Source organism: Lepidochelys kempii, chromosome 10 (genome assembly GCF_965140265.1).
Source record: "Lepidochelys kempii isolate rLepKem1 chromosome 10, rLepKem1.hap2, whole genome shotgun sequence".
Lineage (NCBI taxonomy): Eukaryota > Metazoa > Chordata > Testudines > Cheloniidae > Lepidochelys > Lepidochelys kempii.
The window spans coordinates 81,089,172-81,230,053 of record NC_133265.1 but is presented as its reverse complement, the minus strand read 5'-3'; the positions used below and the strand labels follow the sequence as shown (position 1 = coordinate 81,230,053).

The following is a 140,882-nucleotide window of genomic DNA, read 5'->3' as shown; positions in this document are numbered from 1 at the left end:
AAGAGAAGACAGAGGGGACATGATAATGGTTTTCAAGTACATAAAAGGTGGTTACACGGATGAGGGAGAAAAATTGTTCTAGTTAACCTCAGGATAGGACAAATAACAATGGGCTTAAATTGCAGCCAGGGTGGTTTAGGTTAGTCATTAGGAAACAGTTCCTAACTGTCAGGGTAGGTAAGCACTGGAACAAATTACCTAGGGGAGTGGTGGAATCTCCATCGTCGGAGATTTTTAAGAGCAGGTTGGACAAACACCTGTCAGGGATGGTCTAGAGAATACTTAGTCCTGCCTCAGTTCCAGGGATTGGGCTAGATGATCTATTAAAGTCCCTTCCTCTCTTACCTTCCTATGATTTTAAGATCTTTGGCCTAAAAGAACGCAAGGGCCCATCTACTGTACATTGTACGTATAACCAAGCCAGAGGACTAATTTGCAGCACAGCTGGAACTGGCCTAAAGATTGGAAATGTGCCGCAATCAAGCAAATATTTTGTTACTAGGTCACAGGCTCAATTGTAATTGTAGCATAGACAAGGTCCCGGGTGGCTGGGCCTCGTCCCCACTCATTCATTGTGCAATTGCCAGATTTTTCTTTATAAAGCATTGACGGCATCCGAGGGCCTGTCCAAACGGGCGAGATGACACCATTCGTGCACTGAGAGTCTTACAATGTAAGTGGGGAACATATAGGCAAGGGGAGAGGCAGATGCTCAGATTCACTCTTTTGCAGGTGAAGCACCAAAGCATTTCGTATATTCAGCCCCTGCACACAATGCTGTATGTAGCCTGACGTGCTCGGAACATCAGGCTTCTGAGGGTTCCTTTAGACTGGTTTGAAAACCTGAGCTGGATGGATAAAGACCAGCCACATTCGAGGTCTTAAATTCCTTATCACTTCAGTGTAAAGGGGCGGGGGGCGAAGGGCGTAGCGGAGAGGCAGTTGAAAATGTTGCTTACATTTTTTCCACAAAAAACTGATTTTTGAACAATATGAAACGGCATCTCAGACAATTTCTGTATCCTTCAAACTCCCATTTTTCCACAGATCAATTCAAAACCAATCATTTTAAATATTGGATTTTTGCCCTTCTCCGGGCTTGGAAGAGGACAAAACATGGGAAAACTTGCATTTTGATTCCATCCAGTTTGAACAGAAACACATGTTTGGTTTCAAGTTTTCATCAAAAAGTTGGGAAAAAACAAAAAATTGAACATTTTTGTTCAAAGTAATTCCTGTTTTTCAGCCAACCCTGAGACTGTAGCTTTGTGTGTTTCTTTACAATGTATAGTAAAGGCCTGGACATAGATCCACCCCTTCCCTCCACTTTCAATATTTTTTCTGACCCCTCCCCCCGATATTATATTTTTATATTTATATCTATCTATCTATCTTCTTAGGAATATATATCTATGGGTTTTCCTAAGCAGAGAGCTGGGAAGGGGACTTTCAATCCTGAAGAATGTTTGCTCCCAGTGGTTTCATTAAATAAATATTAAAACTCTCTGGTCTGTTTTGAACAGTCTCAAAATCACCTCCCCTTTCTCTGATGTCAAATCTACTAACTCTCTAGACTTCCACAGAGCATTTAGGAGCAGATAAGACCTGCCACCTTTGCAATGTTTAAAAAAAACCCAAAATGAAGCACATCTTTCAATCCTCCTTTATACACCCTAAAGGCAGACAAGACTAATTCTAGTCACCTTTTGAACAACTGGCCAGTCGGGATATAATCATCATCATCATTTACAGAGCAAAACCTGTTGCAATTTGCTCATAGAGCACTCAATTCAAAAACTAACTTCCTCTCTTGCCCAGCAGCAAAACCCTATCAAGAGTGAATTATATATAAATAAATACCCCCTTCTGTCCCTTCTAAACAACCTCATTAGATATTAGTGATTCTGTGGGCTTGTCTCTAAGTGTTGGTATTTAAGCACAGCATGAGGTGCATTGCACTCTATTGGGGATTACCAAGCCTTTTATACTCAACCTGGAGTTGTTTCATTATTGAGTCTGACCTAAGGCTGAAGGCGACCGCAAATTAGACAGAGGAAGAGTCTGCCCCGGGTTTCCTGCTCCTTTATAAACGCTCCTTCAAGAATTCTGAAATTCTAAGCTTGTGGCAGGAGCAATCTTTTGATTAGAACAGAGTGTGAGTGCCTATCTGATTAACAGCTGTTGCTGGTAGTTGGAATCCAACCCCCAGCATGGATCAGGTCTTGTATCCATGGCAGCAGGGTATTTATTACAGTTCCTACCACTCTCCACCCAGGATTGGCGGACTTTAGCCCTTAATCATATTGAAAAGTAGGAGAACACAGGGACTGACTCTCTGACCAGCTGAAATAAAACAAAGGGGGGGGAGATTCCTTAACAAATGGTGAGTGACAAACGTTTTTGATCTATTTGAAACCTACCTTATTGTGCTACATTCAGAAATTGAACATTTTTTCCTCCCCTCCTTCCTTTTTCCGCTACAGGCAAAATTTCTGTCCCAGGATCAAATTAATGGTACGTACCGTTGCTTTTTAATGAGCAGGATCAGTTTAACAAGTTTACCGCTAACAGCGTTTCTCATTAAAGGGTCTCATTCTGGGGAATTTACTTCGTTGTTTAACATTCTCATAATTCTTGAGGTGAACTGTCTCTGCTAGCTAATGTTTTTTAAAAGGGAACATTAGATGCAGTCAGCCGGAGACGTCCTCTCTGCAGTTGGCTGCTGGGGGTGGGGTGGGGTGCGGTTTGGGCTAGCAAAGGAAAGGGAGCAAGAAACTGGAATATCTTACAAACCATTTGTATGTATCGTTCTTAAAAACTAAGAATGCTGGATTTCAGGGGGAAAGAGGTTTAACTCCCCGCCCCCAACCCTTTAACATTACATCTCTGGACAAATAAGGGAGAGAATATTTGAAGCAATAATTGGAGATACTGACGCAGTACTGTAAAGCTTTGGACCTTAAGCAAACCCCTAGAAAGGCAGGGGAAGGCTGGTTTGTTGAGCAAAGCACGGGACCGAGTCAGGAGAGCCAAGTTCTAATTCCCACTTCTTCCTGCGTGACCCTTGGCAAGTCACTTACCAACTCTCTGTGTTTCCCTCTCTCAAAATGGCCACAGCAGCGATCTGCCTTATTAACCACTTGGAAAGAGCAGCGGGATCCTTGAATGGGAGGCAAAATAGAAACCTTGGTTTGATGATATGAACCCGGGGTGGGGGAGCAGGCCCAGGGATTGGAGGGTGCTGATTTGGAGAGGTAGTAGGCAGACAGCTAAGACAGGGGATACCTGGGCGGGGGGGGCAAATGGCATGCGGCAAGCAGCTGCCACTGGCCCTGCACAATACCAGCCGGCGAGGGGGATCGGAAAGGGTGGGAGAAAGTCAGGGTAGGGAGGAGCTGCAGAGCCAGCTCTGAGACGTGCTGGAAATCTTTCATCCCTGAGCCAGTCCACCCAAGCCACTTAGTTCTTCACCCTGACCCACCAGGAAAGCACTGGGGGCGGGGCACACAAAACTTTGGCCTTTGAGCAGCATCAGTTGATCCCAAGCTGTTTACCGGAAACATCTTTTGAAAGGAGAATCACATACAACTAGGACAGGCTTCCTTACACCCCGGGTACAGGCTCCTGCCCTTTGGAGCCCATCTCTTAGCTGGAGCTGGTCTCAGGGAAGGTACCTCCGCGGTATCGTCCACTCAGCCAGACACAAAACTCTGCACTTTTACTCCAGGAAAGAGCTCGTCACAATCCAATCCCCATCACGAGCACTTACGGGATAGAAAGAGGTTGGGCTCTACATAGCCCCTGGCACCCTCAAGGCACTGTACAAATTACTAAGTCTAACGCTGGCGTGTGTCAGGGCCGAGTAGCCAACAGGGCAGCCTACAAGCTCCCATTGCCCAGGACAGCGGGATCTGCTGCTAAGGTTATTTTTAGAAAACTATCTGGAGTTCAGAATGCAATTCACAAAACACAGCAGAACTAATGTGCACACGACAGCAGGCCGGTCAGTGGCGTCTCCTCTAGGGCCGGCAGCGGTCACCCATTCTGTCTGCAGACTGGCCAAGGTCAGTAGAGCGCAGTCTCAGGGCAAGGCCTCCAAATGCTTGTGAGTGCAGTAAAAAGAACTAAAGAGGACGCTTTTCCACCAGTCCCCCATTGTGTGACGCACCTTACGTTTCTCAAAACAATGACCCAGCACCAAGCACATTGCTGGCATTGTCTCTCGGGGTGAAATCCTAGCCCCACGAAGTCAAGGGAAGGTTAGCCATTCACTCTAAGAGGGCCAGGATTTCACCTCTAGAGACCAAGCAGGGTCTGGGCTCGCCTTTGGCCTGGGATTGCGTGGGCTACCCACCTCCTTGGGATGTGCTAGACCATTGCTGGGGGCCTGACTAGCATAGCCCCAGTGTAAAACCTACCTCAGCTCTTCCTTCTCCTGGGAATAAATGGCATCCACGCCAATGTTCAAATTCAGAAGGTACACTGGAAAGAGCAGCACGGCCCATCGGCCACCCCAAAGCACACACACAGCGAGCAAGTTTCATAGTCCCCACAAGGCACAAGAGTCTTCATCTCATCCAAAGGACGGGCGTTGAACATGGTGCATATCCTCCCCGTCCCCACAGGACACCCCGGCCACATGGGCACGAGCTCTGATCCTGGTGAGAGACTTGAACAAAGGATGCTCCAGCCCAGAAGCAAGAGTGCTACCAAACGAGCCCTACAGACACTAATTATTGCTGCTGGAAAATTCAGCAGGGGAGATTTTTGACAGGGAGTCGCACCTACGCACCCAGTCAGCCCATATTTAAAAGCCTGGTTGCACAAACTGAAAAAGCACTTGACCCTAAACGAACAATTCAATGGGTGCTGAGGTGGTCTATATGTAGTAGGCAAAGGCAATGGGTCAGTGGTTGGACGGAGGTCTGGGAGTTGAAAGCTGGCTTCTACCCCCAATCTCTGCAATGGACTTGCTTTTGTTCAGTCTTTGCATTCAGATCAAAATCTGTCCAGCTGCACTCTACAGCCCTAATTAACAGCAGAGAGTAACCAGCCCGCGAAAACCAACATACGGACTTATCTAATTGCACAACAGAAAGCACCGAGATCAGGCTGCTGGAAAGCAATAGGGAAGCTCGCTTATTGCTAAAGCAATGGCCTGCTCCATACTAGTTAAAATCCAGACTCACTTTATTAGATAAAGGAGTTGACCTTTCGAAATTCAGGATCCATCTTCACCAACAAATTGACTGTTCTTTAGCCTAATCTATGGAGACAGGTCCTTATGGTCTCAGTCGTCTCAATGAAATCAGCTACTAGCCAGATCCTCACAGAGCTGGGGCAAGGTTTTAACCATCTTCTCACACCAGCCATCTATTTTCTATGACTCCATGGCTGTGAAGTTTTCACCTTTACTCCAGCCTCTGTCATGGAATCTAAATTCTTATTTCTAGCCCTTAAAGCTGTCAGGGGAACCTTTGAATGCAACCGACGCAGTGAAAGTCTGCCAGAGTCTCCATACACAACAAAGCTGAGGAGAACTGCTCCCATTCATCCCAGGGCAGCGTTAATCTTGAGTTCTGTTTCCATCATGAGGATATTGGGAAGAGGGTGGGGAAAAGGTTAGCAAGACTAGCGTATATATTTGTTTTGCCGTAGCCTTGGTCATGGGCCAGGATCTCATTGTGGTAAGTGCTCTACAAACAAAAAACATGGACCTTACCACAGAGATCACCCCTACCCCACAGAATTGTATTTTGGCTTGGTAGTAGGTCGCAGCGTCACGACTGATTTCTTTCAGTACAATTTAAAATGACATCACAGCACGGTGTGTCTAGTTCCCTATTTTCCCTTTGTTCATTTCCTTAGGCTTGTCATCCAGCCATGGGTCCTTTGGGAATCGGAGGGAAAAGGAGTCAGGGAAGTGAGCCGTTTGTCTCTGTAGGTTTCTCTTAGTTGTTCAGAGAATGTCGGTCAATTGTTTCAACACCACCGTCCTCTTCTCATTAGTATTCCACCCAGTAGATTTAGACAGTTAAGTGTTTAAAAAGCTATTTCCCAAGCAGAGATCCTTTGCCGCTCTGATGAATGTTTAGGAGCTCAAGAACTCCATAGCTCATTAGTCTGAATATATTAAAGGAGGCTTGAGTTGCTAGGGCTCATGGAATTCACTGTTCTGTACTACTCCGAACAGGGGTTTGTTCCCAGGACCATCTAGAGACTCCCTAATGTCTCACCACTGTTACAGGGTCATAGAATCATAGAACTGGAAGGGACCTCAAGAGGTCATCTAGTCCAGTCTGCTGCACTCATGGCAGGACTAAGTATTATCTAGACCATCCCTGACAAGTGTGTGTCTAACCTGCTCTTAAAAATCTCCAATGATGGAGATTCCACAACCTCCCTAGACAATTTACTCCAGTGCTTAACTACCCTGACGGTGAGGAAGTTTTTCCTAATGTCCAACCTAAACCTCCTTTGCTGCAATTTAAGCCCATTGCTCCTTGTCCTATCCTCAGAGGTTAAGAAGAACAATTCTTCTCCCTCCTCCTTGTAACAGTCTTTTGTGTACTTGAAAACTGTTATGTCCCCTCTCAGTCTTCTCTTTTCCAGACTAAACAAACCCAATTTTTTCAATCTTCCCTCGTAGGCCATGTTTTCTAGACCTTTAATCATTTTTGTTGCTCTTCTCTGGACTTTCTCCAGTTTGTTCACATCCTTCCTGAAATGTTGCGCCCAGAACTGGGCACAATACTCCAGTTGTGGCCTAATCAGCATGGAGTACAGTAGAAGAATTACGTCTCGTGTTTTGTTTACAACACTCCTGCTAATATATCCCAGAATGATATTTGCTTTTTTTTTTTGCAACAGTGTTGCACTGTTGACCCATACTTGGCTTATGGTCCACTCTGACCCCCAGATCCCTTTTCACAGTACTCCTTCTTAGGCAGTCATTTCCCATTTTGTATGCATGCAACTGATTGTTCCTTCCTCAAACAAAGTACTTTGCATTTGTCCTGATTGAGTTTCATCCTATTTACTTCAGACCATTTCTCCAGATCATTTTGAATTTTAATCCTATCCTCCAAAGCACTTGCAACCCCTCCCAGCTTGGTATTGTCCACAAACTTTATAAGTGTACTCTCTATGGCATTATCTAAATCATTGGTGAAGATACTGAGCAGAACCGGACCCAGAACTGATCCCTGTGCGACCCCACTCGTTATGCCCTTCCAGCATGACTGAGAACCACTGATAACTTCTTGAGGTCCCTTCCAACCCTACATTTCTGTGATGGGAGCTAGCTGCACTATGAGCCACTAGAGAAGCTAGAAGGAAAAGGCCATCCACCACTTTGACCACAAGTTCAGGAGCTGAATTTAAGGACAAGCCTCAACAGCTCCTTTTCTCTACTCCCTTCTCCTCTTTGGAAAGGTCTAGTATGTATGTGTACACACACACACACACACACAGAGTGTTCAGGTAGTCATCTGATGCTTTAGCTACAAGGGTTGATGAAATGCTGGAAGAGCTAAAACTCTGACCAAGTCAATTGGTCATTTTGCAGGTTTAAATAATCTAGCTGCTTTTTCCTCCTGACTAGTAGACTGCAGGGAAATTTCACTTTCAAACTAAGGCAATATTGGATGGCAACACACACTGTTTTTTGTTTTTAAACTAGAATTCAAGGAATGCTTTTCTCTATACGATAAGAAACAAAAAGGCAAGATAAATGCCAGTGACCTGATCACAGTGATGCGGTGCTTGGGAACCAGCCCAACTCCGGGAGAGGTAGAGAGACATCTTCAAGGACATAAAATTGGTAAGTAAAATAAATCTGGACTGCGAGGATTATTAAAACAAGGCAGGTGACATGTAGAGCTCTCAATCTGACAATAAACAAGTGAAAAGTAAGTCTAAAATGTTCAACAAGGAGGACCCCACCCAAACTAGCAGAAGAGGAAGAAGTTGGACATGATGGTATTTGCTAAGACTCACTTTTTCTGCTGTTGAGACGCTATAGTAATAAAAATGAGCAAGGCAGGAATCTAGGTAGATTGGGGTCTAAGATGAGACAGCCTAGGCAATACAGGGTAACCAGAACTTGGGCACAAGAGGGGTCAGAGGTGCTGGGTGATGGATAGGAAGGGCACATTTAGAAGACTTCACAGACAAGTCAAGCACAGGTATCAAAATGGTGCCCTAAGGACATCAAGAGGAGTGGGGAAAGGAGACATGCTTAAGAACCCTGTGCTGTCACAGTTGGGTGGAGCTGCAGCCCTCCCGAGATCAGAGAGTCCCCTCAAACCAGGCTAGGAAGGGAACAAAAAAAGGTCATTTTCAGCTCCAGATGTTTTATTCAATCGTCTCTAAAAAGCACAGACTGGGGGGGGTCAAAGAAGAGTCATGAACTGAGGTGGTCTGCACCAACCCATTGTGGGGCAGGGGCTTTCCGAGTGTCTGACAAGGCTACAGAATTGTTATAGCTAAAGACCGGGCTCCTCCAACCACCGGGGGGGGAGCACCTATACCCGGATGAGCTGAAATGTGGTTCAGGCCCTTGCCCTGGGACAAAGGTTACTCCCCAGCCGTGCCCCCATGACGGGGCACGTGGCAGTGTACTCTGGCCGAGGCAGCACCACCACCAGTCTTAATGAGTCTTTCAATTCATACTGGGCCCAAGGAGGGCACCTGCCCCGAACGCTGGGCGCCCTTAACCCTTGTTTTAAACGCCCCTCAGACCCGTGAAGAGCCAGACTCTCAATTAATCCTACACGGCCCTGATCCTTAGCACCACGTGCTGGGACCCAAAGGCGTTGCCATTAGCTAGCACGCTGAGACGCCTCTGAGCTCGGTGGAATGCAGGCAAGCCCTGGCTAACGGCCTGAAGGTGGACCTCCCACCTCACCGGCATGGCACAGGCCACGCACCGCGTGAGGGTCTCAGAAGGGAAGCAAGGCAATTCCTAGTTCGTAAGATGAGGATTGCCAAGGAGTAAGAGCGCGTCAGTCTGTGGAACAGCCCTGCAAGGCAGGGCCTCAGTGAGGGACTAACTGCCTGGATCCGGTGCAAACAAACAAGAGGAGACAACGAATCTAGCTCAGGGAAGTAGGCCGAGCTCTCAGAGGAAAGGGGAAGAGCGAAGGCTGGAGGAGGCTGGGCTGATGGGGCGCGTATATGCCACTAGCTAAACAAGAACGTTTGTTGCTTTGTGTCACGTTTCCAGACAGAAAGGCAGAACTGGATTTTTCCACTTTCCTGACCATCATGTACAGGCAAAGGCAGCAGGAAGACCCTGAGGAGGAAATCCTGGCAGCCCTGGCAATGACAGACAAGCAGAAGAAGGGTTTCATCACCGCTTCTGAGCTGAGAGCGAAACTCACCAGGCTCGGAGAAAAGCTCTCAGAGGACGAAGGTACAGCATCAAAGGGCAGCATAAGTTCAACACCTTTCTAACCCTCCTCCTCTCCCTCCACCCAACCCCCACTGGAGTCAGAGATGAGATCACAAACACCTGTGGGTGGGTAGCATGTGACCTGCGTCCGCCAGTGATCTTCAACCTCAAAGGGCTGGGGCACACGCTTCATGGTAGAGCCAAGTCACAGAGGGTCACAATCCAATCACGGCACAGCGTGCTGACGTTGCGTCATGAGGCTTGCATTATGACATTGCGTTATCACAACTCTAGGTCATCACACTAATGCCACACATTGTTGCAACATTAGGGTATCACTGGGTTGCTCTTTGCAGCTTCACACAGTATTCTTTTGCTTTTCTTTTTACTCTCTTCTGATCCAACTAGTCATCGGTACCTTTCCTACATGAGGCAGAAGAGGAGAGCCAACCCAAATTACAAGGGCCACATACCGCTCCATAGCCCCAAGCTAAGGTTTTGATCTAAATCATAAACAAGCCGCTGCCTTATTCTCCATAAATATTTTGTTCATCTCAGGTTAAAGCTGGCTGGAGGCTAGGAAGAAGTAGAGAGGCGTTACTCACCTGGCAGCAGATAGAAGCCACACTCTTGGGGGATCAAGCCTTAGGCCTACGCTTAAAATACAACCAAGGGAGCACAAAAGGGGGAAGGCGAACCCTGCCGTGAGGGGGCCTGATTACCCAGGCCCTCCATCGCCAGACGGGGAAGCAGTAAATCTGGCCAGACAAAGGAGGTACCTTGCCACAATCCTTAGTCAAAAATCTGCCCCCAGCAATTACAAGAGCTCTCAGGGGGCATCAAAAATTATCTGAAGAAGTTTTTATGGGACTGATTTTACCTCAGCCTTTTACAATCCTCTGAAAAGCTTTTTCTGCTTCAAATGTCATATGCATTGTCTGTGGACAGAAGCTTTTGGGGGGAGGGGGTCTAAATTTGAGAGAAATCAGACAAGCCATTTTTTGGAGATAGGCAGAGAAATGTGCCAAATGCCATCACACCAGGTAGCTCAAATGTTCATGGTACTTTATTACTCAAAAATGGATCCGCTGCACACTTCACATTTGGCTGCAGTTCTCTCAAAACTCTGGTGCATTTTGCCATATTCCAGGAAAGAGGCTCTCTAGCTTTGAAGTCACTCAATCCCTCTCTGTCGTGGTTCCTTGCTGTCCACTCTGCCTCGTCATCAGGGGCAGTTGTCTTCAGGCTCGAGCTGCACCGAGGGGAGTGGGGCAAGTCCTACGTGGTCTGTGGCTCTGGGGCCATCTAGCAGAGGCAAGTACGCCATAGTAGTCTGGGGCTCCTGTCCCTACCCTTGGGTGGCACGGTGCCCGACGTAGTCTCTAGCCCGCAGCCTCGCAGCTGGGGCTGATACCAATTAACGGGGCCGGGCTGATAACAGGCTGTAGCCTACGTCTCCAGGCCTCCGGCAGCCAAACACAGTCAATAGCCCAAGCCCTTTGGGGTGGGGCAGAGCAGGGAGCAGGCTTTAGCCTAAGCTTGGGGCTCAGGCAGCCAGCAAACGCACATCGTCTCAGGGTTCAGGTAGGGGTGAGCACCCACACAGTCTAGGGGGCTCCAACAAGGATTGAGCACCCAGCAGGCAGTCTAGGGTGCTAGCAGGGGTATTCACGAAGCACAGGCCTCCTGGCCTAAGATGGGGAGTCAGCCACCCCGGGGCTGGGGTGCCAGGGGGACACAGGCCCGCCCTACTCCACCGCGTTCCAGCCCAGGACCCTAACAGTGGCAGAGGGGTCTGGCACTGGGTCAGTGGGGATCCAGCCGCAACATGCCGACCCAGACGCGGTCATCCCTGTAGCTGGCCAGTTGTCGGCTGCCCCTAGGCTACTTCCTAACTCCCCGGGGTTTGGTATCTCTGGTCTCCACCGGTCCTCGGGCTACACAGCCGACAGTAGTCCCAGCAACTTCTCGTCTGGGTCCGTCCCGGATGCCTCAGCAAGGCAGGGGTGTCTGTCTCCTCTGCTGGCTCCAGCCCAACTGCGCTGCAGAGCCCTCCCTTTATACTTCCTGCCCCTCCCTTGTACGTCCGGTGACGGGGTGGGGTGGATTTGGCTCCACCCACCAAAGGGAGCGTAGTGCTCCCTCACTCTCCAGTCCGGAGGGAGGCCGCTTTACCTCACTACTGTCTCACATTAGGAACTTTAGAAAGACCCATCTAGAGTCTGGCAGATTTGGTAAGATTTGCTTAAAACCCAAGTCCACAGACTTTGTGTGCACATCCCCAGGCTCTTCACTGGCACAAGAACTGCCCTTCTTAATGCTAATGTGGAATTTAAATTTAATGGGTACACTCCCTCCATTTACCAGCATTAACTAAACCAGTTTTCAGGGAGATGTCTCAGCAAGGCAGTGCCTCTTTACATAGCCCAGTTAGAGTATTCTGGAATAGCAGCTTATACACATTTTTTCATCTAAAACAGGTTAGTTAAAACTCAAGTTATTGTTAAAGCTGAACAAAAAAAGTGAAAAATTCTGGAGGCATTAGCCAGAATTAAAAACATCCTAGGTTGTTCTGTACATCCTACGCACTTCACATTCATTTGAGAGCAGACACAGAGTTTGCCAGCCAAATTACAATGCACTATAGATTTTAATGAAGCAGGCAGTGGAATAAGGAATCCACTCAAGACCTTGGCTTGACACAATGAACTCTAACTTGTTAAGCTGCAATAAATATTTCATGCTGCAACGGACTCAATTTCAAAAGCCTCCGCTATGTTCAGTAACTACTGGCATGTGGCTTCATTTGTGGTGTTGCTTAAAGGGGGCTTTTAAAAGCCTTCATCTCTCCAGCAAAATATCATTTTCCATTTTCCAGACAGGAACGAACAAAAGTTACCGTGGTTCAGTATTCAAAATGCTGCTCTGCTTTGGCTGGGGTGGGGTTTGAAGTTTATCCGTTTTTCAAGGTGCATGGTTACCATGTGGATAGTTTCCTGTTTGAAAGCAGAAGTATTAGATCTCTTGATCACACAAAGAACAGTTACTTACCTTACAGTAACTATGGTTCTGCAAGATGTGTTGTCCAGGTGGATTCCACTCTTGTAGTCCTGGGAGGTAAGAGGGAACAGAGGCACAATTGGACCCACTCTGCTCTTGGGTTTGGGGGGGGGGCAGGTGTGGCCCCAACACACACAGCTGACCAAAAGGATCTGCTCCTAGGCCTACGGGGCACACGGACAACGACATTATGTCTGCACAGCAACTAGACACCCGCGGCTGACCCATGCCCGCTGACTCGGGCTCGTAGGGCTGTTTCCCTGCCAGAGCCCAGGCTTTGGGACCCTGTGGGGTGGGGGGTCCCAGAGCTCAGGCTCCGGTCCGAGTCTGGATGTCTACACTGCAATAAAACAGCCCCAAAGCCGGAGGGTTTTTCTTTGCTGTGTAGACGTCCCCCAAGAGCAGAATCCAGGTGGGCAATCCCTCCATCACACGGCATGGCTCCTTGCCTGCCTTCTTCCCCCAGAAATTACATGGACTCACCGTTTCCACAACGGTCCCTGTGCAGCAGTCTATTTACAGCATCAGCAGTGCTTTCTGGCCCTCTCCTCAGGACCTGAGGGGAACAGAGGTCTCCCTGCCTTGAGGCCTCTATGTAACTGGGCCCACCTCCCTCTCCTTGGTGCTTCCTTCCTGCCTCTTTATCAGCCTTGGGCTAATTGGCTCCCAGCCAGCCAGCCTTATTGTCTAAATTACCCCCCTCAACTTTCCCAAGGGGAATTAATGAACATCAGAGTGATCAGAGTGCGGGTTCACCTGTTCACCCCCTGCACGAACTGAAATTGTATGGCCTGTGGTATCCAGGGGAGACTAGACGATTTAATGGTCCTTTCTGACCTTAAAAAAAAAAAAAAATCTATGGAACTGTCGCCCAAAACAATATCTGCCACAAAATCTCTAGACAGACAAGGTGGGGAGGGTAATATCTGTTATTGGACCAACTGTTTGTGGTGAGAGAAGCTTTTGAGCCACACAGAGCTACAACTAGACTGCATACAAAGTCACTAGATTTTTTAAATATTAATTTTAACACCTACAGAAGAAATAGGCAAGCAACTAGATTCCTCTTCCCTCCTGCCATTTGAGAAGAGAAAGATGTCAAAGTCTCCCGTAGTGATTTGGTACAATATGCCGTGTTGGTCCCAGGATATTAGAGATGCAAAGTGTATTAGGGAATATCTTTTATTGGACCAGCTTCTGGTGGTGAGAGAGACACGCTTCCAAGCTTACACAGAGCTCTTCTTTAGGTCACAAGGAGAGCTGTCTCTAAGCTAAAAAGCTCGTCCCTCTCACCAACGGCAGTTAGTCCAACAAAAGATATTCCCTCCCGCACCTTGTCTGTCTTGGTACAATATGACGTTGCAGTTGCATTTTCACACTGTCTCCTCTGTGAACATGTTTGACTGGCACTTTATTATTTGAACAGGACACTTGAAAATAGATAATCTATAACAGATATATCTACTGCCCATTTGAATTGCTTAATTTGGTGGGGAGGAGGGGGCAGCGTCCAATACTGAAGGTCAGAACATTTGATGTGTTGCCAAGACTTTTGCACAGCCATGGTGAAAAGCATCAGCATTGCATCACTGTCCCCCAAAGCCATTGGCTCGGCAATTTATCCCTAGCACACCGTTCATTATTGCATTGCTAGAGCTATATTATAACCAGAACTCTAAAGCCATCATGAAATTTCTCTTGGGTTCAAACACCGAGGGCCTGTCCATAGGACAAAATGGCACTGGCATTTCTAAGGTGTGAATTGAAGCCAATTTTGTTGGCTGCAATTGCAGTGCAATCCTCAGCATGGACACTTATTTTGGTTTGTGTGGTTTAGTTTAAGTCAATAGGGAATACGTTTAAATTAAACCCAAATAAGCCACTCACGCTGAAATAAGAGTGTGTCCGCACAGGGATTGCCCCCATTTAAAAATTGGTTAAAGTTAAACCTGTGAAAGTTTCCGATGTAGGTAAGGCCTGCGGGTCAGATCCTCACGTGGGGAAGTCAGCTGAACTCCATGGGCTTTAAGAGAACTACAGTTTATTGTCAGCTGAGGAATGACCCTCTGTGCTTGTGTTTCCCAGTAAGCGTCCACCTCTCCATGCCAAACTCTGAACTCAGTGTAGATCAGCCACTAATATTTCAAGTAACTAAATCAAATTTTGATTTAACAAAAGCCAGATTTTTAACAGTCATTTAAATAAAGGCAATTGAAGGAGGATGACACAGTACCTAAAATAAGTTGAACAGAGATGGTTACATTTTGTTATTTACAGTGGATGACCTTCTAAGAGAAGCTAACATTGCACCAAATGGGATCGTGAAATATGAAGAATTCATCCACACCATCACCCTTCCTCTTGCAGACTACTGAGTTTCAGAATGATGAGACTGCATCGATAGGGAAATAGGCAAGCTTTTCCAGCTTACATTTTCCTGGATCACTTTTGGGCTCACTGGAATCAGAACTGCTTGCCTTTAAGGAGCAATGTTTTGCCTTATTAGATGGAAGTATTTATGTTTGAACAGGTTTTTCCCATTGCAAGGCCCGGCCACACCTTCCTTGTCAGTTGGAATGGAGTGTTCATGTCAAACACTGGATGTATTATTTTAAATGAATTGAATGCCATGTTATATTGCATAAAGCTTATCATGCTTACAAACCCACTCATTAGTAATTAGCATTTTAAAAACACGTTATACTTTAATGGGGACAGTTTTTCAGAGTAAAATCAGCTACCTACCTTAATGTCACAGGGAGATTAATGTCACAGGGAGATGGTTGTTCTTGAGAGTAAAAGGAAGAAAGAACAGCTATTTGGCCTGACTCTGTGAGCCTGTGGTAGCCAACTATTCCCTGTGTATAAGATATCCTAGGGTGCTTGACTATGCTACCCATAAACCTTGGCAAGTTTGGAACGACCATGCATATCGCTCGCACCACTGCCTGGATACACACAACCCACTGATCAATTGTCTTGCCGTTATGGAGAAGCCGAGCCAACACGTCAGTGGGAAGGGGAGCTCAGGACCGTGTTGGCTATCTAGATGAGGACAGTGGTCAGGCAGATGTGAGTTCTTCCAAACAGAATCACAGCAACAGTGGTTACCGGGCTTACAGTGAACTGCGAGAAACAGGAGCCTTCCTATTACTCTGCAAGTGTGATAAGGGGTTCCCTGAGCAGCATAACTTTACTCATCCAGACTCTTGGGGAGTGGAGGACAAAGAGGAGCAAGATCTCCATACTACCATGCTTATGACCTTTTATTAATCAGGAAGCTACATCAACTTGCAACACCATAGGAAATCTCCATGAAGTTGGTCCAATAAACAATATTACGTCACCCACATTATCTCTCTGTGAAGTTAGACACCCACAGCGACTCCTGAGGGCTTTGCATAAGAAATCTCAATCCTATGCAGAAAAGAGAGCCGTAGTCCTTGACCGAGACACTGTGGGATAGCAGCCCAGAACATACTCCTAAAGACACTTCAGCAGTGTGGACACAACAATACAGTTGTGATGGCAGAACCATGTAGCCTGGTCAGGGCTGTAAACTAGGGTGATCAAACCCATTCAGTGGAGTGGGCTGAATTTCAGCTTTAAGTATGGTCCCTTGACCTGGGTGTAAATTTAGGACTACATAAACGCCTTGGTCCCCAGCAGATGTCAATGGGAGGTTGGCACAGACTATGGTCTTTATCTAGTAACTGAACTTGTAATGCTATCTCTTCAGTACATTAGCAAGATACTATACTCCCTGCTAGGATCACTGCTGTATCTGTCCATTGGTGCTCTTCCTCCCCACTCCTCCTTTCTTCCCTGCAGCAACTCTGCAATTCTTATCCTCCTCTCATTCCCTTTATCAGATGATCAGCAACAAAGTAGTTAATGTAGATACATTAGGGAATTAACTCTAAAGCCAAAGATGGGGTGGGGGAGATGTCATTGTTTCAGACCGCATGCAGACTCAGGAAAACTCAGTATATTGATTTCTGCTGTTCACATTTGAGAAGTTCTTTCTTTAGCTATTAAAGCCAGAAACTTACATTTTCAAAAAGTAAACACAGATTCTGCAGAACATGAATATTCCATGCAGGCCATCTAAACATGTCAAATGGGCTGGATCCATGTTTGACTTAGCTAGAACATTTCAGTTCATGAAAAATTAAAGAGTGCCCACAATGTTTAGGCCCTCTACATACAACTTTTACCCTGGGTTTTGTAAACAGAAACCTTGTTTGTGCATCCCCACCTGCCATGCTAACCACATCTGTATCAATATGTTCTAGAAGCTCTCTCATAAAGATTCTGCATGACACAGAATGTCCAGAGGACATGGACAGTGGCATCAGGGGCCAGGCACGCTGGGTTATATTACTGCAGAGCTGGGATGAAGGATAGGCCAAACCAATTATGTGAACATGGTTATTGGGTCCTGCTCCTGTTGCAAAACAATATGTTGAAGTGGTTACTGGGTGACAACTCTGTGAGAGTCTAGGCCTCAAGCAGGGGCAAGACACAGAGCCAACCAACCATGGTTACTAATCATGACCGCAAGATGACAACTGATGACAAGTAGGCACATCCCTAAGTCTGCACATAGCCTCATTAAAGGCAGTAGGGATCCATTCACAGAGTCAGCTGTGGGCTCAGGACTCTAGTTTTAGTCATATTTCATGTGTGGCCAGTGTTTAGAGCCAACCGTGTCAGTAACTGACCACAAAAACTTGGTTAAAAGTTGTCCTGTGGACAGGCCTGTTGGGTCTTTCAAACAGTAAGTTGGGCCCCAACGCTCTTGGAGGTAGGCATTTTTTCCCTATTTTAAATATGGAAAACAGACACAAAAGGGTGAAGTGACTTGCCCAAGTCTTGCAAGAGATGGGAGTGGATCCAAAAATTCTGTCATTCACCCCAGTGCCATCCCTTGTGCATTTCCCACTTTCATTTACTCACGAAGACTTGAGTTGCAGATTTTGCAGTTCCCATGCCATTATCAGCCATCATGAGGTAACACCATAATGAACTCAAATCCTTGCCTACAAAATACTTGAGAGGTGGTTTTATTTTTTAAGTCTTTTAAACAGCAAAGGGCTGTGTGTTGAGGGGACACTATCCCTTGCTAGGCATAAATCTGATCAACCTACCCTGTCACACATCTGTCTACAATGTCCACTCAATTTATCATCTTTGAGCTTTCCACCGTCCACAAAAAATACTCCAGGGACTTGTAAAAATTAGACAAAATCTTACCAGCAGCTTAACACTTAAGCACCCCTCCAATAACAAAGAGGGAGGTCCTGAAGATAGAGGGGGGAGAACTCCAGTAAGGAAATAGTTCTTGCTTTTAAATGTCCAAATTATGCCTTTTCTCCCCTACCATTAAGTTCTACAAATATCTTGACATTACAAGTGAGGACAGTCTACTTATTACATTCACTGGTCCCTTTTGAGGAGCGTGCCAATAGCTTGTTCAGAGCAGTGAAATAGGTTCTCTCATTTGTATTAGCTGCCAACTACCAATGGCTCAAGATAGCCATTTGACAATCTCTCCCATTGTTCAGCACATTTGACAACTGAAACAAATGCTTTCGGGCAGAATGGATATAAAAGGTGTTGATGAGGCATGGACATTGCTCAGAGCAAACACAGTGTATTAATCTAGAACGTGTTGTAACAGCTTGTTTCTACCAGCCAGGTATAAACACTTCCGAAGTGAAAACTAGACAAGAATGGGGACAGTGCGTTTTATATACTCTCACACAAACAAGACACCACTGAGAACTGGAGGAGACTGGTGCGCTGAATGCTCTACTTAAATTCAGATACAAAATGACATATCCCATGCTATGAAACATCATTTAGCAATGAAGCATGCCTGTGCGAATTACATTCCTGTGAGTTTCCCACTCCACAGGGAGCATCCAGCATTACTTAATTTAGAGAAGACAAGATAACTGATTTTTTTTTTATTACATCTAAAGATTTCTACATAAACAGGTAACATTCAATAGGTAAACAATTTTTTCCAATGCATGTAATAAATATTTTCACTTGGTACTTTTATACAAACTGACATTGGTCTACTATACATTTTTAAAAGCCATTTTACTGGTTTGGCATGCCGTATGGAAACGAAGAGAAATTTTAAGGCAATGAATCACAGATTTAAATTCACGGAATTAATGGTAACTTGTTAATATCCTGCTTATATACATTTCCCCTTTGTTAATTAAAACAACTAACAGCAGCGCTTTCCGGGACCACCAGCTATTCTCCCTTGTTAGAAATCTAAGCTCTGTTTAAAATGAAAAGAAAAACAAACACATTGATCAAACAAAATCCTTTCTGAATACATATTAAAATGTGCTTTACAACCCTGAAATGTCAATGCAGTGAAGGATTTTCTGTGATATGCTCTCCCCGCAGTTCTTCGCTTTAAATGAGAAGGCAGCTCCAAGCCAGTTCAATAAAAATCTACAAGCCATCCCACCCCTGAAAGGGTTCTTGAATCCTTGCCCTGAAGGGTAACGAACAGGTGTAGAATTGCTACAATGCCTATATGAATGAAAGCGCTAGGAAATATTTTAAACGCTCAGTATGTTAAATTTTAGCATAGTTCAGATTTTGTTTTGTGTGGTTTTGTTTTTTAAAAGAATGCATCCAATAATGCCCACAAGTGATTCAAAACCACTTCAGCCCTGCTACTGAAACAACAGCTATTTACTCAGATCTGTGTGTATAGACACATACACACATGCAGTAATATACGTAACAGACAGACACGCACGCCCCTGCCCCCTTTCAGTGGAAGAATTTGAGGACAAAGGAAACAATTGGTACCCCACAGCTACGGGTTACACAGATTCAGTAATGTACAGTCAGGTTAGCAGTACTGCAAACCAGCCAAAAGCAGGAGTTACTTTACGGCATGTTTAATAAATATGCAACGAGTGATTTTTTTTTTTAAACTAAATCATAAGGAATTCCTGGAGAATTCAGACAGACTTCTGCTCAGTAATGTTAACTGTAGTCAGATACAAAGTTCCGGCAAGTTATCAATCTTACAAAACCTCAGAGAATGAAACAAATAGTCACAAAACATACAGAATGAATACCACATAGGAGAATCAAAGAGCATTTGCTGTCCTATGTGAAACAATGAGATTAAAACATGAAGCTGAACTGAAAAGCCTTTCTGCTCTTATATACTGGTTTGGGGGATCATAGGCTGACCTTGGCTTTTGGAAGGTAAGCTAAGGATGAAAGATTCCCAACTCTTTTACAATATATTCACCACATTCAGTTCTCTAGGGTTGCCAAGGTTTTAATCAAACTTTTAATTTTGTTTTTAAAAGCAGGTTTTCAGCTCACCTTCAACACAGCAGAATCAGTATGAACACTGCCACCACTCAGATGTAAAATAGTCATGAACTCCCCAGAATTTCATTCTTTAATTTTCATTTTATTAGGTTTTATAAGGTGGGGCCACATCTGCTCTCAGTTACACTGGTGCGAGTCTGGAGGAATCAGTCACTTCAGATTTATACTAGGTATTACAGTGAAGCATCTGCTCTTTAATTACCAATTTAATAACCCAATGGATTTGCTAGACTAAAATTTATAAACTAGTTATATTCCTAATGAAGGCTTAAAAACCTCCATCTCAGACTGAATTTAAAAATGAAGTATTTCCTGTTTTCTCCTTCTATTTATTTATTTGAAACGGACATTTAATAAATTATAAAAGGGGTGTAAGGTGAAATATATCTAAATCAGCCAGATATGTATGGAATACACATGCATGGGAAAAACTATTTAACTCACTTTTAACTCACACACACTGATCTATAAATACATATATACACACACATTTACATATAAACACAAACAGTTTGTTTTCAAAATTCAAGTCAACTATTCAGTGGCAGAGGGATGCTGTAAAAACTCTAAAAACAATTTTGATGCCACATATTCATGTGAGCCTGTCAATTTACCATTCAACTGATCTTACAGCAATGCCTAATTCTACTTGGATTAAAGTAAGTAATTTTTTTTTTTAAATCAATGCAAAGTTTAAAGAGACAACTTTATATGCAAAAGGTGGCCCTTGTCAATGCTTGAACTAGCTGATATCAACTGTTTGGGACATAAAAATTCAGACAAGAATCTGCTAATTGTGGTATTCCTTCCTATCCTTCCTGATAAGCTTGTTACCTGCACTTTCAACTAGCTAAAAAAATATTTTTCACACCAGAGGACATATTCACTCTCTCTGGTGAGGACTTTGGGACACAATAGAATCACCTCCCTGCTCCATCCCCCAACTCTTATTTTAAAGAATCTCCTGAAAAACTGCTTTCCATCTATTTACATGTTTCTCTATTTAATAAGAATGGATCAGTCCAAATGATCCATCAGTTCTAAAAAAGACTTTCCTATGTCATGCATTCTTTTAAAAAAAAAAAAAAAAAAAGTAATAGGAATTGGAAAACACGTATGGCTCACACAGTTCAATAAAAGCATACTTAAAAACAGGGAATCACTCAAAAAAACTAGGAGGCCAAAAAGAGAAAAATCCAATTTGGAACCACTAACAGATTTCTACAGACAGACATTTCAATACAGTTAAGTGAGTGGGCTATGGTTTGGGTGCTGTTTTTGTTTAGTTGTTTTTTTAAGCTTAATGTCTAACATTCAATGTTAAGTTAATTTTGATGCATCTGAAGTCAAAAGACGATGTATCACTACCACTGACAGCAGCACAAACCATGCAACAGTGCATTCTAAACCATACTTCCTTCTCTTTGTTTGACAGGCTTGTTTTTAGCAGAAATTTAATCTATTGTGGCCAAAAGTAGGTATTCACTGACAGAGCCATTTTGGCCCCAATTCAGTAAGCTACTTAAGCACACTGCTCACTTTAAAGCACATGAGTCATTCCACACCTTAAAATTTAACACACGTTTAAGTACCTTGTTGATTGGGACCGCAATTATTTAAAGGATTAATACTGGAGGTTAGAAATAAAAATCTAGAGTGACGGTGTGTCAGTGCTTTTATATGGGGCTAGATTCTATGAAACTGTCCTGTCTCAAAACAATACCTCAGCTTGAGAGTGTATGGAGTCTGGCCCATAAGAGTAACTGACACACTAATGAGCTTGCAACATGTTTGATGAAAGAGCTGGAACTCCACATGCCAACTGAATATACAGTCATATAGAATCAGAAATGACATTTAAAACACACTCCCATATCCTGCACTACAGAGGGTATGCGGTGGAATAGTACAAGTAGGGTATATATCACTTTAAGCGTAATAAATCTGTGCTGAAAAGGGGTTAAGAGGAATTCAGTTCTACCATCAATTGTAAATGGCGTTTCCAAAAGAAAAAACCTCCTGCAACGTAGAAATTCCTTTCCTTTTTCATTAACATTACTGTGAAGAAAATAATGCCATGTGTGTCCAAACTAAAGTAAGTAAATCACTGGACAAATGCATACGTGTAAAATCTTCAGCATCCAGAAAAATGAACTGAAGTTTTTCTTTTTTTCTTTTTTCTTTTTTTTTTTTTTTTGTACTTTTCTTTTTTTGTTTTGTTTTACCAGTCAGGCCATCTTAGGTTTATATACAAAAGTAAAACTGAAAATATAGTTTTGTTCTCTGTACACGTCTTAAGCTTTTCTTTCCTAAAAAAGGAAAAAAAACACCTTGTCTACGTTTCTAAATAGAGTAAGATAAAACCAAGCACAAAGATCTCTTTTTCTGACAAGTCCATTTAGTCCAAGAATTAGTCCAATGAAATAATGTCCGGTATGCCAAAGATAGATGCCGTGTCTGTGCTGCTTCTATTTGCAACTGGATGGCCATGATTCTCTCGCAAGCTGTTGGAGGACACAAGACTGCTGTTACTGCCACTATTGCTACCATTAGTGGCTGGGAGAGTACTGCTTCCTCCTGCATTCAACTGATCGAGAAACATCTGGGATGAAGCGTATGGGAAAAAACGAGGGTGCAAGAGTTCTGGATCATCTGACGCAGAAACTGCCGCCGCTGCAGCAGCGAGAAGGGAAGTGTTGTAATGCTGTGAAAAAAGACAACGTTGTAAAGTTACACTTCTGATTCCACAGGTTTTCTTCACAGCGGCACAAACGAGGTAGAAAGTATCTGTGTATTCTAAGCTTCCGGAATTCTAGAAACTGACAACCATTTGTCTACTCTGTGTTGTCCAAGTGTTACTTTGTAAGACAATTTGTAAAAGCAAGTGAACTGAAGACTTTGGTTTCTAAAGCCAGAAGAAAACTGGAAACAAAATTAGTACTGGTTTCAAAGTAGCAGCCATGTTAGTCTGTATCCACAAAAAGAACAGGAGTACTTGTGGCACCTTAGAGACTAACAAATTCATCTGAGCATAAGCTTTCGTGAGCTACAGCTCACTTCATTGGATGCATTCAATGAAGTGAGCTGTAGCTCACGAAAGCTTATGCTCAAATAAATGTGTTAGTCTCTTAAGTGCCACAAGTCCTCCTTTTTTTAAAATTAGTTTGCTCCTACTGGATAGTAAGCAATCTCTCTCAATTCCAAACCATAATGAGATACTATTGGGATGGTGAGAAGCAGTGTACTTTCCCTTTCTTACCCCTCCCCCACAAAAACCCCCACCTATTGGCAAGAAACTACTCATACTTGAATGGAATCTTTTGGCCAGAATTGAGAGACACAAGCCACCCACTACTGTGACATTAGAGACAGATACTTATTTTTACAGTCGGAAGACCTCTCTTACTGCACTCAAGAAACAGATTCAGGAATAGTCTGCTTAAAAATCAGTAGGTAGTGATCACGGATTCCAGTAGGACCATTATTTTTTTTAGCCTACAGGCGAGCCCCAAAAGAAGTGAGCTTTCAGCTTTAAAATGACATTAACGAGAAATACTAGTTGCCGATGATCCTTTTTGAATTTAAAATAATTTAAAAGTAATTTGCATTTTGCTCTTTCTGCCAGTGGTTTCTAGTTTGCATTTCTCCTCACAATGAAAGCAGACTGCTCAGGTTCAATTCCTGCTATACATATACTAGTGCAATGATGCAATATTTGCCAGGCAAACTAAAGGGCAATGATTATTTCAGAAGAATTTCCATTCCTATTTTATTATTTCAGAAAAATTTCTCTTAGCATTCAAGTTTTGTAAAGCCTTTTTTTACAAAAACCTATACACTGGCTCAATTTCTGACTCTCTTGAATCCCTTTAGAAGGGATTTACTTAAAACTAACTTATGCTGCATTACTCATTTTTCTACAACTTACCTGATTGTCTCCTGATAGGAAAGGGAAGAAATCTAATCCTGTGGAAAGTCAAAATAAAAAGGGTTTCAGTTTCTCAAGAGAAAGTTGCCCTTCCCACCCCCAAAATCAAATAATTTAACCGAAGTGTGATGTGGATGATCATGAAATTTAACTTTTAGTTATACCTAGACAGTGAAGTACCGTGTGTAGGAGAGATTAAGTGTTTTTATCCCTTCAGATAAGAGTTAACCTGAGTTAAGCATAGAATTATCTTCTCTGAGCCCCAAAATAGTATTTTGTATGACTGGACCACTAATCAATTGTACATTTACACTGCTTCACAATAGCGTGAACTTTTTAAGTTCAATTCAAAGCAGTAAGAAGCCTAACCTTGTAAATCATAAGGCATAGGTGTCATGTGGAATGGATGCCTGTAGTCCTGAATAAGTGATGTATTCATGTAACTTGTGTCAACAGCAGGAAGACTTGGGGTTCTTGAAACGGGAGATGCTTGATGGGGTAGGTTTAAAATGCTGCAAAGGAAAGAACATTTTTCACACTTTGTAAACATGTTTGATTTAAATATTAACCAACAGTTTGAAGAGTGCAAATTCCTGCTTGCGGAAAAAACAAAACCCAAAATACCAACACATGCATCATACAGAGCTTTAAAAACCAAAGTTAGTCCTGAAGAAATCATTCAAAATGTGGCGTGCATTACAGTAAAAGCACATGTCGCTCTGGCAAAAGACATATCCCTGACACTAGAGGGAACAGCCCCCGCCAAATTTCAAAGTCTTGTTCCAAAGCATAACGGTCTAGAACTTTAACAAACAACAGTTGTAAGGAATTTTTTTACAACTGGGGGCGGGGGGAGACAACACATTTTTCCTCTAATCTTGCTCTCAGAAATGGCTGAATCATTTGCACAGAAACATAAACCAACAGACATCTGCATGGAAAATTTCAGCCCACATGGTTACATTTTGTCAACGTTATAAAGATATGAAAACAGGTCTTATAACGGAAAGTGTTAGGCAACTTTAACTTTAGTCAGAGGTAGCACTGCCTATATTAATAAGAGAATGAATAGCCATCACGAGTCAGGACAAAAGGACCTGAGGATTTAAGAGTTGTTTGTGTGTGTGTGTGTGTGTGTATATATATATATATATACACACACACACACACCCCTCTTAAATTTATATGTGTACACACACACACACACACACACACACACACACACACACACAGTTAAAAGCCTGCATAACATCCCAACAATTATTTCTATATGCTACACAGGGCATTTCCTATGGAGCAACAGCCAAGGAGATCTTAACTAGACTCACATGATCACTGAGCGGCTTTAGTACTGGGATAATAATCAGAACAATGGCACAATCCCTTTGTATAGGCCCAGAGTTTTCATCCATGAATGTTTTACCAGTTCTGCTCTATTAACAGCATCGCTATTTATTTATAGCTGGTTATTCTGGTATTCTATACTGCTGCTTTGCTGGTGGTAGTCTTTGGCAAAAACAGACAATACACCCACACCACACTATGTCAGTTTCTCATACTGCTGTTGTTCTCAGTTGTGTACTTTGTTTCCACAATTCTCTACTAGCACAGATTAATTTCCAAACCTCTCAAAATATTTGTTTCTTCAACTATACTAGCTCAAGACCTTTTTCAATGGTTTCCTTTTTTGTCATAGGTCAGTTACAAAAATGGCTTCATCATTGTACTGTGTTTTGTAGTAAAACCCATAAAGTTCATCCTGTGAAGTTGCAGCAAGACAAATCTTCACTTCTGCTAGCAGACCACCATCTTTTTAACTCCCAGTCTGTGAGTTATGAGTTACTGAGATCAAGCCATAGTTTGTGGTATCAAGTTCTGTTGTAATAAACTCAGGACAGACTTTGAATAGTGAACTTCCAAGGTGCAATTAAATTTCACTTGATATTTGTTTTCACCATTGCGTGTCGTGAACATATTTTCATCTTAACTAAAAATAGTGCCCACTTTATTCTTACCCCTTATTATTTAGTGGTGATGCAGGAGAAATGGAAGGACAGCTCCTCTTGGCAGACGGTACCTCCTCCTCCTCATCTGAGGAGCTGTCTATGGTTAGATCAATCACTTCTACTTTCTTATTTTTATTTGATTGCTGGTGAGAAGACACTTGATGATCCAAGGAAGAACTTATGCATCCTACAAAGATTTAAGAAACATGCTAATTATTTAAGCCATAATTTATATTGTACATGCATTACAACGAAGACAAGCGTCACTTGGTTAAATTAAAATTATACATGCTTGCCATAAATAAAGCTTAGAAGCCAACAAAAGTGGAAAGAAAACCAGATTAAAAAGCATTAACAAAGCTTCAGAAATACAGACAGGCTCACATGGATGTTAATGTTACTCAAACATCTTACTTCAGTTTCATCAATAAAAAGCTACAGCTACACAAAGGGAACGGGCATGTTCCGTTGCTCATAGAATTGTAGTACTCTTTTAGAAACAAACCCACATTTTAATATTTTAAACAATGTGGGTTAACAATACGAGATTTAGTTTGTACCTTCAAAAATTTAAGACTTACCATCAACTCCATTATAAGACGCAGTTACTTCTTGAACCTCCTTTTTGGATCTCATGGGAGCCCATGACCCGTCCTCCTTAAACTGAATTTCATCACAGTCTGTGCAGTACTTCAAGATTTCCATAAACAACCTGTGAAGCAAAAACCTTAATATCCATCTTCAAAAAATAAAAAGGAAATGGAGAAAAACTTTAAATTAGATTAAATTAAGGTAAATTAGAACCATTCTTTTGAAAGGATTAGTCCTATTTGAGAATTTCAGGCATTTCTCTCTCCTCGGTACAAGTTCTTAACAAGGAAACTGAAATGTTAAAATATTACTTAAAATAATCTGCACATTCACTTAATGATACAGTAGAATCTCGACTGTCCAAACCTCAATGTGTTGAGCTCCTTGTTGTCCAAAACAGGTTCGTGTCCCACTATGTATATTACGATGAAAATTCCCCTATTTATCCAAATTTAGTCAATGACTTCCCTGACATTTAGATAATCAAGGATATAATGTATTTTCTAGGAATCCAAACATTTGGGTAACTCAAATGGACTCTAGTACATTGCATCAAGAAATGATGCACAAATCTGTAAGTAAGTACATTTATCTCAAGGCAAAACAGTGAGGAACAATCACTGCTCATAACTGCATACCCCAATTTGCCACCGTAACCATCAGTTGCTTGTTTCCCTTAAGATTCCTTCTACTATGGATGGAGTAATGTTAACAAAAAAATTAAACACAAAGCTTCCTTAAACTGACTGTGAACACAGCTGGCCTAACCATGTACGAAGATGTCTGAGGGGCAGCCATTTCTGAAGCAGGCTCTCAGAAATTATTCCATCTGTAAAGTGGACAGGGCCACTACGTAAAATGAACAAAATCCCTCAAAAGAGGAGGCCAGAGGGCAGACAATACTACTCTAAGGAATGAATTTCCTACTGACTGTGCAATTAGCTCTTATTTCTGTAAAATAATATTCTATGTTGATCCCTACTGCCGAGGGATAAAATCTAGAGGAAGGATTAGGAGAGAGGCTAGTTAAAATAGCATAATCACCTTGATATATCTTCTTTACCAACAGAGCTATGGATATTAGCTTTTTGATGACTCAAGTGTATCAATCCATAGAGATTCACTTTGGGAAATACGTTTCAACCTGGGAAAGAGTGATCCTTCCCAGTAATTAAAATTAAGCTTTTTCTCCCGAACAGAACCACATGATAATTTCCTCATTCCCCCCAGGACACACACACTGCTTTTGGAGAAGCAAATTCCTGCCCAGGTAGATTGGGATCTGAAGAACTAATGCTGAGCACTGAATCCATATGTTGCAGGTGTGCACAGAAGCTGGTGCTTGCTTTCAGTGAGGTTTTTAGGTTCTTTGGGACGTTTTTTAGTAAGTAGCATCAGGGAAATAAACACATGTAACAACTCCAAATGTAGAATGTGCAAAAAATTTAGATAGGAATGTCTTCTTATAAACTATTCCCAGACACGGTACATCACAATTACAAATTATGCACTGTATTTTGCTCCAAATGTTACTTACCCATCAATAATGAGGTGTTCATAGGGAGCCTTCTTGTCACAAACAGGACAAACCCAAGTAGGTTTCTTCTCATTCATCTGAATGTACAGAGTGGCATCAAAACACTGCAGATGTGAACAAGTCAGGGCCCTGCATGGGATAGTTAGCCGCATTTTCCCAAGCTTTAGGAGGAGAAAAAAAAAAAATGGTTGCCTCTTTTGAAAAACAAACGTTCATCTGTTTTAACCACGAAGATGCAACTGTGCTAGAGTTCAGTTTCTAAACATTAAGTATTTCAGGAAATACAAGTTCTGATTATTATATTCAAGTCACACACCTTTGCTGTGTCTTTTCTGTGTACCGATAGCATCAATAACAAGTGCTACTACAGATAGATTTTTTGTCAACAAAGTTCAGACATGGGAAATGGAAGACCATTTCATTTTTATACTCCTGGCCCAAAATGCAAAGTCAATTTACCTTTAGTGTTTTAGACTAATAAATATGAAAAATAATTATTCTCCCTCACTGGTGTACTGGAAGCTACAGCTAATTTGCCATCCACTACCACCACACCTAGTCTCTTTCAGCACTACAGAGTATCTACATAGTGTGGAAGACTATATAAGAGATGACGAGGTTCATTCCCAGCCTTGAGACAGGAAGTGTCTTTTTATTCTGTGTTTGTTCAGCACCCAGCACAATGTGGCTCTGCTCCATCACTGGGGATCCCAACCAACACCATCCTCCAAATCAACAACTGCCGACCTGAAGTATGTCCAAAATGGAAAAATCTACTCCAAAAGAACAGTGTCTAAGCAATGTAGATGATCACACTCACACAGCATACTACAGGAAGAGAGAGCGCTCAACCTAAGATTTAGACAAGAAAAATCTTGACAAAGAAAATGCAGTCCAAAACCAATCCAGAGCCTAAAAATATTCCAGGCTCTCCCATTTAAGTAAAATACCTAATGGAACAGTTTGCAGGATGTTTCAGAAGCTACATGGTCATGTACACTCCTAAGAGGCAATACAGGACTAGAGCCACAGGGTGGCACTCGCTCTCAAAACATCAGCGAAGCTAAAAAAACCAACAAAAGAGAACAAAGGCTCTGCTTGCAGTGAACTACTTCCTTCCCAAAGCTTCTCCACAGCAACCTTTAAGCAGCGTGAAATACCTGCTTCCATTCTCAGCAACATTCATCCATACAGTAGTTTCTAACCCATATCTTTATCTTGTTTATTTTTCTTCCCTCTGGCTTTCAATCACTAACACAAGTCACCTACAGATGGGAGTGGAGTCATACATCTCCCAGGGGAATATGCAGTAATGGTAGTATAGAGATCAGTCAGCAGGAGGTGCTATGCATGCCATGCATTTGGCAACCCTTCCCCCAATACCCATGACCAAGCATATTATTTCTTTCACACAGTACTAGTCCCCCTGATCCATGTCTGTTCTAAATTCATATCTCCCAGATGGTAGGTCAATGGCTCATTTGTCTTTTGGACACAGTACAATTCACCAACTACAATCAGTATCATGATTAAGCATGTTGGAAACAGAAGACCTTTTGTTTTCCAGAACCTGGATGCTTAAATATGATGCAAACTAAAAACAATAGCAGCAGCAGAGCAGTGACACAAAACTCCCTAGGAAAAAACAGGTTAACGAGTATTGTAACAAGCTTTGCAGTGTAGGATGTTGAACTCATTCTTAAATACATGACGCCAAATAATGCATTGCCACACACATCAAGAAATAGAAGTTTTCTTCTCATAATACCATTACCACATTACACACATAATTTCTGAGTACTAGTTAAGACTTAATAGGATACCTAAATACAGTGTGTGCAATGTGGACAAGAAATGATGGTCTCATTTCCCAGCTTTGCATGAAAACTTATTGGGTTAGATCCTTCAGTTTGGCCAAGCTGTGTTCATGTTACTAAGGTAAAAGATGCAGAAGGGAGGGAAACTTAGATCATCTTTACACACCACATAAAGGAACAATACAGGGTTCAAGTCCAATATTTCTGGCTGCACTCTCACATCATTTAGCCTAATACATTGTAAATGCATATAATAGAGTTATCTTCACAATAAAAAGAGAAAAACTAAAAAAAAAAAAGAGGAAGTTTAGAATTTGCAGAAAATTGTAGAACCACAATAGTTGCCAGATTGGGGGGGGGAGGGGTGTGTGAAATTCATGTCAATTATTTACTCCTTTCCTCAAGGCTGGGGTTATTTCTGGAAACACACACATGGTCTTTCAAACTTCCTCATGCAAACTGTCCTATCAGCAGCCTCTTTGTTGCTGAATCCTGGGTCAGCTCCTTCCAGGTCCTTGCTTGAATTTCACAAAGTTGGGGTAGGGCTTATTTGCAAAAGCAGCTTACAAGGAAATTCAGAACATATTCAGAGGTGATTTTTCAGCCTCTTAGAACCTTTATATTTTTCTCCTCTCAAATTTAGGGCCCAGCCTTGCAACCTTTATTCATGCATGTAGTCCCATTTATTCCCTTAGAACTACTTTCATAAGCAAGAATTGGGATAGCTCAGTGGTTTGAGTATTGGCCTGCTAAACTCAGGGTTGTGAGTTCAATCCTTAAGGGGCCATTTAGGGATCTGGGGCAGAAATTGGGGCTTGGTCCTGCTTTGAGCAGGCGGTTGGACTAGATGACCTCCTGAGGTCCCTTCCAACCCTGATATTCTATTCTATGAATTACTCCTGCAAGTGAGGGCTGCAGCATGGGTCTTTTAGCAGCCATTTTTCACCATGCCATGCTTTACATTCTTTGGTTTTGGTACTTGAATTACTGGAGACTAAGAACACTTTAAAAGGAATGATATCAGGAGGGCCAAATCGCATTTGGAGTTGCAGGTAGCAAGAGATGTCACGAGTAACAAGAAGGGTTTCTTCAGGTGTGTTGGCAACAAGAAGAAAGCCAAGGAATGTGTGGGCCCCTTACTGAATGAGGGAGGCAACCTAGTGACAGAGGATGTGGAAAAAGCTAATGTACTCAATGCTTTTTTTGCCTCTGTCTTCATTAACAAGGTCAGCTCCCAGACTGCTGCGCTGGGCATCACAAAATGGGGAAGAGATGGCCAGCCCTCTGTGAAGATAGAGGTGGTTAGGGACTATTTAGAAAAGCTGGACGTGCACAAGTCCATGGGGCCGGACGAGTTGCATCCGAGAGTGCTGAAGGAATTGGCGGCTGTGATTGCAGAGCCATTGGCCATTATCTTTGAAAACTCGTGGCGAACCGGGGAAGTCCCGGATGACTGGAAAAAGGCTAATGTAGTGCCAATCTTTAAAAAAGGGAAGAAGGAGGATCCTGGGAACTACAGGCCAGTCAGCCTCACCTCAGTCCCTGGAAAAATCATGGAGCAGGTCCTCAAAGAATCAATCCTGAAGCACTTGCATAAGAGGAAAGTGATCAGGAACAGCCAGCATGGATTCACCAAGGGAAGGTCATGCCTGACTGGACTGTGATTCACCAAGGGAAGGTCATGCCTGACTAATCTAATCGCCTTTTATGATGAGATTACTGGTTCTGTGGATGAAGGGAAAGCAGTGGATGTATTGTTTCTTGACTTTAGCAAAGCTTTTGACACGGTCTCCCACAGTATTCTTGTCAGCAAGTTAAGGAAGTATGGGCTGGATGAATGCATTATAAGGTGGGTAGAAAGCTGGCTAGATTGTCGGGCTCAACGGGTAGTGATCAATGGCTCCAAGTCTAGTTGGCAGCCGGTATCAAGTGGAGTGCCCCAAGGCTCGGTCTTGGGGCCGGTTTTGTTCAATATCTTCATAAATGATCTGGAGGATGGTGTGGATTGCACTCTCAGCAAATTTGCGGATGATACTAAACTGGGAGGAGTGGTAGATACGCTGGAGGGAAGGGATAGGATACAGAAGGACCTAGACAAATTGGAGGATTGGGCCAAAAGAAATCTGATGAGGTTCAATAAGGATAAGTGCAGGGTCCTGCACTTAGGATGGAAGAATCCAATGCACCGCTACAGACTAGGGACCGAATGGCTAGGCAGCAGTTCTGCGGAAAAGGACCTAGGGGTGACAGTGGACGAGAAGCTGGATATGAGTCAGCAGTGTGCCCTTGTTGCCAAGAAGGCCAATGGCATTTTGGGATGTATAAGTAGGGGCATAGCGAGCAGATCGAGGGACGTGATCGTTCCCCTCTATTCGACATTGGTGAGGCCTCATCTGGAGTACTGTGTCCAGTTTTGGGCCCCACACTACAAGAAGGATGTGGATAAATTGGAGAGAGTCCAGCAAAGGGCAACAAAAATGATTAGGGGTCTAGAACACATGACTTATGAGGAGAGGCTGAGGGAGCTGGGATTGTTTAGCCTGCAGAAGAGAAGAATGAGGGGGGATTTGATAGCTGCTTTCAACTACCTGAAAGGGAGTTCCAAAGAGGATGGCTCTAGACTGTTCTCAGTGGTAGCAGATGACAGAACGAGGAGTAATGGTCTCAAGTTGCAGTGGGGGAGGTTTAGATTGGATATTAGGAAAAACTTTTTCACTAAGAGGGTGGTGAAACACTGGAATGTGTTACCTAGGGAGGTGGTAGAATCTCCTTCCTTAGAGGTTTTTAAGGTCAGGCTTGACAAAGCCCTGGCTGGGATGATTTAACTGGGAATTGGTCCTGCTTCGAGCAGGGGGTTGGACTAGATGACCTTCAGGGGTCCCTTCCAACCCTGATATTCTATGATTCTATGATAAAAAAAAAGATGAGACTTTACTCTCCAAAAGCGAAGAGATTTTCTTCAAACTTTCCAAAGGAAAATTTACCGTGGGTCTGAGACCAAGCATTGACAGTTTCTGGGAAAAATTTCTACAGGGAACTGAAAGTTATGTATTAGCAAATGAGAACAAGGGTTTTGTCATAGAATTGTGTTCAGGACCATGAATACTATGTTATTAGTCACCATCCTAGTTCATTTATATTGCAAGCGCCACTTTACAGGACACACAGGAAGATATGGTATCTGTCCTTAAGAACTTCTGCAATGATACAACAACGAAAGAGGAACAGTGAAGCACACTGAAGGATGACTCCCAAAGCGTGTGCATGTTACATACACATCACCAGGATGATACAGAAAAATATGCCTAACATATTCTGTTTTAAACCTTACGTTTATTAGAAGAGACTAGGCTTAAAGAGAAAGAGGTAGCATAGACTGAGATAAAAACCATTCCACAAGAGCCACTTCTCAAAGCTCGGTTAGGTATTTCATTTATATTTCACATCACTAAAAACTTAATTTTTCATTTCTGCATTAATTTTAATTCAGCTATCTTTAAGCTTGCAGCCATGGAGACTGCCTTGCTCTACGTCCTTCCTGCTCTAATATAAATTCATCTGAACCAAAACTCAGACAAAGAGCAAACATTTAAAAAGCTCTAGCTAAAAGGACAGATTACGAGACCCCAAGTTGCAAAAAAACCTTCTTACTATTCCTATACATAAAAGAAAATACCTGTAAGCTTGTTTTTCCTAGATCAATTTCTAGGTATGTTTAAGAATAAAACTGATGGACTGTTCTTTCCCTCTATAAATAGGGGTAAATAGGACAACAAACCGATGTATTGTTTTAGAAAACTGGTCAGCAGGAAACCAAAACCAAAAGGTTGCAAAAACGATTAAATTGCCAAAAGTGCCAATGAAAGGCAATCAGCTACTACTGAAGTAAACATCTGTAACTCCAAAAGATGCACCAGGATTTAAGTGACTGAGCTACTGTATTAGCACTGTTAACGCCTAAAAATTAGACAGTTCCTAGATTTAGTAAATTAATCCCTATTACTGCTTTTCATTGGAGCCTAAGTAGTCTTTAACTTTAGGAAATAAAAGCATTGTACTTAAAGAATTAAACCATGGCAGCACAGTACTAGTACTTCCTAAGGTAATGAGGTTCCAACAGTACATAACAAAAATTTAACTATGCAAAGATTCAACAAAATCAAGTTACTCTAAAGTTAATAATATTATGTATACAAGAGTGTTCTTGACCTTTACATTAATACATTATTTGTATTACATCTCTCAAACTCTTAAGAACAGGATTTCACTTTTTATAAAAGCAATACTCTTGCACTCTCTTTTGCTTAATAAAAAAAGAGTACTTTTATCTGGTGACATAAGTGTTAAATACTATTATAACTAATATGTGCCATACCAAAAAGCCTTAAGAATGAAGATTAAATATTAAAATATCCAGCACAGCTATAAACATATAATAATCTGCCTAACAAATACTTTTATAAAAGAGTCAGCAAAGTGAATTGTGTTCTTTGCAAGGTGGAGCTTTTTTATCCAAAAATATCTTTCCATTGTCAGAATCCAAGAAGCCATTTAATAACCTTACAAATAAGCCCCAATTTTGCCAGGCAACAGAGTAAGTAGCAAAGTCAGCTTTATTCTTGAGAGTCACATTTCAAAACTGAAAACTTTCAGCATCACGCTTGAGTGGATCTAGACAAATCAGGAAACAGATGCATCCTTATTCTTGACACAGTTTAAGTTTTAGCTGCAATTAAGACACTGTTGACCAAAGACAGAGCACACAGTAATGAAGAAGTATGTTACATTTCATGGGAAAACTAAGGGTATACAGGATGCAAAATAAAGTTCATAACAATTATAATTCATACTGTGTAATTCAGCTGGTGATAAGAAACTGTAATATGTACAAACTATTGTTTAATTCCTCTTCTTTTCCAGCTCCTTTCACCTCTGGTAACAGTTTAATAAATCTGTTTTGATTAATGTGTCTGATCTCATTTCCAAATTCCAAGGGACTAATAACTGAAGTCATTTGTGAGTTACACAGATTGGTATGGGAAGCAAGCAACCCTGTCTATTTCAAATTTTGCAGCAACCTTTATTTGCTTAAAATGTCCTTTGGACTATTGATTCTTTTTTTAAATTGAAAACAATAAAGCCCTGTAATTGAAGTGTACATATATACCTATCACCTTCAGTTACAGGGATTTATCTCTTTGGCTCCAGGAGCCAGTTGTTGGTGTGCATGTGTACACGGATACATTCATCCTATTGCTAATAGTGGTTGTACCATGGCCAAGCACCAAGAAGTTAAGCTATGTTCAATATCTAGATAAACTATCCCCTTTTAGGACCCAACCCATCAACACTTAAAGGTGATTAACTTAAAGTATTTGCATAGCCCCAGTGAAGTGAATGGAACTATTCACACGCTCAAGGTTAATCACGTGCTTATGTGCTTTGCTGGATCCCAAACTCAAAGAGTTAATATATAAGTGAACACAGCTTTTAACTTGCATTAAAAATTGACCCGTAACAGCCAGTTCAGTTTCATCAGAACCAGCTTTGCAGGAGTTACTTTTATACTTACTGGACACAGAAGAGAAACTCTTAAACTGGTTGTAGCTATTTCACTGTCTGGGTCTGCAGTCAGTTTCTCTTTTACTGCCATTTGAAGGAAGAAGAAAAAAGAAAAAACAGAGAAAGGTTTGTTATGCACACTTCACCAGGATGATGATAGTAATACACATGCCTAAAACAATCTGCTTTAAACCTGCAGTTTGCCATGTCTATTTGGAATGAGCAACATTGATTATATTGTCCCAAACTCCTGCAGTTCTGTAAACCTGAAGAAAAATATTCATGTCTGCATGTGTAGAGTGTAGTTCCCATGCAGTTTCTACTCTCCTAAAACTTCAGTGGAGCACCATGAAAGGAGAAACTTCTTAAACACAATATTTCATTTCTAAAAAAGAGTTTCTGCATAAAAATACTAGATTTTTATGGGTAGGCAATTTTAAAGTGATAAGCTCTCTAATAAAGCAATATCAAGTTCTTTGGTCAACTGCCGGATTTAGGCACATTAAAAAAAATAATTTGTTAAATCCTGCATGTAGGCTTGCAACCTCCTGCCTCTTTGAAATAGATATTAGGGGCTCCAATGATTCAAGGGAAATGCACCCTTGCAGAATGCTGGTTGCAGAATTGATAGGCAAAAGGAGGAGCATGACCAGGCAGGCACTCGTATAGAATTAGTATTGTAAGGACTGCAGTCAAATATAGGCCCTGGCTCCTCCCTTGCACCCTCTATTTTTGTCTATAAAAAGAGTTATAAAAAGTAACATAGCTGAGATTTAAATGCAGAGAAATCAGGCAATTCCAAGTCACAGTTGCTACATGAGCCTTAGCTGCTCCTTCTTAGTGGGTGTTTCATTAATGTGTATACCTTGTAAGTGCAGTGCGGCCAAGCTTAACACAAAGTCCTTGAGAGGAGGAGACAAATGGCTCAGGAAACTTTGTTGGATTGCCTGATTTTTGTGCCCTTAAATTTCAAATCATAACGTTACATTAACAGAGTTTCATACACATAACTGTTCAATATTATTTTTGTACTTGGCATTTAGTGGTGTCCTAGTCTATGTAGGTTCTGCTACGGTGTTCATCACTGTAGTACCTGTGTACCTTCCAGAAGTAAATGAAGCAACGTGACTAAGTTCTGTCACATGTTTGTTCCCCCATCCTCTCCTTGGGAAGAAATGTGCACAGCAGCGTGCTCTGTTTTTTGTTTTTTAAGTTAATTACACACACACACACACACAGCGCTGTATCTTTGAAGGCAAGATCAAAGAAACACACCTTGCACTTAGCCCAGAAGGTGATGAGGTTTGGGATGGTCCAGTGGGGGGGAGGTCATACCACAGTCTTGGACCATCCCCCAGTCAATCACTGTTTCCTGCACAGATGAGCTTCACCCTTATTGTGGAAACTTCCATTGTGCCAGGGGAGCTAAGTTGTCAACTACGGTCAACGTATCAGTATGTTGATATCAGGGAACATCATCAGCCACTGAGTTCACATTAGGAACTCTGAGCAAAATGCCAGGTGAAATTAGTTTACTGTTTTTTAACAAATTAAAACCGGATTAGTTGAGTGGCCAAAAATTCTCTTGCATTTTTACTCTACTGTGGCAATGGTCTTACCGGGCTGGCTCATAATTCAGGCAAAGGCCTTTGATTACTCAGATTTAGACCAGACTTCAGTGATAGCCATCAATGGAATGAATGGATTCTAGGATTCTCTCTTTTTAAAAGAAAGGTTTGAGAGTTCACTATATTTTTTTCCTGCGAAAGGGTGAATTAAGCAATGATAAGTATTTGGGGGGAAAAGAAAAGGCTAGAGTTGCAAAGTTACACCCTGGGTTGCGTGGAAGCCTCAAAGAGCAGTAACTATCACAGTAGTACGGTGATACAAAACAACCAACAAGTCTGCTAGTGAAGATTTAGTTTCTGAAGGGATCAGCAGGTTCTTCCTTTTTTTCCTTATTCCTGTGGCTCAAAAATTTAGATTTACAAAAAGTAGCCTTGAGTATCGTACCAGAGGTCAGGGCTAAAAATCTTATAAAAGCTGTTTCTTTATATTTAGATCAAGAATTTGAATGCATTAGACATACTTAGTGCTTTAGAATGATCAGGATTCCTTATTCCTTTTGCTCGTAACCTCTGTAGTAACACTGTAGAAGACAGCTGTTTTACAAGATAAACTGCCATAGAATAATTCTGGAAAACAAACATATAATGAAACAACTCAGCTGATATAATCAAAACAACAAAGAATCTGCATAAACACCATGTAAAATTTATAATCTCTGCGATTATGTGGACCTAGACTTCAACCATCGCTACAAAATGGTGGCATAACTTTTTTAGACTAAAGAAAATCCATTGTGTCTATGTTCTTAGTAGGTACTAGGAAGTTCTCAGGACCAGGATTTTAGTCCTTAGGATAGAAGCAGCAAGGCGAATCACAAGCTCCACTGAGATTAGAGCCAGGTGCAAGGGAAGTTATATATTCAATAATTCCAACACCACAGTTATCACTTTTCTCAAAATTTCAAACCTGCAACTTGGGGCATTTCGTCAACAAGCAATTTATAAAGGATAATTTCATATCAATAGCATTAAGCCAAAGTGCAGTACTGCACACATATTTAAGGGAAAAAGTCATGTTAAATTTGGTCTAAAGTTCAAGTTTTGAAAAATAAGCTTTTATAAAACTTAAGACCAGTAGACATGCTTCCATGAACATATTTCATTTAACTGCATTTGAAACAAGTGGTCTTTTAAAAACCAAAAAAACCAAAACAATCCAAGCTTTGCATTCTGTGCAGTGTTTACAACCCAGTCTCTACAAGCAGTGCCCTGACACGTGAGAATCTGAAAGGGAAGTTGATTACTGAACCCCACACCTAGTTTTATTGTTGGAGCCGAGAGAACAAACTAAAACTGTACAGTTGTGAAGATTTTTGATTTTTAAAGTTATCTGGGGGTTTTCATATGAACAATATCATATCATAAGTAAGTACACTGTCTTTTTAAAAAATAGGATATGAAACCACACAGTACAAGCAGAAACCCCAAGGACAAAAAAAATTGTGTCCTCATGTTGCATGGCAGGAGCACATTCAAAACCATCTGGTACAAAATTTACTCTCTCTCTCTCTCTCTCTCTCTCTCTAAACTTGAGCACGATTCACAATTATTTTTTTAAAATATAGAATAATCGTGTTTTCTGTGATAAACTATTTAAAAGAACCTATGCTAAGAATGTTCTTTGTGGGCAATCCCCCACTTCTGGATCCATAAGCCATTCACATTATTTGTTTGGGATAATGATAAATATGAGGAAGAACTTCAACAATAGTTGGTAGGTGGCGAGGGCTAGAGGGCTCCCCCAAAAATGTATTTTCTGAGCCACCCCAAGTCCACGCACACACCCAGCTCAGCAGGAAAAAACCCACATCTGACTGAGCCAGGGCCAGAAACAGGCTGGGGAATGGTGTAGCGATGGCCCTGCCTCAGTGCTGGATTCCTGGCAGGTGGAGCTAGATTCCTCAGCCCCAGCTGAGAGCACTGGCTCCCAAATGGCACTTCCCAGGAAGTTTCACTGGGATGGGGTGAGAGTCCCTGGGGGACAATCCTGAGATGACTGGACCCAGCCCCACAGCTGCCTGCATGGTAAGCATGGGGTGACCTAAGCGCCCCCCTAAAAGGATATTTTACCAGCCACTTATGTCTTCAATAATAATATATACCATAAAATTTCACAATTTAAATACCAGAAACACATTATTTTAAATATTTTGCTCTTGCTAGAGATGCTTCCATCATTAAAAACCTCTACTGCTTTAACATGTTTGTTTAATGCCTCAATTAGGATAGAAGTTAGGGAAATGCTAATTAACATTGTGAAATTATTTACTGACAGCTTGAATCTACAAAGCTAGGTACTTGCCCAAGGCAACTTTCACAGAAGTCTTTGGAAAGCAGATTGTGCAGACACCACAATTAGGACTTCACTAAAGGTATACTCTACCAGCTGAGACATGTAACCCAATATTTAAAAAGAACAAATGCCCAATTTTTATCTATCATGCATATCCATAAAATAAAACTAATTTCTACTGATTTATTGGCAGGATCCAAATAATAGAATTAGGAAGCATTATTTCTTGTGTGGAAAAGATCTGACTAATCATTTTTGTTAGATATACTGAGTTTATTTGCCATTATTCTTCTAGTTTTGATGACTATAAATTCAAAAGCTTTTCCAAGATACAGCTATGCAATTTCAGTTATAGCAAATGTCCATTTGCACCCAGAAAGCTTTGTGAAAACAGCTACTTCACTATAAAAAGCAGCACGGTGTTGTTTTTTTCAATGCATTTCCAATAGACAAGAAATAATCTGCAGTAAACTAAAGCAGGTGAATTTTTTTGGAAACTTGTTTGACATTTTGAAGCTCACTTTTTTTTTTTCTTTTGCCTAAAAGGCCAGTAGTTTTAAAAACAGCATTCAGCAGGCATCTGTTCCATAATCTAACTGGAGATCTGGTCATGCTTCAACTTCAATCCATTTTGATAGGGGGAAAATACAAGAGTGATATTGTATACCTGACTGTTGTGCACAGATGGGCAATAATTATTTTTCTACACTGTTTCAATGAATCATGGGTTTTAGTCCACACTTGGAATAGATGATACTACATCTCAGGCTAATTCTCAGGCTCTAGAGAAATAGGATGGCTGCTGGTAGCAAAGCCACATCTGATCAGCTTTTCTCAAGTCCTCATTGATTTTGTTAAGCATATCTGGCTTTCATCATGAACATATACACACAGATTCTCAATGCATTGATCACTGATAGAGGATTGGGTCTCATGGACTGACTGACTAACCAACTAAATAAAAAATACTTTCCACAGGCTATTCCAGATGGATAGAATTTCAGTGGAACATCAATCATTTAAAAACATTAATTACATCCTCCCTTCCCCCAAAACATGCTATAAAACAAAACAGTGCAGTTAATAAAGTATGTGGATAAAATACAGCTGTGAGAATTGAAGCGTTAAATGGCAAGTTTAAATCCCCACATGCACTACTGAGCTTTCATACTTTCGAAGATTTACCTCTGCATTTTCAGAGTTAAGAAACACTCCCCCATGCAACGTGTTACACACTGGTAGGTCAGCATTACAAATCTCTTTGATCTCAGGTAACATGCGATAGCACACAGACATAAAGCGGTAGAGGGCAGGGGAAAAGAGGAAACAAAAAATCCTTAGTTACCCATTACTATACTCCATAAGTGTTTTTCTCACCAATTAAGCTTGCTTGTTAGCTTTCTAACGTATGCTGAAGGACAGGTGAGTCGCATCATACGCACATTTAACTTACGCAAATTCATCTATGCTTCCTCAGCAAAAAAAAAAAATCAAAAAAAAAAATCTGTAAATAGCACGGGCGATTCCGCCCACCATTCCACTCCACGAGCTTATGGCCCGGAGTGAGCGTGAGATGGGAGACGTGAATCTGTTGTTCCCTCAGTCAGTCTCAGTTCCGGCGTGCCTCTCATAGCGTGAACATCTCGCTGTGCTGAGTGTGATTCTAGTGTTTAAAGATACTGTACGTATTTTTTCTACAACATGGCCCCTAAACGCAAGCCAACTACTTCATCTGGTGCTCAACCGAAGAAACAGCGATCTGTTCCAACGCTGGAGGAAAAACTGGCTGTGTTGGACTTATTGAGAGACGGTATGTCGGTCCGCAACATGGAGCATAAGTATGGCCACAACAAATCTAGCATCCGTGCCATCAAGATTTGCGAGAGAGAAAATTCGTCAAGCCATGGCATCAAGTGCTCCAATAACTGCTAAGGTGACGAGCCAGGTGTGTGATAAAACTTTAGTGAAGACTGAAAAGGCATTTAACTTATGACTGGAAGACATGAACCGTAAACGTGTGCCGATCGATGGCAACGCATTGCGAGAAAAGGCTCTTAGCCTCTACGCGCTGTTCAAACCTCCCGCCAAAGAGAGACAGACAGCCTTCTGACGAGAAGGAATTCAAAGCTAGCCAAGGTTGGCTTAACAGTTTTAGGGACCGCTTCGACCTCAAAAACGTGCAGACTACTGGTGAAGCTGCATCTGACAACGAAGAGGCAGCAAAAGCCTACCCCAAACAATTAAAGAAAATCATAGAAGAAAAGGGCTATCTTCCCGAACAAGTTTTTAATGCTGACAAGACTGGGCTCTTCTGGGAAAAAATGCCCAACCGCACTTACACTACGAAATCGGAAAGACAAGCCCCTGGCTTCAAAGCAGCTAAAGACTGTGTTGTTTTGTGGCAATGCGGCTGGGCATTTAATAAAGCCGGGCTTGCTCTACAGCAGTGGTTCCCAAACTTTAGCAGCCCGGGAACCCCTTTCACTAAATTGTGAAATCTCGTGAACCCCCTCCTAAAAATGAATATTTCCAGGGATTTAAGTTTAAATTTCCTCCGCACTCCGTGAGGCTCCTGCTGCTGGACCCCTTTGACCGCCCCGGTCAACTGAGCTCCACTGAGCTCGGGCTGCCAGCCCCAACTGCCCTGCCCTGTTCTCCCTGGGGCTCGGGCTGCCAGCCCCAACTGCCCTGCCCTGTTCTCCCTGGAGCTCGGGCTGCCAGCCCCAACTGCCCTGCCCTGTTCTCCCTGGGGTTCGGGCTGCCAGCCCCAACTGCCCTGCCCTGTTCTCCCTGGGGCTCGGGCTGCCAGCCCTGCAACCGGGTCCCACCTGCTGCCTCCAATGCCCAGGGTCCTCTGGCCACCATTAGTGAATTTTTTTCTGGCAAACCCCCTGTAACATTGTGAACCTCAGTTTGGGAACCACTGCTCTACAGGGCTGCAAATCCCTGTGCCCTAAAAGGCAAGAACAAAAATCTGCCTGTGTTCTAGCAATCAAATAAAAAGGCTTGGGTGACAGCAGCATTGTTTCTGGATTGGTTCCACAAGTGTTTCATTCCAGAGGTCAAGCGGTACCTCGAAGAGAAAGGACTTGACTTTTAAGTGTTGCTGATCGTAGACAATGCTCCTGGCCACCCTGCTCCGGTTTGCACGTAACGACGTTGACTTCGTCTTTCTCCCCCCCATACCACCTCCATCCTCTCAACCAAGGCGTGATTCGCTGTTTCAAGGCCACATACACGAGGCTTACGTTCTCACGGATACGTAGCGCTATGGATGTTGATCCCAATCTTAATGTGATGGAGTGTATACTCAAAAAGAAAAGGAGGACTTGTAGCACCTTAGAGACTAACAAATTTATTTGAGCATAAGCTTTCGTGAGCTGTACTTTATGGGCGATTTAAGGGATTTTCAAAGGTAATTTTGACTATACGCGATTTTCACCTTACGCTGACTTTAGAACCTAACCCCCGCGTAAGATGCGACTCCACTGTAGAGCTGATTAAAACTTTTCTCTAATACATAGATCTGACCAAATAGTAACTCACTCTTCCAATTTCTGCAGTCCATGAAACGACGATGGTGTTTGGTACCGTTGTAGACAATCTGACAAGTGAGGTAATATTGATTGGTCGGCTAGGTCGCTTTGGTTCAACACCATTTTTGGTTGGTGGAAGATAGCCCTAAAATGAAACAATTATTTTTTTAATTTTTCCCTTTACAAGAGATATTTTAATCTCATTTTTCCTAACAAACTCCATGCACTGTTTGTGGAGGGATATTAACCTGCTTTTTTCCCCCCTAAGTATTTAAAAACACAACCAGCAGCCAAGATCTAAATCTTGTAACTGCTGACACCCTTCCAATTTGAAAACTCATCTTCCCAATGCAGATTTTTAGATTTAGGGAATTTTATGCTAGCCATTCTACATCAGTTACTGTTGAAGGTCTGCCATGGTAAATCTTGGAAAACTGTGCAACAGTCATAGTAACAATATGACAACTCCTAGAAATCATGGTAAAAGTTACAGTCACAGACAGGTATTTAGGAACCAACTCAACACTGCAGAACCACACTTATAAATATAGTTTAAAATATTTATCTTTATGGGGACACTAAGGGTATGTCAACACAGCAATTAAAAATCAATGGCAGGCCTGGGTCAGCTGACTCAGGCTCACAATGGATGGGCTCCAGGGCTGTAAAATTGTGGTGTAGACATTTGGGTTCAGGCTGGAGCCCAAGCTCTAGGACCCAATGAGTGGGAGAGTTCCAGAGCCCAGGCTCCAGCCTGAGCCTAAATATCTACACCACAATTGTACAAACCTCACAAACCCAAGTCAGCTGACATGGGCCCACCAGTTTAATTGCTGTGTAGACATACCCATCGACAGCTGGGGTACCTAGGTCTGAGCCCTTTCCCTTACACAGTAGGGTTACACTTTTCAATAACAGCTTGCCTAACTTTTTATCCAGTTCATTCACCCAACAATCAGACCCCCCAAACCCGATGTCAAAACAAACATTAAAAAACATGGAAGCCGCTATTCTTATGATATTTCAGGCAAACATACACCCTTAGCTGTACTACTGACATGATACAAATCAAAAGAACCTCTATTACTTACTGGAAGGCTACATGGTTTCCCATTTACTTTCACACAGAGATTGGGTGGGAAGTGATCTTCTTGTGGACAACTGGTTTCTGATAAACAAAACCTAAATGCAAAGAGTTTTGATCACCTGTCATATTTAAAATGTGTTAAACAAGTTCTTAAAGGACTTCATGTTACTAGGTATGGATTTTTGCTACTGAATTATGTGTGTTTAAGAAGATTCAGATGACGGTCTGAGCAGCAGGTAGAATTAAATCTTCAACTTTGATAGAGAAGTCTGGAATTATTGAGTTGTTCTGTATTGCCATGTGACCAACAGGCAGAAAAGCCCCAAGCACAAGTACTTGTTTGAATAAAGAGGGCTCTAGGTTCCTCTATGCGTGGCTTGTTTCTATGACTCACTCATTATGAGACAAAGCATGTTCCTGCTACCAGAATCCTTCAGTGTCTGTCCAGTTTCTCTTCCCTCGATCTTCGCTGCCTGACCTCACCTTACTAAAAGCCAAGGTTTTTGCAAAGGAGAGAATACATGCTACCTCTCCAACTATTCCTCCTTTATCTAAGATAAGCAGGCCATGCTGCAGCAGCTAAGGCTTCCAGTGTTAGTCTGATGCTCAAGGTCAGACCTTCTACCTCAGTTCAGACAGTTTCTGATAATGCTAATCTCAGTATTATGAAGGCATGTTTGCTGCTGGAAGCAGTAGTAGACAGACCCTCTTTTGTCCTCTGAGGTGACTGTAGATCCCCCGACCTCCTACGTACCAGCCTTTCTGATGCGCCAGATTCAAAAGTAACCTTTTAGCTCCTCTAGATGTCTGCTAGGAGACTCACACTACCCATTCAGAAATACCACTAAATTAAAGAGAGATTATAGGACCAAGCCAAATTACAGTGAGTCTGTCAGCAAATCCAAAACAGACTGACTGTGATTTCCCCACCTCCTGTCTCCCTGGTTAAAGACATGGAATGGGGCTGCTATGCTTGACAGTTGCACCAGTTGAACAAAGTGGCCAGCACCCAACAGAAATCATGCTGGAACATCCTGTCTTCTGCTTCCTCTCTAGATCTAGCTGAGGGAGGCCCAGGCACCCATATCCAACAACAGATCTGAAGTGGGGGCAGGAAGCACAAGCACAACCTACAACTGCAAACAGAGGGAAGTTATGGTCACAGCTGAGTGCATCTAGGGCTGCTGACAGACTGGATGGACAGTCATGAGGAGCTTCTGAAAAGCTGCACAGAGCAAGGGCAAATAGCTGTAGTCTGCTCTTTTTGCAGTACCCCCAGACTGGGATTTCTAGCAGGAGTCAGCTCCTTCCTATGCCTCCTTCCCCCACTGTTAGAATACAGCAGGATTAGACTTATTTCTTCCCCCATAGCCCCTGAAAGAGCAATAATGATTTAGTGGGGTGTATACACATTAGAAGGAGATGTCATAATAAGATTTATATTCCCAAACTATTTAAAAATCCACTGGCCCCAAGATTATACTGTATGAATACTGTACCTTAGCTGGACCTGTACTGTGAAGTCACATTTGGTCCCAGAAATGTCCCTAGCAAAGATAGGACAAATACAAATTAAAAATGTGGCACATATAAAAACAAAACCTGAAAAGCAAAGCTCTGATGAGTGAGTACACTACCACAATCTGTGATACTTAATCTCTTGTGTAGGCATGCTCCTCCAAAACTGAGATTTAGCAGATTGCTCACTTGAGGACTCATCAAATGCTCACTGGACTATAAAGGACACTGGATTAAGCCTCTTGTCAGCAGTTATGGCCCATTCTTTCACTACTATCTCTACACTTTGCATATTCGCCACTATTCCTGGAGCGCCTTCCTTCTCTGGTCCATCAAACTATCAGGCTCTGTTCTTTTAAACCACTTCTGAACTATTGATCTCCATCATGTTGACTATAATAACTGAATCAATATTCTCAATCTCCGTATCTTCCTTGGTTTTATATATTGGAAGAAAAATTCCCACGAGTATGTTCACATGCTTAAAAGGAGGAATCACATCACCATGCTCATCGCCTCCTCTCGCCACCCTTCGTCACTCTCATCACATTACTAAAATTTAGATTATGAGCTCTTTCGGGCTGGGCCTGTGTCTTTTGTATGTATTCTGTGAATTGCCTAGTATACTACTGCATATTAAGACAGATTTGGGTTTGTTTTGGTCTTTTTTGAAGATACTGTATGCTGGTTCAGTTTCAGAGTTCAGAAATACTACCCTGAAGGATTTCTAGAAATGCACTTACATTGAACTGCTGATTTGCTGCACTTGTTGCGGTGTCAATGCAAATGCAAAACAGGTTTCTCGAAATCGCTGGCTATTATCTGATGCTAGGAAAAAGAAAAAGACAGAGTCACTATAAAATACAGCAATACAGAAAGTATATGTAGCATGGTACGTTGCTTTAGAATAAAACTAAAATAACTTAATATATATTTATATCACACATGATATAGTGTTAAAAGTATCTGTTGTTGTTTGTTTTAGTAACTTATTTCAAAGGCACCTAGATATACACCTTTATTAAAGCTTTTATAAAAGCTAAAAAAAAAATAACTGAACATTTTTATGAGAACCATATTAAGGCAGTGACAAATCAACTGAAGAAATAGCATTTTCTATCTACCAGTCAAAGAGAAATAAAAAAAGGTTAACATTGTCAAGACTATTATTTGGCTTTAAAGTACAAAATGCGTGAAAATGCTTTTCAAAGAAGCCTTTAAAATTACATTTTTTTCTCTGGATTCATTTTCATTATATGTTCCTGAATTAGTCTCTAAAAGTACAGTAATTATATACATGAGAAAAATACAGAATTTACAGTTGAATGAGACGAGCAGTTCCCATCAAAACCACTATATATATTTAACAATATATGTTATACACTCACGCTTCGTGAGATGTACAACTCAGAAATAACAGTTGTGCTTAATTTCTTAAAATACAAATCTTTCAACATCGGAGCCATAATAAAATAAACATTATGCATGCATTACACACCTGTTGGGGAAGAAGGAGTAAATGAAATTCTAAGCTACCCGGGCTTGTGCCTGCAACTTCTCCCTTGCATGCGGATACTGCAAAGATCACTGTGTTGTCACATACCATACAATCTGTGGATAAAGTACTTTCAACTGCAAAGCTATTACAAATGGTACCTTTCCTGAGCACTAAAAGTTGCTTGCTTTAAAAAAGAAAAAAAAAAATCCATCTAGGAAATTTTAACATGCTTATCACCATGGTATCAGAGGACAATTTGTAACAAAGAAGAACATTCCGCTTAATTACTTCTAACTGTTTGTATCATGTTATGATGACTAACTCCTGCTTTGTGTTTTAAACACCTACCAGTCTGATGATTTTCTACTTTACTACCATCCACTTCCAACTCATTCCTGAGGAACCATGGATGCTTAACAGGATACCAGAAGGATCAACCCACAGCAAGGCAACAATATATCTGCAGCTTGGACCCAATTATAAAATGGATACCATGCAGGTATTTGATGGATTCTAAACACCACAATGACACCTTTAAATTACATTCAGATCTTTATTCTGTGTCAACAACACAGGTGTTGGGTATTGTCATAAGTGTGCACAGACAACATGCAGAACAGCTCATTTATAAGATATTTTATTGAGCCATCACTTTGGTCAATACATACCATGAACAGTACTTCTAAGGGATAATAACTGTTGCGCTATTAAAATGTGTGCAGCAACCAATAAAGCCATATGGATATAAGCAGACAACATGCCAGTAACCGCTTTTTTTCTTTTTTTTTTGTGGGGGGGGGGTGGGGGAGATAGGAGAACCTATTTAAATAGAAAAAAGTGTGTGTTTATCTAGCCTCCTGTCATTTATACTAAAATCAATTTCATTAACAGATATCACCCAGGATATATCCTGGCTGGTTAAAGAGATGGAACATATTAAAGTGGGACAATGTTTATTAATAAACATTTATATTATGATAGCACCCAGAGACCAATCAGGATTAGGGTTCTAGCACATACCATCAAACTAACAGCTAACCATCCCTGCTAACCATTCCTACCAACCCCCCACTCACGCTACTTATTCTTTTTAAAAACACAGAATACCATTTCCTCCTTTGCCAAACTCGAGATAGCACACTCTGGTGCAAAGACCAAGATCCAAATCAATCACAACTATGGTAATTTATGAATTTTGGAAAAGTCTGAATACAATGCGCACGATGTACAATATAAACAAAACATTTTTATACTCCATATATATTACACAAACACCCCAGATATAAAATAGCCAGATATAAAAGAACAGATTAATAAGTGATCTATTGTGTTCAACCCAAGATAAACTACCCAATCATTCTAATATGCTGCCCTGCAAAAGATGCTTTAAAAAGGGGGGCGGGGCGCAGGGTGGTGAAGTATTTGTTCTCGTCTTTGTTTTTGAAGATACGAAAGGTGGCCTGAACAATTCTTGTTTTGATTTTTAAATTTCTTGCTTGTTTTTTACCTTAGAAATTTCAAGTCTGGTTTTGCTAGAGAAGCTCTGGAAGGTCTCAGGGATGTTTGTTGTAAGCTGCAACACCTTAATTGAAGGACAAAGGTGTTGAATGTTTAACAAAGGCTTCCTTTAGCCAACATTTAATTATTCAGTGAAGTTAAATAGGTGTTCAAAAACAACATTCTAGAACAGTTTGGCTAGAAATCTCTTCCTCTCAGTTGCTCAGCTTTCAACTTTATTGGCTTTGGCAACACCACCAGTCTATGTGAAGAATATGGGTGAAATAAACTAACAGAAAAAAGCATTTTTAAAAACTCTCTCTCTCACACACACTCTCCTCTTTTTGCCCTCCCACTTAGTTCTACATAATAAGACAACAAAAAAGGCCATAAACTCAATTTTCCACCCCCTTCTTTGCAAGTCTCTTTTAATCCATCAGCTTGTTTTGATTTTTACTAAGGAAAAATACACAGGCCCGTGACCTTGAAAAGTAACTTCAAATCCTCTGTATACAATTTCATGGTGCTTCCCAGTTCTGCCAAATTGTTACCATCTTATAATGTAGAAGTACATTCTTCTGTGCTGACATGGGAGATTCCATAAGTCAAACATCTCATATGCTATATAGCCTTGGCACATTTATAAAAGAATAGATGCCTTTTGCTTGAATTGATTTAGTTCCAAAAATATGTTATTTTATGGAAACTATCATCCCTCAAATTCATATAACCTTTAAAATATCTGATGAAATCATAAAAATCTTAAATGATCCTTTTTAAATTTAGGATTAGTTTATTTAATCCAAGACCATTACCTAGTTTTAAACATACATTGAAAGGGATAAGAAAAAAATTAGGCTTGTTTTTGCTTTTTTAAACCATCATTGTTAGTTTATATTCCAAAATAACAGCAACGAAAACACGTAGTGAGTTTTTCTATTCTTGGTTATCAATTGAATACCCACTCCATCCCAATATCTGAGCAGAAATCAGCATTTGATAAACCAGTGGTACCCCAAATGTGGGCTTCAGACTATTAGTGATCTATTCTACAAAGACGTGCTTGATCACAAGGTGCAGGCTTTTCTCCCCATTCCCAGGTGCAAAACAACATTGTCCAAATATACCGGACCCTCGCTAGAACGTGTGATTTGGGATCCATGCGGGGACTGCTTTAAAATTAATTCTAATTAAAAAGTAATTAAATTTGGGATCCATGGCCACGACCGCGTTATATACGAATTCGCACCATATAGACGCACATTCTAGCGAGGGTCCGATGTATTGCTTTTCCATGTAAGCAATTGCTGTAGTCATCACAGGAATGTTACCCAACTGCAAATAGAAAGGAAGAGTCCTTATGAATTGAAGGAAAGTTGGTCCAGAAGCCATTTCAAATAAGTATATCCACCTTAAGAAAAGATTTCAGAATCCTAGTCAGACAAAGCAGTAAGCAAATGATCATCACTGACATCACCACCTGCAGGAAACTGTGTAGCTCAGTATGTTGGTTAAAGCCAATATTAGTTTGGATGTGACCTACCAAAACTGTGTCTGATACTATTAGTAAAGAGATTGTCCATCTGAAAAAAAAAAATTTAAGTGTGAATATGTCAAAGTGTGGAATTCAGTGAGCTCTCTATTAATTGAATTTAACCTTCTAAAATTAATATATTCCAATAGGTAACAAAGACCACAATTGTATATTTGCATTTATATTACATTGTAATATCAAGGTCATAGTCACTTTTTAAATGACATGCGATTGTCTTGAACTCTTAACAACCTAGGAAGTGTTTAAGTTCAAATACATGTACACTTAGAATGTCCAACTGGGTGTTTTGTGTATGCATGCATGAGAGAAAGCTTTAAACTCTGTACTTCGGGGGGAGCACCCTGTAACCCCCCTATTCATCATTTAAATATGATTGTGATCTTGCATATAAAGCATGCCATGTAAGGTATCAGGGGAAATGTAATGATCTGCTGGAAGTCACTGTTCTATCTAAACATGTATATCATTAGTACATATGAAGTTATGAGATTGTGTTGTACGGCTGTCAGTAAAACATGCTGTAAGTTGGGGAATCGACCAGGTATTAGCTCCGCAGAGACAACAGCAAGGAAAGTAACCAACGCCCGGGCAGGCGTCAAACCACCATCAACTCCCATTGTCCAGCAAGGGAGTTACCATTCAATGACTCACCTGGCATAAGGCAAAACCAAGGGAATTGCTCAGCCTTGCCTGGGGCCTCAGCAATGCCCATCAGATATGCCTGGACTTGTGTTCTCCAAGCACATGGACTAAGGGTATAAAACTGAACACAATGGCCCCATGCTTGGCCTTTTCTCCCCCACCTGTGCTGCAAGCAACAAGGACACTGAGAAGACTCCAACAGAGGAGACTGGCCAACGTTTCAAGGGTGAAACCCGTGTACTAAGAATTGCAATATTCAGGGGGGTGAGAAAAACTGCTTAATCTAGATGTTGCCCAGTCTAATAGGGTTGAGAGTTTAGACTGCGTGCTTATATTTTATTTTGTTAACTACTCTGACTTTCTGCCTATCACTTTTAATCAGTTAAAAATTATCTTTTGTAGTCAATAAACTTGTTTTACTGTTTATCTTTACCAGTGGGTTTGCCTGAAATGTTTCGTAAATCTGTTCAGGTTTACAAAGGTTGGCGTATATCCACTTTCCACTGAGACTTGCACTGCTCATCTTGAGCAGTGCAAGACGGTATATTCCTGAGGTACGAAGCTGGGAGATGCGGGGATTCGGTTGATGCCTTTCTCAGTGTGATTCATGAGCAGCTAGGGCTCTGGAGTAACTAGGGACCTGCCTGGGCACTCTGCCGAGGCATAGCAAGCTTCTAGGTAAACAGACATGCAAACAGACCTTATAATGTTTTAAAGTTCTTTTTCTTTTATGCTTTGTTGTGTTCCTACTGTTAAGATTCAACAATAGTTTGGTTTAAGAAAGCTGCCTGGTTACTGTATTAACCACTGGCCACAGTTCCTGACAGTCTGATCACAGGATTCTCATCGCTGTGGGTCTTGATTACTTCCACATCTTTTTCCCAGGCATTGAGAAATGCATTCTTGTGCCGCTCATAAAGATTCAGAATGGTGCAGCAAAGATCATTTTCCTAGCCCATCGCTTCGACCATGTTACCCCTCTCTGAATCCTAATGCAATGGTTCTCAACCTATTTATCATTGTGGGCTGCACATGCAGCTCTCTTTGTGTTATGTGGCACACACACACACACCCTGTATGATGTGTCATGGGCCACAGCTGTGTGCTGAACGGGCTGCAAGCGGCCTGCAGGTTGAGAACCACTGCTCTAATGGTTCCCATTTCTCTACTGCATCCAACATAAGTGGCCTGGCTGCACTTTCAGGCGCATCATGACCTTTCCCCATAATACCGATCATCCCTCGCATTTAGTAGTGAGGTCTATTCCTGGCTCCAATTGGTCCAGGAGGCCAGCCTTCAACACCCACTTGTTAAGTTTTCAAACAAGAACCTTCCTGCTTTCTCCCACCTCACACCTGAGAGGTGCTCACTATACACATCTGCAAAATTACCTCCATATCCTCCTTTAAATCCCTCCTTAAAACTCTCCTTTGCCATGATGCCTACAAAAAATGGCTGACCAATAAGGTCTCACTGTTTCCTTATACTCTCCCATCTGTCTGTATGTGTGGTGCCTCTTATACTTAGATTATAAACCCTTTGGGGACAGTCTTTTTGTCTTGCGTTTGTACAGTGCCTAGAACAATGGGGTCCTGGTCCTTGACTGGGGCTCCTAGGTGCTACGGCAACAAAGTATTTTTATTAATAAAGGTTCCAAACTGAGTTGGGCCTGCTGAATGGGGATATGATTGAGCTCTATAAAATCATGATTGGTGTGGAGAAAGTGAATAATGAAGTGTCATTTACCCTTTCTCATAACACAAGATCTCAGGGGTCACCAAATGAAATTAAATAGGCAGAAGGTTTTAAACAAACAAAAGGAAGTATTTCTTCACACAACGCACAGTCAACCTGTGGAACTCTTTGCCAGAGGATGTTGTGAAGACCAAAGACTATAACAGGGTTCAAAAAAGAACTAGATAAATTCCTGGAGGATAGGTCCATCAATGGCTATTAGCCAGGATGGACAGGGATGGGTGTCCCCAGCCTCTATTTTCCAGAAGCTGGGAATGAGCAACAGGGAATGGATCACTTGATGATTACCTGTTCACTCCCTCTGGAGCACCTGGCATTGGCTACTATCGGAAGACAGGATACTGGGCTAGACGGACCTTTGGTCTTACCCACTATGGCTGTTCTTATGAGTAATCACTGTTAGTGCACAAGGTACTCTAAGCTAGGGCCAAGTCTAAGAATGGCAAGATTCCACGGACAGGTAAAAGCAAGTGGCCTAATCAACTGAGAGGGAGCACTCAATAAGACCAGAAGATGGGACAGAGGAGAGCTAGCCCTGTAGCTGTGTGTCTTAAGTCAAGTCTCTGGTTGCTTCCAAATCCTTGGAAGGTCCTCAGTCCCTTGGTTAGAATGCTCCCATTAGTATAAGTTCATAGTCCAGAGGTTTGAGCAGGAAAGAGACAAAATGCAGATGTTTGCAGGGCCTTTTATTGCTTCTGCCAAGTGAAGGGAAACCCATGGTTCTCACTGTGGAAAATTACAGGGAACAAGATGGTGTTTGGAGTCACATGGGCAAGTAACATGTCATGCCCATGCATGCTTCGCTTAGTCATAGTAGAAGCCATCATCCATACCCTAGTTAGCACATTCAAAGGAAGTCCATTAAGTGTAGATAGGTGTCTCCCATGGTCCACTGTGAGTTAAGCGTTCCTTGATGAGCCACTTAACTTGAATAATCCCTTTAAGATGTGCAGGCTAAATACCTTGTGGGTGTTACCACATGAGCAAACATTTGAAATACAGGTACAAAGTTAATATTCATAACGTCAGATACAAAAATGAAACATGTATACAAATAGCATAATCATATTCAGCAAATCATAACTTTTATATTGACACCTTACTTGACATACTTTGTATGAGATTTGTTGCAATTATATAACGGTGGTAGCAACAATGATCTGCATGATCATATTTTACTCAGATAATGTCACACAGACAATCATTACCATCAGATATGGAAAATTTGAAGTATTAATGTTTATGTAAGTCTAAAGGAAAAATATAAGTACTCCAAATACTTCCAGATATTAACTGAGAATAATATAAAGACCCGACCTAATACTGCTAGTTCTAGCTCAGGGACTGAGCTTTCAAAGTCATTTACACTATAAGAGTATCAGTATTACAGAAAACATTCATTCCTTAGTGAGAAATTATTGGATTTAAGGAAATTAGAAATGGATAAAAAGCCTACCACCTTCCTGAACTGAACCTTTTACACAATTCCTATACTTCTACGGGATTTATAGGATATGAACAGGTCTTGATACAACTGAAATCATAATCCGCCTTTACAGTCCAAGACTACGGTGCTGGGGTATACAGACCCTGCACAGGGCCCAAAGGGGTTAAAAGGCAATAATGGGCCCAGGTAACCCCATCCCTACAGGCCAGCTGAGCATACTCCAGCAGGAAGAGCAGATTAAAAGGTTTCAGAGTAACAGCCGTGTTAGTCTGTATTCACAAAAAGAAAAGGAGTACTTGTGGCACCTTAGAGACTAACCAATTTATTTGAGCATAAGCTTTCGTGAGCTACAGCTCACTTCATCGGATGCATACTGTGGAAACTGCAGAAGACATTATATACACAGAGACCATGAAACAATACCTCCTCCCACCCCACTCTCCTGCTGGTAATAGCTTATCTAAAGTGATCACTCTCTTTACAATGTGTATGATAATCAAGGTGGGCCATTTCCAGCATAAATACAGGTTTAACCAGAACGTCGGGGAGGGGGGAGGTAGGAAAAAACAAGAGGAAATAGGCTACCTTGCATAATGACTTAGCCACTCCCAGTCTCTATTTAACCCTAAATTAACAGTATCCAATTTGCAAATGAATTCCAATTCAGCAGTTTCTCGCTAGAGTCTGGATTTGAAGTTTTTTTGTTGTAAGATAGCGACCTTCATGTCTGTGATTGCGTGACCAGAGAGATTGAAGTGGTTTCCGACTGGCTTATGAATGTTATAATTCTTGACATCTGATTTGTGTCCATTTATTCTTTTATGTAGAGACTGTCCAGTTTGACCAATGTACATGGCAGAGGGGCATTGCTGGCACATATCACATTGGTGGATGTGCAGGTGAATGAGCCTCTGATAGTGTGACTGATGTGATTAGGCCCTATGATGGTGTCCCCTGAATAGATATGTGGGCACAGTTGGCAACGGCCTTTGTTGCAAGGATAGGTTCCTGGGTTAGTGGTTGTGTTGTGTGGTATGTGGTTGTTGGTGAGTATTTGCTTCAGGTTGGGGGGCTGTCTGTAGGCAAGGACTGGCCTGTCTCCCAAGATTTGTGAGAGTGTCGGGTCATCCTTCAGGATAGGTTGTAGATCCTTAATAATGCGTTGGAGGGGTTTTAGTTGGGGGCTGAAGGTGACGGCTAGTGGCGTTCTGTTATTTTCTTTGTTAGGCCTGTCCTGTAGTAGGTGACTTCTGGGAACTCTTCTGGCTCTATCAATCTGTTTCTTTACTTCTGCAGGTGGGTATTGTAGTTGTAAGAAAGCTTGATAGAAATCTTGTAGGTGTTTGTCTCTGTCTGAGGGGTTGGAGCAAATGCGGTTGTATCGCAGAGCTTGGCTGTAGACGATGGATCGTGTGGTGTGGTCAGGGTGAAAGCTGGAGGCATGTAGGTAGGAATAGCGGTCAGTAGGTTTCCAGTATAGGGTGGTGTTTATGTGACTATTGTTTATTAGCACTGTCCAGGAAGTGGATCTCTTGTGTGGACTGGACCGGGCTGAGGTTGATGGTGGGATGGAAATTGTTGAAATCATGGTGGAATTCCTCAAGGGCTTCTTTTCCATGGGTCCAGATGATGAAGATGTCATCAATATAGCGCAAGTAGAGTAGGGGCGTTAGGGGACAAGAGCTGAGGAAGCGTTGTTCTAAATCAGCCATAAAAATGTTGGCATACTGTGGGGCTATGCGGGTACCCATAGCAGTGCCGCTGATCTGAAGGTATACATAGTCCCCAAATGTAAAATAGTTATGGGTAAGGACAAAGTCTCAAAGTTCAGCCACCAGGTTAGCCGTGACATTATCGGGGATAGTGTTCTTGACGGCTTGTAGTCCATCTTTGTGTGGAATGTTGGTGTAGAGGGCTTCTACATCCATAGTGGCCAGGATGGTGTTATCAGGAAGATCACCAGCGGATTGTAGTTTCCTCAGGAAGTCAGTGGTGTCTCGAAGGTAGCTGGGAGTGCTGGTAGCATAGGGCCTGAGGAGGGAGTCTACATAGCCAGACAATCCTGCTGTCAGGGTGCCAATGCCTGAGATGATGGGGCGCCCAGGATTTCCAGGTTTATGGATCTTGAGTAGTAGATAGAATATCCCAGGTTGGGGTTCCACGGGTGTGTCTGTGCGGATTTGATCTTGTGCTTTTTCAGGGAGTTTCTTGAGCAAATGCTGTAGTTGCTTTTGGTAACTCTCAGTGGGATCATAGGGTAATGGCTTGTAGAAAGTGGTGTTGGAGAGCTGCCGAGCAACCTCTTGCTCATATTCCGACCTATTCATGATGACAACAGCACCTCCTTTGTCAGCCTTGTTGATTATGATGTCAGAGTTGTTTCTGAGGCTGTGGATGGCATTGTGTTCTGCACAGCTGAGGTTGTGGGGCAAGTGATGCTGCTTTTCCACAATTTCAGCCCGTGCACGTCAGCGGAAGCACTCTATGTACAAGTCCAGTCTGCTGTTTCGACCTTCAGGAGGAGTCCACCTAGAATCCTTCTTTTTGTAACGTTGGTAGGGAGGCCTCTGTGGATTAGTATGTTGTTCAGAGGTATTTTGGAAACATTCCTTGAGTTGGAGACGTTGAAAATAGGATTCTAAGTCACCACAGAACTCAGAAGCCCAGGCAAGGGATGATGGCCCGGCTGCAGGAGAGCTGAATCCTTCTTTCAGGAAGCCAGACAGAAGGTTGGGCCTGCGAGGGGACTACACATAGCAGGTAATGCCATCAGCAACCGCCACCCACTTCAAGAAGCAGCAGGTCTTGCAAAGAAGCCCTGTTCACTTGGGACTTTGACGTTATTGACTGTTCAGACTATAAGTATCATGCCCCAAAATGAAGGGGCACATAGGCAAAAGTAGCCCAGGGTGGCAGATTTAGGCTCGCTAAGGGGAGGATCCTGCCATTGTTACTTTCCACAGGGCCCTGACCTGGTGGAGTGGGAGGGCCCAGGTTCTCCTACCACACCATGCTTAAGGACAAAGACTCCAGACACAGTGGGGAGGCCAATAATGCCAGCCTAGAGGCACGGACCAGGCACTGCTACTGCCCCCCATGACAATAAGACAAGCGGCTGGAGAACAGGTGCACTAACCACCAGGCTACCTGGCCCTCCAAGCCCCCCATCACAAAGACCATTCACTATGACATAAAATATATTTCACATTTGAAGTGACGTGTGGCAGCAATTCCATGCAAGCAGCGCTATTATTTAACAAAGGGAAAACAAAAAAATACATATATATTTTTTAAATCAATACTAAAAGGGAGAATTTAAGTCAGGACACAAACAAAGACCACACGACAACTTTCACTTAACTATGAGTGATTAAGACCTTTGTGGTTACATCTCACCATTAGCATAGTGTCCTATGCTGGGGCGCTGGCTCAATGGTGTACAACTTGATTATTTTAAAAGTGGCCTGTAGAGGCGGAAAAATAGTTTAAAATGTCAGAAGCTAAAAAAAAATTTATATAAAGCACGTAAGTATAATGTGTATACATACAGACAGACAGCTCTGAAGCACAGCTATGTTGGAAGGAGGGAAGGGGGCTGAGAGGAGTTCACGCTCTTAACTGACACAGCTATGCCAGTAACCACCCCCATGTACACCAGCTCACACCAGCAAAAAAAGAGTAAGCTTTGTCTCTGCAAGGGAGCTTTGCTGTTGCAACTATAACAGCAATGCCTTTGTAGTGCCAACTAGTCCTTCGAAATATCAGGAACCTCAAGTCTCATCTTCACTGTGTTGCTGAACGACTTATTGGATGATTTAGATATGGATTAGGAACTCTCCTAGCCCTTATCAGAAAGGTCAGAGGTTTGAATCTTTAACAGAGCGCTTTTTTCCCCCCTATGGTCTTAAATAAATAGGTGTCAACAACAAAAATTTGTAGACAGTCTGCATAAAAATACATTTCTCATTGCAAATCTGTTTCTCTTGCAGGGTTTCTCTATTACAGGGATTTTCAAACTTCATTGCCCCGTGACCCCCTTCTGATAAAGTTACTGCATGACCCCCGGAGGGGGCGGAGCCTGAGCCCCATCATCCTGGGTGTGGGGAAGAGGGGGCTGCAGCCTGAGCCCCGCTGCCCCGGGTGGGGTGGAATGGGGGCCACAGCCTGAGCCCTGCCATCCCAGGAGGGGCTGGAGCTAGGGCTTCAGCCCTGGGTCCCAGCAACTTGAATGCTGGCCCTGGCCACCCCATTCAAAGTGGGTCGTGACTCACTCTGGAGTCCTGACCCACGGTTTGAGAACCACTGCTCTATTGTCATAAACCTGCTAGTTTGGTCATTCACTGCGTCTGGTCTGGGTTAAGTATGCAAGACAAATTTCTATTCTGTGTATGATACATACATACATACACACACACACGCGCGACATATCATTAAGTATATAGATCAAGAAAAATTGGCAGAAAACGTTATCCCTCTGTAATTTTTGTACGTACTCTGAAAAATGCTAAGTATTACTAGTACAGTACAGACCTGCTTACACGCGAATCCGCTTAACGCGCAGTAGCGCCATGCCTCCCAGTGCTACCTATTTAACACGCGAGACTCGTTAACATGGGGTACGGGAACTTGCTATGCAGCGCTACAGATTTGCTCACTAACTCACTGACACAGAAATCGACAGGAAGTGCAGAGGAGAAACGTGTCGTACGTCTTTACTGATATTGGTAAAGACGTATCACACACGATTAGTCATGGTCAAGCTAGAAAGATATATATATATATATAGTAGTATTATAGTAATATATATATATATATATATATACACACACATACACACACACACACCCCATTAGAAAATTTTAACCGTAGGCCTACTATACTGGCAGAGGGCAAGCGGCAGTGTCCCTACCCTGTAGGAGAAAAGCTAGCTGCAACAGATCGAGTAACTAGTGGAGAAACCCAGCCTGGCGTTTCCAAAGCTATTGGGGTTGCTGCATCTACTCTCCGAGGAGGGCTAAAAAACGAATCTAAACTGAACGGCTTTGCACAAAACATTGATTCTGCCACAGGGCTTAAGCGAAAACGTGCGCGCTATTCAGTAAAACCCACAATGGACAAAGCCACGTGCATGTGGTTTGCTCAGGAAAGGCTGAAAGGAATGCTACTAAGTGGGCCAATTTGTCAAGCCCAAGCGAGAAAATGTGGAAATTTAACGGGGGATGAATCATTCCAAGCCAGCAAGGGGTTTATAAGACATTTTAAAAAGGGTCATGGCATAGCACAGGTATCAATTACTGGAGAAAGCCCATCAGCCGATGAATCAGCCACAAACGCGTTTTGTCTGCGGCGAATGACAAACTTCATAAGAAAGAAAAAAAATGCAAGCCAGAAATAGCAGAAAACAACAGTGTTTTTTTTGTTTTGTTTTTTAAAGTGAATCAGACACTTTTTTCAGCACAGCCCTCTTAACCCACGGTCCGTTAACACACGGTCGTGATGGCTTGACTCCGACATCCGCGCGTCAATGGGTCTATACTGTAGTCTTCTTTGGGATTCAGGAACGTATCCCATAAAATCTTTAACCAACTCTATACTATCACATCCATAAAAAGGGTACATTCATTAAGATTGTGTGATGCTTCCTAATGTAACCAGTTGGACACCAGATTGTCAATTTATTTAGTCAAAAATGCTTTCCATCTTACTAAATAATTAAGAGCTAACATTTATACACTACTGTATTTTGATTAAATTATTAGTCTTACAAGTGTTCTACTAGAACAAGCACAGAAATTTAGAACATAAAAGTCATTACTGAACTGGCTCATGACCAGTGACTTCTAATAACTGTTTATTTCTGAAGACAGAAACATAGTATTACATAAAGCAACCATATCAAGACAGTACAACATTTTAGGAAACTTTTGCCAAGGTCAGTGAATGACCTTTGATTGTTCACTCATTGAGCCATAGTGATGAGCAATTCTGATTATTCAAAATAATTCTAGACAATCCAAAAGGTGGAAGTTCACAGGGCAAGTGGTGGGTCGTTTCTGCTTCGCCAGTTCCTCCCAAAAACTAGAAAATATCTAGTTTGCTACCAAGTAATTTTGTAGGGTTTTTGTTGGGGGGAGGGGAAGAGAATACATTCACACTATAAAGCCTTTTGATAGGCAGATGCAAAGAGTACTATTGAAGAAAATGACACAGTGGCTTCAAATTAACTCATGCATCATTGGATCCAGAAGCAAGCACAGAAAAAGCTCGCTTATAAGAAATTAATATTATTTAGAAAGTATTTGGTACAGGATTAAAGTTGCAACATAAAATCAACAGAAATTCACAGTGAAGGCTAATATGCATTGCTTCTCTGCCTAACCGGATATCCCTAATCAGCTTCACTACCGCAATCCTCAACATCCTGCATACAATAAACACTCCCCTCCCACCCCCGGTAACCCACCACTATCACCAGACCTGTCTCTTAGCACTAAACTTCTCCCTTCCTCTCTAATCAGAGAAACAAGTATTAGAGGCGGCACCTTTTGAACGTTCTGTCCTTTGCTCCACAGCCATTTAAATGCATACATAGAATACAGAACGTAGGACAGAGTCACCTGGAATCTGACCACTGTCATCGAAGAGTGCTACCACTTATCGGGAAAGGATGCCACTAATCACTACGGTGTCTGTCACAAAAGTCCAGAGAGCACATTGGACACCTGAACAGATGAAGATTTGGCTTCTAGGAATAGAAACAATGGGACATTCCATTCTATGCAGCCATATACATTGCACAGACAGAAGAATGGCAAGAACAGATGCCAGCTTGGCGCTAAGAATTGGAACAGAACAGTCTAGCACTTAATAAGCAACTGACAATCAAAACTCCTATATTCCTTTCTCTGTTCTGCCACTGACTCGCTGTAACACCATGGCCAAATCATTTAATCTGAGTGCCTCATTTTACCCAGCTGTAAAGAGAGTCTTGTAACACTTCTCTCATGGATATTGTGAAGCTTATGTTTGTGAAGTCCTTTGAGATCTTTGGATGAAAGCTGCTAAAGAAACATGTAAATCAGTCTTCTCTCTCCTGTAAACTGACCTCTGGTTCCTGCCTAGATTCTCTGGAGGAGAAAGGTAATCCCATTTGTCTGGGTTGCTATGGAACGGCACTAGATAATCTTTTGTGGGCTAGAACCCATTTTATCAGATGGATAGAGAGGAAAATACAGTAGGCAGTATACCTGCCTACCGTATTTTCCACTCCCATGCATCTGATGAAGTGGGTTCTAGCTGCCTACTGTATTTTCCACTCCCGTGCATCTGATGAAGTGGGTTATAGCCCACAAAAGATTATGCCCAAATAAATTTGTTAGTCTCTAAGATGTCACAAGGACTCCTTATTGTTTTTGCTGATACAGACTAACACGGATACCCCTCTGAAACTAGATAATCTGTCATTGTGTAGTGACAAAGCACTTAACTAACTGTAATTGCAAGACATGCTTTGTCACTGAAGTGCAATATTTCAAGTTTTGGTCAGTTTGTTGAAATCTCAAATTCATTTCTATACCCAGAGCTTTTAGCAATCAATTTTTAAAAGTTTAAAGTAAAAAACCCTAAATTTAACAACAAAGAAAACAACTTTTAGAACAAATGTCTAAATGCATACGATACTGACAGACGGGAAAGACTAAGAGCTACAATTAACTTGTGTAAACATTATACATTTTAGAACTTTCCATACCATATTTTATATACAGAAGAAAGCAATGGAAATTCCATGCAACTGGATAAACAGTTATTTACACTATCTTTTTAAAGCATGCATTACAGTACTTCTGAGTAATGAATACAACCTCTGCAGACTTCCCCACAGTCAAGAAAGAACGTCACCATTGATACTTGTTACCCCATCCTCCTCTCCTCACTCCCCAACACTCCATTTGTTTGTTTCTTCCACCGGCTAAATCTGGTCTTTTACACGGTACGCTTGTTTGCAGCAGGTGCTGTAAGTTACTATACTTTTGTACTATGCTAGTGACAAAGGGGCCTCAACTTGACTGACGTCCCTTGGCACTACCACTAAATAACTATGAAACAACCTAGGCTCTTCACTGAACACCCTTTCTAAGAGGCCAACTAAGGCAGGGATCCCTTAAACTTTATCCAAAGTTTTCAAACCTGGATGCCTAAAGTTAGATTCCCAAACCTATATTTAGGCACCTAAACATGAGCAGCTTGGTTTTTCCAGAAGTGATGAGCATGCACAAATCCCACTGAAATTAGTGGGATCTGCAGATGTTCAGCATCTTTGAGGGGGGAAAAAATCAAGCCAGTTGATTTATTTAGGCACTTAAATCTGGATTTGGGGGCCCAACTTTAGCCATTTAGGCTTGAAATTTTTGGTCTCTGTCCCCTACAGCACTGATAGCAGCTGAGTAATCCTTAGGGATATTAAATAACTACCTTTATCAAGGACCCTTTACAGGAATATTACAATGCTGGTTAAAGGAGCCTCATGAAGTGAAGTATATTTTCAGCCTATACTGAGATGAAAGTGGCTGAAATTCTATAACAAGCATTAGAGTTTGGGGCAGCCAAAAGGCTCCATTTTGCTTGGGAATCTGCCTCTTAAGACATGCAAACAAAGCCTTAAGATTAGGTAATTCAGGGTAATACCAAACCCTATAATGACAACCACCAAATCTTTGTGTCACGTTTGTTTTCTCGAGCATTTTGATTTGTTTTTTTTTTAAGCTATGGTGAGGTAAGAGAAGCACTGACTGAGAAATTCCAGATTAAGGTTCCTTCTAATGCCAATAGCCCTTCTGGTACCTACTAAAGAAAATTACGGTTTTTCTGTTGGGTTTGGAGGTCAACAAGGTCCCAGAGCATTTGCCAGCTCAGCATCCTCTCTTACAGACAGATGTGTGTACAACCTAAACGGAATACACACACACACACAATTTGGCAAAGCACTTCTGCGCATGCTGTACTTTGACAATGGGACTACTCATATGCTTTGAGTTAACCATGTGCTTAAGTGCTTGTTAAACTGGGGCCATAGTTCCTTCTGGCACAAATTCCACTCTGATCTTGGACAGGCAACATCTAACAATCAACCATTGCAGGACCCATTCAGAGGGAGCAGCAGATATGCCTTTGAAGACATGTATACTCCATACTGAAGTATCTTGTAAGACGCAAGACTTCAGTTCTGAAGATTGCTCAATCTCTTTGCCTTGCTATCTGCTACACAGTAAATTGAAAAACTAAATTCCATCTCCTGCAGCTAAAAAGCTAACAGGTTGGTTAGAAACTACACTAGACTTGAAAATATGGAGACCCTAGACTACAGAATGATTGATTTCTTGTATTTAAGGGATACAAAGTGCAAATAAGAAGCTGAAACAAAAAATTACAATAAATTAATGTATTGTGTTTCTAGTTCAGTCAAACCACAAGAAAGAAAAATTAGCAGTTCACTCTTGCATTACTAAAAGAGTTGCAAAACCGGAAATCAGAAAGCTCACAGCGGAGCTGAAACAACTTGGTGTTTTGTTGAACTTCCTCCCACAAAGCACATCAACATATGTGCCTTTTCTTTCTCACTTGTTAAAAGAGATAGTAAAAGCTTTACTTCCCTAATAAGCCTCACCCTGGTTATGCATAGCAATGGGTCTGCCTACCAATATATGAAAGGCAAAAATTGTTACTAAGTCAAGTATTTGCAGCTTCAAAATTAGATTTCTAAGTGTACAAATTAGATTGTCTAGTGAATAGCCTTGACTGCAGTCAGTCTTACCAAAAGAACTTCGATGAAGTGGGTTTTAGCCCACGAAAGCTTATGCCCAAATACATGAGTTAGTCTCTACGGGTATGTCTACACTATGGAATAAGGTTGAATTTATAGAAGTCGGTTTTTTAGAAATCGGTTTTATATATTCGAGTGTGTGTGTCCCCACAGAAAATGCTCTAAGTGCATTAAGTGCATTAACTCGGCGGAGCGCTTCCACAGTACCGAGGCTAGAGTCAACTTCCGGAGCGTTGCACTGTGGGTAGCTATCCCACAGTTCCCGCAGTCTCCGCTGCCCATTGGAATTCTGGGTTGAGATCCCAATGCCTGATGGGGCTAAAACATTGTCACGGGTGGTTCTGGGTACATATCGTCAGGCCCCTGTTCCCTCCCTCCCTCCGTGAAAGCAAGGGCAGACAATCATTTCGCGCCTTTTTTCCTGAGTTACCTGTGCAGACGCCATACCACTGCAAGCATGGAGCCCGCTCAGGTAACCGTCACCCTATGTCTCCTGGGTGCTGGCAGACGCGGTACGGCTTTGCTGCACAGTAGCAGCAACCCATTGCCTTCTGGCAGCAGACGGTGCAATACGATTGGTAGTCGTCCTCGTCGTGTCCGAGGAGCTCCTGGCCACGTTGGCTGGGAGCGCCTGGGCAGACATGGGCGCAGGGACTAAATTTGGAGTGACTTGACCAGGTCATTCTCTTTAGTCCTGCAGTCAGTCCTATTGAACCGTCTTATGGTGAGCGGGCAGGCGATACGGACTGCTAGTAGTCGTATTGTACCATCTTCTGCCAGGCAGGCAAGAGATGAGGATGGCTAGCAGTCGTACTGTACCATCTTCTGCCGAGCAGCCATGCGATGTGGATGGCATGCAGTCCTTCTGCACCGTCTGCTGCCAGCCAAAGATGTAAAAGTTAGATGGAGTGGGTCAAAACAAGAAATAGACCAGATTTGTTTTGTACTCATTTGCCTCCTCCCCTGTCTAGGGGACTCATTCCTCTAGGTCACACTGCAGTCACTCACAGAGAAGGTGCAGCGAGGTAAATCTAGCCATGTATCAATCAGAGGCCAGCCTAACCTCCTTGTTCCAATAAGAACGATAACTTAGGTGCACCATTTCTTATTGGAACCCTCCGTGAAGTCCTGCCTGAAATACTCCTTGATGTAAAGACACCCACTTTGTTGATTTTAGCTCCCTGAAGCCAACCCTGTAAGCCGTGTCATCAGTCGCCCCTCCGTCAGAGCAACAGCAGACAATCGTTCCGCGCCTTTTTTCTGTGCGGACGCCATACCAAGGCAAGCATGGAGGCCGCTCAGCTCACTTTGGCAATTAGGAGCACATTAAACACCACACGAATTATCCAGCAGTATATGCAGCACCAGAACCTGGCAAAGCGATACCGGGCGAGGAGGCGACGTCAGCGCGGTCACGTGAGTGATCAGGACATGGACACAGATTTCTCTGAAAGCATAGGCCCTGCCAATGTATGCATCATGGTGCTAATGGGGCAGGTTCATGCTGTGGAACGCCGATTCTGGGCTCGGGAAACAAGCACAGACTGGTGGGACCGCATAGTGTTGCAGGTCTGGGACGATTCCCAGTGGCTGCGAAACTTTCGCATGCGTAAGGGCACTTTCGTGGAACTTTGTGACTTGCTTTCCCCTGCCCTGAGGCGCATGAATACCAAGATGAGAGCAGCCCTCACAGTTGAGAAGCGAATGGCAATAGCCCTGTGGAAGCTTGCAACGCCAGACAGCTACCGGTCAGCTGGTAATCAATTTGGAGTGGGCAAATCTACTGTGGGGGCTGCTGTGATGCAAGTAGCCCACGCAATCAAAGATCTGCTGATATCAAGGGTAGTGACCCTGGGAAATGTGCAGGTCATAGTGGATGGCTTTGCTGCAATGGGATTCGCTAACTGTGGTGGGGCTATAGACGGAACCCATATCCCTATCTTGGCACCGGAGCACCAAGCCGCCGAGTACATAAACCGCAAGGGGTACTTTTCGATAGTGCTGCAAGCTCTGGTGGATCACAAGGGACGTTTCACCAACATCAACGTGGGATGGCCGGGAAAGGTGCATGATGCTCGCATCTTCAGGAACTCTGGTCTGTTTCAAAAGCTGCAGGAAGGGACTTTATTCCCAGACCAGAAAATAACTGTTGGGGATGTTGAAATGCCTATAGTTATCCTTGGGGACCCAGCCTACCCCTTAATGCCATGGCTCATGAAGCCGTACACAGGCAGCCTGGACAGTGGTCAGGAGCTGTTCAACTACAGGCTGAGCAAGTGCAGAATGGTGGTAGAATGTGCATTTGGACGTTTAAAGGCGCGCTGGCGCAGTTTACTGACTCGCTTAGACCTCAGCGAAACCAATATTCCCACTGTTATTACTGCTTGCTGTGTGCTCCACAATATCTGTGAGAGTAAGGGGGAGACATTTATGGCGGGGTGGGAGGTTGAGGCAAATCGCCTGGCTGCTGGTTACGTGCAGCCAGACACCAGGGCGGTTAGAAGAGCACAGGAGGGAGCGGTACGCATCAGAGAAGCTTTGAAAACCAGTTTCATGACTGGCCAGGCTACGGTGTGAAAGTTCTGTTTCTCCTTGATGAAACCCCTTCCGCCCCTTGGTTCACTCTACTTCCCTGTAAGCTAACCACCCGCCCCTCCTCCCTTCAATCACCGCTTGCAGAGGCAATAAAGTCATTGTTGCTTCACATTCATGCATTCTTTATTCATTCATCACACAAATAGGGGGATGACTATCAAGGTAGCCCAGGAGGGGTGGTGGAGAAGGGAAGGAAAATGCCACACAGCACTTTAAGCACAGCACTTTAAAAGTTCACAACTTTAAAATTTATTGAATGACAGCCTTCTTTTTTTTGGGCAATCCTCTGTGGTGGAGTGGCTGGTTGGCCGGAGGCCCCCTCACCGCGTTCTTGGGTGTCTGGGTGTGGAGGCTATGGAACTTGGGGAGGAGCGCAGTTGGTTACAGAGGGGCAGCAGTGGCAGTCTGTGCTCCAGCTGCCTTTGCTGCAGCTCAACCATACACTGGTTTGATCCTCCAGCAGCCTCAGCATTGAATCCTGCCTCCTCTCATCACGCTGCCGCCACATTTGAGCTTCAGCCCTGTCTTCAGCCCGCCACTTACTCTCTTCAGCCCGCCACCTCTCCTCCCGGTCATTTTGTGCTTTCCTGCACTCTGACATTATTTGCCTCCACGCATTCGTCTGTGCTCTGTCAGTGTGGGAGGACAGCATGAGCTCGGAGAACATTTCATCGCGAGTGCTTTTTTTTTTCTTTCTAAGCTTCACTAGCCTCTGGGAAGGAGAAGATCCTGTGATCATTGAAACACATGCAGCTGGTGGAGAAAAAAAAAGGGACAGCGGTATTTAAAAAGACACATTTTATAAAACAGTGGCTACACTCTTTCAGGGTAAACCTTGCTGTTAACATTACATACATAGCACATGTGCTTTCGTTACAAGGTCGCATTTTGCCTCCTCCCACCGCGTGACTACCCCCTCAACCTTCCCCCCTCCCTGTGGCTAACAGCGGGGAACATTTCTGTTTAGCCACAGGCAAACAGCCCAGCAGGAATGGGCTCCTCTGAATGTCCCCTGAAGAAAAGCACTCTATTTCAACCAGGTGACCATGAATGATATCTCACTCTCCTGAGGATAACACAGAGAGATAAAGAACGGATGTTGTTTGAATGCCAGCAAACATACACTGCAATGCTTTGTTCTACAATGATTCCCGAGCACGTGTTACTGGCCTGGAGTGGTAAAGTGTCCTACCATGGAGGACGCAATAAGGCTGCCCTCCCCAGAAACCTTTTGCAAAGGCTTTAGGACTACATCTAGGAGAACCGCAAATGCCAGGGCAAAGTAATCCTTTCACATGCTTGCTTTTAAACCATGTATAGTATTTTAAAAGGTACACTCACCAGAGGTCCCTTCTCCGTCTGCTGGGTCCAGGAGGCAGCCTTGGGTGGGTTCGGGGGGTACTGGCTCCAGGTCTAGGGTGAGAAACAGTTCCTGGCTGTCGGGAAAACCGGTTTCTCCGCTTGCTTGCTGTGAGCTATCTACAACCTCCTCCTCCTCATCTTCTTCGTCCCCAAAACCTGCTTCCGTATTACCTCCATTTCCATTGAAGGAGTCAAACAACACGGCTGGGGTAGTGGTGGCTGAACCCCCTAAAATGGCATGCAGCTCATCATAGAAGCGGCATGTTTGGGGCTCTGACCCAGAGCGGCTGTTCGCCTCTCTGGTTTTCTGGTAGGCTTGCCTCAGCTCCTTCAGTTTCACGCGGCACTGCTTCGGGTCCCTGTTATGGCCTCTGTCCTTCATGCCCTGGGAGATTTTCACAAAGGTTTTGGCATTTCGAAAACTGGAACGGAGTTCTGATAGCACGGATTCCTCTCCCCAAACAGCGATCAGATCCCGTACCTCCCGTTCGGTCCATGCTGGAGCTCTTTTGCGATTCTGGGACTCCATCATGGTCACCTGTGCTGATGAGCTCTGCATGGTCACCTGCAGCTTGCCACGCTGGCCAAACAGGAAATGAGATTCAAAAGTTCGCGGTTCTTTTCCTGTCTACCTGGCCAGTGCATCTGAGTTGAGAGTGCTGTCCAGAGCGGTCATAATGGAACACTCTGGGATAGCTCCCGGAGGCCAATACCATCGAATTGTGTCTACAGTACCCCAAATTCGAGCCGGCAACGTCGATTTAAGCGCTAATCCACTTGTCAGGGGTGGAGTAAGGAAATCGATTTTAAGAGCCCTTTAAGCCGAAATAAAGGGCTTCATTGTGTGGATGGGTGCAGGTTTACATCGATTTAACGCTGTTAAATTCGACCTAACGTCCTAGTGTAGACCAGGGCTAAGGCGCCACAAATACTCCTCGCTTTTTTTGCTGATACAGACTAACACTGTTACCACTCTGAAACCTGTTCATTATGACTGTAGTTCAGTGGTATGATCTACTCTCATTGAATGCCCAAGGGTCAGCTGAATTCTTAACACATGATTAACCACTCCCTTTAATGGCTACTTTTTAGGTAAATGTAAATAAAAGATGTGCCACTCTCCTAACTGCTTCCAGAAAGCAGATATGAGAGGTGCAGGATTTCAAGAAAAGAACTGGGTCTGACTGAGACCCAGGGCATCCAGCAGAAGTGGTTTCCACTTGCTGGAGACAGGAATCATTGGAGCCTGTCAGCCAAGAAACACCATGTGTAGGACTGCCAACTCTGACAGAAGTTATTCCAGGAGATTCCCGCCCCCCCTCCGATGTGAATGTCATTTTCTTAAAATATCCTATTAAAATCTCCTGGATTGCTTTCCATAGTCACCGGGAGATTGATGCCAATTCTGGGAGACTCCAGGCCAAACCTGGAGGATTGGCAACCCTGTTTACACAGGTAAAGGGACATCACTAAAAGCTCTGTTCTTCTGTCTTCCCCTGCTGTAAGGCTATGACAGGTAGACAAAATCATAGCCTTCCAGCAGGGGAAGACATTCAAAATCAAAATTTACATGGCTTATATCTATATATCTTTTAGATCAGGATACAGTAAATGCCAGTTCATAGCGGACCGTAATCATTAGCTATATGATAGGTAACCCATTTTATTTAGCGAGGTTCTAGAAGAGTAAAACCTCCCACAGTACTTGTTATCTTTTAATGTAAAAAGCAAGTTCAAAAATTTGCAGTTACAACCACACAAAAATACCATCTACTTGTTGCAAAAACTTCATGTAGGTATTTCTAATGCGGTCTTCACCATGGTATCTGAGCACCAAGAAAGTTATGGAAAATCAATTATCTCACTGCTAAACACCAGAAAGAGCTAGTTTATAAGTCTTAGCATAGGGAATATGGAGTATATTCTAAATGTAACATAAAAAGAGGCAATCAGAATCCCAGAAACCGCCTTTCAAATAGTATAGACACACACAATCACTCTAGAGAGAAATATCTAGCAAAAAGAACAAGAGTACTTGTGGCACCTTAGAGACTAACAAATTTATTGGCGCATAAGCTTTTGTGGGCTACGGCCCACTTTATTGGATGCATAGAATGGAACATATAGTAAGAAGATATACATACACACACACACATACACACACACACACACACACACACACACAGAGAAGGTGGAAGTTGCCAGACAAAAGAAATATCTAGATCGCTCATAGTTCAAATACTCAAACATAATTGCTAACATAATTGCAAAAAGGCTAACTATTGTTTCCATTATAACTTGTTGCTGAGTGAATTCAAATTTGGTTATCCTGATTTGAGGGCACTCAGTACTTGAATGATCAGGCCCAAAGTATGTACACTGAAATGTACACTCTTTAACCTTGGGGTAAAACAAAAGGTGTATATTTACTCATTTGATAGCTTTTTGGGTAGTTATACTGGGGAAAATCGTGCTTCTACTCAAGTCAATAATTCCTACGAACTTCAATAGGGTCAGGATTTTACCCCCATAGTTTTATCAATGGTTTATCTCTCTCTCTCACACACACTCACACACTTACTTTAAACTTTTCAGAGTACAGGCCTACACCCTGAGCACCAGAACTATTGCAACACCGACAGATCCCAGTTGTCAGCAGGTGGGATCAAACCTGGAACCTCTGGAGCTTAGTGCACGAGCCTCTACTGCATGAACTAAAATGCAGCACAAATATGGCTGCATTTGTTGATTTATCAAGAACCACATTCTAGTGAGATATAATTTTTTTTTTAGTCTTCAGTTGTTCTTGCATTTTTATTCTCCACTTCTAATCCTGATCTTGAATGGTGTGGATTTTATTAAACAAGCTCATTTTGAGGTTTTGAGCCCTTAAGAAGTCTCCAAACTACTAAACTTGAAAAGTGAATATATTTTAAAGATTGGTGAGGATTATGTCAATCCTAGTGTACCAGAAATCAGCTTACATTTAAATGTAAGATCCAATTATAAAAACCCTGAAAAATCACGTTTAATGCAACCATCACATTCTACAGTAAGACCTGTGATCATCAGTTCAAATTTGAATAAATTTCTTTAATTCAGAACTAATTAAATAAAGTTTGGTCAACCACGTAGCCGTGCTATATGCAGGGAGATCTCCAGCAGGCAAATTTGAGCCACTACTATTAATATACTGCTTCAGCATTCGTCCCTTCATGTTACAATTCGATTTTGACAGCTCGTTATATACTAAAATCACTCCCATAAAAACCTAGGTTTTTTTTTTAAAATTAAGTAAATCGCTTAAAGTTTAGCTTTTACAGCACAAACTACAGCTATTTTGCACACTAACAGCATATAGCTGATGCACTATTTGCCTAATGTGTTTGATAAGGGTTTGACATTTGCAATTGACATCACATCAACTTCTCCATTTTCTCAGTTTCATGTGTGTCAGTTTTAAGCTGCTAAGCAAAAATCAGTTGGTCACAAGCACAATTTTCTGATTTTTAGATCTACCAAACCAATTGTGAAAGTGGGATGACCACCAACTACCTGCTTATCTGCATAAAAAGTGTTTTATTCCGAGGCCTTTCTATGGTATTCATTATAGTAACAAACTAAAATTTTGCAAGATTTGTGCGCGCGTGTGCACACACACACACAAACTAGTCTGACAGACATTCACTTTTCCGTGTTACTAACCTTTCCTAACTGTGTTCTCAATTTAGTGACAGAATCTGTACAGGCTTTGTATGCTTCTTTCACATGACCAGATAGGATTCCCCTTGAAGCTAGAAAGCCTATGTTACAGTTTTCACATATATTCAGGTATTTTAGAGTTATTCTGACAGACCAAAACCAGACTACGAGCCTAACATTTCCCATATAGTTAGGTGTGCCAATATAGCACAAAAAGTGTTCACTCTTTAAACGTTAATATTTTTACAGAAAATCTAGAAAGGGACATGTTTTCCTAGTGTGAAAGCATTCTGTAGCTAAAGCAATACCCCTTCAGTATTTTCTGAGAGGGAAAAAATACCCACCCCCCACAAGCCCGGAACAATTTTAGAAAAGTTCTATAGGTGGTTCAGACTATATTTTCACTAAATAAGAACATAATGTACTCGTTTAATTCTGCTGGGTGAATCATTGCCAATTCGCTTAGACAAGATAATTTTCAGCAAGGTAAAGATGTTATACCCAGAAGTCAAGTCAAGTCACGATTGTTTGCATCATCAGTCAACTGTAGGTTCACTCCAGAATGTTTTAGTAAGATACCCTAGAGATACCCAAAACAACGCAAAGAAGATTCTTCACTAAGGGACTGTGACAGAATATACCCGTGTTCACACCCTACACACACTTTGAATAATGTTTGTACAAGTTATGCCTTGCAAGGTATCATTTAAAAATTCAACTTGCTGATTAATACTACCATAACAAAATACACATAGCAATATTGTATGCAAAGTTATAAATATAAGCTGAAAGGATGACTCAAGTCTGCTTCCAAGTCTAGGGAGTGGTTAACCAGTTCCTTAGAGACAAAGGGAAAGCAACTAAGCTGATGGACCATTACCTGCTAAGTGGCCATTCTTTGGCAAGGAAGGGGGTAGGGACAAAAATCTGCATCTGAGCAAAGAAACAGCATGAAGTTCCCTTTCTTCACCAGGCTGCCTGTGACCTTGCTCCCAGCTGTAAATGCTTCTCAAAGAGGGACAGGACTATAAAAAGAAGGGGCAGACACTCCAAAACACTCCCCACTCATCACATTCTCTGCACCAGAGAGGACAAAAGGAAACAGCCACTGGGCTTTGGGGTAGCGGTCCTGACCTGAAGAGTTTTGTCAGTAATCTTACTGGAATTATGTGGTGAGAATTGCTTGAATCTAATATAATTTAAGTTGGACACTAGTAAGGAATTTATATTTTTCTTGTATGCCTCATTACTTAAAATCTCTCTTTGTTACTGTTAATAAACTTAATTAATTGTTTTCACTAATCCAGTGCACAACCGTAAGTGTTCAAGTAACTCCATTTGGGGTAATAAGCAGCGTGTAGATTATTCCCCTAAAGAATAACAGATTTAATATATTTGTACTGTCCAGGAGAGGGCTGGCAGTACAGGACATACATTTCTAGGGGAAAATCTGGGATTGGGAGCGTTGGAGTCACCCTGTGCTAATCTTTCTGGCTGGTAAGAGCAGAGATGTGGCTGGCTGGCTGCAGCACATACAGAACAGACATAGTAGGTAGAGACTTACATGCTGGAGGCTGTCAGCAGTCCAGGTTGGTGGCTACAGCAGCAAGGCATTGTAAAGGTCACCCCATGTTACAGGACAGGTGTGACATAGCCCCCACTAGTCTAGATTATGCCACGGTATGTCACAAGGACATACAGGTGAGTCGCATCATACGCGCATTTAACTTACGCAAATTCATCTATACGCGCTCGGCAAAAAAAACAAGATACCTGTAAATAACGCGGGTGATTCCACCCATCTTTCCACTCAATGAGCGTATGGCCCGGAGTGAGCGTGAGATGGGAGACATGAACCTGCTGTTCCCTCAGTTGGTCTCAGTTCTGGCGTGCCTCTCATAGTGTGAGCATCTCGCTGTGCTGAGTGTGATTCTAGTGTTTAAAGATACTGTACCTATTTTTTCTACAACATGGCCCCTAAACACAAGCCAACTACTTCATCTGGTGCTCAACCGAAGAAACAGCGATCTGTTCCAACGCTGGAAGAAAAACTGGCTGTGTTAGACTTATTGAGAGACGGTATGTCGGTCTCCAACACGGAGCGTAAATATGGCCGCAACGAATCTAGCATCTGTGCCATCAAGATTTGCGAGAGAGAAAATTCGTCAAGCCGTGGCATCAAGTGCTCCAATAACTGCTAAGGTGACGAGCCAGTGTGTGATAAAACTTTAGTGAAGACTGAAAAGGCATTAAACTTATGACTGGAAGACATGAACCGTAAACGTGTGCCGATCGATGGCAACGCATTGCGAGAAAAGGCTCTTAGCCTCTACGCGCTGTTCAAACCTCCCGCCAAAGAGAGACAGACAGCCTTCTGACGAGAAGGAATTCAAAGCTAGCCAAGGTTGGCTTAACAGTTTTAGGGACCGCTTCGACCTCAAAAACGTGCAGACTACTGGTGAAGCTGCATCTGACAACGAAGAGGCAGCAAAAACCTACCCCGAACAATTAAAGAAAATCATAGAAGAAAAGGGCTATCTTCCCGAACAAGTTTTTAATGCTGATGAGACTGGGCTCTTCTGGGAAAAAATGCCCAACCGCACTTATACTTCAAAATCAGAAAGACAAGTCCCTGACTTCAAAACAGCTAAAGACCGTGTGACTGTGTTGTTTTGTGGCAATGCATCTAGGCATTTAATAAAGCCGGGCTTGCTCCACAGGGCTGCAAATCCCCGTGCACTAAAAGGCACAAACACAAATCTCCTGCCTGTGTTCTGGCAATCAAATAAAAAGGCTTGGGTGACAGCAGCATTGTTTCTGGATTGGTTCCACAGTGTTTCATTCCGGAGGTCAAGTGGTACCTCGAAGAGAAAGGACTTGACTTTAAAGTGTTGCTGATTGTAGACAATGCTCCTGGCCACCCTGCGGCACTCCAGTTTGCACATAATGACGTTGAAGTAGTCTCTCTCTCCCCCCACAATACCACCTTCATCCTCCAACCTCTTGACCAAGGCATGATTCGCTGTTTCAAGGCCACATACACAAGGCTTACATTCTCACGGATACGTAGCGCTATGGATGCTGATCCCAATCTTAATGTGATGGAGTGTTGGTAGTCCTTCAACACTGCCGACTGCATCATTTATATTAAACAGGCAATGGATGCAATCAAGCCTGAAACAGTCAATGCATGTTGGCAAAACCTATGGAAAGAATGTGTGAATGATTTTACGGGTTTCCAGACCATTCACAAAGAAGTGAAACACATTGTTCAGGTGGCCAGGCAAGTGGGTGGTGATCGCTTCGTCGACACCCTTGAGGAAGAAATTGAAGAATTAATTGAGGGCCATAGAGAAACGGCCTAACGAAGAATCAGAGGAACTGACAAAATCATCTACAGAAGACGAAGATGACGACGACGAACAGGAAGAGCCAGCAAGTTGGAATCTTCATAAATTTGCTGAAGTGTTCCAAGCAGCAAAACACTTGAATGATTTAATTTCTGAATACGATCCCTCTATGGAACGAAGCCTCAAAATCACACGGAGTATTACGGACGATTTGAGACCATATCAAGAAATGTTTGAGTAGCTCAAGAGACAACAGCGACAGTTGCCAATCACCATGTTTTTCCAGGAAAAACAACCAGCAGCAGATGAGCCTACGCAATCAACTCCTCGAGCTGAACCAGAGCCAACCACTTTGTCTACGACTCGCTCTCCGTCACCCAAGCTCTCCATCACCTCCGTCTCCTGGATCGACATCAAGCCCTGATGACCCCCCCGTAATTAAAAAGACAGTACTGTAAAATTATATTTTGCATATATACTCTATTATATACTGTACGTTACTGTATACATATTACTGTACAGGGTTGTATACACAAAACCATGTACAGTATACTGTACTTTATGGGCAATTTAAGGGATTTTCTAGGGTAATTTTTACTATATGCGATTTTCGCCTTACGCGCTGACTTTAGAACCTAACCCCCGCGTAAGATGCGACTCTACTGTATAAGAATTGGGATTTATTACAGAACTATGCTTTTGAGGGTTTGCTGTAAAGCCTCATCATTAGGCTTGGCAGAATTAAGTTTGAATTTTTTTAAATAGTTTCAACAGGTAATATTTTTAAGCTTTTAATTTTTTTTATTGATTTAAATTTTCAGTTATGAAAAATTATTAATGGGAGGTCAGACAATTATTGAATCTCAATGTCTCCTGACATTAAAAGTCAAAGCTTTACATACAAATTGCCCTCATCACATGTCAAAATACAGAAAGTAAATATCCTTAAATCATCAAATTATCCCCTTTTTGCTATTCATTCACTAGTCCATTTGTAACAAGCCTAATTCAAAAAATTTTAAATGACTGGATTGTGACTCAAGTTATCAAGCAGCATTTTTCTTTCTTTGCCTATCTGTGACTTTGATGATCATTGATAGAAATATATTTTTGTTGCTTTGTGTATGTGCAGTGAAATTGATGTTTACTGACATTCACCAATAAAAATCTAGTCCTTCCAAGCCTACTCATGATCAATATTCATTGCTAGAACACATTTAATTAGAGATTATACTAATCATCTTAAATCAGGTGCATCGTCTAATGCAGATGCTTTCTTGACTTTGCAACATCTAACATTGCTAAAAATCAACCGTGTCCCATACACTGCTGAGCTGGGACCAGACATCTCCTGTTCTCATAAAAAAAACAAAAAACAAAAAAACCACAAGCCTAGAGGCAGCCCCCTTGGGGCCAGAAGGGATGTTGTAAATCCCTTCAAGTCTCAATGCTACAGACAATATAAGCATAATCTTTTTTATTAACTGCAGGGCTGTGGAAAAGCTAAACAAGAGTTGTGCACTGGAAATGCTCTGAAGGAAAAATGAGAGAATCTGCAATTGAATAGAGCAATGGCAGGGAATAATAATTCCACTACTCTGTACTGTGGAGTCTGCTATTTTGAGTTCTCAAAAAGAGCACAGCTAATGTAAAGCACTAGCCCTGTAGATTTGAGGTTTACAAGTCCAATGTCGCTTTGTGAATATACTGTCCCTGCACTGGTACAGCTCACTACTGCAAAGTATGTGGTATATTACAAGTCCAGAGAAGATAAACAGTTGATTGAATAGCTACTGTATAGCCCTCTAACATTGGCTGTCTGTCACAGAGAACATAGCACCAGGATTCAGAGTAGCAGCCATGTTAGTCTGTATCCGCAAAAAGAAAAGGAGGACTTGTGGCACCTTAGAGACTAACCAATTTATTTGAGCATAAGCTTTCGTGAGCTACAGCTCACTTCATCGGATGCATACTGTGTCATGAAAGCTCATGCTCAAATAAATTGGTTAGTCTCTAAGGTGCCACAAGTACTCCTTTTCTTTTTACAAATACAGACTAACACAGCTGTTACTCTAAAACCTGTCTAAATGGAATGTCTTCAATTGTGGGTGAAGTAATCAGCATTCCAGTTTCCAATCAATGATACCCATCTTACAGGCATAAAAACTTTTATTAACACTAATGTTTAAAATCAAGTTTACACAAGTTAAGAAGGAAGGTACTGTACATCTGGGGTTAGGCTTGAGTTATGAGAGATTCCAAGTATCGGTTACAAGGTTCACAAGATACATTCATAGCACATAACCAGAATAGACCTAAACTGGGGTGCGGGAGTTTTTAAAGCGTTAGTGAATAAGTGATCTCAGGTATGCCACCCACAGAACGTATTTAGAGTCCAAGTCAGTATTGGCATCACGAATAGGTACATGGGTGGGGTGCGTCCCTTGATGCTTCAGGGAAGGAAGTGGGTTATTTCTGTGACCGGCAGTCTTGTTTGCTCTATATTAGAAGATATTTTAACAGTCTGGAGCTACACTCTGAGGAAACAAGTGACAAGAGACTTACATCTATTGCCTTCTTTTGTTCTTGACGACAGAAAAAATGGCTGGTAAATTCCATTTGCCTACCTGGTAATCACATTAATTAGTGAATTGGCTACCTACAATATTTGAGTACAAAGGGTGTAACTCTATTTTGGGTATGACAAACAAAAGATCTGTGCCTTTTCGAGAATTTATGTAACCGAGTAATTACTCTGAAAAGGAATAAGTGAAACCTAAATAAATTAGGGTGCACAGAACTCAAGGAAAGTCTTTGACCAGTACCAGAGACTGACAACAAGTTCCATTTGTGAGAATCGGGGAGCTATTTGAATCCCAATTAAAGTCTCCAGGCTGGTCTCATCGTGGGAAGTGCAGGGATGAAATCAAAAAATTCCTATTCACCTATAAAAGGTCCAAGGAATAAAAGAAACCAAAAGATAACAGTGCAGGCTGTATTTCAAACAGGAGAAATCACAAGGAAGGTGCATCAGCCATTTGAAGACAAAGCAAGTGGTCTGGAAGACTAACACACTTTGAGGGTGGGGAAGGACTTCCTTGCAACAATGAAGGAGATACCTGAATATTTGGGGCAAACATCCATCAAAATAACTGAAGACAAACTAAAACTACCATGTACCCAATAACATAAAACAAACATTTTATTTTATTAAAGTAGAGAAATTAATACACAGCCTTTTTCTATATGGTAGTTAGTGGCACAGTGATTGTCAAGGAAGGCAGGTCCTCAATTGTATTTACATTTAGAAATACCTATTTGTAAACCAATTAAAGTCTTTTTAAAGTGTTATTTTTTTTTAAGCTGAATCAAGTGTTTACATCTGCCAATTGCTAAACCAGTGGGTTTTTCCTCACTGACATAAAAAAGCATTAGTGTGCGTTCTTCTTATATTTGTGGCTTTTTTTCAAAATGCCCCCATACCGCCTGTAGCCAGTTCTGCTAAAGACTAGACAATTACTATTTACCCTGCACTATAAGAAGAAACCAAAAGAACTGGTTCTGACATGCATGCCAGGAGTCCTACTGAAATCAATGGGACCACGTAAGCACTTAAAGTTAAAAAAGTGCTTTGCTGAACCAGGGATCCAGAACAGGAACACAAATTGCTATGTGCTGCTCTGTAAGACTCCAAATTACCCTAGTCAGCTACACAAATATGTTATAGATTATAACCACAAGACATTTTAAATACAAAAGTTTGCAGATCTTTCATAGTTAGTAAATTTAAGTCTAGAATGGACCATTATGATTATTTAATCTGATTTCCTACATAACACAGACCATAGAATTATTTATGTATCTGCTGAGCCCAAGTTTTTGTTGAACTTTCCGGTTTAACCACCTGCTTTTAGTTGTTCAGACTTCCTTATTTTTTAAGTTCCCTTTTCTAAAGCTTCGAGCCACAGTGAGCTTGTTTTTTGCCCATTACTTCCAATGAGGATGTTGAACTTATTTATACTGGAGGCAACAGTACTTAGTGTCTTAACTATAGTTACTATTTGAACCAATCTATGGGTATTACTTAAGATGACGTGTCTCCTCTTGTGCACTATAGAACAAGTTGTTCCAAGAGGCAACAATTTCTTGTATCTAGAAATATTGGTTCTCTAAATCATGTTTTTATTTAACATTTAAGCCAGTTTATATGCTAGAAGCTGAAGCCCCCACCCCCCGCCGCCCCTTTATTACTGAAGAGATATTCTAAATACAGAATTAACAACATTATAGCCTTACCTAGACTAGTTGGTTTTATCAGTTCATCCAGCAAGTCATAAAAAGGTAATTTCTGAAGCTTTATGTCTGGATGGACAGGGTGGAGCGCGGCTGTTAGGTGGGGAAGTTCCAGTTCATGTTTAGGTCCCAGAAGAGAAACAGGAAGCAATGGTGACGTTGCAGGGTGGCCATCATAAGTGAGCTGTGGAATGGTAGATGGAGACAAAGTTGCTGGCATGGAAGTTGAGTGTACGCTGGGGAGAGACAAGTCTGCAGGTGTCATGATTTTCTGAGGGAACCTCCGCCTATAGAGTTCTTTAATTTTCATTTGGACAGCAGGGCTGCAGCCGGCTTTTAACAAATGCAGTGCTTTTGTGAGAAGTTCGTGTTTGCGTCCGTGCTTGTTCCTCCCCGCGTATCCCAGAAGTACTTGCAGCTCAGAAACTCTAAGGCTCATAACCATTTGCTTGAAGACAAACAAAATTCATAAATATTAGTATTACAGTTACCACCTCTGCAGTGTTAATACTTTTCTGTTAATCTTTTTTATCACAGCTTATTTAGAACCTGACATTTCTATCCCATCCTTGACTATCTAGAACACAACTTAAAATGGGATTGTGTTTATTGAGTACTAGTATCAATCTAAATGTAGACAGTCTGGAACAGCCTTTTTACTTTAAAAGGTACTGAACTTTGATTTGCTAAGTGTGATCCAAGACCATCACGGCAGGAGTGAAAATTTTAGTAGAAAGCGGACCAGCTTCAAAAAAAGACCAGTGGAGGGGGGGGGGGGGGGGGAGAGAGGGAAGAAGATTTGTAATGGGAGATACCAGTACATTATTCGTAAGTTTAATATGGTTTTCTTTCAATTGTACATTTCAGTAAATACAGTTATGGTCTAATAAGTTTGGTTCCACTAATATGACCAAAATATTAGGGAGTACCTGAAGGGCAGGACACTAGTTTTAAAACACCATTTTGAATTAGCTTATGCTACATGGAAATGTAGAGTAGTGTTTCCAACAAAAAGAAACGACAGAGCATAAATCCATTCGTAAAAAAAAAAAAAGAGAGAGAAACCATCTCTAAAATTCAGAGCCCATTAACTGACAAGTACCAACTATCACAGCGGTCTACACCAGGGGTCTCAAACTCAAATGAGCACGAGGGCCACATGAGGACTAGTACATTGGCCCGAGGGCAGCACCACTGACTCTGCCCCCCTACGCTGCCCCGCCCCCACTCTACCCCTTCCGTGAGGGCCCGCCCCTGCCCTGCCTCTTCCTACCCCTTCCCTGAAATCCCCACCCCAACTCTGCCCCTTTCCTGCCCCCAGGGGGTGCAGGAGGGGTGCAGGGTGCGGCAGGGGGCTCAGGGCAGGGGGTCGGGGTGCAGGGTGGGTCAGGGGGTCAGGGTGCAGCATGCGGCTCAGGGTAGGGGGTTGGGGTGGAGGAAGGATGTGGGGTGCAGGTGGGGGCTCAGGGCAGGGGGTTCGGCTGCAGGAGGGGTTCAGGGTCCGGGGCTGGCCTGGCACACACCGGGGGCAAGGCAGGCTCCCAGTGCACGCCAGGCCGGAGCCACTCTAGGTAAATGCTGGGCCCCGCGGGGAGCTGGTGGGCCACAGGAAATAGCCCCACAGGCCGCATGTTTGAGACCCCTGTTCTATACAAATAAAATAACTTCAGCATAAAGTTTGCAGTGTATTCAATACAGGTATTTGGAAGGATATTTTGTTATCTACCATCTTACTTGACTCCTAGTTTTAGGGATGTACACTGCTGCCTATCACCATAATATTTGAGCACAGTCAAAATATGTTAAAGTCAGAAGAAGAAATTACTAAAGTAGTCAGTTTTCAGAGTACCAGCCGTGTTAGTCTGTATTCACAAAAAGAAAAGGAGTACTTGTGGCACCTTGGAGACTAACAAATTTATTTGAGCATAAGCTTTCGTGAGCTACAGCTTATGCTCAAATAAATTTGTTAGTCTCTAAGGTGCCACAAGTACTCCTTTTCTTTTTGTAAAGTAGTCAGTGTATTTCTTTTAACCATGAGTTTCTTTTGTCATCACTGTGTTTCACCCCCTTTCTCCACTTCTGCTAGTCAATTTTCAACCCCGCATATCAGTCTTACCTCTCCCCCACATCCCTACTAAAAAGACAGAGAACTTGAGTGAAGTCAAAATAAGAAGCTGCTAGCTACGGTGGCTAAGGTAGCTGCAATCAAGGACTAGTATACTCCAAACTTGAAAAATCTCACAACATTTCATCAAGGTAACTTTAAATACTATGTTTTTTAAAATGCATTCTGTTTAAGCTGTTTACCTTAAGCGGCTCCTCTAAACAGGAATGAATAATAAAATGTTGTTAACTTTAAAAAATAATATACAAGTACATGTGTTTATGGTCTAGACCATTTAAGTGTTCTGAAGGACATATCACCTTGGTTTGCCTCAAGATACATTTTCTCTTACCCATTTATATCAAAAGAATTATCTAGTGCTGACTTAGTTTTTGAGGTGGGAGTTTTTACATGCAAAGGAAACCTCCCGTGAGGTGGATAAAAAGACAGCGACGAGAGCCAAATCATTTGACAATGTTTAAGTTTGATGATACTGTCATTTTAAAAAGGCACGACAGAACTTAGATCAAGTGGCAAAGAGGAACTAGAGTGTGCATTTGAGGCAAAGGGAGGGGGGAGGGAAATAGCCACAGGTTTCAAAAATACTTAGAGGGGGTTTTATTTCATTTGGCATTGATAGGACCCTACCAAATTCACAGCTGTGAAAAACAAGTCATGGACCGTGAAATCTGACCTCCCCTGTGACATCTGGCTATTGTAGGGGAGGGGCAGGGCTCAGGGGGCCCCAGCTGGGAGCTCCTACCATGGGCCTGGCTCCAGCTGCTAGTCCGAACCCAGGGTGAGGAGGGACAGGACTTCCTTTTCCCTTGCAGGGGCTGCTCTCAATTCTGGTCAGACCCACCTCCGGGAACCTCCCACATCTGCAGGAAGCTCCAAGGCCAAAACTGTCAGCCCCTGACCTGGGCAGAGAGGCTGTGGGGAAAACCCATCCCCTGCAATCCTCATTTCTGCTCTGCTGCTGGCACTGGCATTGACTTTAGAGCTTGGCATCTGGCCAGCAGCCACTGCTCTCTGGCTGCCCACCTCTGAAGGCAGCACCCTTGCCAGCAGCAGGCAGAAGTAAGGGTGGCAATCCCACAACTCCTCTACAATAGCCTTACAAACCCCTACCCCCACAACTCCCTTTTGGGTGAGGTTACAACCTAAGTTCCCTCTAAACTGCGGGGTTGCCTATTAAGCCCCAGGCACGGGTCCAGGGCTGTGGCCGGGGGAGAGGCGCCCCTACCCGCTGGACCCAGCGCAGACGTGCCCCAGACTTGCCGTGGCAGGTGGAGAGGAGTCCTTCCCCCAGCCCAGCCGGAGCTGCCAGAGAGAGAAGCTCCTCCCTTGGCCCAGCCCAGCCCCACCAGAGCTGCCCTGACTGGGGAGAGGCACCTCTCCCCAGGCCCCAAGCTGCTACGGCAAGAGAGGGCTGGGAGGAATCCTCTCTCCTGACCGCAGCCCTGGGGTAGCCTGCACCCCAAACCCCTCATTCCCACCCCAGAGCCCACCCCATGTCCCGCACCCTAACCCTCTGTCCCAGCCTGGAGCTCCCTCCCACACTCCGAACCCCTCGGCCCCACCCACCACTATATGAATTTTGTTACAAAATTCATTCCACACATGGATGTAAAAAATTAGAGGGAACAATGGTTACAACACCATGAAATTTCATATGTAAACATTTGAAGCTGTGAAATTGACTATTTTTAAAACCCTATGACCATGAAATAGACCAAAATGAACCATGAATTTGGTAGGGCCCCAGGCATTGACCATCACTGTTAGCTGAATTACTATGAAATTTTCAGATGCCATTTCCAGTCTAAAATTAGCAATTCACTTCTATTTTCCTTTTCATACACTCAAAACATTATATATAGGCTTTATCCTTTCCATATATGATTGTATCCTCTGGTCCCTTTACTCTTGCATAGTCTCTCCTGTTTCCCAAGATGGCCGGCTGAATGAAACCAATGACAAGTGTAGATTGCTTCACTTCTCTTAGGGAAGTGAGAGGACTTTTGTGTAATGAAACTGAGAATCCTCTGTGCATACAGTACTTCCCTACAACCCCAACAGAAACAAAGTCCTAAACAAGGCTCTGGTCAGTTTCTCTTTGGAAGCTCTGCCAATGACTGGGGAAGAGTTCTATTCAGAATAGCAACAGACCAATGAGACACCATTCTGAAGGATTTTCCTGCAGGGGAATTTTGGAAATGCAAGGGGTCATGGGAAATTAAAAGCCCACAGTCCCAAAATGACCACCTGTTTTTTCTTGTATGGAATTTTCTAAAACCCTACCTTTATTATTTGGTATTTCTAATGTCAATTTACAACAATAAATTTCAAGATAATATTCATTGGGTTTGAGGAGTAATTAGGATAAGTTGGGGCCTAAAATAACGGCAATATTTTGTAGCCAGGTAGTATCAGCCTTCTGAGTTTCCACAACCATGGAAACTGCTGTGGAGTCCACTCCTTACCACCATTTGCTGCCTTAGTGTAATGAGAAATCTAAGGTTCCATTTAAAAAGAGATGTTGTCACTTGTGGCTAGGAAGGTAACTTGAGATGCAAAAGGAGTATAAAATGATGCTCTGATGTATTCCGGAACTCTTCAAACCACCAAAACAATAGTTCTGATATGTATACTGCCTCACTAACTTAATGAATTAACTCTGAAACCTAAAATATGGCAAGATTAGAGAGCTCTCACTACTTGTTGTTTGAGCAGAAACATGCTTATCCCACAAACCCAACCAATCTTCCCCATCTCCCTAGATGTCAAGAGTCTGAAATGTTCCCTACCCAGTTGCTAAAACCTCCAGCTTCCTGCATGAAATCTTCTACAGTGTGGGTAGGTATTGTCAATATACTAGTCTGTGGTGTACTAAAAACTGAAGGAACGTAATATTTTTTAAAATAGCTACTATACTGATTAAAATGAAGGTATTTAAATATGAAAATGAATTATGTAATTTAAATAAAGTTGTCACAGAATTTCTGTATTTCTGTTAATGTAAGAACGGCCATAGTGGGTCAGACTAGCCGAGTATCTAGCCATCTAGCCGAGTATCCTGTCTTCCGACAGTGGCCAGAGCCAGATGCTTCAGACAGAATGAACAGAACCGGGCAATTATCAAGTGATCCACCTCCTTTCATTCAGTCCCAGCTTCTGGCAGTCAGAGGTTTAGGGACGCCCAGACCATGGGGTTGCAACAGACAAATATGATCCAAGGACCATGCTGCAGAAATTTGGGCCAGTTTGGTGCAGAGTACACATGCTTTGGGCACACTTGAGAGATCTATTAGTATCTTTTACATGTGCAGCTACTCCATACTCCTAGCTAAAGGGTATTACGGTATTTCTTTATATTGATTTACTCAACTAGAGCAGATGAGCTTTCATAAAAAGAGAGGGTGTCTTAGAACATTTCATTCACTCACAATATACTGTTGACAACTGAGAGGGAAAGTGACATTTAAGTACATCTGAGACACTGAAATACAACATTTAAATCTTCCTTGTGTTTAAAGAGACTCATTTGTTAAGCTGAAGAGTTTAAACAACTATTATAACCATTTCTTCAGTGGCTAGAATCTCTCATAATTCTGCAGTTTTCTTGCTTTGGTAAGAATCTCCAGATTCAGTTCTTGGAAACATTGGGGAAACCCAGACTGGATAAGGAAGTTTTCCAACTAGAGAGACACCCCATTAATAGGAGTTTTCCCCTTAAAGGATAAACACACAAAATGTGTAGTAAGTACTGATATGATGAAAGCATGATCCATAGCATAAACAAACTTCATTAGCCAAAATAAATAACATTCTTCACTGATTTCCTATCCTGAAACCCCTGTACCTGAACCTTATTTTTAAAAAGGTACAGTAACTGGATTACACTGGCAACATTAAGAAGCTAAAAGTGACATTGAGTACACCTGTTTAAGGGAACCCCATCAACCTGGAACTATTTTAAAGTTGATTTTTGAAACAGACTAGATTTAAGGTATTTTCTTGCTGATTTTTGTGGTTTTATGATGTTTTCCTATTTTATTGATTTTTTATTTTTATTTTTTTTTTAATTAAAAAAAAAGTGTCCTCCTTCCCTGTTGTAGCATAAGAGCTACAGGAAAAATATGGGAACTCACTAAGGCCACATCTACACTAGCATTTCATCAACATAGCTCTCAGTTAGGGGTGTGGAGAAGTTTGAGCCCTGACCGACAACTGTACTGGCAGAATCTCCTAGTATAGATGGAGTTACACCTCCAAAACTGTGCTTTTACTGGTATAGGTTGTTTCGCTTGGGAGGTGAGGAGGTGGAATAAGCTATGCCAGAAAACCCCAGCTTTGCCAGTATAAGCTGCATCCACACTAGGATCCCTTTGCCAGAAAAGCATTCCTAGTGTCGATAAAGTCCACGGTATGCATCCGATGAAGTGAGCTGTAGCTCACGAAAGCTCATGCTCAAATAAATTGGTTAGTCTCTAAGGTGCCACAAGTACTCCTTTTCTTTTTGCGAATACAGACTAACACGGCTGTTACTCTGAAAACTATAGTGAGGATACACTGATTATACACCAAGTGCTGTCAAGCATACAAAGTAAACAAAATCAGAAAAAATAATTCTCTGATTTTTCCAGCCTCATCTACACTTAAATGTTTTGCTAATATGGCTATACAGGCAAAACGCCTTTAGCATAGACAAATTTTAATATCGTACATGTCATAAAGCAGAAACACAAAGGGTCTGGGACAGCTTAAGGGCTGTTCAAAGTGAATATCAAGGTAAGATGATAAACAAGCATTGTAAGGAAAGTGTCTGTTTATTTTGACTCATTAGTCATGACCTTGTAACACTAGAGATTAGAGCTAACCTGAAAATATAAATCTGACATTTCTTGTTTGGCTACATAACAAACAAATTATGCTCCTGTGTAATAGCGTGGAGCATTAGTCATGAAGAAGAATTATCTTACATATAAAAATCTCACCCTGGTCTTCTGGTGCTGTATCTCATGGTTCATTTTTTCACTTTAAGATACAGATGCACTGATGGCCTTGGGCGAGTCATTTAATTTCTGTATCTCAATGTGAGCGATGTGCAGACTAAAACACTTCCAAAAGAACACCCCACAAGTATTATTCAAAATTGCCCTCTTGGTTTTATGACGCTCATGGACTTGTTCCACCCCATCTCTGACATGGCTGCACACATTTATTTCCCTCCTAACAGGAAAGATTTACTTCCATTTGTGCTGCCTCCAGCTCTCTGTCTTCCCCAATCCTTTCCAAACAAGTAACTCCTTTTAAATTAAGCCAGAGTTTTAGCAAACACTGGAAGTAAAGGTTGTACAAGCACCAAAGGCAAAAAGATAACACTTAGGTGCATTTAAGGGCAGGACCAAAGGAAGGTGATTTTTGCCTAAAGCTCCCACATTGGCCCACACTTTCTCATTTCAGTATGGGAAAGACAACCCAGGAAACGAGTATTTCTACATCCACAGTAGTTGGTCAAGTGGCATACTTACAAAAGTCAGGAAGGACACATTAGTCTAGGATGCTGACTAAAAAGTTGTGACCCTACTCAGGAATGTTACTGCATTGGCAGACACTTTTAAATATGTATTTGGATGGGCACCAAACCGCACATTTTGCCTAAAGCCACACAACAACCTTTATGACATTCCACCCATTATTCTAAAAGGTCTTACTCAGTACCGAGGAAGCTGAATACCTTCTTCATCTTTTAAAGGAAGTAAATATTTTTTTAAAAAACAGAAAGGAGGGGGAAGGTAGATAAAGACTAAGGGTAGAGTGGAAGCGGGGACGGGGGGGGACTAGAACCTTAAAGATGAGCTAGAAGTGACAGGGAAGTAGCGGAAAAAACAACAGAATGAAAAAAAAATGGAAGAGGGAAAAGTTACCATCACTAAAAGAACTTTCTCACCTAAAATCAAAGATTAAAATACCAAAGAATTTTTTAAATTGCCAGTAACAAGTGGCAATAGTTATAAAATATCTCCAAACCAAGGACGGGGGGGGGAATAGAGAGAGAAGAAGAGTGAGAATACACATTTGAGTCCTGGGGAATCTTCTTTCCCAGAGTTATTTTTTTTTAAAATGTTAACTTATTCTGTCTCACCCCCTCCCCGCCGCCAACAAAAGCCTCTCCAAAAACTATAAATCATAGTCGCTGTAGAATTTCTATTGAGTTTCCAACAGGAAATACACAGTTAATAACAGAAAATTATCAGAGCTAACAGCCCTGGTGCTGATTCCAAGGAAATGCAAAGTTTTTCTTTTAAAATATATAACTGATGGAAGTCAGACAAAGTCCCAACGGCACATAAATGGATTTTACAAGTCTCAGAATATGCCACTAATAAGAACTAGAAGCTGAGAAACAAGACTTCAGAAATGTGGGACACCTGTATAGACAAAGTTAAAGACTTTCATTGTATTACTACCTGATCCTGCAAACACTTATGCACATATATAATTTTACTCACTTGGGTAGCTCCACTGACTTACCTGGGACTACTCATGTGCTTAAATGTTTGGAGAACCTGAGCCTGATTTATAAAAGTCCAAGTTATGCTAGCTGTAAGCAGGAACCTCGGACATTATCAGTATATTTATTTAAATAATTAATGAGTTACAAAAACAAAAATAAAAAAGGAAAGCTGATTAATGACCACACTTTGCTCTACTCTGCGCACAGTGTAAGGCACGGGCCAGTCTACACTAAGATTTTGTAAGGGCTTCTATCACAGAGGTATTGAGGGTATGTCTACACTACAATCCTTACTGTTGCTGTGGTATAAGCACTTGCTTCAGCAATGGAAGGGGTTTTTCTGTCTACAGTAAATTGACCTCCTCGAGAGGCAGTAGATAGATTATAGGAAGAATTCTTCCATTGCCCTCCAACATCTACACCAGGGCTCAGGTCGGCTTAACTATGTCTCACAGCGGTGTACATTTTTCACACTCCTGTAGCTAGATCAATCTTTAAGTTTTAGATATAGATGAGGCCTGAATAGATAAGGAGAACTGGCAGCAGTTATTGTTTAGGTGAGCCTTAAGGATTCAGACACATTTAGTGTTAGCAGAGTTCTACAATTGTTTCCCAGACAAATACAGACAGACATTTTTTCTTCTTCTGTGATTCAAGCTATAAACTACTACTCTAAGAAGTTTATAGCATGGTTCTAAAATATGGTTCTAAATGAGGTCCTCAAAAAATTAATCCTTGTTCACAATGAAAACCATACCAAAGGATTAAATCATAGTACAGAAAGGGTCTCCATTAATCTCATGTACCTACAGCATCCAGCAGCACTAACACATTGTTTCACTGCCAGATAGCTCTTTGACACTAGAAACAAGAGTCTCTCTGGATGTTCTGGTAAAATCTTACGATTGCTGATGACGCAGCTTTGTGACGTTCCCCTCTGGGGTCATCCAGACTGGTGATCTGCTAGGCCTCTCCAATCCTTGACTCTGGGAGCTAGCCTTACCCTGCTCTTCTGTGAGAACCCCACTCCTGGGCTGTTCATGCACAGCCTCTGGCACATAAGCTGCTCCCAGCTACTTGCAACCGAATGACACTAACCAATATCTCCGGTCCCAAACACAATCCTGGGAACCTCCGTCTTGCAGTGTCCAGTTATGCCCGCTGGACGCTGCAAGCTTATATGAATGTGTCAGTTTAACAAAGAAATTGATATGTATCAAGCTTGTTACCCCAGGGGGAGACTCTAACACACTTCAAACCAAACACACTGCTTCAGGAGGAATAAACAAACAAATGTATTAACTATAAAGATTGACTTATAATCACTTAAAATCTAAGCATAACAGGTCAGATTTGGTCAAATGAAATAAAAGCAAAACGCATTCTAAGCTGATCTTAACACTTTCAATGCCCTTACAAACTTAGATGCTCTCACCATAGGCTGGCTGGTTGCCCTTCAGCCAGGCTCTCCCCTTTGATCAGGGCTTCAGTCATTTGGTGGTGATGTCTGTAGATGGAGGTGGAAGAGAGAGGAAGAGTATGGCAAATGTCTCTTCCTTTTATCATAGCCTTTATTGCCTCTTGGCTTTGTCCCCGCCCCTTCATAATCAAGTTAGCATTACTGAGTCTCTCCAAGCAAGATTGAGCAATTCCCCTGGTGTGGCCTCATGCAGGTGAGTCATTGCATTGTAGCTCCCTTGATAGACAATGGCTGTTGATGGATTGTTTGACATCCCGCCCAGGCATTGGTTACTTTCCTTGCTGTTGCCTCTGGTGAGCTAATATCTGGCCGATTCCCCCAAATTACAGCATATTTTAGTGACCACAATACAATACAATTCTCAGAACTTCATATGCATTAATGATATACATATATGGATAGAGAAATGACTTTCAGCAGATCATAACCTTTCCCCCGATACCTTACAAGACACGCTTTATATGTAAGATCACTATTATATGAAAATGAGGAAGGAGGCACGCTCCACCAAGGTATAGAACTATTCTAAGAAGTTTATAGCATGGTTCTAAAATATGGTTCTAAATGAGGTCCTCAAAAATTAATTCTTGTTCACAATGAAAACCATACTAAAGGATTAAATGATGCTACAGAAAGGGTCTCCATTACTCTCAATATACCGGGGTGGCCAACCAGTCGCTCCAGAGCCACATGCAGCTCTTCAGAGTTAATATGCGGCTCCTTGTAGAGGCACTGACTGACTCTGGGGCTGGAGCTACAGGCACCAACTTTCCATTGTGCCAGGGGATGCTCACTGCTCAACCCCTGGCTCTGCCACAGGCCCTGCCCTCACTCCACCCCTTCCCAAGCCTGCCATGCCCTCGCTCCTCCTCCCCAGAGCCTCCTGCATGCCACAAAACAGCTGATTGGGAGGTGCTGGGAGGGAGAAGCACCAACTGGCAAGGGCTGTCGGTAGGTGGGAGGAGCTGGGAGCAGGGTGGGGAGCTGATGGGGGGCTGCTGACATATTACTGTGGCTCTTCGGCAATGTACATTGGTAAATTCTGGCTCCTTCTCGGGCTCAGGTTGGCAACCCCTGCACTATACCTACAGCATCCAGCAGTATTAATACATTGTTTTCCTGCCAGATAGCTCTTTGACACTAGGAACAAGAGTCTCTCTGGATGTTGTGGTAAAATCTTACAATTGCTGGTGATGAGGCTTTACATCACGTATGGCTAAGATTTGTTCATCCCTTCAGGGATTTTACAAACTAAACAACTGGAATTCCAGGATCACAGTAAGATTTATGAAAATATTAGCAAGGATGTCAGGAAGAATAACATATTCCTTCTCTGTATGAAGTCACATTCCCTAATCTTAAATCCCATTTGTAAGACTAGCATTCTGTTAAGATAGAACTATAAAAATTGTAAACAGCCAATTGAAAAATTGCAAGAGAGTAAGACCAAAAAAAATTCATGGAAACCTCAAGCCCCTCCATGACAGGTTGTAACTTTCTGCATCTATCTAATGCATACAGAACACTAAAAGGATGAAGTTACAGTAATTCAATATGGAAGGGAGGCAAAAGCAGAAAAGTACAGTAATAAATATACAACACACTATGACCTTTATGGAGGATATTGCTTTTCATAATGAAAAACTCAGCTCCTTTCTGGTGTTACCCAAGCAATGTTTTCCCAAGGTGGTGTAAAAAAAAAAAAAAAAAATGTACAAAATAATTAGGGCTGTCGATCAATCACAGTTAACTCACACAATTAACTCAAAAAAATTAATCACGATTAATCGCACCATTAAACGTTGAATACCAATTGAAAGTTATTAAATATTTTTGGATGTTCTACATTTTCAATTATATCAATTTCAATTGCAATATAGAATACAAAGTGTACGGTGCTCACTTTATGATTATTTTTTATTACAAATATCAGCACTGTAAAAATCCTCACCTCATACAAGTACTGTAATGCAATCTCTTTAGCATCAAAGTGCAACTTACAAATGTAGTTTGTTACATAATTATACTCAAAAACAAAGTAATGCAAAACTTTAGAGCCTACAAGTCCACTCAGTCCCACTTCTTGTCCAGCCAACTGCTAAGAGAAACAAGTTTGTTTACATTTACAGGGGATGCTGCCCTCTTCTTAATTACAACGTCACCTGAAAGTGAGAACAGGCGTTCACATGGCACTCTTGTAGCTGGCGTTGCAAGATATTTACATGCCAGATGTGCTAAAAATCCATGTGCCTCTTCATGCTTCGGCCATCGCTCCAGAGGACATGTGTCCATGCTGATAATGCTTGTTAAAAAAATAATGCATTAATTAAATTTGTGACTGAACTCCTTGGGGGAGAATTATATGGCTCCTGCTCTGTTTTACCAGGATTCTGCCATATATTTCATGTTATACCAGTCTTGATGACCCAGCACGTTGTTCATTTTAAGAACACTTTCGCTGCAAATTTGACAAAATGCAAAGATACCAATGTGAAATTTCTAAAGAGAGCTACAGCACTCGACCCAAGATTTAAGAATCTAAAGTGCCTTCCAAAATCTGAGAGGGACAAGGTGTGGCGCATGCTTTCAGAAGTCTTAAAAGAGCAACACTCTGATGTGGAAACTACAGAACCCAAACCACCAAAAAAGAAAATCAACCTTCTGCTGTTGGCATCTGACTCAGATGATGAAAATGAACATGCATTGGTCCGCACTGCTTTGGATCGTTATTGAGCAGAACCCATCATTGGCATGGACGCATGTCCTCTGGAATGGTGGTTGAAGCATTATGGGACATATGAACCTTTAGCACATCTGGCACATAAATATTCTATTATTGTTTAACAGCACAATTAATCGTACGATTACTTTTTTTAAACACACAATTAATCGTGATTAATTTTTTTAAATCGATTGACAGCCCTAAAAATAATAGGTGCCAATTACGTGTCCCTATAATACACAGGTGATGATGTAGTGTCCTTACCTGAGGAAAACCTTATTTTATGTATTTATTCCCTGAGAAGAACAGTTCATAATTGTTCGTTTTGAACAAATGCTTTCATTCACTGGTCCAATTTACAAATAAAAAGTTTCAGGTAACCTTATTTTATTGTTAAGAATAATTTGCTATCCAAGTGATTTCAACATACTGCAACTGCAAGGAAAAAAATAAACTAGAATTGATCCAATGTGCTAGTTCCCTCTCTTCTAAGTCAGTCACCTTAAGCAGCTCACATGTAACACCACCTAGTTCATGGTTCTGATTTGCTAACACTAGGCTTCTCACTCCAGTGGCAAAAGTATGATATACAGCTTCAAAAGTCAGATACCATTTACTGCATAATGATCTCACACAACATCTGTCAGTTTTCTTACTAATAAAACCATTGAAAGCCTTTTAATATATATCAGTTCAAAAAACAGTTTTAGCACTTCAGAGTTATTAAAAATTCTGTTTGGACATCTAAGAATAGAAAAAACATCTTTCTTGCACAGAGGCTTACTGATTTATTATAGATTAACTCCCCTCATTTTGTTTTAAGGTCTCAGAAATTAGCTGTATTTGATGTCTAGAACCTGTGGTCTGGTTTATAACGGACCCAGCAGCTAATGAAAATTCCAAGATGTCATGGAAGTACATCAGTGTCAATATATTACTGGAGTGTGGATAACAACAGAATAGCCTCTAAACCTCCTTTTTTTTTTTTTTTTTTGGGGCAGTTTGGCCCACAAACTTAAAAACAACAAAATAAACCAAAATAAACAAATGAAAATACCCAGTTTATCTGTGTAGGTGGTTTAAAGCCAAGATTGTTCAAGCGTCACTAACAATTTCTAGTTATCCAAATGCCCAGCTTAAGAAACATGAAACAGAGGCACTCACCTCCTGAGTGCCTGCCAGTGGCTGGGTGTGGTACTGCAATCGTTTTCCTGCTCCTGGCACTCTCTGCAAGTTGCCAGCCTTGTTAGGTGGATCTTCAGTGGCTCAGCCCTCCAGTCAAATCACACAGTGAACAATGGACCACTTCTGGGGTAGCAAATAGTTCAACCGTGTATCAGCCCTCACAAGGGTCTTTAGCCTCACCTCTGGGTCCTTTACATCCAGCTCTGTGCTTGGGCTTCTAAAGCAGCTTTGTCCCCTTCTCAGGGCTTAGGCCACCTCGCCAGTGGGGGAACCTAGGCCCACCCACTACTCTAGATTCTAAGCCAGGAACCCCATAAACAGCAGCTACATGCTGCTCCCTTTAATTAGTTGCTGCTGTAGTCCCTTGGCCTCTTCCCACTTGGTCCCTTTACCTTTGGGTTAGGGCTCTCAGGTCCTCTCACTCCCAGGTTTAGCAAATGTAACCAGTCAAGCTCCTTTGGTCCGAGCGGAGCCCCCTTCCTTACCTCTCTTGTTCCAGCCAGGAATAAATCTGTAAGGCCCTGCAGCTCCTTTTAGCTAAGCCTGCTGGGCTCTAGTTGACTGCTTCCTCAAGGCCTCTTTCCTCCACTGGGGCAGGGTTTAGTAGCACCACAGGGCCTCCAGAAGGTGGCCCCAAAGGCCTGGTACACCCAGTCGGAACACCACAAAAGGGCTTGGTTTTCAGAAAGCACCAAGCATCCATATTTTGAAAACCAGGCCCCTTTACAGTGCCTCAAGTAGGTCACACAAAAATCACTAGTCACTTTTGAAAATCTTGGCCTCAAATCTGTTTGGACTAAGGTGGGACACACTCACCTGTACCTAAACGATCTTCAGTATAGGGGCAAATAGGTACCTATATGGATATATGTGGGAATGACTGTTTCTATTTCCATCTGAACTGTGCTGTAAGCAAAAGGTGCTCTGACATCATGTCTGGAGTGTCTTCTCACTGATAGATATGCTCGATGCTATTCAAAGATCATCTCTGTTGTGGTCAGTTGTTTGAAGCCAGAACCTTTTTAAAAGCTTCCTTTACTGAAGAAAACTATTTCTAAGATGTTATGATCCTTGAATCAACCTATCCAAAAGTGAGGAAATAAGTTGATGAATGGTTTCTAAGCACACTTAACAGAAGGCCTTGGACACTGAAACAGAACCTCTGAGCAGCAGCATTTTACTCCAAAAGTGAGTATGCACAGGAGGCCCTAAACCTTGCCATTAATACTATCATGCTTTGGTATCCAATTTGTTTCATGGCTTCACAGAATACACCATAACCAGGAAGTAGCAAGTTCCATCAGCTCTCAACTGACATCTGTGGAACAACTAGAGCCAACAGCATACAAGGAATAAACATGCTGTGCTTGGAAGCAGGCACAAGTCTATATATTGCATTGGAGACAGAGAAAAATAATTAAGATCAAGCTTACAGTAAGGAATACTCACATGTAGTACTACAAGTCTCAGCCTAAAGCAATTCCAGTTTTTCCCAAGTTCACAAAAGGGAGAATTTTGAAGAGAAGAGCGGCACTTGAGATCACACAGGGCTGTTTTCCCAGGCCCAGGAGACCATATCTAATCCTATATCAATAACTTGACTTAGAGATCTTTAGGGACACCTACCACCTGCTGGAGACAAAACTAGTGGAAAGCCCTGTCCAGGAAAGCCCACTCTGAGAACAAATATCAACATTCACATGATAGCAAGACAGACACGATGGTGATATGATAAAATACATTTTCTTTCCAGTGAATGACTGCCATTACTATCTGCCAAAAGTTTAGGACTCTGAATGCCATTCTCCCAACATCTTTAAAGGTGTTCCATGATTTTCAGAGATAGCTGTGGAATTTGCTATGCCATACAACCATAAAATCACCACTTAGCCATATTTAAGCTGCCCTTCATTTAATACAAGTCACATTTGATTTTAATCCACTCCAGAAGCTTTATCTTCAAGAGATTTTATTCACTAGTATACTAAGTTATTACTACTGGCATTAAGAGGTTGTACAATATGGTAGTAACCTTTATTTTATTTCTAGGAAACTCAAATTTTCTTCCCAGGACATTCAAGCTTCATTTTCCCCGTATATTTAGTCTTGCAGATGGGACTTGTTTTACAGTGCTATTCATTAATATAATGTTAAAGACAAGTAATTACAAAAACTAATTTAACAGGTTTTTTATATGCAATGGTGTGTCTGTGTAAAGAATAATATAGCTTTTATGGGTAAAGACAAATGAGGAAGGTCATAAATAAGACATGCTTTCAAGGATTTGGGATAGGGTTATTGTCAGACAAATTTGCTTTTTATTAAAAATGCTCTTACCCTTGACTAAGCCATCCAGCTGGTTGACTGAACGGTTTTAATTCCTGTGTAACAAGCCTCACTAGAGCCCGCCTAGAGCTACAAACACAACTGTGTTAAGGGCCCCAGAAACAAAATGGTTGGACCTGGCCCAGTTACAGCATGTCTAAGGATAACATGGGGAAACTATTCCATGGTATCTGTGAAATCAAGCCAACTAGTAGTCCAGTCATCTATGAAGCATTCAAAATTCATACTTTTGTCTATCCCATTTTCCCTTCTAGTAAAACCAACAAAAATTATGGAAGTGCATCCATTTTTCTACCTTTTGATGTCCAGATTTAAGCTTCTGCACACTTGAAAAATCAATGCCCAAATATACAGCTATAAGTATTAAATTGTGATTTGCAGAACAAGAAATCTCATATATGAAACAGAGGTGCCACTTTAGCCAGAACTCTTGACTACAGCATTGAGTAGAGATGGAAACTGTGTTTTTATTTCGTGAATATCATCCAGCGCAGAAGATATATACCCAAGTAGCTTTTAGAAGTCAATTTTTTAAAAGAAAAGATGGACTAAGATTTCTTATACTGAAATAGAATGCAAGTGGAATTTAACAAATGTACTCATACAGTATTGGGAGAGGGAAAGATGACGGCCGGAAGTTGTTTGTGGAATATCTTAAGTGCAAGAATTAAAGCAACTCACGGTAAAGACTATTTTTGCACTCGGTTTTGTTGCTACTTGGTTTTGGTAGCAGTCATTTAAACCTCTTCAAACTCCAATAGACATGTCCCTCTCTTCAGTCTTGTCAGCTAAAGTAAGTGTTTGTTCTCATATCAAACTTGTTTACTCAAAACACAGATGTTTATACCCCTTCAAGTTAAAGAAAAATTCATCCTCCTTTTAATATTTTCTTTTACTTTAGAGAGCTGCAAAGTGATCAGTTCTTCATGCCCTAAAAAGAGTATACACCTTTCTATCCTTTACAAATCAGAGAATGATATTGAATTTTTTTACTGTTTACTTAACATGAAATGGAACAAAAGAGTATATTAATTTTAATAAAAGTGTAAATTGTTCAAACAGCTAGAAAGAGGATAAGACACACCAAAAGGCACCTAAAGTTTGCAACAGTAGACTTTGCACTCCATGGTCACAAATTCCCAGGCAGCACCATAGGAGATAGCAGCAGACTGCACCGTCATTCATTACTTGAGATATCTATACAAGTTTCAGTTTACAGCTCAGTATCTAAAGTTCATGTCAATGCTAGATACTGAACTGCATTCTGAAGCCAGTGTACACCCCCCAACAAAGTAACCATGCCTATACCCTGGTGGGCAACCAACAAGAGTAAGGTTTCAGAGTAGCAGCTGTGTTAGTCTGTATTCGCAAAAAGAAAAGGAGTACCTGTGGCACCTTAGAGACTAACAAAATTATTTGAGCATAAGCTTTCGTGAGCTACAGCTCAGATATTCCATTTCCTTCCTTGCTATCAGCCCAAGAAGAAAATAAGTGGCAAAATTGTTTTCTGGCTTTGTGGCATCCCTGTTCACAAGATCTCCCTCTGAAATATGAATTCCCTCCCCCTGTGAATTACACCAATGGGCATACAAAAGGGAGTGATTCTAAATTGTCAAAGGCTTGTCTACACATGGAGTTCTTTCTGATTAACTATTCCAGAATAAGAGTGCCCACACCTGGAGTTAATTGGGATTGCGCCAAGTATAGACAGAATAAGAGTGCCCACACCTGGAGTTAATTGGGATTGCGCCAAGTATAGACATACCCAAGTGCTTTGTTACGGCAGAACCAAGTACTATAGGATAGAAATACACATTTGATACTACAAGACCTTTCACCCACCCTGCCTGATGTAGGAGACAGTTTGACAGTGTGTTCACAGCAGTGACAAAGCCAACTTAGAAAGGAACATTACTACAGTATCCACACAGCTTTGGGTAAATTAAGCTTTTTGGGGGGAGGGGAGACAGTGCATTGAATATGCATGTATATCTTGGTATGAGACAGAGAAGCATTTTACTTTAATATTACAGCCCTTTAGTACATTACTGCTTATACCATTCTCAGTGTTTCCACTGCATGATTGTGGAGCCTCCAGTAGGCAAAATACTCCCTAGGTACAACCTCACCCTAAGCTTAAAAATAAGTAAGTTTGACTACTTTTGTCACAAGGAACCCCTAACTTTACTATAATTAGTCACTTGCCAGCACTGTCTGGGTCCGGTTAGTTTCTGTTTCATCTGTATAGTCAATTTCCCTTGGGTTTTTCACAGAACAAGGAGAGGGGAAAAAAACTGTTTAAGATTTTCTTTAAAATGTATAAAAATTAGCAAGGAGACTCAGGGGGCAGAACAGGTGTAGTACCAGTAACCACTTTCAAACTTCTTTATTAAAATTGACTATATTTTAAGTTGTCAGTATCCCTTTAAATCAAAGGTTATCCAGACAAAGAGTCATTTCAAAAAAGATAAATGCAAGACCTATTGGAAGTCTTAAATAGGTATTTGTTATCTATTCGCCCTTGCATTATGATACAGTCTTTAATTACAGGATGACATACCTCGCCCTCGCCCACCCCCACCCCCTTTTTTTTTTTTAAACAGAACCCAAGCTGGACAGTGCTTACTAAGTGAGCAGGTAATCAATATTTTGTTTTTCGACATGTGGACCCATGCCTTATTTACTTCTATGAAGACTGAATTAATTTTCTCATATGGTTTTCAGTACAGTATCAATGCTTCATAGTTTTCAGAGCAACCCTGAGAGATGCAGAAGTATTATTACCCCCACTTTACAGAGGGGTTCAGAGAAGGGAGACAAGAACTATTAGATTGGCAGATTATCCCATATCTGCCCACTGCCATCAGAGAGAGGATACTGGGACAGATGGATTATGGGTCTGATCCAGTCTAGCTATTCTCTTTTTCCTAAGTACATATTAAAGTTTGCACAGTGCAAGTTTAAATTAGACTTACTATTGGAAAGAGAACCGGGGGGAGGGGCGGGAAACCCTAATGAACTATGTACCCTTACCAATGTTTTAAATAAAATATGGTATATTAGAATTGGTCCTTTGAAAATGTAACTATCAGGAAACAAACCTAAAACAAAAACCCTCTTACTGACTTTGTAATGACTGTTACCAAGGAGGAGGGATAGCTCAGTGGTTTGAGCATTGGCCTGCTAAACCCAGGGTTGTGAGTTCAATCTTTGACGGGGCCATTTAGGGACCTGGGGCAGAAATTGGGGATTGGTCCTGCTTTGAGCAGGGGGTTGGACTAGATGACCTCCTGAGGTCCCTTCCAACCCTATGATTCTATGTACGTGGATCCAGACCCTCATAGGCAGGTGTCTCAGTCAGATGTATTATTATTTGGAAAGATCACAGTTCTAAAGAGAGCAAAAAAGTGCCAGAATATAAGAATATAATCAGACTAACCCCAAGGTTGTTGAGAAATGTCAATTTCCACTGTTTGTCTCAAATCTGATTTCAGGTTTTAGCCCAGAGATCATGGGGGACAGTGGGAGGACAGGACACCAGCATGGTCCTCATTCAGTAACATACTGTTGTGGTCTCTACCCTCTCTCAACACCACTCCCTCACTAACTGCTGAAAACAGTGTCCAGGCACTGAGACCAAGTTGTTTCCCAGTCATCTATTACATTTTCAGAGTGAAAATAACAGCCACTCACACCTCCCTGTCATTCCATGTCCTCCAACCTCGCTGCCATCATCACCCAGCCCTTTCAATGTTTAACATTATTCATATGTACACATTTCCATGTTGTTAGCATAATACACTGCATTTTACCCAATATCCATAATATTAAGGTCCCAAATACCATAGCCAAACCATCCAGTTTTCCAAATGCTCCTGTTTTTACTATGTCAACATGTAACACAATTCTCAAAAAAAAAAATCACAACTCCTCATGTCTGATTTTGAGCCAAATAAGGAAATGTATTTAAATATTCCAGTATTTTAAACATTAGCATAAAATAGATTTGGTAAGTGCATGCAAGCCCCTTTCGCTTCTAGGTCACTTGTTCAAACCTAGTTAAAAAAGTGATAGACTTCTGGGCACTATCAGCTATTTCAGTGTTTATAAGATCTGTTGGTAATCAGTACAGTTCCCAGTGGGCTTGGGGTGAGGGTGCCACCTATCTATAGATCATCATTGCAACCACTGTTATACATTTGCAACAAATCTTGTTCAAAATGTAGTATGTAAGATGTCTATGAAAAGGTTATGATTGGCTGGTTATGATTACACTATCTGTATGCATATATCATTTTTTGTATTCAAAGTTACGAATATTGGCTCTATGCCTGGATTTCAAATGCTTGCTCCTGGGGTAACGCCCACAAGGTAGTTAGCCAGCACATCTTCGAGGGACTATTCAAATTAAGTGGCTCATTAAGAAACACTTAACGGACAATGGGAGATGCTCATCTACACTGAATGGACTGTCCTGCAAACATGCTGTTTGAAGTACAGGTAATGGCTTTTATTGTGTCCAAATCTTCATGCATGGACATGTGACTTGCCCATGTGACTCCAAACACTATCTTGTCACCTTTCAGAGTAACAGCGGTGTTAGTCTGTATTCGCAAAAAGAAAAGGAGTACTTGTGGCACCTTAGAGACTAACCAATTTATTTGAGCATGTAATTTTCCACTAGCTGAGCTGAGGGCTTTGTTTGAAACAATGGGTTCCCTCCACATGGCAGAAGAGATAAAAGGCCCTGGAAAACCCTTCATTTTGCCTCTTTTCTGCTCCAGCCTCTGGACTATGAACTTATATTAATGGAAGCATTCTAACCAAGGAATTGAGGATCTTGCAATGATTTGGAAGCAGCCAGAGACTTGACTTAATCCAGCAGTTTATTCCATTACTGCTACAAGCCTGAACCAAGAACTTTGCAATTATTGTATGTACTTGATTCCTTTAACCAATTTTAACTCTCAACTTACTTTCTTTTTATGAATAAACCTTTATATTTTAGATACTAAAGGATGGGCATCAGCGTGATTTTTGGGTAAGATCTAAGTTATATACTGACTTGGGCGTGTGGCTGGTCCTTTGGGATCAGAAGAACCTTTTATTTGAAGAGATTGGTTTTAAAGAACCACTCATCTCTAAGTCTAGTGTTTTTGGTGGTAATACAAGGACTGGAATGCCTGAAGAAACTGCTTTTATGACTTCTTTTTAACCAGTGGGGTGAAGCAGAAGTTTACTTTTGTTGCTGGTTTGGTATATCCTATGGGGAATTAGCCACGAGTCTTGGGGCGTATCTGCCCTATTTCTCAGCAGTTTGTCCTGAATTTGGCATCCTCAGTTGTGGCCCACTGAGGCACGGTTACACTACCACAACTGTTGGGAGGAAAAAATGTTCTTGGTGAAAGAGAGAAAAAGGACTGAGCCATCAATTGATTCAGAGTTTATGCTCTTTCTTCAATGACAATTTTAAGCCAAGATTTTAAAAAGTGACTGGTGACTTTGAATGACCAACTTGATATACCTTAAAAGGCCTTGATTTTCACAAAGCACCAATCCTCTAAAATTCAGGCACTCAAAAATCACTAGTCATAAGTCTTGGTTTCACCCTTCCAATCAGCCATTGAATGGAACAGAAGATGTATTCCCTTCCCTGAGCAAGGTCCCTAGATAGCAGCTTGGTAAGAATTTCAGCTGTGGGCGATGGGCTTCTGACCAAAGAGCGTTTTTCCCCCCTGGGCCTTGTGGATGCCTTTGACATCTTATATATCAGCCTCTCTGAGTAGCAAGTGTCTAGAATATTTTTCAAGTACTTGGTGCCTACAAGGACTTGAAAATATACCAGACATTTAATTCATATCTTTACATTGTCTCTTGTCTCATTCACTGGCTGCCTCAGTAGGGGCAAGGACTGAATCATCCTCTCATCCTTAGGCCTTGTCTATATGAGGAAAGTGCAGTGTATTAACCCATAATTAGAAAAATGTTAACGGCTGTAACAGCTTTAAATATGATTTTGCCTTAGAGTGAACAGACAGTTGTGTTATATTTAAAAAAACAAAAAAACAAACAAAAAGAAACATTAACTGGTCATGGTTAATCCCAAGGCAAAAAATCACATTAATGTTGTGTACATGTTCCTGCATTCCCCACCCCACCCCGACTATAGACAATGCCCATAGAGACAGTTGTTCTAAGTTAGGGTTGAAGCACATGAATGAGGCAGATAGGAAGCTGTTCTGCAGGAAGAGGGAGTATTTCACTTCTGAGCACCATTAATCTGGCACTCCCCCATTCCCTCCTTCAAACACTACATTTATTTCTTAATAAAAGATTGCCTTAATTTAACTTATTTTCCACCCAATGGAAATAAACCCTGCATTCTAGCTAAAAATGTATATGCCAAATTAAAAATACACAAGTTAAAAAAATCACTAAACAGACTACAGAATAAATCAGGGATGGGCAAACTTTTTGCCCCAAGGGCCACATCTGGGAATAGAAACTGTATGGCAGGCCATGAATGCTCACAAAATTGGGGATGGGGTGTGGGAGGTGGTGAGGGCTCTGGTTGGGGGTGAGGGCTCCGGAGTGGGGCCAGAAATGAGGAGCGATGGGTGTGGGAGGGGGCTCTGGTCTGGGGCAGGGGTGTGGGCTGTGGGGTGTGGCTGGAGATGTGGGGTGCAGGCTCCGGGCGGCACTTACCTCAAGTGGCTCCTGGAAGCAGCAGCATGTCCCTTCTCTGGCTCCTACACAGAGGCACACCCAGGTGGCTCTGCACACTGCCCCGTCCACAGGCACCACCCCTGCAGCTCCCTGGCTGCAAGGTTCCCAGCCAATGGGAGCTGCACGGGTAGTGCTTGGAACAGGGGCAGCATACAGAGTGGAGGCCCTTGGCTGCCCTAAACATAGGAGCTGGGGGTGGGGGGGTTGTTCTGTACCTCATGGAAACACCCTGCACTCCCATGTTCATCCTTATAATATGATTCTGTGGTATCTAATGCAAAGTTTGTCATGCCGGATGTCTTTGGAAGGCTCATGATGTACTGAGCATTGTTATGGTAATGTTATAGTAATCTTCATTATAGTAATGTTTAGGTTGTAATTTCATGTATATAGTTATAAGGCTGAAAATGTGTCCTTATGGCTTAAAGCAAGCCCAGGCAAAAACTCACCAAGAACAGAGGGGCAGTTCACACCTCATGAGAGCATGTATGGGACAAACCCAGCCCAGCCTCACAGGAATAAAAGACACTGGCCTAAGTAACAATGGATCTGTTGGACTCCCAAGTGAGTGACCCTTTCTTCCTTTGGTCAGTTTGGAACTGTGATGAGGTAATGCTCACCTGACACTGAAGGGGGGGGAAGCCAAGAGGGAAGAAAGAACATGATAAAGGGAGAAACGTTTGCCTTGCTCTTCCTCTCTCTTCCACCTCCATCTACAGACATTACCACCAAGCGACTGAAGTGCTGATCAAAGGGGAGAGCCTGGCTGAAGGGCAACCAGCCAGCCTGTGGTGAGAAGCACCTAAGTTTGCAAGGGCACTGAAAGCGTTAAGCTCAGCTTAGAATGCGTTTTGCTTTTATTTCATTTAACCAAATCTGACTTATTGTGCTTTGACTTATAATCACTTAAAATCGATCTCTGTCATTAATAAATGTATTTGTTTATTCTACCTGAAGCAGTGCATTTGGTTTGAAGCGTGGCAGAGACTCGCTTTGTTAAATTTCTTTGTTAAATTGGCAAACTCATATAAGCTTGCAGCGTCCAGCGGGCATAACTGGACACTGCAAGATGGAGGTTCCCAGGGTTGTGTCTGGAACCGGAGATATTGGCTAGTGTCATTCAGTTGCACAATCCAAGGAGCAGCTTACATGCCAGAGGCTGTGCGTGAACAGCCCAGGAGTGGGGGTTCTCACAGCAGATCAGGGTAAGGCTAGCTCCCAGAGTCGAGGATTGGAGTGACGTAGCAGATCACCAGTCCAGATAACACCAGAGGGGAACGTCACAGTGGGCCGTGGTGTGGCCCCCAACCCTGCTCCCAGGAGCCGCATGGAGTGGCTCCTGACTCTGCTCCCCGGCTGGAGCACCGAAGCGGGGAAAGCCCCAGACCCCGCTCCCCAGTGTGAGCTCGATGGCTGGATTAAAACGGTTGGTGGGACGGATCCTGCCTGTAGGCCACAGTTTTCCTACCCCTGGAATAGATATTGCATTTAGCTCAGCTTTAGCCACACTAATAACTGCTACTAAAATAGCAGTCTAAGAAGATCATAGTTCAACATCAAAGCTATTCGGTCAAGCTTTCCACAGAAAAGAGAAAGTACATTACAAAAACATGAAGGGTGCAAAGTAAGGCACTCGGGAAATTAGAAAGTTATGATGGCTTGTGCAACTTTAACTCAGCCCCTTGTAAGTAAACCTTTTTCTATCATCACATGCTATTTTTAACATCCCAGATCCCTGCCTCATTCAGAGCACAAGATGGATGGTGCTCAGTGAATGAAACAGCTGGTTGGTATTTCTTCTCATATTTATTGTTAAGCGTATGGCCCGACTTCATTTATCGTACACATCCAAATCCTGCACTGAATAAGGATTTCTTATTTAATAAATCTTTCCAGAGTGATCATCAACGTATTAGCTGTTTGACTCTCTCACATTAATGAATTTATCCTCACAACATCCCTATTACACATATACAGAACTGAGGCACAGAGAAATGAAGTGACTAGCGCAAGATCACACAGGAAGACTGTGGCAGAGAGAGGAACAGAACTCAGACCTCCTGGGTTTCTGTTGCCACAAGTCCATTCATCCTCTTACAGTAAGCTCCTGTCACATTCACCTTACACTGTGATTAAGACAATGATGCTCTGGACTTAAACCAATTCACCACACTACACTACTCAGGTGCAATCACAAAGTGACAGTCCTGAAGAAGATAAAAAGCATACCATCATAGGCACACGGGGACAAATAAAGATAGCACAAGAAATCTTCACATTGTCATTTCCTGCTCGAGTCCTTCACTTCGTGACTTGACCATTTTTATAATGCATTTTGTATTAAATAAATACCATGAACTTTTTTATATTCAATTAGTTCCTTTTGAGTCCTGCCTCATTCCCAAACACCTTCACTAACCTGTAAGACACAGCACTGCCTATTAAACTTTCCTAAGATACACACGCATGTACAAAAATAGAAAGTTAGCATGCCACTAAAAGATTACAAAAACCAGTGTGCATGCATAAAGTACATACTCCTATAGTTTTGATAAATCACTAGTTTTAACTAGAGCACCAGAAGTCCCCAAATCAGATGTGCCTAACTGCCAAATTTCAAAGTTTCTACCATTACCAATGTGCTTGAGCTGTTTAAAATAAAAAGTATTTTTTTTCTTTCACCCATTTCTCCAAAACTGCTGAACAATTGACTCTAAACTGAGAAAAGTCTCTCAAATTTCATCCAGAAAATGCTTTAAAAAAAGGAATGATGTTACAAGCAATTGAAAATAACCCCTTAGAATGAAAACACTTATGCAATGTCAACTATAGCGGTCCCTATCCGAAATGCCTGCAACAAAAACTGAAATTGTAGCCTCTTCTGATAGCTCACAAAAAGCTATCAGCAAGATGCTCCAGCAGATTAATTGAAGAGATGCTGCCAGGCCAACCTAGGTTCCAAGGTTTTACAAAATCTAGGATAAAGAGTGTTTTGTTTTTATTCCAATTCAAAGTTCTAGAATTAAACTTTCCTCTGCAGCACTTCCAAAAAAATAACAGAATCATGGAGTGCTACAAAAGCACAGTTAGAGGGCAAGCAGAGATTCAGGTTCAGCCCATTTTTCAAAGTGCTCAAGAATCTACATGCATACTCAAGTAGTCCTGAAAACCGCTATTTCTCATTAGAGGCTGGGATAGAGCTGCTGGTACAAATTTGGGGTCATTTCACCAAAGGATTCCTGAAATACAGTGCATAGGGAGGACCAGTCAGTAAACTTTTCCCATCCATATAACATTTTTGCACATTTCTGTGGCACAGACTATGGTACTGATCTGGACAAAACTGAGATTACCCAACTGAATTTGATCTCAGTACCTTGTGTGACAGAATGGGATAGGTCTCCATCAAACTGGGAACTCCATTTTGTTTTGTGATTTCCACTTTTGTACGATCTCCCATTTTGTGTGCTAACTGCCATTTTGCATTCAGTGTTCAAAAGTCAAGGTCAGTCTATTCCAGACACTGCCCTACCACAGAAGAATGTTGGACACCCCAATGAGGATCACCAATGAGAGTATCCTCAAGAGCCAGCAACTGATTCTACATTGGCCCATCTCAGGGGACAATGGATTTCTTGACACGGGACTCTCTTGGCTGGGATTGGAATTACCCACTGTACGTACGTGACTAAAGGGGATCAGAGACTGTTTTTTTTTTAAGGAGGGGTATGCTTTTTGAGAAGAGGGCCCATTCACCACCTCAGAAGATGGGGCTGAAAGAAAAGAGAGCAGGAAGGGACCTGCAATGCTGACCAGACCTTAGACTCTCAGGGGGAGAGATCAGATTAAGGGGTTGGGATGAAGAAAGAGACACGGCTCAGGACTACAGCGCTCTGCCCCACTCTAATGGTGGCCGGGCCTACTGGAGGCCTAACAAACATGGGTCTTTAACTCCAGCAGCAGAGTCGCATGGTTTTAGACCCAGAGGTTCTAGCTTTGCTCCCCACTGCTGACAACTCACCCATGGCCCATCACAAATGCATTATGAGGCTGGAGCATCCTGAACCAGGTGCAGTGCACTGTATCAACCATGAAAAGGAGCCCAATTCATAACACACGTATGTGGGCCAGGTCTATATTAGGTCAATACACACATTCTTCAACGGGATAGCTAACAAGTTAAAGCCCTAGCCATGACAGGACAGGCTGTAGTTTTACCGCGGTAATATTGGTTGAGTTGAAGTATCACCTCGATTAGCTACAGTGAGGTAAAACTACAAGTTGCCCTACCTACACTAGGATTTTAATGTGTTGGCGAACTCACGGTTAAAAAAAAAAAAAAGAAAGAAAGACAGACAGACACCACCTTCCCCACCTCCTCCCCCCCACACCCCAGGAAGCAAACACTAGCCCTTGAACCTGAGCCCTATCCAAAGACTGAATACAAATCTGCCCTCAGCTGATTTCTGAGAATGTCTGGTATGCAGAGTACAACTCAGTCTCATTTCTGCTGGGACGGTAAAAGAGCTTCTTCAGGAAATATTGCCCGAAGTGCAGGCTATGTTATGGAGCAGCAGGTGTAACTCCCCAAATTAAGACTGAAAACTTCTCTTAAACAGAAAGGTTTGCTCGAAGTGCTCTATAATCTACACAAGTAAGATGACTGTTTTGAAAACTGGTATGCCACAACAAGGATAGACTCTGTAGTATAAAATTCAGAGTCACGTGGCCAAGAAATTCAAGAGATACAAGTATCAGAGGGGTAGCTGTGTAAGTCTGTATCCACAAAAACAACCAGGAGTCTGGTGGCACCTTAAAGACTAAGATTTATTTAGGCATAAGCTTTCGTGGGTAAAAACGTAACACCATTAATTTGGGCCTGAATAGGGACTGGGAGAGGCTGGCTCACTACAAAAGCAATTTTCCCTCTCTTGGTATTGACGCCTTCTCATCAATTATTGGGAGTGGAGCACATCCACCCTGACTGAATTGGCCTTATCATCACTGGTTCTCCACTTGTAAAGTAACTCCCTCCTCTTCATTTGCCAGTATATCTATGTCTGTATCTGTAATTTTCACTCCATGCATCTAAAGAAGTGGTTTTTTACCCACGAAATCCTATGCCCAAATAAATCTGTTAGTCTTTAAGGTGCCACCGGACTCCTCATTGTTCCTGAGATACAGGCTCCCTCCCCACCCAGAAAAAGCAAACTGCTTCTAAAATTCAGATTTATCAACTTTTTTGCATGGCTGACCTTCTTATATCAGTAGACTGACCCTGAGTTCAGCTATTCAATGGTACCAGTTTGGAAATATTTCTATAATACATTACAAAACTCTTACTATCCCTGCTTATCATGTTTGGCCCTCTACAACCTATTGTTTCTTCAAAAACTCTTTATGCATGACATGGTGGTGTGGGGGCAGTGTCCTGAGTATGACTATCTACCACATTGAAAATGACACCAGAGAAGCCAACACAGAGGACCCAGAAAGGACAAATCAGTTCTGTGACAGGAGAAGCTCACTGAACTCCTGCTATGCATGGATCAGTTCTCCTGCTAGGCATGAGGGATCAGGTCTGTGTTGGGAGCTGGGAACAGCTGGGAGTAAGTAATAGGAGTAGGTCACCACACACACCCACCCCAAACGGATATTTCCATTGATAACTGAAATTCACAGCTAGGAAAAGAAAGAAAGATATCACTTGATATCCTTAAATCAAACTTATTAGTTATTTACTTTGTATATTTTAACATTATGTTGATAGCTTTAAAACTTAAAACACAAAGTAACCTTTTGAATCTGAACATCTACTGTCATCAAATAATTGTCTGCCCCCCCAAGTTTCTGCAACTGTGAAAATGTAAATAAATAGAAAAATGCTTAAAAATAAACAGATACTATCAAAATTATTTTTAAAAATATAAAAACCAAGTTCTGCCAAGCCTAGCTATGAGTCATTTCCCCTCTCCCTCGCTGTCTCCACCTGGCGGATAAACTCCTCACATCCCATCGTGTATCATGTTCCTTCCTATTAGTGGCCCCTGCAACCTTAGTAGAAGCATGGTGGGACCAGGAGGAAGGCATACCTGACAGATAAGTGATGTGTCCAGAAATTCCCCTTGTGTACCTCAGTCATGCTCCCTTCACTACCACCACTGCCTCAGAAAACAAGGGAAATTTACTGCAAAAAAAAGCTTCATTAATGCAGAGTTAAGGTTGTTTAGCCTTGTCTCATATGTGTTAAGAACATGGAAGGTGGCTAAACTTAAACCTCTGAAAACCAGGAAGGAGAATTAAGGTAACGTCTCCCACACCACACCCCGACGCAATCTTTACTCTGCCCCAAATCATCTGTCAGAGATAACAGAACTGTGTCCTTTCAGAGCACGTAAAGGCCTAGGATGAAAGTCACATTTAGGATGGGCCAAGTGAACACAAGCTAGCTAAGCCCAACCTCCACTCAATCACTTCACTCACTCCAAACAAACCCCCGAAGACTTGCCAGAAGTTAATACCTGTTCATCCGTGGCCTAAGGGTTCCCTGAGACAACACCTTTGGCTCCCTAACTGAACCTTGTGGTACCCTCTGATGTATTCAAGCAGACTGGTAGAACCTCCCCCCAGATAAATAATTACTCCTGAGGGCATTCTATGCCAAAGTATTAAAAATTCTGCACCAAAAACTTAAAATTCTGCGCACAGTCCCATCCTCTCCTGCTACAAGCCGATCCAGCACTAGCAGCTGATCCCGGTGCAGGGCAGGAGCCAGTGACTGGGGTGTCCCAAGCCCTGAGGTGATATACCTCTCCGCCGGCTGTTCCGGGTGCCTGAAATGATGTACCTGCACCACTAGAGAATGATGCATGACTGCTCTTGCAGCTTCCCTTTGATTCCCTGTAAGAAAGCCATTTTTCTGCGGGGAAGCAAAGAAATCTGTGGGTGATATGAATTCTGCATACGTGTAATGGTGCAAAATTCCCCCAGGAGTAAACAATGCAGAACAGAAGATGCACAGCTGTACCTGAATGTTAGTGCAAATGTCGAGCTGGGGTGGGCACAGAATATGCAAGTATTAGAACAGAATGAAACTCTTTACAGTCCCATACCTAGAGGAACGTCAGCTTCTGGAGGAGACAGTGGACCCATTCTAGCAGCCTTGAAATTCTTCAGACATTTACAGGACTCTTTCATGCATTCTTAGATTTTAATGCTAAGAGGCTTAGGTTTTAGAGCCAATCATCTAATCAGACCTCTTGCATAGCAGCCCAGAAAACAGGTAACCCGGCTTCCTCTATCGGCTCTTCTCACTTAGCAAGCTGCTGTATCTTGCCCTGCCACAACAATTCTTGAATCAACAGAGCTACATCTAACACAACGAGGATTAGCAAGAGCATATGAAGAGGAACACAGACCTAGAAATGAGTCAGTCACAACATAGAACATGGCTGATTTTGCTAGGAATAGGGCAGGTTTGATTGGTCCAAGTTCTTATTGCCAGGTCAAGGGGGACAGAGTGAAAGTTCTGTGGAGACATGCCATGGAATATATTGCCTTAAACTGTATTTTTTGTTTTCAAAGGTTTAAGTTTAGCATTCTGTGTGTTCTGAGAAAGCACTAGACAACCTTAACTCTGCATTAATCAAGTTTTTTGGCAGTCATTATATTTAAGCACGAGAGCCAAAAAAGACTAATTTTTGTTGCCTGATGAAGACAACAAATTCCAAAAGTAGACAATTGTTGAGAGTTGTATTTTTAAAAAATTCTTTCACTTTTAACAACCAAAGAAGTTAACAAAGAAAATCTACTTTTTAAAGATACGATTTTTAAATTTTTCCTTTTCAGGAACCATTTACACTGAGAAGAATTAGTTTTACCATGTGAAATTTGTACATAAGTGAACATTTTCCCTCTGAAAATGTTCTCAGTATTATTTAGATGATATAGTGTTGCAATAGTGACAGAGCAATAAACAGTACAATCCATGAGAGAATCAACAGAGGCAAATCCTGAGTTTTATCAAGAGGATTCTTTAGAGTTCAGCTGTGCAAGCACATGTCAAAGTAGCCAGCCAAACAACGCACTTCCCCAAAAGCAAAGTTTCTCTTTGGTTAAAATTCAGATGTATCTACAAAAATCAGAATCAAGGTTCCTACTCACAACGAACAGCAGTAGTTCAGGCATTTGAGGTATAAAAGGTGTAGCAGGTACGCAGTAGCACCCTTATGAGACAAAGCCACATTTACACTCTGCATCAGCCTTGTAGTTCTCCTAAGGTCTTGATTTCCTTCTACACACCAAGATATAAAGGAGCCTTGAATCAGAAAGGCACCTTAATGTCTTCATTGGAGCCACAGCACCCGAAGCACAGCAGTAACAGCCGGAAGAGAGAGAAAGGCATTTCTGATACAAGCTTAAGTGCAGAAAAAAATTCTGCCTACAAACAGAACCAAAAGGGCTGACCACCAATATTTTGAGGTGAAAGGAAAGAAGAGCGCTGAACCTACTTCAGTCACAAACGCTCTGGGATCTTAGGTGATCTCAACGTCCAGAGTGCTTTCTCCTCCCCCACAAAATAACTCTTTTAAAGTCCTTGGTTCGCAGCATGAAAAGTAGTTTCTGCTCTGGCCTCATAAGCATTATTGCAATCAACAGAGATTACAAGAGATACTTAAGGAAATGGAGAGACCAACAACTCAGAGGGAATGGAAGGGATGAGAGTATTTCAAAATAATTAAACCTCAATTGTTGAAAAGTTTGGGGGTTTGGTGCTAAGGAAAATAGTTATCAAAATGTCAGGTTCTATAGGAACAGGTTACAGGGACTAAAACAACTATGCTAAACACAGTTGTGACAAGTTTTCACCTATCTTTATGCTTCACATAAAGGTAGGTCAGAGTTCATGTCACACAAATCAAATTAAGAGACTCACAAATACCCATTTTTGCTAAGAATGAAGAGGCACAGTATCTATTTGTTGTGTATACAACCTGCTGTATGGGACACCCTTTAAAGAGATTCCCTTACGTGTCTGCCCACAACCTTTTCCCACAAATGGCCAAATAAGCTGAAACCTCTCTCTGGCCTCTAAAAATGCCAGGGAAGGGGGAAATCAACCTAGAGCAGGGGTCATCAATAGGCAGACCATGGGCCAAACCCAGACTGCCAGACGCTTTTGAACAGACTGCAACATCTTTTTATTTGTTATTGGTTTTGTATTATTTTCTCCAGAGTCTGGACCTTGACAATATCTTGACCAAGAAATTTGGACCTTGACAAAAAATAATTGATTACCCCGACCTATAGGGTAAGGCTAACAGATATCCTTTACCTATACTTTTCAAAGCAAACAAAAACAAACTTCCAATCTTTTGATAATCATATGATTTGTATTACCATAGCACCTGATATCTTGATTGTACAATCAAAAGGGAAATTAACGAGAAGTTTCATGGAAAAAATAACTCATCAGCATTTATTAAACTACTATAAATAATTATTGGCTCCTACACCTTTCCTCCTCTTTCTCTCAGAGGTCCATGAATAAAAATTCCACTCCTAACCCCTTGAACAATTTACCAAGGGTTGTGGCGGATTCTCCATCACAGGGAATTTTTTTTGAAAGGTATGCGTTAGGAACTATTTTGGGCAGCTTCTTTGGTCTCTGTTATACAGGATGTGAAGCTATATGATCACAACAGTCCCTTCTGCCCTTGGAATCTAATAATACACCTCTCTGCAAATACTTTAGAATGGCCTCTACTGAAGCATGAGCCCTTCACAAGTGTGTGCACCCTATGTGTGCATGCAACAGAATGAAATGCGGTGGGTGGACTTTTACAGCAGAAGGACGATGCACAGCAGCCCATTTTATTCATTTGATCTTTGCAGTTCCAGCGTGAGCAAAAGCTTAAAGAAAGACACCCAGTTCAAAATACATTGGAAACCATGACCAATGCTGGCAAAAGTAAGTATGAAAATAACGTGCTCTACTGACTCACAAGTGAGAAAGAAACTTAAAAGCACAGAAGTGTGCAAGGCAAAATATAAAAGGATTACGTAAAGATGCCTGTCATTAAAAAAATTCTGTACATAAAATGCTCATCCAACATTGAAATAGGTAGCTTTTGTTTTTTAGCACTGGCAATACAATTTAACTTAACAGCCATACAGCACGTCCCCTACTAGGAAACCCATATATCATTATTATTACGACCTGAAAACTATGCTACTAATGTGTCCCCATTATAACAGCTTCCCTACATGTAGCAAAAGAGTATTTCCTATTTGAATTTTTTTAAATCAGTTTGTACCCAATTTTGTGTGTTAATGCTATTATGTATTTCATTCCACCTCTTGGTTCACTTTTTTAAAAAACAGAAATTGTATCCAACAAGAAACACACCAGGGATCTGTTCAATACCCAAAGCCACTTTCTCAAAATGAGAGAGAACAAAGGAGGAAACCTCCCAGCATGCACTTTCCAAACCAGCTTCTTAGGACCACATCAAGACAGACAATACTAAAGCACAAGCTTTTCTTTTTTATTCTTTGATCCCTGTATAACAATTGATTATCCAAAACTGTGTAATGGTTACCAAAAGACTCTAGTACCAGGCAAAGATCAGAATAATCTAATTCTTCCATTCTTGAAATTGGTTAATACTGAAGGAAAGGTTTAATCACCCAAGTATACAAACTCCAATTAGAAAGAGCTTTAAATAGCATACCTTGAGATAAATTAGAATCTGCATGCAGTTGTATGGGATATGGGGGGGTGGGGGGTGTTTAAGAAAATTAACACACATCTCTTCTTAGAGTTAGGGAAGTAAAACAGACTAAAATAGACTTTCAAAAGCCGCCACGTTTCATAGAAAAGGGATGAAAACAAAATATTGGTTCAATTTATTCAGAACTTTTAATACACCAAGAAATATAGTAATCTTATGCCCAAGATCTGCAAAAGACATTTGATGTTATATGAATGTTTTCTAACAGCACAAAAATGATCAAGTCATGTAGAATATTTCAGTCCTTTTCATCTTAGGAAACAGGACATGAATGTAGGCTTTACACTTTTGTCTAAAAATTGTACCTAATTGTTACTATTACAAGTAACAGTGACTGAGAAAAACAGTTCTAATTTTTTTTTCCAATTTTACTTTAAATATTTCACAACACTATATGTATAATCGAGGTCACTGTTTTCTCTGTATAATTCTGTAGATCCTTCACACAAACAAGACAGGAAAATGTTATCTAAAGACAAAAACTGGCACTAGACGCTCAGAGGCATATACCTTGCAACTACTTGGTTGGAGTTTTGTTTTGTTTAAGTTTACTAGATTTCAAGTTGATGATAGTCCTTTAATTGGTCTGTGGATAAGAGAAGAGGACAACAATTTTGCCTGAGAAAAATAAAATGCTAAAGGAACTCAATTGTTCACTTTGTAAACAGAAATTTTACTGTGTCTTAAATTCTGATTGAGAGTTTTCATTCAAGTAAATCCCCTTTTAACTTCAAACCTAGGATGAGGAAAACTGATTTATTGGGGTATATTCTTACTTAATATATTTATTTCACCCAACTTCCAACATAACATATGACACCTTACTGTTAACACACTTCCTGTAAAGATTTGCTCCATCTAGCATTTTAAATAATAGGATTTCTCAGGAGGCTTACAACACAAGGTGTCTCCCCACTTCCCTCCACCAAACTAATGCCACCCATAATTCAGTAAACAGATCTGATATCACCTGATGTTTCTTGTTTCACAACATGCAAAGAAAAAGATGAAAAGGGAAGAATAGAGTCTGAAAAAAACGTATTTGACCTTGGCAAGTGGAAAGCTTTCCATGGCAAAGTAGGGAGCCCCTAGTCCATCAATTTGTAAAGACTATAAGATTGTGTTGGTTATAAATTACAACATTAACCCTTATGGCTACAAATATAATCTTCCAAATGTACATCTATGCAGTGTTGCCCCCTCAGGTCTGGCCTTCCTAAGCAGCATCAGGGTGAAATTAACAAGCCACTAGTCAGTTTCAGAGCTATCATTCAGAACCCTGAAGGCAGCAGTGAAACTGAAAAGAATCATCTCAATTTCTTTCTGCTGCTGGTTGGGAAAGCAATGAACTGCAGCAGCACAGGCTGGCATAGGAAAAGGCCAACAAACAGGAGAGAGAAAAAGGCAAAAATAGACACAGAAGACAAGAGATGGAGAAGAATAATGGATACAAATACAGCCCTATGCTGAGAGCAACGGGGAAGCTAGGGAAGAAAGAGTAAGAAAGTCCTCCTATCCTTTCTTTCAGCAGCTAAAACACGCCTCCCATCTCTCCACAAACACAGTCTCAGGAGGCTCTGAGATGGCAAAGGATGGGAGCGTCAAATTTATCAGACCTTTGAGGTACTGATACAAGTGACTATTCTAGTAGGAATCCCAGTCCTCTCCCCCACTTTCTTCCACCAAACTAATTCCACCTCTCACCCATCCAAAAAATATCTTGCGTATCAGTTTCTGCCTGGTAGCTGGCTGGCTGGCAAATTTTACAATCCATCGAAACCAACCAATCTCAAAAACATTCACTACTAAACATATCAACTAAGCCCATTGCTGTTAGGTTAGAGTCAGTCAGCAACATGCTCTCCTGTATTTTCTATACTAAGATGAATTAAGTAGTTAAGCAGGGAAAACAAACTTCAACATTTTATCTTTAACATTATATAGACAGCAAAATTTTTAGAAGGCTGGGGGAGGAGGAAGGGCTTCCTAAGGTCTCATGCAATATCACCAGCAAGATCTCCCTGAAAACAAGAAGCAGTGGAGGATATTAACAGGATTCATTCATCTTCAGCTGGCACAGAGAATCACCATCATCGCATACACAGACCCCAAAGGAGCTAATGACCTTCCTGAACAGGCACGGAATGTTAAAAAAACACCTCTTCACAACCTGACTATGCACACAATACCCACAATAACTTCCCTCCCCACTGTATTTTCCACTGAATGCATCCGATGAAGTGAGCTGTAGCTCATGAAAGCTTATGCTCAAATAAATTTGTTAGACTCTAAGGTGCCACAAGTACTCCTTTTCTTTTTTCACAATAACTTTATACATATAGTATATGTATTTGGCTCATGCACCCAAAAACAAGTGACATAAACCTTAGATGGACACTAAGAGGGAAAAGACAGACAGACATTTTAAGGAAAGGGAATTCCCTCAGACACATAATAAACATTACACATTATATACTCTAAAACCTCTTACTGTGGACCTCATGATGATTCATGCTGATCAGAAATATATAGGGGTTGGAGGAAAGAAAAGGGGGAAACACATACCGTAACATATAAGATTTCCATTTTGATCCTCAAAGTTAATTGCACTTTACTTTTATTTTAAAGAGTCAGCGTGAACAGCAGCTTTTGAGATAAACTTAGTTCATTTTTTGTATTATATCAAGTTGTGAGCAATGTGTTTGGTTTCTCTCTTTTGTTACTACTACAAATATCAGGTTGGATGTGTTGTACAAATAAAGTTATACTGTCTCCTCAAATCTATGATGATCTCTGTCTGAGAGGATCCACCCATACCAAGTTTGTTCATTCAGACATCAAGTATCTCATTTTAGGATTTGTTTTGAAGCAGATTTTTCAGAAATCTCTCTTGAAGGATTAGTTGCAAATATGCATTCTAATGAGACTTTAAAACTCATTTAAATAATCTCCTTTATTCAACTTATCAAACCCAGAGACAGACACATTAAGTGAGGGGACAGAGGAAAGGTTCTCTCATAAGAATGGCCACACTGGATCAGACCAATGGTCCATCTAGCTGAGCGTTCCAACAGCGGCCAATGCCAAGTGCCCCAGAAGGAATGAACAGAACAGGTAATCATCAAGTGATTCATCCCCTGTTGCCCATTCCCAGCTTCTGGCAAACCAAGGCTAGGGATGTTTCAGAGCATGGTTTTGGATCCCCGTCCATCCTGGCTAATAGCCATTGATTGACCTATCCCTCCTTGAATTTATCTAGGATGGTTTTTTTTAAAACTCTGTTAGAGTATTAGCCTTCACAACATTCTCTGGCAAAGAGTTCCACAGGTTGACTGTATGTTGTATGAAGAAATACTTCCTTTTCTGCGTTTTAAACCTGCTGCCTATTAATTTCATTTGGTGACCCCTAGTTCTTGGGTTATGAGGAGTAAACACCACCTCATTCACTTTCTCCAAGTTCTTTCCTCTCAAAGAGGGGTAACACCCACCACCTTGATTTCCTTCTATCCCCCCTTTTCTGAGAGTAATTGGGGGCTTTAATTATAAAGCAAGGGAGGCTGTCAATTCAGGGAAATTAAAGGACAGTTCCTCTTCCAGACTCATAACATACATAGCAACCCGATCCAGCAGATTCCCTCCCCCTCTTGTACTAACTAAAGCATCTCTCCATAGGGGTCCATTTAAAAACTTTGCTGAGTGCTCAGAGAGGGGGGGAAGGGTGAGCACGGAGAGGAGGATCTGTGGCACTAGCAATCCTCCTCCCTCCCCAGTGAGACACGGAAAGAGTATTTATGCCTGTATCTGTAATTTTCACTTCATACATCTGAAGAAATGGGGTTTTTTTTACCCACAAAAGCTTATGCCCAAATAAATCTGTTAATCTTTAAGGTGCTCCTCATTGCTTTTGTGGATACAGACTAACACAGCTACCCCTCTGAAACTTGAAAAAGAGAGAGGCATCCTCCTCCTGTAATCACCACTAAATCACTCATTTCTTCTCTTTAGCCTTTTTATTTGCATTCTAGCTGAGCAAACCCTCCAAGAAAATACAACCAACGGTACTACACGCCGCCACCACCACTTGTGTTTACTTCCTGAGGCAGAGCCCCATGTCAATAGCCCTTCGTACAACACTAAATAGTCTCCCTCTCCTCCCCATTGGGAGCTGGATATTTGGGGTGCAGGGATAAGCTACCTCCTTCAAACACTCTATGTATCTGGGGGGGAGTCCCAGCAGGATCATCGAACCTACGACAACACAATCCACCCCCGGCCCCCCACGCTGAGAGCATGAACCCTGGGGGCCGAGGGGACGGACATACTAATCCTAGGTGAGGGGAGCCTCAGCTTCCTGCTCATCCCAGTCCTTCGAGACCCCCACCCCGGGAAGGCTTAGGGGGCAGAACTGGCTGTGCAGCACAGCAGGGAGCACGGTCTCTGGGGCTCGGGTCTCCCCCCACCCCCGGCCGCTGCGGGGGAGGGCAGCTGCTGAGAGGGCTGGGGGGGGAGGGGTCAAAGACAGGTCCCGTGTCCGTCCCGTCCCCCCCATCTGTCCTGGCCCCCTCAGCCCCTGCTACTGCGCTGAGGGGAGGAGCAGGGCAGGTTCCCGCCACCCCTCCCGGGCGATGAGGAGAGAGGGGCATGGGGAGGCCGAGTGCAGCTGCGGGGGGAGAGGAGGGGAGGGGAGAAGCTCTGAGCTGGCCAGGGGCGAAGGACAAACACCCCCCCCCAATCTGGCTCAGCCCCTGCTGAGGAGGGGCAACCCCCCACCCCCTGAGAGAAGTGGGCTGTGGGGACAGGCGGGGGACGGGGTGCAGATGGGGGAGGGGAAGGGCAGCCCCCCCCTAGCTGCTGAGGGGAGCGGGGAGCAGCTCTAGCCAGGCGGGGTCGAAGGACCGGTCCCCCCCGCAGACTTGGCCCCTCAAGCCCCTGCTGCTGAGTGTGTGGGGGGGGGGGGGTGCGGTGGCAGCAGCCTCCCCAGTAGCAGGCAGGGCCCGGGGGCCGCTCGCCCCCCGCCGAGCCCGGCGCTGCAGAGGGGACCGACCCCGGCGGCGCGGGCGACCCGAGCGGCGCGGGGAGGGGGGATCGCGCAGGGAATTGAAGCTGCGCTGTACCTTTAGTTCCGCACTGTCCGCCATCTTGTAACTCCGGGCGCAGGCGCAATGAACCCCGCCGGGACCCCGCCCCGCGCGCAGCGCGCTGCGTTTGAATCGCACGGCGCCATTTTGTCCCCGCCCCGCCTCCCCCGGGCGCGGCGGGGCGCCGCCTGTCTGCCCTGTAGGGGACCCCCGCGGCCGGCCTGGAGTCGGGGCCTGGCCCCGGCCCCTTACACCGCAGTGCAACAGCCCCGCATCCCGAGCCGGGGGGGGCAACGCATGTCAGACCTGGGGGGCAGAGGACACGGGGGGGGGTAGTTGATGGGGAGGGATATTGGGGGAGGAGGACAGGGCTCAATCCTGAACAGCCCTCAGGAGGGAAGCCCCACTGGGAGCGGCGGGGGGCCGTGCCTGCGGGGCAGTCAAGGTCCCGGGGCCCACCAGCGCATTACCCTGGGGGGCCGCCTGCCGCAGGTTGCCTCTCCCGTCAGTCTATGGTAGGACTGGGGCCCTACCAAATTCACACTCCATTTTGGTCAATTGCATGGCCAGAGGATTTAAAAAAAAAAAATTAATGATTTCAGCCATTTAAATCTGAAATTCCAGGGTGTTGTCATTGTCGCAGCATAGCCTGCCGCTCTGGTCCCTACACCTAGGGGCAGCCAGGGGTCTCCGCTCCGCACGCTGCCCCCACCCCCAGTGCCGCCCCTGCAGCTCCCATGGGCCGGGAGCCACAGCCAGTGGGAGCTGCAGAGGTGGTGCCTGCAGACAGGGCGGTGCGCAGAGCCGCCTGGCTGCGCCACCATGTATGAGCCGGAGAAGGGACATGCCACTGCTTCTGGAAGCCACCTGAGGTAAGTGCTGCCCAGAGCCTGAACCCTAACCTGCTGCCCCAGTCCTGATTCCCCCTCCTGCCCTCCAAAACCCTCAGTCCCAGCCCAGCGCCTGCACCCCCAGCCGGAGCCCTCGCCCCCCCTACCCACACCGGAGCACCCTCCCGCACCCTGATCTCCTCATTTCTGGCCCCACCCTCAACCAGAGCCTGCACCCCAACCCCCATTTTATGAGCATTCATGGCCTGTCGTACAATTTCCATTCCCAGATGTGGCCCTCCGGCCAAAAAGTTTGTCCAACCCTGCTCTATACTAATACACAAGTGAATTGTCCTGGGCCTTTGGCATGAGCTGCCATCTGGCTCATGGAAGGTGTCACCAATACGACAAACTTTGCCTGTGACTGCTGAATCAGAAGCCCTGACACCCCTAGGAGACTCTTGCATACACCCAAACAGGGTACGCAGAGTTTCTATGTGAAAGTGAAAGCTAACCCCATTTTAAGTTCTGCTACTATTGAGTCGTGATGATTTTTAGGGTTACCTAAGGTGTCTGTGGTAAATCACTGTGGCCTGCTTACAATAAGAGGGAATCTTGTGTGCGCCCAGGGGGCGACTCCACCAATTTTGCCACCCCCAGCAGTCGCCGAATTGCCACAGTGCCCAGAAGAGCGGCAGAGCTGCCACCCAAAGCCCGCTGCCACGGGGAGAGTAGTGGGGCTGCCGCCGAATTGCCACCGCAGGACATGGATTGCTGCCCCATTTGGAATGCCGCCTCACGCTCCTGCTTGGAAAGCTGGTGCCTGGAGCCAGCCCTGTGTGTGCCCACCAGGGGAAACCACATTACAATTATCGGCTATTGGGCAACACGAGCACTCCGCTCGGGCTCCGCAAGCCTCGCTCTTTTCCAATGCAGGCGAGCAATTTACATCCCACAATGCACATCAATCCACGGCTTCCAATAAAGCAGTGCACCCCAGTTCACTGGTTTCACCTCAGTTCAACACCCTTCCCAGCACAATGCGCTTTCATAGGCTTATGCTAAAATCAAACAGAAGTTTCTTTAACAGCTTGAGATAAAGATTCAAAATTAAGCCAAGTAAAATGATTTGGAACCGTAAAGTTACTAGTAAAACAAAACATGTAATCTATAGCATCTACTTATTAAGTTACCTTATTAGACAGGAGTGTCTCTCTCACCCAAAGGTCATTCCTTGCAGCACTTGTCCAGTCCCAAAAACTGGGATTCAATTTTCATGAGCCAGTCCCATGCCACTCCTCTATAATGGATAATCAGTCATTTATTTTCTCTAGGTAGGTTTCAGAGTAACAGCCGTGTTAGTCTGTATTCGCAAAAAGAAAAGGAGTACTTGTGGCACCTTAGAGACTAACCAATTTATTTGAGCATGAGCTTTCGTGAGCTACAGCTCACTTCATCGGATGCATACCGTGGAAACTGCAGAAGACATTATATACACACAGAGACCATGAAACAATACCTCCTCACACCCCACTGTCCTGATGGTAATAGCTTATCTAAAGTGATCATCAAGTTGCGCCATTTCCAGCACAAATCCAGGTTTTCTCACCCTCCACCCCCACCACACACAAACTCACTCTCCTGCTGGTAATAGCTCATCCAAAGTGACTACTCTCCCTACAGTGTGCATGGTAATCAAGGTGGGCCATTTCCAGCACAAATCCAGGTTTTCTCACCCCCACCCCCATACACACACAAACTCACTCTCCTGCTGGTAATAGCTCATCCAAAGTGACTACTCTCCCTACAGTGTGCATGGTAATCAAGGTGGGCCATATCCAGCACAAATCCAGGCTTTCTCACCCCCACCCCTTTCCGGGGACACACACACACACACAAACTCACTCTCCTGCTGGCAATAGTGCATCCAAACTGACCACTCTCCAAGTTTAAATCCAAGTTTAACCAGAACGTCTGGGGGGGGGGGGGATAGGAAAAAACAAGGGGAAATAGGCTACCTTGCATAATGACTTAGCCACTCCCAGTCTCTATTTAAGCCTAAATTAATAGTATCCAATTTGCAAATGAATTCCAATTCAGCAGTTTCTCGCTGGAGTCTGGATTTGAAGTTTTTTTGTTTTAAGATAGCAACCTTCATGTCTGTGATTGCGTGACCAGAGAGATTGAAGAGTTCTCCGACTGGTTTATGAATGTTATAATTCTTGACATCTGATTTGTGTCCATTTATTCTTTGACGTAGAGACTGTCCAGTTTGACCAATGTAAATGGCAGAGGGGCATTGCTGGCACATGATGGCATATATCACATTGGTGGATGTGCAGGTGAACAAGCCTCTGATAGTGTGGCTGATGTTATTAGGCCCTGTGATGGTGTCCCCTGAATAGATATGTGGGCACAGTTGGCAACGGGCTTTGTTGCAAGGATAAGTTCCTGGGTTAGTGGTTCTGTTGTGTGGTATGTCGTTGTTGGTGAGTATTTGCTTCAGGTTGCGGGGCTGTCTGTAGGCAAGGACTGGCCTGTCCCCACCCCCAGACGTTCTGGTTAAACTTGGATTTAAACTTGGAGAGTGGTCAGTTTGGATGAGCTATTGCCAGCAGGAGAGTGAGTTTGTGTGTGTGTGTGTGTGTGTCCCCGGAAAGTGTGGGGGGGGGGGGTGAGAGAGCCTGGATTTGTGCTGGAAATGGCCCACCTTGATTACCATGCACACAGTAGGGAGAGTGGTCACTTTGGATGAGCTATTACCAGCAGGAGAGTGAGTTTGTGTGTGTATGGGGGTGGGGGGGTGAGAAAACCTGGATTTGTGCAGGAAATGGCCCACCTTGATTATCATACTCATTGTGAAGAGAGTGGTCACTTTGGATGGGCTATTACCAGCAGGAGAGTGAGTTTGTGTGGGGGCGGGTGGAGGGTGAGAAAACCTGGATTTGTGCTGGAAATGGCGCAACTTGATGATCACTTTAGATAAGCTATTACCATCAGGGCAGTGAGGTGTGAGGAGGTATTGTTTCATGGTCTCTGTGTGTATATAATGTCTTCTGCAGTTTCCACGGTATGCATCCGATGAAGTGAGCTGTAGCTCACGAAAGCTCATGCTCAAATAAATTGGTTAGTCTCTAAGGTGCCACAAGTACTCCTTTTCTTTTTTCTCTAGGTAGTAACAGGCTATGGCTCATTGCCCTATGGACCATCTCTTCCAAGAACTCTCCTGTGTCTTTGAATATGCTTAAGGGTAAGGCTGCCTCTTCCCCAGACAGTAAATACAAACTGGCCCCTTGCCATTGTTCTCATGTTGATTGGGCTTCCAGACTCCCCCTCTTCAGGTGATGTTTCACTCCAAAACAGAGCTGGAACACAACGTCCTAAAATTGGTTCCTTTACAAACACATAGCAATAACCATGACAATGAGCTAGTTCTTAGCTTTCAGTAGAGACCACATATGGCCCCCTTCTATGTGATATTGAGAAAATGATCACACATGGATGTAATCTACCTGCCAGGGCATGTATATATCATAGGAGTCCCTGGGAAGTAGAGGCCCCTCTCATGCATGGAGGTCACAGTGAGGAGCTCATGGTAACAGGAGGTGCTCTTTCACTGCAGGGACTGCCAGAGAAGGATTTTCATTGTAAATGGAAAATATGGGTATAAATTACCCATTCCCCCTCCCCACTTGACCTGAAAAGCTTGGCTTTATGAAAACAAAACATCCTGCACCCATAATCCCTGATACTTCTGAAATTATTGGAAGCTGTAGCATTTTAGACTATTAGTGTACAATACTATACTACTGATTGTACAGTTTATAGCTTGGTGTTAGAGAATGGCTCCCTCCCCCGTCAGAGTGTAACATACTGCTCTTGGGAAAAGCATAACCTCCTTTTTGCCTCTTGGAGTCTGTGTGGACTAGACTGCTTCTGAGTGCTGCCCGTGCCAGGCTATTACCACAACTGCAGCATCAGCTAGCAGGCTGCCACCACAGTGTTCTCTCCTATAGGCATTGTTGTACATGCAGTGAGATACATACAATGTGCACTTGCACTAGGAAAAATTTTGTAACTTTTTTGCACCTGTGCAAGAAAAGGGGGAGTGGGGAAAGCCCTGCATTTTCCTAGCATATACAAGATCAATGACTGCTGTTTATTTCGTCTCTACAAAGAGCAAGGAGAACAATGGGAGATGCCTTTTCATACATGTTCAGGCCAGAAGGGACCATTGCATCATTTCGTCTGATGATCCCTTCCAGAGACAAAAGGATGGCTCAGGGACTCAGGAGGATCCAGAATTTTCCATAGCACTTATGAATAAGCTGGGTTCCTTTAACAGGAGGCATGATAACATAATGCCTTTTAGAGGGCAAGTAAATTATTACTTATGAAAACTTAAGGAAGTTACATAGGTGGTTGCAAAATCAAGCAACTTAAGTGCTGAATGTAGGTTGCATGTGCAACCTCAGCTTGGTTCCCTTATGCCTATGCATTATAATAAACTTTGGTTACATGATCACATTCTATTTTTTTCCATATATGACCTCTCCCTCGTTCAGTGCACAAGATGGACATGCTCATGGAAGGGAATAAAGCAGCTGTTTGAGATTTTATTTTTTAAATTCAGGTAGTGCCCCCTGCCTACTTCAAAGCCTGCAATTAATACAGACTTACTAATTTCTTCATGGTCTTTTCCAGGACACTTGTCTCCATAGTATGAGAACCTCACAAACGTTCATGACTATCTCCACTGCAAGATAGCAGACCATTAATATCCCTGTTCTGTATATGCGGAAACCATGAGAAAACTTGTCTGAGGTCATACAAGGAATCAGGGGCAGAGCCAGGTTTATTATTCAGTACCTCCTGGATTCCACTCCTGTATTAACCCTTTTCATCTGTGCCATTAGCCAAAATTTGAAGTCTAGCAGTTTGTTTACATTAGGAGGAGAAATTAGATGACTGAGTCAGGTATATCTTTAATGCAATCCTGTTAATTTACCAACAATGTACATAAAAAGCCTTGTTTTCCTGAATGCAGTAGAAGTCAAATGGCAGAAGACAGGTTTCTTTGCTCACAGTCCCAAGCTTCTTTCCAGCCAGCACTTTACCCAAAAGCGTGCTCAGGTTTTTCTTAGGGTCACACTACCTGACTATGTCTCATGCTTCTTTACGCCTTCTCTGTGTATTCCTCTTATTTCTCTTTTTTTCCTTCTGACACACAACGGCATGCAATCAAAATCAGTTCCCAGCCCTTGTGTTTAAGTTCAGCCCACAGTGAAGTCCCTCTGCCCAAATAGTGCAGATTTCACAGTGGCCTTACACATGGCCTGTGTTTGGGGTGGTGACTCCTATTGTTCCAGACATCTTAAAAAGGGGCCTTTAATTTTTCCCTCATTTAGACTGAATGGAAGGCAGTTATACACTCACCGCTTCAAAGAGGTTTTTCTCAACAATGTGCATTTCTCCTGACCTCACTGTCTTATTGCAGAGGTTCTGAGCATCCACAGCTCTCATTGGCTTTTTGCCACATCAAGCCCCCAGGTGTCTTGAGTCAGACTCCCAGAAAAATAAGGAACAATTAGTGGTCATTTGACAACATTTTGGGATAAATTACTTGCTCAGCATCACATTGGAAGATTGTGGTAGAGGCTGAGATAGAACTGAATCCTGTGTGCCAGCCACAAAAGCATCTGTTCTCTTCCTGCTGCAGCTCCTGCCTTGTTCTCTGCACACCTTCTGACTTCTAGAGCAAATGAGGCACACAACAGTTGCGTCTCCTGTAGGCTATGATATTTTAGTCTTATTTCCGTTGTTGGGTTTAGTGGGTGGGTGCTAACCGGTGGCCTGGGGTATACAGGAGGTCAGACTACATGATCTGGAGGGCCCTTCTGGCCTTACACTTTAGGCTCCATGGGTATATCTACACAGAAAAGAAACAAAAAAAAAAAAAAACACACACCCACACCCTGCAGCAGTGAGTCACAGAGCACAGGTCAACTGACTCAGGCTGGTGGGGCTGGTGCAGCAGGACTAAAAATAGCATGTAGATGCTGGAGCCCAGGCTCCAGCCCATGCCCTAAGCCCATCCCCCCTTGCCAGGTTTCAGAGCCCGCCTGAGCCTGTGCAACTAACCTGCTATTTTTAGCTCAGCAGCGTGAGCCCCACACACGGGTCAGTTGCTGTGTAGCCAGACCCTAAGGCAGCTTATCTAGCCAAATACAGCCTGCCCTGCTCAATTAGAAATCACTCAACAGTGGTTCCCTGAAGAAAATCAGAAGACAAGGCCCTAAAACAAATTCAAGAGATGTCCTGTCCATCCAGATGTACCATTGTCCCCTCTCCATAGTTAGCTATTTCAGTGGACTAAACCAGCCCCATTTGCAGTACCGTATTTTAAGGGATATTATATAATTAAATCATTAAACATAGGAATTATATATAATCCAGTCACTTATTTCTTTCAAAAGACATTTGCCAAGTCCAACATCAACATGCAAATCCCTCTTTCAAGGCTTGTGTCTTAGAGGCTTGTCCCTCCCTTTCCCACATGCACACTTAGCTTCCCACTGAACTCCCTGGATTTTAAGCAGGTGCTTTAAGTGCTTTGCTGAATCAGGGCGTAATGCCATCAAGCTTGAGATGGAGCCAAAACCTGCCTATTGTCCTCTCAAGACATGCAACCTTGCTTTTAATATTAGTGTATTGACTATAGCCTCTATGAGGAGCTTCCTCAATTGTAGGAAAGAAAGGAAGCAAGTATAAATGGAAGAGTAAAGAAAGTTCAAATGCCAGACACTGGATTATCTCTGAATACAGTGTATTCATGTGTACTTTGTACCTTTTTAGATCTAGGTGTTGATCTCTTGTCAAAGAAAAGGCAATTGACCTTAAAAAAAAAAAAAATACACCACACACAATCCTTATAAACCAGAGCTTCTTGTAATACCCAGTAAAAGAATTTGCAACAATCACTTCATCCTGACCAATGGAGGTTGGTGGGGGGGAAGGAGATTGTGTTATACCCAGTGTTAAATGAAAGCACAACCCTTTCTGAAATGACAAGCAGCTGAACCATTAACATAAATTGCTACTTACACCAAAGTATTTAGCTTTCTTGACACCTTCTGCGTCCTCCTGCAGACAAAGCTGATACAGATCCATTATTTCTCAGTTTGGCCTTAATAGAACTACATTTTAGTTTTACAAATACCATATATTCTTGAGTATAAATGAAAAACTTTAACATATGGGTAAGGGCTGTTTATATGCAACTAATTTGGGCTCCTCTTTCCCCCTCAGATTTAGGGGTTGGGATTAGTGGGCGAGAAAAGGCTTTGTCTACACACTGAGGATTTTCAGAGAGTCCTGCATGGGTACTCTAACATGGCTGCAGCTCCACTGGTAGTATGAATGGTGGAGCACTAGTGTAGACTAGCCATCGGTGTTTTTACCTCCATGTCACTTAGACCTGCATTTGACATTGCAAGTGGCTCATAAACCAAGCTAGTAAAAAACATTTTTAAATGGTTTCCATTTTTCAGGGTTCAGAAATTAAACAATTTCTCTTGTTTTTCTTAAAAAATGAATTTCCAAAAAAATCAGGTTTTAGAAATTTCATATACTAAAAATCTTGAATGTTCATTCCCCTCCTTTTTTTATTGCCATAGTGCAATAAAATATCCAGAATACACCCTTACCACCACCCCCCCAAACATTTTCATTTTGCTACTCTGAAACTTTTCCAAACTTCCTCAACTTTGTAAAAGTTGAGTAGCAGAGTTAGTTTCATTTTTCCTTTTCTACTCTTTTCCCCCCCAACATTGAGGAAGTTTTGAAAAGTTAGGTTTAGTTTCAATGAACTGGGAAATTTAAAAAAAGTCCAACAGCTTCTCATGAAAATTAAGTTTGTTTTTTTTTAAATTAAAAAAAAAAAACCCCAACAAAGACTTTCATCAGAATGTTTCCAACAACAAAAACTCCCAGCAGCTCTAATTGTAAACATTTTTGTGAGTAAAACAGTTGATTCTTGAAAACCAGTTATGCTGTTTTTTAGTATCAATACAACTTCAGCGCGTGCCATCATAATCATAAATATATCCTGGGTTTAATCAGCTGACACGCTGCTGAAAATGTGTGCTGGTCTACACTGACCGCTAAGGTGTTGTCTGCATGGGATCATTGGACTCATTTGTTGAAAATCATATACAGACAACATTTTGTAATATAGATAAGCTCTGTGGGTATATACAGTAGGTCAATAGGGCTAGCTGAGTGACCTAGGTAACTTACCCCTGTGCTCTGCTCAGGGAGGTGGGAGCACTGCAGAGGTATATATAATAGATCCACAGTGGCTGGCATAGGTGACCAATGGGCTCTCCCCAGTGAGCACCAGGTTTGTTCTATGCTGGAGGCCTGATTCTCCTCCCACCCATGCCAGTGTAAATCAGTAGTGACTCCACTGAAGTTAACAGACTTCCACTGTGGTAAAACCTATAAGAGGGGAAAATCAAGCTCCCTAGTCTTGCTCCCCCACACTAGTGAGAGATGGGAGTATTATGCAGACAGTTAACATACCAGGTTTCATCCTCCTCTAGCCCCGTTAACAGCAGCAAGTCACAAGCAAAGCTCCTGCTCTTTTACTCACCCTATATTAAGCCTTGGAATTGCAGCATATTGTAGTGGGAATGACCATTATAGGGAAGGTTGCCTCACAGTCTGTTTTAACACTCTGTTTGGATCAATTTAGGAGTTCCTGACACTGTCCCCTTTCTCACTTTCCAGGCTTGATTTTTGCCCAAAGATGAAGTAAAAACCAGTTAGTCCACTTTTGAGAATTTTTTGTTTTACTCACTCTGATTCCCATTCGAAACAAACAATTGCAACTTCTTTTTCTAACAGTGGTACAGCTGGAATGTGTGGGCATATAGAACATTAAAATTTGGCATTGAAATAGGGGTTATTGAGAAATAGTATGTAGAAGAGCATTCTGGTGAAAATTGCTTTGATACACAAGCAGATCTGTGAACCAGTCACTGTGTCAGATAGACTTGAATGGACTTGGTTTTTCTATAGAAAGTAGATGTGGAATTTCACAATAGGCTACAGCTTAGGTTTAACACATAGGACTAATAGTGAAGTTTTGCTGGCATATGCAAACCATCTAAATTCACTACTAAATGAGTTAATTGTCTCATCCCTTGCACTGGGGCTAAGGAAGGGTATGTTCCTAGTTGAAAAAAACAAACCAAAAAAAAAAAATGAATATTCAATCCATGGCTGCTGGCTAAATTATTAAAGCCTGACAGAGAGAATTTATTATATAGAAAACTTAAGATACATTGGACCATGTTGCCAGTGAAAATTATGTAAATATACAAGAGTGAAAAATATTACAAGGCACTGCATATATGTATTTAAGGTTGTAGAAAAAGTTTTATATTGCATTATTTGAGAAGGGTGTAGCGTCTGATCATGTAATTAAAGACTATTGTAACTCAGGCCCCTTGTGAGAATGTATTACAAGGTCGTATGGGCAACCTTCATTTTGAGCCTTCCTCCTGCAACTTAATGTTCTTTTCACATAGTTTTTTTGAGTAGCTATATTTTGTAATGCCAGAGACTCCAAACCTACCTACATCGAGGAGACTCCAAACTGAGCTCCATCAAGTTGCGATGGGAAAAGAGAAAGCTTTCAGCTCTATTTTTGTATTTAAACTTTTGCACATTTGATGTTACTTGAACGCTGTGCGTGTGTTTGTATTTTCTCTGGCTGAATTACAGGCATTCCAATTCCAACCAACCAGCTCTTCAAGTACAAGGTTATTACACCTTCAGGACAACAGTTACATGAAACACAATTAGCCCATTTTCTATTATTTGTTTAGCCTCTTTTTCCCCTTAATATCACATGGGTGAATTTAGTGCTTATGAAAGTGACTATTAGCACCGATTTGACCTAGTCTGTGCCCTGCAAGCTCACTCACATTGCTCTGCCAGTGTCCCTCAGGCCTGACCTGCCAGAATAGCTTTATTTTATGCCTGTCTTGAACAAAATAGACCAGGATAAGGCCCCCAGATTAATGGTCAGTAAGGACCAAAAGCAGGTTGAGAAGACAGGTCTTCCCAAAAAAAGCCAATATAATTGTCAACTACACCACCTACTTCCCCAGCGATTATCTTCATGTTTGGCTTCTGAATGATTGATTCCTTTAAAGTTCACACACACTTCTGCCCACATAAAAGGAAGGTTCCCAGGTACAAGAGGAAAGAGATTGGAGGATTATTCGTAGACAAGTAACTGGAGTTCCATGGAAAGGAAAACAAAAGTCTTGACTAATTATTTAATGTATAAGGTCCATAATCCATGCAATTCATCAAAGACTATTTGTACTAGATGGACATCAGGCTACAGGGAAACTACCTTCTCCATTGACAAGGAAGATGAATAAATGACTTCCTGCCAGCACTAACTGAGAAAATAATGGGCTGTATCCTGCAGGCTTGATAGGTTTTACTCAGATTTTATTACAGAAAACTCCCATTGGTGGATGGATATAATAAGGATTTAGCCCTCTACAGGGTTCATAACGCTACAGGCTTTTATTAGCCCTGACAAGGAAAGAGTCACTTTTTAGGAATGTTTTCTTCAGGAAGGACAAGCACTGATTCTTGAGATATTTGGCTATACATGTAAGAGCATTTTCTGCTCTGCCTGGATGGAATCCAGCTTTTGTCAACAAAAATGCAGCTTCACTGGGCTGCAAATGTCTCAATGTTATTTTTTTCATTACTTTATTATCAAGTCTCATACCACAGATGTAATGCAAGAAAAAAAGGGGGAAGATAAATGTGAAACAATTGCAATGGGCCATAACCAATTTACAATGAAATTTAAGATGAACAGTGGAGTATGAGTTTCAAAGCTCAATACAAAACTAGGGGACTGGATGGCTCAGAGGACTGGAATTGTCCTGGAACAAGCAAGAAGTTGCAAGGAAAAGCGTGGAAAACTGTAGGACGTTTCCTCTGATTTTAGCTGAAACATTGAGGGAATTGTCTTAGTTTGGGAAGTATGATGTAATGCTTCCCAGGGGTACCCAGGTCTGTGAGGCACCTTGCTACCACCTGCCCTTAGTGTGAGGAAGCTTGTCTGTACCTGCTAGACATCTGCTCTCAAACTCCACTAGCCAAGAGAAACGTAAGCGCTCCCCATTAGGTCTACACAGGCGGTTTCTTCTCTACAGGTTAGCAACAGGCCCATTCCAATAGTTTCCCTGTAGCATCCAACCTCTGGTCCACTGGATACTCACAGTATTCCCAGATTCACTGCTTCCAAAGAAACAGCACAGTCCAACTTATCAGTTCCACTTCAAAACACACAGCACTTAGATAGGTTTATAGTGAAATCAAGTATAAGGCTATTTATCAAAGTGCAGAGATTCAAGTAACAGCAAGTAGAAGTATTGGAAACAAAATGGTTACACATAAAACAAAATCATAACATTCTATAGCCTAGACTTAATTACCTCGATATTCTCATGGCTTGTAGGGTATTGCTTACCCAAAGTCCTTGCAGCGTTTTGCAGCTAGACTTGAGACAGACATGCTGACAGCTTATCTCCTAGGTGAAGGAGACAGTGCATTCCTTTACCTCCCAAGATATACAAAAGTCTCATCTATTGTCTTTATTCATAAATAGGACACTCCCCCATTCTGTTTTGTTTCTTTCTGTAGATTTTATTTCTTGTAGCTATATCAGCATTTTGACTGGCACTTGACTCAATCTCTAAATAGCCCTCCAGGATGAGGTAGACCATACTTCTGTGTCTGGTTAAATGTGTAAGTGTCTGTTGGCTCCTGCCTCAAAGAAACCTGCCCCAGACATGTCACTTCCTGGTGACCTGCCTTAACACAGTTTTCATTATAGATAGAGAGCTTCTTAAATATTATCCATTTTGCAATGATTATGATGACCAGCAGGCTACTGGCTCTCCCTAGAGACCTCACATGCCACCCTTTTGTGAACTGCTATATACACATATATGTATTAGGTACTATGAACTACTCTATCTGACCAAGGGGATCCCTGTAAAATCCCTATACAACCTCTGTACCTTCTGGCACCAGAGATCCCTGGGTCATACTGTGGTCCTGATTCATCATTGCTCAGCACCTTTTGCTGTCATTTAAACCAATGCAAACTCAGTACTATTCTGCCAGGACAGCATTTTATATTCACTTTGCACAGGGAAAAACAACTGTACAAGATGACGGAGAGTCAGGTCCTGTAACAAGTCTTTTCTTCTTTTAAGAGTCTATATTAGCCTTTTCCCCTACAATTCCCCACTGTTGCTATTATCCATACCGATCCACTGAAAACAATGTTAGGAGCATGAGGGTAGATACAGCGCTGTCAGCCACCAATATTTTAACCACCATGTTGTCTAGACCTGCTCATAGAGTTAGATGACACACTCTGGTTTAAGTGCCAGCAGCCAGCCAGTGGAAGATATCTGATGCAGCTACAGAATTATCTTTAAAAAGCACTGACATTCTCAATTGTTAGGATATTCTTGTTTTAAAAGAATTGCTTTACCCTAAAGAGCACTGCAAATGAAGCTGAGTTACAGTAGCAAGAAGGGTTGATTTCAAACAGCTTATATAAAAGCAGAGCTAATTATACTGTAGTAATTACCTGAAAAGGATATGTATGTTGTTTTTCCACCAGTCAGTACTACTATTTTTGAACTTTGCTTTGTTCTCCTGGATTGTTGGAGTCATGCTATCGCCAAATGTCCTTCCAATCTCACCATTAATATGCAGCGTCCCAAATACAGCCATTCCTGACGAAGTTCAGTTGCAGATTCTGCTGGTTTATTCAAAATCTTTTGTGCTTAATTTCACTTCCCTCTTCAGCATATCCTCAGCACCTCACGTTTGGAAAATGTTTTGTGCAAATAAAATATTTCTAACAAACATTTTAGTCCGGACTATATAAGATGGTAACTTTGCTACAAGATTCTAGAAATAGCACCCAATGGGGATTTACTCCTGTCTGTCAGAAGATACATTTGTATACCCTTCAATTATGTTCTTCTGTTAATTGCCCCTTTCCTGCCAGCATTTTTCTGGATAATAGAGAGGTCTCACCATCCTCTTGTAATTTCAATGAGAAAAGAATTTTAAACAAGATTAGACAATGCAGAATATCTAGTCATAAGAATCTTGATCAAACTTGCTTGGTATGACCCTGATCCTACCTCCGATAAAATTGCCTCCATGAAGAGCAGGAATAATTGTGATTTATAAGAGTTGTTTTCTCGTTCACTCTCATTTTAGGTATGTGTTATTGATGTCTGTGATTTTTCAGGAGCAGCCAGTAAAAGCAACCAACCAATGAAAGCAAGCACTGCAAACACAGTCAGCACAACGCTCCCAAGAGGGGAATGTTGTCCAGTGGCAAGAACAGCAAAGTGGGAGTCAAATCTTTGACTCTTTCCTAATTGTCCCACTGACTCGCTATCCAACTTTGAACAAGGCATGCCTCACATTACTATTTTGTAAAATGGGGATAATCATGTTTATCTCATTGAGATGTTGAGATCAATAATTAACATCTGAAAAATGCTTTGAGGTTCTTGGATGAAAAGTGGTAGAGTTGGAATGCCTGCAACATCATGTATTGCATCTAGTGCCTTCATCTTCAAAGTTCTTTACAAATGTTAATGAATTAACAAAGAGAAAAATATCAATAAAGATCATATTTACTCATTAAAATTATTCTCCCAAAGCATAAATAACTACATCTGCCTCCAAGGCAAAAATAATTTAAAGAAAACCTAAATGCCAACTCTAGTATCAAAGTGTAAATCCTCAGTGGCACCATCCATGGAAAATCTACTTTGAACTAAGGATTATTAGTTTATACTTTTAATTAAGATAATTGGACACTGGGCCCAATCCTGCAACCACCTAGATCAGTGGGAGTTTTTATAATTGTTTTCCTCACTGACAGCCTAATCTTGCTCTCCCTGAAGTCAAAGAACATCAGGCTGGCCCAGTGGTCTGGTATGTTGGTGCCCTGCACTATAGAGTTTCATTATATTGAAGTGTGCCAGAATAAGGCTGCTTGCCTGCTAGCCCTCTCCATCAAGGACCCTACCAAAGAGGAGATAGCTATTCTCAGGAGCCTGACACAGCGAGCAAAATTGTAAACAAACACATATGCTTGTTGTGTCTATGGAATAACGAATCAGAAAGCTGAGGAAACACTGCATGAGAGACATTCTAGAGCCAACATTCAGACACTATTCTTAAAAATTCCCCAGTCTGAGTGTCGAACAAAAGAGGTAAGAAATCATAACGCACAAGACTAACATTAAAACCGTTCTTGTAAAGAGCTGCACATTGCGGGGGATTTTCTTCTGAAATTCCATATTCCAGCTGGCACTAAATGAAATATGCTGTCATTGCAGGAGAACAAAAATCTGTCAATTTACTGAAGAGTTCATAGGAAACTAGACCGTCAAAATGTATGTTCAGCAATTTTAAACCAATACTTAAAGAAGGTGTTTCCTTATATTTTCCCTGCTGTGCCCTTCATCTCTGTCTGAGCCTCCTTACTCATAGATTTCAATTGCCACCTTTAAATAAAAACAGAAAAACTGTGGTCATTATTTTCTTTGCTCAGAATTTAACACATTTCTATAGATCTCCTTTACTACAGAGATTACAACATGTCAATGACATTCTGTATGACCGTGCTCCCTAACATACATTCCAGAATGTAATGGACTATAACAGATTTTATAAAAATCTGTTTTACTCCATATACTGTGCAAGTCATTTTAGGCAGCACATCAGTGTTCAATAGAAATACTTCCTTTTAGCGTATTCTCAATGATTGGTAATATGAACTTGCCAGAGGTGTCCCCCACAAAACCTAAGCTGCTCTCTAACCTTTTCTGCCTTTCTGTGAAGAAAAGTCATCTGAAAATGCATTTTGTAGTCTAGTCTTGTTAATTTCATATGGTTGTTTCTCCAGAATGGGCTGAAGGCTCTACAAAGACTCAGGGATTAAAGTGTCCCAGTTAATCAATTGCACAATGGCAAGCAGGCAAAGCTTCAAGTGTGTTTGGTTTTCGGATAGAAATCACATATTACCTTTGGGAAATACTCCTATTGCTTCTGTTACCCATAGTTTTTGATCTCCTTTTGTTGAACTGGGAGGCAGGAATGAGGTTTTTTGGTTGTTTTTGTTTTTTACATCACATACTCATGTGTCACTGTTGCACTAACCTTGCAGTTACTATATATAATGCTACATATTACTGACAGTATTTTACAAACTTTAATTAATCCTCAACATCCCTAGATGGAAGGCAAGGACCCAATTAATTGTATATCATTATTGTCATGGCCCCAAAAGGCTGGCACATTTAAACTTGGGTAATTCCTTGTAGGACAGACATTGTGTGGACTGAAGACAAAACTTCTGTTAATCAATATGCCATTGCTACAGAATGTTTCAGATCGGAATGCATTTTAACAGCACAAACCAGACTTGGATCTCAGGACAAACAGCCAAGAGATCTCTCTCATCATGTGCTCTTAGAATAATCTTCTGCCTCTCTTCTAGCTCCACAGTTCCTCTGTTTGCAATCCTCAGCTCCTAACACAAAGGAGTCTTTGTCTGTAACTGTGCCCCAAACACATAAGTAGTGTCTGTTCTTGGCCATATGCTTTCAGATGGCCTGATGGGATTCCAAGCTATATTTCCACAGTATGCATCCGATGAAGTGAGCTGTAGCTCACGAAAGCTCATGCTCAAATAAATTGGTTAGTCTCTAAGGTGCCACAAGTACTCCTTTTCTTTTTGTGAATACAGACTAACACGGCTGCTACTCTGAAACCCATCTTAAAAACAGTCGTTCCTCAAACTGACTCAATAGTGCACACTACAGTTAAAACCATGCGAGCAGCATCCCAGGAAACGCAGAGTGGTTAACTCACAACTCCAGCATGGTTTCCTTGATCAACATAGTTCTAGTAAAAATAAGAATACTCTTGTATATTGCACTTCCCATTGTTAGAGATCAAAGCACTTGAACAATGGTGATCGCAGTGTCATTGTCCCCATTTCACAGAGAGGGAAACTGAGGCAGAGGGGAAGTCGTTTGCCCAAGGTCACCCAGCAGGCCAGGGGAAGAGCCAGTTAATTGAGCCCTGGCTTCCTGAGTCCAGTGCTCCAGCCACCAGATAATATTGCCTATCATGTCTCAAACTACCTAGCTGGGTAGATTATAGTGGGATATCCACAATGGTCAGGGAAGCCCTGTTTGAATCAAACTAGCAGTTGAAGTGTTTGAACTCAGCATCCTACTAACATGGTGGACAGAGCTTAAATTCTTAAAATTTGTGCTCCACTGAAGTCAAGCTTGTTCCTCACTCTTGTCAGAGTGCCCTTCGTTTTCCAGCAGAAATGGACGCTGGATTCTGGGATGGCTCCAGGCCCAAATTCTTCCTTATCTTTGATTATTTCTTTCCCCATTTTACCACACCATACTGCACAATGCAGCTTGGCTCAAAGTAAAGCATGGGATTGGTTTAACCAGTATAGATCTCCGGCTGGTGTCTTCCAACCTACCAAAGTGGAAGGAAGGGAGAAAAAAATACAAACAGTAGCCTTCGCTAAATTTTCACTTTGTTATTGGAGGCTCTTTTCATAAATATTTGTATGCTTGTTTTAAAACGTTGCAGACATTTGTGAATGATTTCATTTCACCATCAACAGTTGCCCAAACTGTTGAACCCGGAGTTGCTGTGGGAGTTTGCAAGTTGAACCTGAGCATTTAGTGGTGCTCCAGATGGGGGGATGCGAGGGGAAAGAGTTTCTTATCTGCCAGGCAGCATGTTATCTAAGTCAGCCAGCTGTGCTGGCAGAGAGAGGACTGGGGGATGGACAATGTTAGTGTAAGTGAAGACACAGCATTCCAGGAGGAGAATGGGCAGAAAAGGGACTTTCCAAACAGTATGTTGCTGTTATCTGTGTCTACAAGCTGCACTGATCATGGGCATGAGGGGAAGAGGGTCTAAGCTGAGCATTGTCACTCCATCCAAAGTCACCAGCAACTCCTGACACTCCAACAATTTATCACCTTATTTTTAAATGACACAGTCAAAGCAAGCCCAATCCTGCAGTCTCACATAAGCCTTCCAATTAAAGTCAATGGGATTGCTCATGGAATTGTAGGACTGGAAGGGACCTCGAGAGATCTAGTCCAGTCCCCTACACTCAAGGCAGGACTAAGTTCTAGACCATTCCTGACAGGTTTTTGTCTAACCAGCTCTTAAAAATCTCCAGTGACAGGGATTCCACAACCTAAGTTCCCTCTAAGCTGCACGGCCGCGCAGCTGCCTATTAAGCCCTGCGTAGGGGCTCAGGGCTGCGGTGGGGAGAGGAGCCCCTCCCCGCCGGCCCAGCACGGACCTGCCCGACTTGCTGCAGCCAGGGGAGAGAAGCCTCTGCCTTGGCCCGGCCCAGCCCCACCGGAGCTGCCGTGGTGAGGTGCCTCTCCCCAGGCCCCGAGCTGCTGTGGTGAGAGAGTCCTCTCTCCTGACTGCAGCCTCGGGGCAGCCTGCACCCTAAACCCCACATCCCTGGCCCCTGCTCCAGAGCCCACCCCAACCCTCTCCTCCAGCCCGTCCCACACTCCAAACCCTTTGGCCCCACCCCCACTATATGAATTGTGTTATGTGCACCAAAATTAAGGCGATGCATCACACATCACCTCCATATTGGTGGACATAACAAAATTCATTCCACACATGGGCATAAAACATGAGAGGGAACACTGTCCACAACCTCCCTGGGCAATTTATTCCAGCACTTAACCACCCTGACAGGAAGTTTTTCCTCCTGTCCAACCTAAACCACCCTTGCTGCAATTTAAGCCCATTGCTTCTTGTCCTGTCCTCAGTGGTGAAGGCAATATATGAGACCAGACCTGTGTAAAGAGCTGTGGAACACACTCAAGCATTGGTGTGCTTGACTACCAACACAGGAAGGACCACGTTCAGGTTTCTTTGAAAAGGCAGAAATAGGCGTGCCCCTCACACTCTACAGGTATATCCACCATTGTATGGGGAAGACCCTTCTGCCCCTGCTGAGTCACCAGCGTCCATCAGAAAGGATCCTGTCTGCCAGCTTATCGATTCCACCAACTTAGTCCTTAATGCGCAGCTTCAGCTCCTGAGGAAGGCAGTTCAACAAATGCCAAACCAGCTCCACAGGGTTTGAGTTCTGGAATGGCTATAGGATGGCAAGTTGATTAAAATCCCCCTAGTCCGTGTTCTAACACACTGCTTTGGAAGAGGGGTCTTTTAGTCTCCATGAATGCTGCAGAATCAACAAGCCTGTTTGCAGTGGGCAAATTTCCCCCCAAAATTCTATCCCAGAGGCTGGTTGGAGCTATAGTGTAGATCAGGCTAATAGCAGCTTGAATCCAATTTTTGTAGAACCAGTTTTGAAGCCAGTATTATATATGCACCCCTTCTTTCAGCTGTTACCATAACCCTGGTGTGTTGCTTCTAACTGTGGTAGATACACAGTTTTCAAAAAGATGTGTGATGACAGTGGATCTTATAAATCCTGATCCCTGAAGCGACATCCCTGTGGCAAAGCAAGGGAGCCACTGGAAGAATTAGGATTTGTCCCCCCAAGAGCAGAGTTGGGTGAATTCCTCCCTCCTCCCAGAAAATGTCTCTTCAATCAAAAGAAAAATGGTTTCTTTTGTTTGAAGTGTTCTGGTTTGAAAAGAGTCAGAAACATTTTAAAATGAAAAGTGAACATTTTTTCCAATCAAAAATGGATTTCAAAAACCCCAAATGTCTCCGTTTTTCAGAGGAAACTATTTGCAGCACATTTAGAAAAGGAAAAAAAGCCACCATTAAAAATCCCTGCAATAAACAATTGGCACTTTTTGGCTGGTTGCACTCTGGGATTCCTGAACATCCCGTCCCGTGTTCCCCTCTGAGCTCCCTCTAACACACACAAATATTCTTGTGGCAATGGTGACACTATGGAGAACACGATCAACCAAATTTTGCCCTCACCAGTATAGATATTACATATCTGTTAATATAAATGGGAGCCTGGTATGTGAATTTGAGGACAGAATTTGGGCCTTTGCCTACTGAACCCCTCTGTGGGAAGAACGCAATTAGGTAAAATTGACACCGTGAAAAGCTAAGGACCAGGAAACAAACAAAAAGAAGAAATCTTTGTTACTCCTGCCACATTCAACACTAATATAATAGTGTCTCACGATCCAATGCTTTAGGTCTTGATTTAAGTACCCTATGCCTAACCTCACAGTGTTCAGCACACTATGTTCCACAACAAATGGAAGTGAGTTATCGGTTAATCAGAGTCTGTTCTTTATCAGTTCTGTGCAGTTACAGAACTTACATTTATGTACCGATTCTGCTTTTATTAGAGCCAGTCAACAGTGAAAGTCTGTAACCAGCACTGGAGCTGTACTACGGCACAGTAAAAGACAAACCCCAAAGCCTGAGACTCATGCATGGTACAGGGCATATTAACAAATCTCCCTCCATATCACGTACCCTAGAAGAATCTGTGGAGGATGAAATGATGGAGATTATGGCCACATGACCATGCTTCTCTTCAACACTCAGTTCTCAATTTTTGCCACCACTGTGCCACACATCATTTGGATGAGTCCTTTCCTTCTAGTGTTTTAGTAAGATGGAGGTTCCCGGTCAGTGAGGTAGAACCATCCATAAAATTAGAAAGAGAAAAGGCCAATGCAGTTATCCAGTCCATATCCCCACCTACATTTTCAATAATTCCACAACCCTTCCTCACACTGAGTACGTTTTACTCACGCAAGCAAGCAGTCCCACTGCAGGATCATGTAAATACAGCCACTAAACTGAAATTTGATCTTTTTATAGTTCCTTTACCTTCTGCTGCAACCTCTTCCATCTTGCCGAGTTGATGACGTGCGATTTCATCCCATTGAAACTGTAACTCTTTGCTTATCTTATAGGAGGTCTTCCAGCAGCAATGATAACTGGGTGTAACTGATTCAAAAGGCATCCATTGAGCTCAGGCAGGCCACATGGTCCCACAAGAAAATGACAAATGCTATTACTTGGGTTCACAACACCGTCACAGACACATTCAGAGATTCAGGGTGAAGTCTCATGGACTTCGGGGGGGGGGAGGGAAGGGAGACAAGATTTCACACACCATCCACAATCACAATCCTTCATGCTCTCTCTGTACCAGGCCCTTCAGATTTTATTACAATTTTGGGGCCACAGTCTACTTGTCCAATAGTCCCATTAACTTCCTTGGGACTATCAGTATGATTAACATGAGACATGTCTGGCCCGACATTCCTTTTCATGAACTTTGTTCTGCTGCTCTTGAGTTAATAGCTGCTCAGAGTTCTTTATGAGGCTCTGGGCTTTTAGCCATTCTCGTTTCTCAGAGCGGCCTTTGCCTATGGACATTATTTTAGCCAACTCCACTGGTTTTTCTAAAACTGAGCTCCAAAAACCATCTCAGAATGTGGTTCTGATTTGCCACATCTGTTATTTTTATGTATTGTTTTAGTCCACACAGATTTATAAGAGGTGTTACGTAACTTCGCATTGTGTCACATCATTCAACATATTTCCACAATTAGAAGCCCACATGTACATTTAAGCATGAGCCTGCCCCAGGTTTGTACATCTTTTAGCCCAGCCAGCCTGGGATACAAAGAAGAGCTGTGACTGTGGTTTTCCCCCAGGAACTAGACTGTCATTTACTAATGGCCAAGTGCAACTGTGATATGTGCCTCATGGATCACTTTTGCATTTGTATTAAAAAAACCCCACAAACACCCATATATTGCTTGAATCATGCACACTGTTGAACAAGAAACATTTTGCGATGCAGGCACAAGTAGACATTTATCCATGGGATTGAACCATCTCTTTTATGTACACTAATGAGCTCATGTTACAGAAATATTTTAACATTATAAATATTAATCTTGTGAGAAAAAATATATTTGCACTCAAAATCTATTTAAGGGATGGTATAAATAATGAACAAGTCCTGTTTTACAGAAATGAAATGTAACATTCTTGTTGGCATTCACTAGTAGCAGCATGTTGTATGGTCGTTCTCATAATAAGTGTTTTTCATCTTCAGAACGCTGCGCAAACATTAACGAATCAATCCACACAACCCTGTGAGGTAGCTGCAGATATCTAAAGTTTTGCTTATAAATGCAAGAATACATTCACAATCTGGGAAACAAGCTTTGATGAGTCGGAGGCAGTCCAGAGAGCAAGACTGTCTGATCTGAGTGGGAGTTTGGTGCCAAATCTGATGAACTGACATAGCGACTGGCAGAAGAAGTTGATGAATATGGATCCTTCTAGAAGCCTAGCAGTGAAGAGGCTATGGTAAATAGGCTAGATCTGAGTAGTGGAGCCCCTGGACCAAGTAAGGAGGGATCCTGAAGAATCAGTGGCAGCGTCTATAAAGAATCCCCTGTAGAATGATTGTGGAGAGTTCCGCATGTTCTAGTTTACGATGAAGACAAAGAGAGCTATATTTGCATGTGGTCCGTTTAGCCTTCATGACCAAAATAGGCATTCTGCCTTTTGCAAGAGAGTAGAGGGCCAGACTTGGAGCTCAAAGGTGGTGATCAATAATCCAACCACTGATCAAGGGGACAAACTCTGAAAGGAAGCCAAAAACAAAGACAATAAATGGGCCTAATCTGTGACTACATTAGGTAATACGGACTGAGAGATCGAAAGCCCAAATCAAGAAGACAGGATGGCGCACTGCCTCCAGTGCCCCAGGTGAAAGGGTAAGTTGGGCACTCTCACTCATTGTACTAATGTAGGAACAAATGACATGAGTGCAGGAAGAGTCTGTAGAAAACATGGACCTGAATGGAGAGCTCAGAACAGAAGCAATGGAGAGATCTCCTCAGTGAAGTTTCCAGTGCAAAGCATGAGTGTAGAAAAGCAAAGAATGATACAGGAGACCAGTCAACGGGTACACCCATGCTGTAGAATGGAGGGTTTGGGATGCACTGTACGTTGCCTTTGGCAATGAAAGTTCACCTTTTAGATTAGATGGAATCTATTAGACCAGAATGCTGCAATCTGTTTATCTTGCCACCCAGGCAAGGT

The 140,882-nt window shown here is 42.3% G+C and overlaps 3 protein-coding genes and 1 long non-coding RNA gene across 5 annotated transcripts; 1 reads left to right on the top strand and 3 right to left on the bottom strand.

Moving 5' to 3' along the window:
• Positions 1-2,254: 2,254 nt before the first annotated feature.
• On the top strand, positions 2,255-16,118 carry CALML4 (calmodulin like 4). Its single transcript, XM_073304446.1, has 5 exons — positions 2,255-2,383; positions 2,484-2,514; positions 7,682-7,822; positions 9,227-9,415; positions 14,732-16,118. The coding sequence occupies exons 1-5, from the start codon at positions 2,381-2,383 to the stop codon at positions 14,827-14,829; spliced, it is 462 nt and encodes a 153-aa protein (XP_073160547.1). The 5' UTR covers positions 2,255-2,380; the 3' UTR covers positions 14,830-16,118.
• A 5,158-nt stretch (positions 16,119-21,276) lies between these two features.
• PIAS1 (protein inhibitor of activated STAT 1) lies at positions 21,277-117,915 on the bottom strand. Of its 2 annotated transcripts, XM_073304444.1 has the most exons (15): positions 117,853-117,881; positions 88,922-88,993; positions 78,863-79,307; positions 46,087-46,171; positions 45,325-45,372; positions 43,830-43,920; positions 42,749-42,883; positions 37,371-37,476; positions 35,292-35,365; positions 27,903-28,063; positions 26,356-26,486; positions 25,784-25,961; positions 24,138-24,280; positions 23,769-23,806; positions 21,277-22,544 (listed from the first exon to the last, which is right to left on the bottom strand). In XM_073304444.1, exons 2-15 carry the CDS (start codon positions 88,922-88,924, stop codon positions 22,251-22,253), a joined length of 1,932 nt encoding a protein of 643 aa, XP_073160545.1. In that variant the 5' UTR covers positions 88,925-88,993; positions 117,853-117,881; the 3' UTR covers positions 21,277-22,250. The 2 variants fall into 2 exon arrangements, with proteins under 2 accessions (XP_073160545.1, XP_073160544.1); XM_073304443.1 differs by lacking the exon at positions 88,922-88,993 and having other exon boundaries at positions 117,853-117,915.
• LOC140895128 (uncharacterized) lies at positions 48,348-58,493 on the bottom strand. The gene is made up of 3 exons (XR_012154111.1): positions 57,134-58,493; positions 49,882-49,921; positions 48,348-48,423 (listed from the first exon to the last, which is right to left on the bottom strand). It is a non-coding gene; the product is annotated as an uncharacterized lncRNA (long non-coding RNA).
• Positions 65,837-76,455, bottom strand: LOC140895126 (uncharacterized). The gene is made up of 2 exons (XM_073304445.1): positions 67,494-76,455; positions 65,837-66,905 (listed from the first exon to the last, which is right to left on the bottom strand). Exons 1-2 carry the CDS (start codon positions 68,071-68,073, stop codon positions 66,505-66,507), a joined length of 981 nt encoding a protein of 326 aa, XP_073160546.1. The 5' UTR covers positions 68,074-76,455; the 3' UTR covers positions 65,837-66,504.
• Positions 117,916-140,882: the final 22,967 nt, after the last annotated feature.

Bases quoted from the DNA above. Each gene is read 5' to 3' on its own strand.
- PIAS1 (XM_073304443.1), bottom strand. From the start codon at position 117,876: ATGGCGGACAGTGCGGAACTAAAG. The intron at 24,281-25,783 runs GTAAGAATAAAG...TTTCCTTTGCAG, and splicing joins TCACCACTAAATAATAAGGG to CATTTTAAACCTACCCCATC. The intron at 22,545-23,768 runs GTAAGTTGTAGA...CTTTTTTCACAG, and splicing joins TCCTATCAGGAGACAATCAG to CATTACAACACTTCCCTTCT.
- CALML4 (XM_073304446.1), top strand. The intron at 2,515-7,681 runs GTACGTACCGTT...TTTTTAAACTAG, and splicing joins GTCCCAGGATCAAATTAATG to AATTCAAGGAATGCTTTTCT. The intron at 9,416-14,731 runs GTACAGCATCAA...TGTTATTTACAG, and splicing joins AAAGCTCTCAGAGGACGAAG to TGGATGACCTTCTAAGAGAA.
- LOC140895126 (XM_073304445.1), bottom strand. From the start codon at position 68,073: ATGCAGAGCTCATCAGCACAGGTGACCATGATGGAGTCCCAGAATCGC. The intron at 66,906-67,493 runs GTGAGTGTACCT...TTTCTCCACCAG, and splicing joins AGACGGAGAAGGGACCTCTG to CTGCATGTGTTTCAATGATC.